A 144,179-nucleotide genomic window follows, 5' to 3' on the forward strand; every position below is an offset into this window, starting at 1 on the left:
GCATCATTCCAAGGGGAGGTGTTGTTCACAAAGGTTAGTACCTCTCTTTTGTCTTTGTTGAGTTTTAGCCAGTAGTCTTTCATCCAGTCAGCGATGTTCATCATGCACCTGCAAAAAATGCCTATCATGGTAGAGGGATCTTCAGATAGCGAGAGAATGAGCTGGGTGTCATCGGTGTAGCATATGATGCTTAGTCCATGGGTTCTTACAATGTTGACCAGTAGGTTCATATAGGTGTTGAACAGTGTGGGGCAGATGGACGAGCCTTGAGGGATGCCGCAGATGATGTTCTTAGATTCCGAGGTGAACGTTAATGGGCGTATTCTCTAGGCCCTTCTGGTAAGGAAGAATGCGATCCATTAGAGGGTGTCTCCTTGGATTCCAATGTGGTGAAGCCTCTTGGTAAGGATGTGGTGGGATATGGTGTCAAACACTGCTGAGAGGTCAAGGAAGATCAGGGTGGCCATTTCTCCTTGGTCGAGGAGGGTTCTGATATCTTTCAGTTTAAAATAGTTGCAGCAAATATGTAGACAAAAGATAATTCAGTCATTTGAGCATTTTATGCTGATATATTTCTGCAGTCAGCAGGCAATAAGCCTAAATCCCAGAAGGGATGACACAGCAGTTTATCATTCTTATGTCAATCATATTACTATCACTGAGTTGGGGATTAGTAAAATATGCCATGAATAGTGTTACAAATTGAAAAAAAATGAAATATAACTTGATGAACATTAGTTTTAAAGGCCTGGCGGTAAAGGGAAGTGAAAACTACCAAATGCTTCCCTCATCATGGGAGAGAACCCCATGGTGAGGGGAGCATTACGTTAAAAAAAAAAAAAAAACATTTGCTGTATGGCTCCATCATGCTTGATGGAGCTGTGCATCAAACTGCTAGAAGCATTGACATTAACTACAGTGAATTTTCTCTCTGAGCACAAGAGCAATTGCTGATTTTCTTTATAAATGTGTGCATGTATGATATGGCATACTTGTGTAGAGATGATTTGCATCAGGGGTCCTGTATAATAGGGTGAGTCTCCAGTCACCTCAAAGGCAGCAACCTTGTGGGAGAGGGGTCATTGCCTATGACTGAGTGCTGGTGGAATCAGCAGAGGCACCACGGGGCATATTAGCAAGAAGCTCGTTAAAATTATCACCGTTTTAGCGCCAGGAAACTGCTGCTAAAGCGGTGATAATGGGCTTGATAATATGCGCTATAAAATTCCAATAGAAACCCAGGTTAGATGTCCTGCACATCTAACCTGGGCTTATATTGGAATTCTATAACGCCTATTATTAAGCCCATTATCGCCGCTTTAGCAGCAGTTTCCTGACGATAAAACCGCGATAATTTTAAGAAGCTTCTCGCTAATATGGCCCCCCCAATGGTCAATCAGCAGTTCCCAACTCTAAATGGCACTGAGGAACTGAGAGTTTGACTCAAAGTTTTGTCAAGAAAAACTATAAAAATATAAACAAAGATGAAAATCTCCTTATTTCCACTGTCTCCCTGGGAAGGCTACAGAATGGCGAGACTGAGTAGGGTGTTCCACAAAGAGCACAATAAAAGAAACGTAAAGGAGCAACAAGACATGAAGTGGTCCTTCGAGGAAGCAACTCTTCAGTCTTTTACTAAATGCTCTCAGACAAATAATTGACTATGTAACGGGTAGTGACTTAATAATAGTGCTACTCTCTTGTTCTATAAGCTATGCTGGTAATTTTAACAGAAAGTAGTTGGATCACACTGATTAGTGTTATGTTTTGCAGCAAATCTGCCTTTATGCATGGTCACCTCAGGTTTTTTGCCTTTTGCCGGACCCTATATTTTTACTGGCTTTAGAATTCTGTTCACTTTATCCTTGCTAGCCTGTAGTAAAGTGCCTGTGCTTCTCATGTGAACATGATGGAATTGGCATAATCGAAAATCGTATATTTACCTCGCTTATAAGTCCCTGGATATAGGTACAAAATGTACCCAGAACCTGGAAGTTGAATGCCATCAATAGACTACAGAACCTATTGTGCCATCCACTATAGTGGCAGTGTTAACATAGCTTCAGGTCTACCATGTGTAGCACTGTAAAAACTGCAATTCAACCTGTAAAAACAACCTTTTTGGCAGGCCAAAATATTGTATTTAATTATTAATAAGGAACCCCTATGTAGGCCTTGTAGTAGTGTGCTTTTAGGGATACCGTACTTAACTATCATTATGTGGATTTCAACTTGTTTGCAGAGTGCTGAGCTCTCCTGCGTTTTTTTATTATTTGCCATTCCAAAATTTTTACAGCAGTGCTTAGCAGTACACAGGACCAACTGGGGGCATGCCCACATTTCTGACCTTTCCAATCTCTTTCTTGATAGGGGGCCAAGCTGTCACCTACCACAATTGCACATCCCAAACACTCACAAAGGGTTTCACACTAGTCTTTTGCAACCCCAGACAAGATGGGTCCAGGGGAGAAAAATTACAGATATTTCTGTAGAAGGTGGATTCTAGATGCTCCTCCAACTTTAACATGGGCACTAGGTATAAGTAGTGGACACTCAGACCCAAATCTTCAGTAAAACTCTGGACCTGTGGAAGACTCAGAAGGACTGCTGTGTTGTTCTGCTGCAAGAGGGACATCGACTCTGCTGGCCTGCTGCCGGAGTCACAAGGACTGGACCTGCATCTTGAACCAAGGACCACCAGAGTGACTTCAATTGCTGGTTGGCTAGCATCATGATCAGAACGTAAGGTATAGAAAAGCCTACAAACACATTGAACCCTGCACCTGGACTCTGCCTGGTGTGTGTCCTGACCCCCAAGTCATGCCACCCCAGTCTTGGACCTTTGGAAATGGGCCTGAATGTGCCCTTGCCATCCCGACTGTTGTCCTCATTGTAACAGACGTGAAGAGATGTAGAGCTGCGCAAAGCCTCACTGTATTGTTGCAAGCTACATAGAATTCGGTACTTATTGACGCAAAGCCCCCACAAGCTTCACCACACAGCTCATCAGAACCAACATAGAGTGATGCAAAGCCTCACCACACAGCTTCTTCTGAACCGATGTCAGACGCCGCAAATCCTCACAAAGCAACGCCACACCGATAGTGCATCAAGCAAATAAAGTACTTTGTTCAGCAGGCCTAACTAGGCCCCTGTATGCGGCCGGCACTCCTACGTGGTTGGCCTGAACTTTTGACTTTGTCCCAGTATTGCATGACCAGAGAGCCACAGTTGGTGCTTTGTACTTTTTTTGCTCTGTTTCTTCTTAAATCTTTAAAATGGCATATCTCTGGTTCTGCTGATTCTATTTTTGTAATTTTGATCTCAAATCATTTTTTTAATATTACGCTATTTTTGGAAGTTGGTGTAGGATTTTTCTTGTGTTGTGTTTTCACTTTATTACTGTTTGAAGTGCTGCATAAATACTTTACACTTTGCTTTTAAGTGAAGCCTGACTGCTTTGTGCCAAGCTACAACAGGGTTGAGGGTAGGTTAAACTGGGGTTTGCTTGTGTTCCACCCTGACAAGAATTGTGGTTGCTGCTTGAGTAGGATATCACCCCCCTCAACCAGTAACCCAATTTCCAACACAGGGTACATGGTATTTAAACGTAGGACATTTAGAAATTTAAAGTTAACCTGTCCTTCAACTGACTAGTATCCAAAAGTGGGAGTCAGGGTAAATAGCCGGATGAAAAGGAAATATCACTTGGTCAAAATGTTATTAAACCACAAAAGAGTCTCAGCGGTGGTATTAAGGGAACAGCGGGAGTTGATGAGTAAACCTGTGGCTCCGACTCTCGCAATATATGAAGGCCAAGTATTACCGGCAGCTCTATACGGATCTGAGTTATGGGGGTTTGAGAACATAACGGAGCTAGCCACATCGGAAAATAAATGTATGCGAGATCTGGTGGCCCTCCCAGTCTCTACCCCGCTAATCCCACTGCGGCTAGACCTGGGTAGGCGTATCCTTAAAGATAAAGTACGTTTGCGCCCACTATTTTTTTGAGTGCGACTAAGAAGGACCCAGGAGCTACATAATTATGCTGGAGCTCTAGATGAACTTATCTTGCTCAACACAGGTAACAAAATCAAGTGGTTGTGCAACCTGAGACAGCTGGTTGTGCAACTGGCCTAAGCGAATCATGGTTGAGCCAAACCTCGCCTTCTAAGGCAGTGATTAAGAAACTCTATTGGGACTGGGTACAGTAGACGACCATACGCAGGAGTGAAGGGGGGGCCCCTCTCCCAGCGATTTCTGGAGATCAAATGGATAAGAAAATTGGAACCCTTCCTTGACTTTATAGCGAAACCCCTGGACAGAGCACTTTACCATAAATTCAGGCATCGGACTTTGCCGGTGAATGACTTTTCTTCTGGGTGGAAAAGTAAAGGTGTTCTCCCTAAATCATGCCCTGGCTGTGCAGCCCCTAATGAGTCAGTAGCGCACTTTTTGTTTGCCTGCCCAGCTTATAGGGTCACTAGAAAAATTTAGTTAAAACCTCTATGCATTGGGTTGGGCCTTAGATGTCACAAAATGGCTCTACGGGTCCTCCGTACTGACACATCTTCTACTGCTGTGGTGTGTGGAGTAGCCAAATCTCTGGGTAGTGCATGGCAGACCCGCACTAGGAGGGCCAAGCGTTCCACCCATTTAACCTAACCGATGGTCAGCATTATGGCATGAAGTGTCTTTTATGGTTTTTATGTAACAAGTTTTGAGCTTGATTTTAGATAATTTAAACTGAGTAGTATATGAGGATGTTTGAATATATATGAGTGTTGAGCCCCTACTCTTTTATTTTTTTAATGTACTGTATAAACTGTATACTTTTATGATGAATTTTCCATCGAATAAAATAAATACAACAAGTATCCAAAAGCTATTTTTACCGTAGCAAGGCTTGCTGGCCCAGTACAGAAACAGTTGGAAGCAGTATTAAATAATAATTCTGCTATTTCAGGGTGTATTGGGACTAACTAGAAAGAGGTTTTAAAACTTTTTGCTGCTGAGACCCTCCGTCAAAGTTTTTTAGGCATAAGGACTCCCTCCTGACAAGAATTTCTAGAACCTGGTGCTCCTCATCATCAACAACCATAGACTACTATAAACATCCCTAATTCCCACTGCAAATCCTTTTTACAATGGGGAAATCCTATTAAACAGTGTTCAGCAAACCAAGGGTTTGTGGGTGACTGTGGTTTGGTATCAGAGGCTTACCACACAGTTCAAACAAAAAGTCTCAAAAAAGAATTACCCAAAAAATGTACAATGGTAATATCTTTTTCATAAACAAAACATCATTTGACAACATTTCTTTAGATGATAACACCCTGCTGCAGTAATGTGATGAGTGTGCCTGTTTTTCACCAGAGAGACAGTTAATCTGTGGTTGCCCCCCCTTAGTAATACCAGTTTAACAACCAAATATAGCAAGAAGCAACAAAAAGGTGACAAGTTCAGCTTTGCAAAGGGCCTTCTACTGCGCAGCAACACGTGTCACTGCTTTTTAGTAACTTTCCAGTTAAGCTGTAAACAATGTTATTTTGTTCAAATCAGTTGATTATGCTGTAGATGTTGGATTATGAGGCAAATGCGGCAAATCTATAAGTATGCAAAAATAGTCACAGCTGAACAATCGCAAAATCCCAATTATCCAGGGTGTATTGGCTGTAATACATGATCTGCAAATTTAGTGCACGGCATCCGAGGAGAACTATACTACATTTTATTGGATGCTGACAGCTTGGAATTACAGCTACAGGAACTGGACGTTGCTGAACAACATTCATCATAATTAAAACAAAGCATTTACAATCATTAATGATGAACTGTAAGACCTAAGTAGGATGTTTCTTTAATTCCAGGAGAGGAAGTGGGCCCTTAATCTTCTTTCACGCTCTTTCTCTAAAAAGGTTTTTATTTTTAACATTATGAAAACGGATGCTTCTATTTTAGCCAAAACCGACTTCTGGTTATATTAGTTTGCAGCTGTTGTGACTTTAGTCATGTTTGGCGCGGCTGGAGGGCCTTTTAAGCATTTGAGGGTGGGGCGGATCAAAGGTGTAGCTAAAAACAAAACATTCTGTACATTTTTAGGTCATTCCCCATCAGGTAGCAACATATAAAATAACGGACAGCTTAAATGAAAAATAAATAAACTTGTTACAGTACATTATGAAACCTCTATTAGTTAATAATCTGCAAAGGTCTGTGTGTAGTTAGAGAGCCACAGATGTAATTCTTGGTTGGTGCAGTGGAGAATCATGATTTGTGTAATTTTAGTGCTACAAGGTCACAGCCTGTGACAGAAAGCACTGTGAATATGTAATTCATTATTTTATACTTGCATTCCACACAGTATAAGATAAACTGCTGCAAAATGCGCAAGCCATTTTATGATAAAATGGTGCTTCCAAAATCTAGATTTTAATAATACCCAGACCATATGTAATGCAATTGTTTTTACATAACTGTCCCTTAACCCCCCATCAGGGATAGTACATGCTATGCACAATCAATCACAATTAAAAAATGCACTTCAGAGCGCAGTTGTTCATTCAGATACACATTTCCTAGTAAGGTTCTTTCAGTATACTGATACTTTTTGTGAAAATGTATTTAAATATGCAACTAAAGTACTCCAACATTTTAAATGTCAGCTCCCATGAAACGCATCTGGACCACTGATCTGCTGATAAAAAGTCAGCTATAGGAAAGTCAGAACAGGAATTCCAATGTGCCTGCCAGGTAAGTTATAGTTTACAGAAGCATTCTATAATGCATATTACCAGGTGTCTGGTCCCTTCTCTGGGTATGTGTTTGTGCCTCTTATACTCCTAAGTTAGCCAGTCAAAATCTTTATTCGAGTTTCATTATTCGAGGAAAATCATAAAAGTACAGACTTAACATATTTACACTTAAAATCAATAAAAGGAAAATACATGATTCGACTAAAGAATAAAACAGTAATTAATTCTCCTAAGTTGTTTCCTTTGAAACTCATAACTTGGATAATTCAAAAACCAAATTTACCACCTTGGTAAATTAACTATTCTTGGTTCTTGCTTAAGTTTTGTGGAAAACGTTGCATTATTTGGCAGCATGCAGATCTCACCATGAACAAGAACAAAAACCTTTGGTCCTGCCACACATACTGGTACTTTGCAATTGTACTAACACTTAAGTTTAACCCATCCCCATGCCTAATATTGCCCTCTCCAACAGTCTAGCCTCCCTTCTTTCTTTAACACCAAATCCCCAAAAGTTTATAAATTAAACACTCCTAGTCTTCTAACACATTAGCCACAATTTCTTTTCCGCCCAAGCCCAGGTTTTGTCTGTTTCTTGCTCATTACCCATTACATTTGCAGATTAACTTGTAGTGCATATTTGCATTTCTTTCAGGCAAGCAGGCACCCTGGCAGGACACCTTGCTTAGCTGTCTGACCGGTTTTGTGTTCAAAGCACTGGATACTCCCTGAATGATGCTCCGGCTGAAGCATTGTAACTATCGGATCTATCCATTCGGAAACGGTTGTCTTTTTCCAGATTCTAGGCAGAAGTGAAGCTGGGGAATGCACGCCCCCTTCACATGACTCCACACCCCCTTCGCATGACTCCACGACCCCACGCCCCCTTCGCATGACTCCATGACCCCTTAGGGGTCGCGCCTCACAGATGAAATACTTCTGAGCTAGAAATATGATTAAACCACTATTTTTAATATTTATTAAAAGCCCAACTCAATGGTGAAGTTGGATATTTAATAAAGATTAAGGAATTTAACTTTTAAAAAGTTACATTTTTCCTTTCTGAAGCTGCTGAAGGATAACTTGTATTAGCTCTCTTGCAGTGGTCAAGTCAGTGTTTAACCTTGGCACACAATGACCCTGCACCCGAGAAACACAAACAATATATTTGTAAAGGCAATAGTGCATCATATTCCGAAAACAGAACAGAATATAAGCAAATAGCTTCCCACAACAAAAGATCAGACAATCTTATTTTTGGATTGTAGAAAACATTGTCCTTTTATACCAAAAACTTCTATCTTTAAAATACACGACAGACATGCTTGCCAATGCGTTTCGTCCCGCATGGGACTTCCTCAGAGCTCAAAAGATTCTTTATCTGCTGACGTTTTTTTGAAAGTTCAAATATGATATTTAGATCAGAAAAGAGGGTATGGTATATGGTTAGTCATATTCCTGATGTTAATGTTGCATCTGTATGAGCGAGAGGCATCAACAAGGTGCCATGTAATCAATCATTTCAATGTAATGATTTTGGAATATGTGTGTCCCTCCACGTGTATGCAGGCGTACGGTTCCATAAAATTGCAACAAAGACCAGTCAGATGACACCTGGACAGCCCTCTTCCTTTATTATCCCTGTTAGGCAGGCATCAAACACCGTGGAGCTAAACCTGCCCCCCAGAACTAGTTTGAAGTAATGACAGAGGAGGGGCTGCTCATTACCATGGCCACACAGGCCCTGCACAAGAAAAGAAGAAGAGTTTCTTCAACTTGGATTTAGTGTGTGAGGGGCACTGTGGCCTTCTTTGTTGTAGAGCACACAGGATCTGATGCAAAAGTGGAAAGGTTTGCCTGACTTAGCTTTTACTGTATTGTTTAAACAGGGACCTGGAGTCACCCCTACCCACAAGCTAATGCCATGAATAAATGTGGCATCCCAAGACACCCTTTTCAGCCACTGTTGGACCTGAGGAAGAACAGAAGAGGACTGGACATGCTATATGCAACCTGAGAGGAGCCCTGAAGGGCTGGACCTGCTCCCAATTGTACCCAGGACAACAAAAGTGGACTGCAAGGATCAGGAGGCTGGCCTCCTGGTTGGCTACAATTGACACAAAAAAACACAACAGGCCTTTCTCCTTTTGCTCCCAGGTGACCAGTTTCAACAGAACCTGACATGGACCCTGCTTGTGGCCTCTTCTAAACCAAGTGTTGACCACTAAGTGATCTTTCCAAGGTTCTGGGACCCTTGGATGTGTCTAATTGGATTTCTTCTTTGAAAACCTGGAACTTAGAAACATTTTAGAGTTCAAGAACTCTGGAAGACCATGACAAACTTGCTAAGTCAATCGTTCCAAGGGGCGACCTCGCTGAGCTGAAGAAATGGATTTTCCCAATGCTGAGCTTTTCCGCAGCAGCAAATCTGTATTATTGGGCCCTTGGTGAGAAGGTAACCAGCCTTGTGGAGCCCTCGTCTGACACAGCTGGCAGCCCTTCCCCACTGGAGTATACTGAACTCGAAAAAAGAGACAAATTCAGGAGGTAGAAATCTTTACCAGGTGAAAGTGCCAAAAGTATCCTGCTGGCAAGAAAACTTCCATGGGTACAAAATTTACATTTCTCCTGCTCTGAGCTTTTCCTGCCAAAAACAATGGCTACAGCGGTACCCCACCTATACAACTTTGTGTGGACTTCTCAGATACAACCTGCTGCCTTGCCCTGCTAAGGGATTTTGACTTTCAGAATAAAGGCTAAGGGACTGATTTAAATGTTGGAAGGGTATTCCATTGCAACAGCGACACAGTTCCCTTACTGCCAATATTATGGTCTGCCCACCTAATTTTGAATAAGGCAGACCATGGACTTTACCACAGAAGAGATTACTCGGTTTCCACTGTAGTCAAACCCCACGAAAGGCCTGCCATCAGAAGTTTGTCTGTATGTTTTTTATTTTTTATGTCTGCATAGCTAATTTAGATGGGGGGCATGCAGCCGATTTTCAATGAATGTCAATGTCAAGAAAAACCTGTCAATAAAAGACATTTTTTTATTTTCAAAAAGAATATTCCGCTTTGGGTTTTTCTTTTTGAAAATAAAAATAAAATATTGTAACTTTGCAGTGCGGCTCTATCATGTTGACAAAGCCGTCTGTCAAACTTACAAAGCATTGAGATGAACCGCCATGACGGCGGTTCCGGCCAATGCTAGAAATGTCCGCTGGGCCCACAGACATTTCTAAATTGGGCTAGTGGTACTTTCGTCAGGATGATGGAATAATTTACTTTGTCGCCCTGGTGGAAAAGCGGTCCATCCTCCAAAATTTTAATTGGGCCTTAGACTCAAGGTAAAACCTCTGACTGGGCCAAACCTGGTTTGTGTATCAGACCCGGGCTCCATCGTAGTCGGCCCCAAAATTCATGAAGTCCCAGTCTACTGTGAGCATTGACTACCCTTGGAGCCAGTAGAGTAGCCAGAAAAAAAAAATACCCCCAACTTGGACATGCATCTAGAATGACTGCGAGCAAGACCGTTTCTCCATATAAGGGTTATCCTTTCACATTTCCTATTTTTTCCCTTTTCCCTCCCTTCTACTAGCACTCCCTCTAATCTCCCCTTTACCTCTCTCCTCCCCCTTCCCATGTTCCCCATCTCCTTTGGTCTCTCTCTCTCTCTTCAATTTCTGCAGACTTCCTCCTTCTTTGGTCTTACACCCCCTTTCTTCTCACCTCTCTCCTGCATGCCTCCTTCCTAATTCCTACTACCTCTTCTTCTCTCGTCTATGCCTACTTGTATTGCCCAGTATCTCACTTCCAATCACACATTTGTCTCTCTCCTCATATCTCATCCATCTCTCCATACAATTTGTTCTCTTCCATTTTCTCACCTCTAACTCCTCTGTCCATTTGTCTCTGTCTCTCCCTTACACCCCTCCTTTTGGCACTGTTCTTCCATCTTAACCTTCTGCTTTACTTTTTCACTCACCTTCTTTCAGGGCAGTTGAGATGCCAATAAATGTGTTTTGGCCAGTGTAGTACCCCTAATGTATGCCATATGTTTACAACCCTGGACTAAAAATTCATGCAGTTGAGTAAATAAAAGCTATAAATTAGACAAAATAATGGCATGCTCCTCTATAAGGGGGGAGAGTAATACAAATATTACATCTGAAAAATTAATGTTGACAAATACAAATGCTATTTCAACACTTTCTACAGTGAGCTATGTGCATTTCTTGTGTTTACAAAAAGTGAGTGACATTGTTATAGCATTCATAAAAGCCTGGTAAGGAAAGCAGTTTTTGTTCCTATTCTCCATTCTTATTTTCAAATTATTAATTACATAAGACACTTTTGGCACTCATAAAGATCTGAAATATTTCAGGCTTTAAGGAAACAGGTTCAAAGTATGTAGGTTAGTTTTCTCACATGGACAAAACACCCTAGCTGATGCACAATATTAAAATAGTAGAGGAGGGAGAGAAAGCCAGCTAGGAGCTTGTTTGCCCATCAGTCGAACAGAACTTCTTCCAGTGGTGCTGGAACAAGTTTCAAAGTGGGAGTCCAGCAATCAATGTTGCATCACTGAAGTCACAGGGATTGTGAAAAATCCAATTGTCACACAAAGAACAAGGGGCCGATTCCGATCTCACTCGGAAGGTCCCCGAACACGATCCCGCCATAAAAACTACGAGCCAAACGTGTGTTCTCCGCCCGAGTGAGCAAGTACGATGTGAGAAACGCAAAATCATGACCGAATCATTTCTGGGTCCGAAACGCTCCGTACGCCTCGTTCGTAAGCAAACCGTGCCGTGCAATGGAGGCGAATTCCGACCGGGCCAGTACGATGCAAGCGTCGGACAGCCAAATTAAGCCGAAGATTCCGGCTCACAAAACGTCCGGGAAGCTGCCTTTGGGGGTCCATGTCGGACCCCCGTCACCCGCAGCCTTACGACTCAAACACAGGGGCAGACCCAAGGGTCTCTCCAACAAAGGCATGTACGGCGCGATTGGCACCAATGCGTACCGACTGTAGGGGGCACCCTTGTGCGAGACGTACCCATTCAGTCAATGGTAGCCCATGTACGTGTCGTACGACCGGCACCCATTGACTTCTATGGGAGTCCGACTGAACCGAGTCCGGCAGCATGTGACCGCAACGTACTCGCTCGGTCGGACTGCAAGAGTCCGGTTCGGTCGGAAATCACTCCTGATCTGGCTCGGTCGGAAAGCTTTCAGGAACCGGGCCCAAAGTGTAGCAAATGAGCCACATGTATTCAGCAAGAGAGTGGTAAGGGTGTAGTATGTGGCTGGTGGTGTCTTTTGGCGCACACTCTCAAAAATATATTATTATAAGCATGGTGTGGTAGCATACTTTCATTCATAGACACATTCTCCATTGAAACAATCACTTATTAGTACAGACATTTCACTATTTATATAGCATCCAAATGATAATGTGTGGAAATCAGGTTTAAGCAAATATTTGTCATTTGTGCAGCACCAAATAATTGATTTGTTTGATTCTAAATGACAAATAAACTGCCTATTTTGTGCATTCATGACTGGTAATACATTTGAAATATTAGCACAGTTCATTTACAGGTATTTAAATGTTGTTTTGTGTTTGAAAAAAACGACACTCTACTGCCTTTCCTTTCACACCAGCAAGATTATCAAATACTTCACATTTCAAAATCCTCTCTCTTTGCAGTACAAAAAAGCAAACATCGAGCTTCATGTTCAAAGAATAAACACGAATTTGTCAGCTATAGCCTGACATTTGGCCTCTGTCTCTAAATGTACATCAAAGATGATAAGATAAAACTAACATTTGAAGGCTTTGGAACTCCTGCATAGTTGTTTTAAGCATGCTACAGCATCCCTGCTTTCCTACTGCCAGAATCTATGCTATCAAAACAAAGCAACGATGTTGGTGATGCAAGCCAAGACTGTTGGCTGTGCTGGAATTCCTCATGCTGTCTCTCTTGAGTGACAAGGCAGCCCTTGGAGGCCCTCTGAGAGTTGCAATGGCAGTCCTCCATGAAGAGGAACAGGGCTGTGAACTACAACTCACATAAATCTCGCACACTGGCTCAAGTGAACCATCCAGCTCGTCTAGGTTCGGTGCATAGTGCTATGTGGGTCCATATCCAGTAGCATTGCCCCCTCCCCCTGCTCCAGCTGCTGGAGCGGGGGTTTCACAACACTACTGCTTAGAGCTTAGCCCTTTTGGGAGCTATTTTTACTTAAAATTGTAAAAATTCATATCTCTGGTTCCCCTTATTAGAACATTGGCATTTTTGTGTCATTTTGCCCATTAAATTAATTGCTTTTCTTATAAATTACGGTGGGATTTTTATTGTGTTGTGTATTTGACATGTAAACAGTTATGGCGCTTTTAAATGCTTTGCACATTTATTCTAAGCTAATCCTGTCTGCTCTGTGCCATAGCTACCAGGGATTGAGCTCAGCTTTAAATGAATAAAACCTTTGACTTGACCCAACAAGTTAGTTACTTTGGGGCATATTACCTAGAAATAGCGATATTTATCGCTAAGCAGGGTTAGCGGGAATAATGTTATTGCTGCGCTACGACGATTTGTATCGCTGAGATACCTTGCTATTATCAAGTTTTATCTCAGAAACGATAAAAATCATTCGAAAGGCGTGAATAACGCTGGAAATACAGCGATATTCACACATTATCGTGACAATGCTCTTAGCAATGTTATCCACCTCCCTTTGGATAACATGGCTGCTCTGGGCAGGTGTTAGTTTTTGGAGATATTCACGCTTAGCGCGAAAATTTCCAAAACTACCCCTTTGTAGGTAATAGGAGATAGCGATGTTAGCGATGGTTTTCAGTCGCTAACATCTTGGCAGGCCCACTTTGCATGTCATTAGCGATAAATATCGCTGACATGCAAAGCGGGCCCCAAGATGCTCGCTATCGCCTATTAGCTGTCGCTAACTGGTGTTAGAGACAGCTTGGTAATAGGGCGATCAAAGTATCGCCGCTTTAGCGGGAAAAAATCCCGCTAAAGCGGCGATAAGGGCCCTTGGTAATATGCCCCTTTATTATTTGTGGTGGACTACAATACACCCCAGCTAATAACGCATGTTTCACGCTCATGGGGATTCAGGTTGAGGTATCACAAAGAACAAGTGATTTTATCGCTTTAAATATGGGGTCTGTTTTAATTAACAGTTAGAAATGGGAATTGTACACAAAAATGTTTGTCTTCCTTTTTTATGAGCTGTTTTGGTAAGGATCTGTTGCAAAAGGCAGCATGCAAATGTTGGAATTCTGGGGCATATTATCAAGGGGGTTTATCTCCACTTTTTTGGCTTTAAAAGCCAAGAAAGCGGAGATAAAATAATCTTCCTATTACCTAGCTGTCGCTAACACCAGTTAGCGACAGCTAGTAGGAGATAGCGACCATCTTGGGCCCCACTTTGCATGTCAAGGAAATTTATCACTAATGACAATTAAAATGGGCGTGCCAAGATGTTAGCGACTGGAAACAGTCGCTAACATCGCTATCTCCTATTACCAACTTTTGGAGATATTCGCGCTAAGCGCGAATATCTCCAAAAGCTAACACCTGCCCTGAGCAGTTCTTAGCCATATTACCCAATGAGAGGTGGATAACATAGCTAAGAGCATTAGCTCGGTAATGCATGAATATTGCTGACTTTTTAGCGATATTCATGCATTGCGGCCGATTTTTATCGCATTTGCGATAAACATAAGTAATACCAAGGTTTATCTGCGATAAAAATCGCCGCAGGTCGGCGATAAATTTTTGTCTCTAACCAAGCAATAGCGATAATTATCGCTATTGCTTGGTAATATGCCCCTCTATTTTTTCTGCCTGTTGTATAGTGGAGTATTTGAATCATATGCCCACACCCAAAATGGCTAAATGGCTTGAAAATAAAATGTTCCATCTAACAGTCAGGTGGTCTTGTTATCTAAAATATTTCCATGTACAGAGTTGGCTGTTCAGCTCAACATGGCAGACGGAATGTGGGTGGTTAGACTGATGAGCAGCAATAGACCCTGGACACACAAGAATTCAGGGAGAGGGATGCAGGGACAATAACCTATGACTGGCAGCTAACTCCAATGCAAGGTTTAACTGCAGGTCTGTAAGTCTGATGTGGTCTATGATGGGGTTTGAAGTGGTCTGTGCAGATACGCTAGCCTTTCTGTCTATTGCTGTGTGATCAGGCTAGGGAGACCAATGACCTCATGCTACTGCACTGCACAAATGTATGGGGTGTGAGGGCAAGAGAGCAATGCCTCAGCTCGGGGAGGAACTAAGAAATGCAGACGACTTGAGTACCTGGCAGGAGCAGCAGGGCGTCTAGACACCCAGGTCTTAATACTAAATATTGGGTCTGATACAGCGAACTGGAATCCTGGGTGGTGTTTTTAATTCCCATCCTCACAAGGCGCAAATGATTTAATTTATTTATTTGACGTGTCATATTTGCTCGCTTGTGATGAGAGGAACTTAGCACTCAACGCTTATCACAGCTGATTAATAATAGATGAGAGTTTCTGTGCAGTCCTATGCTCTTCCTCAGGTATGGGTGAATAGTGCCCGTAAGGAATTTGAGGTGACCAGTCAGTTACTCAAATAACGCTTTTCCTCTGTGGTTGTTGTGAGGTATTTGACTTCCTGTCCCTTGGAAATGTTGGTAAGGATGTTGGCTATAGGTCCCAGGGGGTATATTTATGAAATTATCACACAACGCAGCTGCGCTGCACAGCATGATAGGGAACAGGCAGGAATGTGCCATATTTCACATAATACGATGCATTCCTGAAATTATCCAGCGCTGACACACAATGTGCTGCCCGAGCGCCAACGCAGACATTTTGCAAGGCTGCCTGCGTTGTAAGCAGGATTATTTTTGTGGAGGAAGGGGCACCTCCCTGCACAAAAACAATTCTGAGAAGCATTTTTCTCTTTCCAGCACACATGGAATCGGGAAGTTGTGAGGAGAAATGAAGATATTTCTCCTTGTTACGCCTTCCCTAGGGAGGTATAACAAATAGACACATTCCCAGGCTTACCACTGATGGTACATCTGGGAATGCGCAAAAATCCATGGGTGAATGTGTGAAAACACCTCCCTGGGGCAGAGTAATGCAATACTGCGATTTGCGCTGCGTTACTATGGATTTACTAGGTCACTCAGGGCCACGCAAGGTGGTCTTGCGCAGCTTGATAAATCCTACTTCGGTTAGGACGCAAAGCCTACATAAATATGCCCCCAGATGCTTTTGCACCAAGCCAAGGGAGAGTAGTCAGCAAAAATCTATTTAAGAATTTTGAAATATGTTCAAAACTGACTCCACTTTGGGGGGTGGCCGTACACCGAGAAAGATGGCGGCATGCTAAGGTCACAAAGTTAAGAAACAAAAATCACTGACCTGAGGAGGACCTGATATCTTCTGGAAGCAACCCATTCCAAGCACCTCGCAGGCTGATTCTCCCGATACTTCCTCGGCCTTGGCCGGGCACAGCATTCTCGATTAGTCCACAAGTCTAGAGGGACAGTGGTAGGAAGTCACAGACCCCATTTAAATTGCATCAAATGAGAGGATTGACCTTGTTGGGACCAACTCTGATTCTTATCTTTATAGATAGGGAAATGTGGGCCAAAGAGAATAATTAAGGGCCCACTTAATTTTTGGATCGATTAGAGAGCTCTGCACCAAGTTTCTCATGTGTCCATCATGTTCTTTCAGGAAACAAGGACAATTGATTTCTTTATAGAGAATGATCCACAGGTTGGACAATGTCCAGTGGTCAGTTTGCTTACATTGGGCTATGTTATAACTTTTTGAATGGCGCATCGCTACAGAGGGCTGAGCGGGCCTTCAAATGGAATTTCCCCACCCTGCTATATCTGCTTCGCCTGTTCCCTGGTATTACATGCATTCTTCATTCCTACTTAATCTCTGCATCCAATACATCATTGTAGCCAGTGACAGAGAGTGAAGAACCTGAAGGGCTCACATATATTGAGGACATATTTCGATAATCCAAACCACATTTTTACAAACGGCTGCTGAACTCTTAACAGTGAGCAACACATAGGCGTGCAGATCTTACTATGAATATTTGTGAGGGCACGTGCTGTGCCCGCTAGTTAAAATGAAGCATAAAGCATCCATTGGCATTTTAATGAGCAAAGAGGTATCGATCAGTGGCAGTCCTTGCGGGAAGCACATCACAATTATGCAATGGTACAAGTGCATGTGTGGAACTACACTGGCATCTTTGTTTATAGAGCCCTGCGCCAGTTGTAAACCTAGTATAACACTGAGCATCGCTTCATCTTCCTTCCGTCTGATTGGAGGAACAGATACAAAATAGAGTTTTGCAAAAGCACTTCACCATATTTCCCATAATGCTTCCAGGAGCTATCGATCCCGACTTCAGAGCTCCAGTACTGCAGAGTGCTCTTCAATTCCCTCTTGGTCCCGCCGATGGATTCATGACGAGGGCACAGAAACATTTCTGAGATTGATCTGCCCCAGTCTGCTGCTGGTGTATTGAATACAATAGATATACATAATTCGTGCTATATGGTAAAGAATCATTTTATAGCACCTCTCAACCTTGTGTTCTTCAGAGTTATCAGTCACGTTTCATTATTCGTTTCACAAACATGTTTTTTTTTTTTAGAAATGCGGAACTTTTTGGGCCGGATAGTATTGAGAGAGGTGCACCACAGCAGTGCCACCATGGGATGCTTTACTGAAAGGGTGCACTGTCCCTGTTTGTGCCACAGTGCACTTTTTAACAGGTGCGCTGGGAGTAAACAGGGTCCATGCACCCTATTATATTATTGTGCTGGCCTAGAAGGCAGCTGCACACTCGTGCTGCCCTGTGGGTAGAGCATTCAGTGACATACAGAGCAGCTGCTTCAAAGCCGCTCCATGGATTTTAAAGATGGGTTAGGGAGCACCATGAAACCAGGTGTAGTAAGAGACTGCACCCTCCTCCAAGGGGATATCTGGGGCTGGGGGTCATGGGACCCTCTTTCCACCGTCCAGAGGGCTGCCTTCAGGAGGCACACTGTGAGAGCGTCTCTTACGGGCCACAGGGGTGCAAAAAGCGAGTGTACATGCCTGTTGCGCCCCCTAGGCACTTTCCGAAATACAACCCCTGGTGTCTTGTGAGTGTTGCATGGTGACATTTTTCTTTCTAATGCAAATGGCACGCAAGAAAGAAGGGACCACATCACAAAGCAGGAGCATTGTCCCTAATTCTGCCAACAGTGCACCCGTAATCTTCAGGATCTGGCACATGCAGACAGGGACACTGCTCCAGATGATGGAAGGAAAGGTACTCTCCCTAGCGCGGGCACAAATTCTCACAGTTTGTGCCTGTGCTGTGGAGAGCATATCTGGAGGAAGACCTGGACATTTTTTAAGCAGCAACACTCATCCCCCACCCAAAAAATGGGGTGTGTAAATGCACCCTCCTGTAGAGGATCTCTGGGACCCTCTAAAGGGGCACCCTCAGGGTTGCGATGGCTGGGGACCACTCCATATGGGGCATAAAATCACGCACTCACACAGCTTCTTTGAACCTGTGCCCTCTCAGTAATATAGCATGGAAACAGGGGAAAAGGCATTCTTTCATTTACAAGGCGCCACTCCCAATCAATATAAGGAACAATCTCTTTGAGATTACACAGGTGCACAACTTGTGCCAGAGCAATCCTTACTATTGAAGGAGGTGCACATGTGCCTCAGGTCACTCTTCAATATCATAGTGGCCCAAGACAGGATATAGTGAGTGCAAAAGCCCATTGCTCCCCGGGCAAACTATGTTTAACACAGTAGCGGCTCCCCTTCATGACAAGTGGTGAGGCGGGTGGAGTGTGGGGGGCAGGGGTTAAATAATACCAAAAAAAAGCACTTACCTGATGCTGCCAGCCGCCGTCTCGTGTTTTTTCTGCTTTGGCCCCGGCACACTGCGCAGGCTCCTAGACACCAATCAAGATGCTGCTCTCACACTAGTAATACAGCATGACAGCAGCACCGTGATTGGCCAGAGCAGGCTTCTTTAACGCTTGTTCAGGTCCTATGAGCCTGTGCCTCTACTCCACCAGCTCGGGTGGCGAGAGATCAAAGTGTGCATGACGGTTTGGCTGGCCTTACACAGCCGGTCTTACCGTCATGCGCACTTACATTGTGCACAACTTCTCCCCCTGCTCATGTCATGGTGCTGTCCAGACCTGACTGCCTTCAGCTAAAAATAAAATAAAATGATAATGAAAATGTTTTTGTTGTCATTTTCTTTTTCCCGTTTCCCTCAGCTTCCTGGCTCATCTACAGAGTGGGGGGGCGCCGCACCTCCACGGTAGCAGACGCGCCGCCACCCCTGGTATGGTACCTGCAGTACGCCTACACTCACTATAGTAACACATGTTTAACGTGTCCCTAAGGACTGAGCTTGCGATTTAAATACCACTGTAATTTTGATGCTGATTTCCATTCAAAGGCTGTGTTGAAAGAAAATGAAAGCATGGGCTCGTCAAAAATCCCGTAGCCATACTATTAATAGCACATTTGTGACAGCAAAGCATTTTTCTTCCATTCCGCATGTTATCTTTTTTTATTGATTTTCTAATAGATGTAGAGATAAAAAAATATATAGGGATACAGAATATACAAGATGCATGTGACCACGTAGTATAAGTTCAAGACATTTCACAGCACGTCATACATCGCTGTGATTCATATTTTGGCCTCCCAGCCCACATCATGTAACTACGTTACCATCAGAGTGGGCAATGCAAGGTCCCCTAATTTTCTTATGCTTTTGCGGGCACCCTCGGCTCATATATATTACCTCCTCTCCCTGGCCACAGATATCCTCCCCTTTTCCCTTTTTACTATCATAGGAGCAGCATTTACAATTGTATATTTAACATATATGGACTCTTCAGCTACGATTGGCAACCTGTAGGTGCACGTAAAGTGTAGATGCACATTGTTAAATAAACCCACACTTGCAGTATGCTGTAAACACGTAGACATAAATGATCAACAACAATTTTAAAACAAACATGCAAAACATGCACTAGTGCCAGTTGGTCACCCTAATTCCGGGGCATGTGAGGGTATAAGGTGTGCTGCGTGTCTTAAAACATACTGTGTCATGTTACACCCTATTCCAGCCTCTGCCCTCTGAGTGAATCAAAATATCAATGCAAACCTCTTGCAATGCAGTGCTCTGTAGTCTCCTGCCCTCCTCTGCGCAGTATAAGCTACAGACCCAAATTGGGCTGTTGGTTGTTTATTTATTGAAGAATAATGTCAAGAGAAAGCTGACAGATGCACTTATGTTAATTAGTAGTGAACATGTTTTTCATCTAGGCATTGTTTCTGATCTGTGACTCTCGTATTCTCTGCATTACAGTCATTTTTTTTAAAACGTCACGTGTAATCATTTGTTTTCTAAATAAAGTTATTTAAGTGAGTTATAAACAGAGCTCGCAGCTCCTAATGTTCTGCTCTTGTTACAGTTGAAATGTAAATGACACTGTAGGGGTGATCTGGAACGACATCTACAGCTCCACCAGGAAACCGGTGAAGACTCACCTCTTTAAAGAACACTACATCATAATGCATTTACAGATCACAACTCAGCTTCCTCTCCTATGTACGCACCGACTTTAAGCTTGCCTTTGACCATGTACAGCACTCCGCTGCAATTTGGCTGGATTTGCGCTATAGAAATACTATTTCAGTATACACAAACACAGATTGCACTCAAATATTTCAATTGAGCTAAAGCATTTTTATTTGTTTGGCAGTGATAATCTAACATTTTTTTCTGTCAATTCTTACATCAAAAATCATATGATTATTATATTGATTTTCAGCTTTCATCTGAACTGGAATAGGATGTGGAGCAAAACTTTTCTGCAGAACAATATTTTTACAACAAAACAAGGAATATTAGTAGAATGTTTATAGACTGAAACTAATTCAATTGCACAGTAATTGTTCAATCAGAAATGAATCCATACATTTAGGCTGCAGTTTTGAAGTTGTTTTCATATGCAATTTATGTTGAGTAACCATGACATCTCACCTATGACATAACAGGGTGATGCACTTGTTTTGGGATTAGAATAGAATCTGTAGGGGCATGGCTTGAGCCGCCACAAGATGTCTGCTCCCAGCTGAGGCTCCGTGCTTCGAGCGAGACCTCTTTGACCATTGGAGCCGTATTTCAAGTTGCTTTTATCTATGGACTGAGGCGTTTGCAGAGTAGGCGCAGGGGCACAAGTAGCTTCTATTATTTTTCTTTTAGAGCTACATTCAGCCTGTTTTTCCCCGCACCGTATTTCCCTCACAGGTTCCCCCTTACTTGTGCCCTCCATTTTGAATTATGCGGGACGCGATCTGTCAGTGCCACTTTCCTGATGCTGCCTGCGGCGTAGCCCTTCAGACCGCCGCAATGTTCTTTCTGCCTGAGGTGGTGCTAATGTCTAAGGATGCTTTCACGCTGTGATATCTGTCTCCCTATTGCTTTGAGGCTCCTGCAATGCTGGTTATGCCTCTCTCTGAAGATTTTTCCTCAAGATTGACTTCCTTCCGGTGAGCTCCTTTCGATGCATATGGCATTATAATAGTCCAGCGTAATGGTTCATCAATACTCTTACCTGGTTGCTTATTTGAATAGTTGTGCCTGCTAAGACTTTGTATCTCTCCTGCACTATATGTGAGACTGTACCTTGTAACGTACTTCGAGAAGCCATTGGAACTGCTTACTTTGCTCATTTAGAGTCATATGGCGACGCAACGTGTGTAGTGCCTCATAGTTCAAGCTTCGTTCTTCACACTGGTCCTGTCCTGGTTGTTGGACTGAATCTGCTATTCAGGTTCAGAATGCTTTCTTTAACCTCATCCATGCTGGTGACAAGCTCAGCTCGTCATGGAGTACAGTTGAGCTGTACTCATGACGAGCTGAGCTCGTCATGGCCGTTGGAACGTTTGCACGTGGGGGTAATTACTCCGCTGTGCTGAACGTTCTAAAAACGGGTGCGGCCGTGACAAGCTCAGCTCATCATGAGGGCAGCTCCACTGTGCCTCATGACGAGCTCAGCTCGTCACCAGCATGCGCGCGGGCCCCCTGCCCGAACACCGGGGTGGAAACACCCCGCAGCGAAGGGGTTAAGAGTCCAGCAATATTTTCCACTACTGAATGGCTTCTACAAATTCTAGTGGATGGTTACTGACTTTGTTCCTTGCTTGTGCTAACAGCGTCAGTCATTTTACTCCAGTTGTGTTTGAGCGAGGAGCGAGCATTTGAAGGCGGCTTGGAAGTTATATACTTGTCATATTGACTTTATATATATATATATATATATATATATATATATATATATATATATATATATATATATATATATATATATATAGTTATACCAATTGCCCCAGCTTTGAGAGGGAACACAACCGTGCTCCGCCATCCGGCAGTAGAGATGCAACCTGCATGCACTCGAGCTGATTACTTTTTAGCCAACGCGTTTCGAGGTCCTGCGCCTCTTCTTCATGGGCTGCTCTTGAGAGAAAACACACTGAGGCATCACATGGGGAACAATTTCCGGTCTTTTTATTCTTCATGCACGCCCTCTGTTGGCGTTTGCTTATGTGCAATAAATGGTGCATGATGGGTATCTGAGTTCCTCCATGCGTGCATAAATTATTTCCTTTCAGTAAGTTCAGTTCTGCATTTTCTTGTTTTAAGAGCATTCGTTTTTCAATGTTTTTCAGTCCTTGGTAGGGGTTCGAGTGCTCTGCAGGCTTAATTAGCATATATGAGAACGGTGCTTATGAAGGTCTCGATCCGTTCGAAACCAAAAGCCTCTGTCAGCTGGGATTACGTTTCTTCTCCAACTGAAGATGGTTCCCCTCTCCACGGCAGGACGGCCGTGTAAAATGTAGTTATACCAATTGCCCCAGCTTTGAGAGGGAACACAACCGTGCTCCGCCATCCGGCAGTAGAGATGCAACCTGCATGCACTCGAGCTGATTACTTTTTAGCCAACGCGTTTCGAGGTCCTGCGCCTCTTCTTCATGGGCTGCTCTTGAGAGAAAACACACTGAAGCATCACATGGGGAACAATTTCCGGTCTTTTTATTCTTCATGCACGCCCTCTGTTGGCGTTTGCTTATGTGCAATAAATGGTGCATGATGGGTATCTGAGTTCCTCCATGCGTGCATAAATTATTTCCTTTCAGTAAGTTCAGTTCTGCATTTTCTTGTTTTAAGAGCATTCGTTTTTCAATGTTTTTCAGTCCTTGGTAGGGGTTCGAGTGCTCTGCAGGCTTAATTAGCATATATGAGAACGGTGCTTATGAAGGTCTCGATCCGTTCGAAACCAAAAGCCTCTGTCAGCTGGGATTACGTTTCTTCTCCAACTGAAGATGGTTCCCCTCTCCACGGCAGGACGGCCGTGTAAAATGTAGTTATACCAATTGCCCCAGCTTTGAGAGGGAACACAACCGTGCTCCGCCATCCGGCAGTAGAGATGCAACCTGCATGCACTCGAGCTGATTACTTTTTAGCCAACGCGTTTCGAGGTCCTGCGCCTCTTCTTCATGGGCTGCTCTTGAGAGAAAACACACTGAGGCATCACATGGGGAACAATTTCCGGTCTTTTTATTCTTCATGCACGCCCTCTGTTGGCGTTTGCTTATGTGCAATAAATGGTGCATGATGGGTATCTGAGTTCCTCCATGCGTGCATAAATTATTTCCTTTCAGTAAGTTCAGTTCTGCATTTTCTTGTTTTAAGAGCATTCGTTTTTCAATGTTTTTCAGTCCTTGGTAGGGGTTCGAGTGCTCTGCAGGCTTAATTAGCATATATGAGAACGGTGCTTATGAAGGTCTCGATCCGTTCGAAACCAAAAGCCTCTGTCAGCTGGGATTACGTTTCTTCTCCAACTGAAGATGGTTCCCCTCTCCACGGCAGGACGGCCGTGTAAAATGTAGTTATACCAATTGCCCCAGCTTTGAGAGGGAACACAACCGTGCTCCGCCATCCGGCAGTAGAGATGCAACCTGCATGCACTCGAGCTGATTACTTTTTAGCCAACGCGTTTCGAGGTCCTGCGCCTCTTCTTCATGGGCTGCTCTTGAGAGAAAACACACTGAGGCATCACATGGGGAACAATTTCCGGTCTTTTTATTCTTCATGCACACCCTCTGTTGCACATAAGCAAACGCCAACAGAGGGCGTGCATGAAGAATAAAAAGACCGGAAATTGTTCCCCATGTGATGCCTCAGTGTGTTTTCTCTCAAGAGCAGCCCATGAAGAAGAGGCGCAGGACCTCGAAACGCGTTGGCTAAAAAGTAATCAGCTCGAGTGCATGCAGGTTGCATCTCTACTGCCGGATGGCGGAGCACGGTTGTGTTCCCTCTCAAAGCTGGGGCAATTGGTATAACTACATTTTACACGGCCGTCCTGCCGTGGAGAGGGGAACCATCTTCAGTTGGAGAAGAAACGTAATCCCAGCTGACAGAGGCTTTTGGTTTCGAACGGATCGAGACCTTCATAAGCACCGTTCTCATATATGCTAATTAAGCCTGCAGAGCACTCGAACCCCTACCAAGGACTGAAAAACATTGAAAAACGAATGCTCTTAAAACAAGAAAATGCAGAACTGAACTTACTGAAAGGAAATAATTTATGCACGCATGGAGGAACTCAGATACCCATCATGCACCATTTATTGCACATAAGCAAACGCCAACAGAGGGCGTGCATGAAGAATAAAAAGACCGGAAATTGTTCCCCATGTGATGCCTCAGTGTGTTTTCTCTCAAGAGCAGCCCATGAAGAAGAGGCGCAGGACCTCGAAACGCGTTGGCTAAAAAGTAATCAGCTCGAGTGCATGCAGGTTGCATCTCTACTGCCGGATGGCGGAGCACGGTTGTGTTCCCTCTCAAAGCTGGGGCAATTGGTATAACTACATTTTACACGGCCGTCCTGCCGTGGAGAGGGGAACCATCTTCAGTTGGAGAAGAAACGTAATCCCAGCTGACAGAGGCTTTTGGTTTCGAACGGATCGAGACCTTCATAAGCACCGTTCTCATATATGCTAATTAAGCCTGCAGAGCACTCGAACCCCTACCAAGGACTGAAAAACATTGAAAAACGAATGCTCTTAAAACAAGAAAATGCAGAACTGAACTTACTGAAAGGAAATAATTTATGCACGCATGGAGGAACTCAGATACCCATCATGCACCATTTATTGCACATAAGCAAACGCCAACAGAGGGCGTGCATGAAGAATAAAAAGACCGGAAATTGTTCCCCATGTGATGCCTCAGTGTGTTTTCTCTCAAGAGCAGCCCATGAAGAAGAGGCGCAGGACCTCGAAACGCGTTGGCTAAAAAGTAATCAGCTCGAGTGCATGCAGGTTGCATCTCTACTGCCGGATGGCGGAGCACGGTTGTGTTCCCTCTCAAAGCTGGGGCAATTGGTATAACTACATTTTACACGGCCGTCCTGCCGTGGAGAGGGGAACCATCTTCAGTTGGAGAAGAAACGTAATCCCAGCTGACAGAGGCTTTTGGTTTCGAACGGATCGAGACCTTCATAAGCACCGTTCTCATATATGCTAATTAAGCCTGCAGAGCACTCGAACCCCTACCAAGGACTGAAAAACATTGAAAAACGAATGCTCTTAAAACAAGAAAATGCAGAACTGAACTTACTGAAAGGAAATAATTTATGCACGCATGGAGGAACTCAGATACCCATCATGCACCATTTATTGCACATAAGCAAACGCCAACAGAGGGCGTGCATGAAGAATAAAAAGACCGGAAATTGTTCCCCATGTGATGCCTCAGTGTGTTTTCTCTCAAGAGCAGCCCATGAAGAAGAGGCGCAGGACCTCGAAACGCGTTGGCTAAAAAGTAATCAGCTCGAGTGCATGCAGGTTGCATCTCTACTGCCGGATGGCGGAGCACGGTTGTGTTCCCTCTCAAAGCTGGGGCAATTGGTATAACTACATTTTACACGGCCGTCCTGCCGTGGAGAGGTCAACCATCTTCAGTTGGAGAAGAAACGTAATCCCAGCTGACAGAGGCTTTTGGTTTCGAACGGATCGAGACCTTCATAAGCACCGTTCTCATATATGCTAATTAAGCCTGCAGAGCACTCGAACCCCTACCAAGGACTGAAAAACATTGAAAAACGAATGCTCTTAAAACAAGAAAATGCAGAACTGAACTTACTGAAAGGAAATAATTTATGCACGCATGGAGGAACTCAGATACCCATCATGCACCATTTATTGCACATAAGCAAACGCCAACAGAGGGCGTGCATGAAGAATAAAAAGACCGGAAATTGTTCCCCATGTGATGCCTCAGTGTGTTTTCTCTCAAGAGCAGCCCATGAAGAAGAGGCGCAGGACCTCGAAACGCGTTGGCTAAAAAGTAATCAGCTCGAGTGCATGCAGGTTGCATCTCTACTGCCGGATGGCGGAGCACGGTTGTGTTCCCTCTCAAAGCTGGGGCAATTGGTATAACTACATTTTACACGGCCGTCCTGCTGTGGAGAGGGGAACCATCTTCAGTTGGAGAAGAAACGTAATCCCAGCTGACAGAGGCTTTTGGTTTCGAACGGATCGAGACCTTCATAAGCACCGTTCTCATATATGCTAATTAAGCCTGCAGAGCACTCGAACCCCTACCAAGGACTGAAAAACATTGAAAAACGAATGCTCTTAAAACAAGAAAATGCAGAACTGAACTTACTGAAAGGAAATAATTTATGCACGCATGGAGGAACTCAGATACCCATCATGCACCATTTATTGCACATAAACAAACGCCAACAGAGGGCGTGCATGAAGAATAAAAAGACCGGAAATTGTTCCCCATGTGATGCCTCAGTGTGTTTTCTCTCAAGAGCAGCCCATGAAGAAGAGGCGCAGGACCTCGAAACGCGTTGGCTAAAAAGTAATCAGCTCGAGTGCATGCAGGTTGCATCTCTACTGCCGGATGGCGGAGCACGGTTGTGTTCCCTCTCAAAGCTGGGGCAATTGGTATAACTACATTTTACACGGCCGTCCTGCCGTGGAGAGGGGAACCATCTTCAGTTGGAGAAGAAACGTAATCCCAGCTGACAGAGGCTTTTGGTTTCGAACGGATCGAGACCTTCATAAGCACCGTTCTCATATATGCTAATTAAGCCTGCAGAGCACTCGAACCCCTACCAAGGACTGAAAAACATTGAAAAACGAATGCTCTTAAAACAAGAAAATGCAGAACTGAACTTACTGAAAGGAAATAATTTATGCACGCATGGAGGAACTCAGATACCCATCATGCACCATTTATTGCACATAAGCAAACGCCAACAGAGGGCGTGCATGAAGAATAAAAAGACCGGAAATTGTTCCCCATGTGATGCCTCAGTGTGTTTTCTCTCAAGAGCAGCCCATGAAGAAGAGGCGCAGGACCTCGAAACGCGTTGGCTAAAAAGTAATCAGCTCGAGTGCATGCAGGTTGCATCTCTACTGCCGGATGGCGGAGCACGGTTGTGTTCCCTCTCAAAGCTGGGGCAATTGGTATAACTACATTTTACACGGCCGTCCTGCCGTGGAGAGGGGAACCATCTTCAGTTGGAGAAGAAACGTAATCCCAGCTGACAGAGGCTTTTGGTTTCGAACGGATCGAGACCTTCATAAGCACCGTTCTCATATATGCTAATTAAGCCTGCAGAGCACTCGAACCCCTACCAAGGACTGAAAAACATTGAAAAACGAATGCTCTTAAAACAAGAAAATGCAGAACTGAACTTACTGAAAGGAAATAATTTATGCACGCATGGAGGAACTCAGATACCCATCATGCACCATTTATTGCACATAAGCAAACGCCAACAGAGGGTGTGCATGAAGAATAAAAAGACCGGAAATTGTTCCCCATGTGATGCCTCAGTGTGTTTTCTCTCAAGAGCAGCCCATGAAGAAGAGGCGCAGGACCTCGAAACGCGTTGGCTAAAAAGTAATCAGCTCGAGTGCATGCAGGTTGCATCTCTACTGCCGGATGGCGGAGCACGGTTGTGTTCCCTCTCAAAGCTGGGGCAATTGGTATAACTACATTTTACACGGCCGTCCTGCCGTGGAGAGGGGAACCATCTTCAGTTGGAGAAGAAACGTAATCCCAGCTGACAGAGGCTTTTGGTTTCGAACGGATCGAGACCTTCATAAGCACCGTTCTCATATATGCTAATTAAGCCTGCAGAGCACTCGAACCCCTACCAAGGACTGAAAAACATTGAAAAACGAATGCTCTTAAAACAAGAAAATGCAGAACTGAACTTACTGAAAGGAAATAATTTATGCACGCATGGAGGAACTCAGATACCCATCATGCACCATTTATTGCACATAAGCAAACGCCAACAGAGGGCGTGCATGAAGAATAAAAAGACCGGAAATTGTTCCCCATGTGATGCCTCAGTGTGTTTTCTCTCAAGAGCAGCCCATGAAGAAGAGGCGCAGGACCTCGAAACGCGTTGGCTAAAAAGTAATCAGCTCGAGTGCATGCAGGTTGCATCTCTACTGCCGGATGGCGGAGCACGGTTGTGTTCCCTCTCAAAGCTGGGGCAATTGGTATAACTACATTTTACACGGCCGTCCTGCCGTGGAGAGGGGAACCATCTTCAGTTGGAGAAGAAACGTAATCCCAGCTGACAGAGGCTTTTGGTTTCGAACGGATCGAGACCTTCATAAGCACCGTTCTCATATATGCTAATTAAGCCTGCAGAGCACTCGAACCCCTACCAAGGACTGAAAAACATTGAAAAACGAATGCTCTTAAAACAAGAAAATGCAGAACTGAACTTACTGAAAGGAAATAATTTATGCACGCATGGAGGAACTCAGATACCCATCATGCACCATTTATTGCACATAAGCAAACGCCAACAGAGGGCGTGCATGAAGAATAAAAAGACCGGAAATTGTTCCCCATGTGATGCCTCAGTGTGTTTTCTCTCAAGAGCAGCCCATGAAGAAGAGGCGCAGGACCTCGAAACGCGTTGGCTAAAAAGTAATCAGCTCGAGTGCATGCAGGTTGCATCTCTACTGCCGGATGGCGGAGCACGGTTGTGTTCCCTCTCAAAGCTGGGGCAATTGGTATAACTATATATATATATATATATATATATATATATATATATATATATATATATATATATATATATATATATATATATATATATATATATATATATATATATATATATATATATATATATATATATATATAATTATTTTTTTTTTAAAGCCTCACAATCTTCGTCCTTTCACTTGCATGGAATCCTCAGCCTCTCCTGTTTTTCCCAACAACTATGTCCTCCGCTCGCAAGGAACCCAATCCTGTTGCTCCCCTTAAACGCCACAAGAAAGAACCTAACTCACCTACCAAGTCGCCGCTACCCATAACGATAGAAGATCTTTTGGAAGAAATAGAACTGATTATGCCTTTCGTTATTGAAACTAATGCAACACTTCAAAAATTGGATGAGAAATGGTCCAGCTTGGATTTAAGAATGTCTGCTGTGGAACAGAGGATCAGTGATACTCAAGACGTGATACCTCAAGTTGAGAAGATGTGTAAAGAGATTGCACTCCTCAAGATGCAGACGGAGAATTTAGAAAATCGTAACATGCTTGCCTTCCTCAAAACTCATATTCCTAAAATTGGCTGCCTTAAGGATGGCACTACTCTCAATTTACAGTGGGCTCACCACACTGGCCCTAAAACTGGTGGTCCATCCTCTTCATGAATCAGTAAGTCGCCCTACAGGGATAATCGTTTTATTTTGGAATATACTGAGCTGTTAATGGTCCTTTCAGCGGCAAAATCAATAAAGCAGATGTTATGGTCAGGTCAAAAGGTTTTCATCTCTCAAGATGTGGCCTGTGCCACTGCAGCTCGATGCAAGGAATTTCTTTCTCTTCGCCCAGCTCTACGATCCATGAATGCCAGATACGGCCTAGTTCATCCCTGCTTTTTCAAAGTTACTTATAAAGAGAGGTCATACTCTTTTGATCATCCTGAAGACCAGAGACAGTTTAATTCTCACCATAAAGGGGACGAGATGTAATTTGGAGGGCATGAGCAACATTGTTGATCGGTCTTATGTTTTGTCTTTCAAGATTAATGTCTTTGTTTCAATTGTTCTGAAGATATTTGTTTTTCTTGTCATTATCTCTATAGTTTGTTGTTGTTATCCTTTTCAATCACTATGGCTGGTTAGTCTTTTCAGGCAATATTTCATTATGTGATTATTTCCCTGTATTTTCTTCGCAGATGTCCCTTCCCTGTATCAACCTTTTTCCCAGATGCCTCCCTCTTCCTTATCCATCAGTTCAATCCCCTTTGTTCACAGTTACCCCTTATGTCTGGTAAGTGTTGAGCATTTCATGGTCCTCATGGCAGCATTTTGTCTCTTTGTTTAATGTTCACTGTTCTTCTAATTTTTATTTGATATGAAATAGTTTTTTCCCGATTTGTTCATATATTAAGCTCCTTCTTTTCTTTTGTATTTCTTTATTTTTGTAACCAGAGATTTCAGTTGTCCTCAGATGTCCTTGCTGGTCTGGCTGTCTGTCTTCTTTCACGGCTTCCCGCTTCCCATGTCATTTTCTTTATTCTGGATAATTATTCTGTCCTTTTTGACTGAAGTCTCTCAGCTTCTAGTCAACTATTCGTTTCGTATCTCCGATTTCTTTTGCTTGTTCCTTTTTTCCTTTTCCCTTCTTCTGTTTTTACCTTCTTCACCCGCCCCTACGTATCTTTTGAATTTGCTTCTCCTTTTTCTACAATCATGCACCTTTCTCACCTTTTCTTTTCCTATTCTCTCCTCTTTGTTCAGTTTTCATTTTTTCTCTTCATTGCTTTTGTACTTTCGGATTTCGTATCTCCGTTTATTTCTTGCGCCTTCTTTTTTCCTTACTCTGGTCTCCTTTTTCCGAATCATTTTTCCTTCCCATTTACATATTTATTGTTATGCTCATTTGCAAACTTCTCAATGCATTTATTGTTCTGATTTTGGTTTCCTTTATATTGACTGCATAATTTGGTTGAATTTGTTTGAACTGACTAATATTTTTATTAATGTTAATGCCTTTTTTGCTCTGTAATGAATGTTAATGTCTGGATCATCTCAAGTAATGTAAAAGGACAACGCAAACCAGTTAAAAAACAACGGGTACTTACCCACCTTTCTAAACTTCAATGTAAAATTGCTTTGTTACAGGAAACACACCTTAATGAGGGCAATGTTAATTCTCTTAAAAAGAAATGGGTGGGTCATGTTTATAGTTCCCCTCTATTAATAGAAAGAATGGTGTGGCAATACTCTTTCACAAATTCTTATCTCTCACAATAGAAAAAGAAGAGAAGGATGTAGATGGTCGTTGGCTCCTTCTCCATACTATTATTAATGGATCCCATATTTCTTTACTTAACCTCAATGGCCCCACAGGGGTTAACTCACAATTTTGGCAATCCATGTCCCACAATTTCCATGCATGCTCTAGTTCTAACCTCATAGTGGGTGGTGACTGCAATCAAGTAATGGACCCCTTCAAAAGATAGGAAACCCTCTTCTAGGTAAATTCCTAACAAAATGCAAAAAACTTTTACTAGGACAATCCGTGCGAGATGCCTAGTGGGGATCACTGAAATAATATCGAATGCCAAAATATCGACCTGCAAGAATATCGTGTAAAAAATATCGACTGACAAAATATCGAGTTTCTATCTACAAACAGGTAAGTACAAAAATATCGAGTTTAAAATATTGTTTACAAAAATATAGTTTTAAAAAATATCGACTTTACTAAAAACACTTTAAAATTAAATTAATATTAAAAACTAAGTACTAAAATATACTTAAGAATACTTAAATTAACTAATGATAATTAAATAATTAATGAAAGTAAAAAAATAAAAAATATTTAATCATATTTCTTAAAACATATATACATATATAGTAACAAAATATAATTAAATAATAGCCAATATTATTAACGTACAATAACAAAAGAATAAAAATTACTATTCCCACTCCAGTGGGTGCAACAGTAGGGAAAGCGTTGGATAGCGTAGGGGTTAAAATTACTATTCCCACTCCAAAGAGTGCAACAGTAGGGAAAGCGTTGGATAGCGTAGGGGTTAAAATTACTATTCCCACTCCAGTGGGTGCAACAGTAGGGAAAGAGTTGGATGGCGTAGGGGTTAAAATTACTATTCCCACTCCAGTGGGTGCAACAGTAGGGAAAGCGTTGGATAGCGTAGGGGTTAAAATTACTATTCCCACTCCAGAGAATACAACATTAAGGAAAGTAAATAATTCATATATTATTCAAAAATCTACAAAAAAATATCCATTAATAATTAATTAAAAAAAAAAATAACAATAATTAATTAGATTAATCACCTATTAATACTAATTAATTAAACATTAACAAATACATATTTTATAACTTAAACAAATATAACAATTATTTCAAATAAATACATTGTAATTAGTTTTATTATTTAATTAATAATTAATAATTTAATTTCCACCCTATGCCCTTATAAACCCACTACCCACTACATAAATTAAATTAGTTACATCTACATAATTACCAATTAATCAATTAATATAAATTAATTAACAATTTTAAATTAATTAATTAACAAATATAAATTAATTTAATTAACAATTGATTACTATTTACTATCAATAAATAAATGTACATATTTAATTAATTATAAATAAATTACTTCCCACCCTATTCCCCCATAAACCCACAGCCCGCTACAGAATTAAATTAGTTTAATTTACATAATTAACAATTAATCTATTACTCTAAATTAATTAACAATTTTATTTAAATTAATTAACAAATATAAATAATTAGCAATTAATTACTAATTACTATCAATAAATAAATTTACATATTTAATTAATTATAATTAAATTACTTCCCACCCTATTCCCCTATAAACCCACAACCCGCTACAGATTAAAATTACGCAAAAATTATTAAAACAAAATTTGTTAAATATAATTATTTATAACATGAATACACAATGTCCACACATATGATAACATAAAAATACACTATAAAAATTATATATTATTAAAAATTCGATATATTGTACTATCTATATTATATACTTCGATATTTTAACTATCTATATTTTTTACAGTCGATATTACTTCACTTACCTTAAAAACGATATTTTTGTAGTCGATATTCTGTCCTGTCGATATTTTGTCCACTCGATATTAAATACACGATATTATGTCCAAACGATATTTTGGACTCGATATTATGTCTGTGCACCGCCTAGTGGATGCCTGGAGAATATTCAACCCTGATAGTTTAAAGTATACATTTTATTCCCCTACTCATAATTCTACCTCTAGAATTGACTATATTATCGTAAGCCAGCACCTCCTTTCCCATCTTCTAGACGCAGAGATTGGCTCCATTCTTATTTCCAATCACGATCCTGTTTTGTTTAGGTTGGACCTTGCTTCTTCATCCTCTAAATCTCATTGTTGGCGTTTTAACAATTATCTTCTTAAAGATCCCTCCTTTTTAAGCCATTGTAAGGAATTTGTTTCCGAATTCTTTCTTCTTAATTCTACTCCTGACATGCCCTTTCACACTGTCTGGAATTCCTTCAAATCAACCGCTAGAGGATTCATTATAGATTATGTAGCTAATAAAAAGAAAAAGTATCACAAAGAATCCCTTTCTCTTCTCTCTTCTATTAAAAAAATAGAACATGCCTATTTTTCATCTAAAAATGTTGACACCCTCAAGACTTTAGTAAAAGCAAAGAAGAGGCCTCAGGGAAGTTACTAAAAATAAATTCCAAATTTTATGGTGGTGGTAATCGAGCGGGTAAACTGTTAGCGTATTACCTGAAGGTGAAATCTCAAAGATCTAGAGTTGTTAAGATTATTGATGATAATTATAATCCCCGTTTTAGGGATGAAGAAATATTGAAGTGTTTTACGGAATTCTATAAGACCCTATGTACTCCTGAATCTTCCCCTTCTGATGCAAATTTGGACTCTTTTTTTTTTATTCATTACCTCCTCGCTCTTCCCCTCTTCTTGACTGTTCTATTCTGGATATGGATAAATCTCTTTCAGAGATTATATCCGCTTTGTCCATGTTACCTAAGGACAAAGCTCCTGGTCCTGACGGTCTGACTGCTGAATTCTATTCTTGCTTTGTTATGTTCTTTTGCCTCATCTTTGATCTCTTTTTCAATATTTTGTTCTTAACGGTGAGACTCAAGGCTCTTTTCTTGAAGCAATGATTTGTCTCATTCCCAAAAAAGATAAGGACCAGTCCGATGTGCCAACTACCGTCCTATACCTTTAATCAATCTTGATTGTAAGCTATTTGCCAAGATATTAGCCCTACGTATTAATCAAGTCCTTCCTGATTTAATTGGTTCCGAACAAACAGGGTTTGTCAAAGGAAGGAATATTTCTGATAATTCCAGAACTTTCCTCAATAATATTCACCTTGCATCTAAGAGTTCTTCCCCTATTGCCGCCATAACCTTGGATGCGGAAAAAACTTTTGACCGCCTTCATTAGCTCTTTATGATTCAAGTCCTTAAATGGCATGGGTTTGGTCCTTCTATTTTATCCCTTATTAGAACATTGGAATGTTGGGAGCTCCATTGAAAACAATAGAGTGCTCTGGGCTTATAATGGCTGGTATAAGCCTGGAGCTCCAACATTCCAATGTTTCTTTGTTCACAGCTCTGGCTGTGAACAAAGGCTTCAGGGAACCTGAGGGGATTCCAATCCCCTCACGATCCCTAAAAGGCTTTGTTTTTTTGTTAGAGCATTCTGTCCTCTAGTAACAGAATGTTCTAATAGCCTTATAGCCCTTCGTAGGTGGGCTATACCGCTATTAAAGTCCCTCTCCCTTGTTAAAGGCCCTCGCCTTCGGCTCGGGGCCTTTAATAGCCGGTATAGCCCTCTACGGCGGGCTATAGGCTATATTAAACTGATATATTCTTCTCTGACCACTTCAGTTTTTGTTAATGGCTCTCAATATTCTTATTTTCCTTTACAAAGTGGTACACGTCAGGGATGTCCTCTCTCCCCGTTACTTTTTATCCTTTCTCTTGAACCATTTCTTCATTCTTTTCGTCACTCTTCGCCTTTAGAGGCTACATGCACAATTCCATTGAAATTAAATGTACTGCCTATGCTGACGATATTATGTTATCTGTTTCTGATCCCTCTACCTCAATACCTGCTTTTACCTAACTTCTCTCTTCCTATGCGGCCCTGTCAGGCTATACATTGAATTTTTCTAAGTCTGAAGTGCTTCCTTTGAATAAATATTATTTAAGGACTATCTTTGAGGGTATAGACTTTAAATGGAATACTAATAATATTACTTGTTTGGGGATTACATATTCTTCTACCCTTATGAAAACAATCCAGTTTAATTTGGAAGAGGTTTTATCAAAAGTAAAAAATATGGCAGATAGATGGTCTCCCCTTTTTTTGTCATGGTGGGGTAGATTGGCCACTATTAAAATGATGATGCTTCCTGTCATTAACTTTTATTTATCCATATTACCTGTTAAACTGTCTTTGAAGTTTTTTAAAACCCTTATGGAACATTGAGCAAATTTTCGTGGATCGGTCGGAAGGCCCGTATTTCTTTGGCCCTTCTCTCGGCTCCTAAAGATCAGAGTGGTGTCCTTTTTCCCAATTTTTGACAGTATCATTCCTCTTTCTTAATTCGTCAAATGTTGCCATATCTATCTACTTCGGATAGAGCTTTTTCCTCGGTCAGGTATAAGTTGGAGGAATTTCTGATCTCTCCTTTCCCTTTTTCCCTTTTTGCAAGTTTTACCTATCCTCCTGCTCTTTTAACTATCCCACGATTTCAAAATTCATTTCCACTTTTCATCCAATTAAATGTAAATCTCATTCTGGCACATGCATCAAGCACAAGCCCCAACGGAAAAATTGCTAATCGGTAAAATAGCCGGTAAGCGCCCGCAAAACAACACTTTCCAATGCATCAACCAAAATATCAAAATTTCAAGATAATTGCAAAAAATGACCCTGTAAATTTAGCGGGTAGCAAAACAGCAAATATATAATAGTGAAAACTGAAACTGCTCCTGCTAATAGCAATTAGCTAATAATGAATCGCAAACCAATGCATCAAAACTCGCAAATAGCGATTTTCTGCAAAATCACTATTAAACAAGAGCAGAATAAGGGGAATCTCAACCAGGAGGTAAAGTTGAGAAACAAAAGAAACATTTTCACAGGTGCAACCAATCTGAAACCCTTTCAAAATGCATCAGGAGACCCCGTAAGCCATTCACAATGGCAGCCCTCTATGTGCTTGCATAGAGGATGAGGATAAATGCAGCAGCCCAGCGCAGGAGGAGGATACAGGAGAGGGTATTTTGAGTGTGCATAACATTGCTGGGCCAAAATGAGGAAGCAATATACGTAGGCTGTGGGGTTTTAGGCTTAAACCTAAAATAACTGATAAAACCCCACGGAAAGAAAAATAGCCCTAACCGGTGAAAACATATAAACACTGAAAAAACACTTGGACAACCACAAACTAAATGCCATTCAAAGAAATGAAAAAGAGTGAAAGAGTCATTTTTTTCTTCCTGAAGGGGTCAATACAATGTAACTTTGTTATACAAGCTAGCAGTAAGAGACTGGCTAACATTATTCTGCTTGAGTTTTGTTCTTTAGGGATGCCACTAAAATATAGTTTCTTCTTCCTTTTACTTTTTTCAGTTTTGTGGCCTTTGGTCTAAAGATGCAGGGTTTAGTTTCATGTTTTAGGTCTAGTTAAATTATTTTATAAACTATGGAGAATCAGATAGAGAATCAGGAAATATCAAACTCATATTTGATATTTTGGGTGCATTTGATTCTTTCACTGGTAGGTAAAATGGCTGATTTCATTAAAAAAAAGTCCTAATATGTGATGTGTCAACACATTTCCCCACAGAGAAAGGGTAAAAACCCTTAACATCATCTTACCATAGTTTCTAGTGGGTCAGTATTTATAGTAGGTGAATTGCCAACACCTCATGCTTTAAACATTCAATGCAAGGTATAGTGACAAGTATATATATATCACCAAGCATCTGGGATAGTGGTGAAAACATGACACCAGACTTTTGGAAAACATGGAACGCAGTGTCACTTGTAATGCTCTGCAAAAAAGGTTCTTCACAAGTTCAACAAAGATTGGAGTGATATTGTTTGTATTTGCAGTGATTCAGCTACGTATATAAAAAAGTTGTGTGATGACCTGTCAAATTTGATACCCGAGCTGAAGTGAGTCCCCGTAGGAGATCCTTGCCACTTCTTAGATGGTATCCTGAACGTATCTTTACAATCTTCAGAGTTAATGAGGGATGCTATTGACTTTTTAGTCCATTCTGGTGCACTGTTTTCTTATGCACAGGAACTAAAATGCAAATATTTATCATTTTGTGCTTTATGTGGCATCAAAGAAAGAGTCATCCCAACTGTGTCCCTTAGCTGATGGTTCTCAGCCCATGGGCTATGAATGCTGAGAGAAGGAAAGAGCGAGCGCACATGACCCAAAGACTCACTGAAGAAGTATTGTAGGGTGTACTACAATAAGATTAATTTGCAAAAATCTATTTGGACCTCATATACACTATAAGTACACTGTCTAAATACCATGTTCTTTCAGTGCAGAAAGCAAGCAATAATAAAAGTAAAACGTTCCATAAACACCGGAAAAACACTTTTTCTGTTGTTTTTAGTGGCACGAAAATTTGTAACCACTGATAACAACTGTTTTTTAAGATATTGAAAACACTGAAAAAACCCCACCAGAATTTACCAAAAATAGAAACTGAAAACAGGAAAGCCTAAATATACGTTAAGTATCGCCTGAATCGTACAATGATACTGCGCCTAATTGCAGATTTGGAACCCCTACTGTAGCACCAGACCCGTAGGACCAATGCCATACCCTCACACGTCCAGGTCCTAAGTAGCCTACACCTACTGGCGTCAGGCAGTTTCCAGGGGGTCGTAGCAGTAGCCGGAGGTTTATCCCAAAGCGCACTCTCACGCTTCTTCCGTAAATTCCTTATCGCCATGATGACATATCCCCATACCCACATCACCTTCCCCACAACCCCACAGGAGTTGAATCAGAGCAATGTGGAGCACTACCACACGTCATTGGATGCATTGACTGCACGCATGTCCCCATCTTTCCCCCCTCAGCCAATGAGCACATCTTCCAAAACAGGAAGTCTTACCTCTCCATCAATGTCCAGGTAGTGTGCAATGCTACGCATATAATAACGGACATCATAGCACAATTTCCGTAAGCACACATGACTCGTATATATTCTGCCACAGTAGCATCCACAGGCGTCTGCTTGCCGGTGAATTTGGAGAGGGACACCTACTTGGTACATACATATACCTATTTGTCACATCATCATACCAAATGTGATTTCATTACTGCGGCTAACCCTTTGCTTCCCACCCTGTAGGTGACAGCACATACGCCTTGCGCAAATACATCCTGACCCAGCAACACCACAGGAGCAGCGCTGTAATGCGGCACACATTAGCACAAGGAATGTGGTTAAAAAGACATTCGGAATACTAAAAAGTCGCTTCAGGATCCTTTATAAGACGGGGGTGCCTTACAGTACAACCCCGAAACCTGCTACAGGATTGTGGCAGTCCGTGCCATGCTGCACAACATTGCCACAAGAAGAGGCATATCAATCGCGGTGGACAAGAATGACAATGATGTTGACGACCAACCACATGCACAACACTGACAAGCACATGTGGCAAACACAGCCGAAGGCCAGAGGAGATGTGCACACATCAATCAACATCATTTCTTAGGTAGGTAAGAATGAAAAAACAACAGTTGATGGACAGAATGCAGAACAATGTCATACATTCACCCCAGTACAGAGATCTGGGCCTAAATCCATTGTTTTTTTGCTCACCCCACCACCCCAGTTCAGACATGGCCATATGCAAATCAGCCTTGACCCTGTGCCTCATGGGAACAGTCCAGCCCGAACTGCCAAGCCATGTCTTCCCTGGACCGGAATCAAGCATCCTAGGACCGGTTTCTGGCTATCAGCCATCATCAGCCAGGATAGCTTGACGCAAGTAGCGTGGAGAGTGCGGGACTGATGTCTGAGCATACCCGTCCCACTCGGGGTGACAAATGCAAAAACAACAGTTGATGGACAATCACAATGTAGAAATGGACCATGGTTACGCCACCATGGCCTAAGAGGTGTATGTACATGGATAGCGCCTCTTGCCACGTACCCCCAGCCTCCTGTCACATGACTCTTCAACATCAGCCTGATGAGTACTTGTTGATGTTGAGCTGCACGAACTGCACCTCCTGTTAGGGCTCACTGGCACAGACACACTACTCAGGCTCGATGCCTCCTCACTGCCCTCCTCACCTTTCAAGTTGCTTGCAATCACAGTCTCAGACAGGAGATGTTCCACGGCTGTGGTAACTTGGACTAGGTTCAAGGTTCAAAAGTACTTTATTCGGTTAAAAACAAAGAATAACCATGAAAGTAGCATGTAAAATACAGTTTACAATGGATCGGATGACCATTATTTAAAATCACAGCAAAAAGACATATTAAAAGACATAAATACATCATAATAATTAATTCATACGAAGGGTTTTACGACAGTTAAAAACCAATTAAAAAAATTCGGAGAGTGACGCTACCATAAAAACAGTTTCCATTTTTTGAAACTCTAAAAACGCTAGGCGACATCTATATACATTTAAATCTTTAAGAATTGGGATGATAAGTTTTCTGCGATAATAAATATAAAATTTACAAAAAAATAAAATGTGAATGTCGGATTGCGGGGACACATCATCACATGGACAGGGACACAAGTCTTTCAGCCAACAATTCATCTCAGGAAAAGATAGTAACCTAAAAACAATGTTTAGTCTAAACCGGGTTAAAAGGAAACGTTCATGGTTGGACATGTATAGAGATTAATATGGCTGTAGTTTCTCTCCAGTTATGATCGCCTGGTGGGCAAAGACAGTCTTTTTTTTCACCTCCTCTAGCCGTCTTTTTTCCATGAGGTGATCGATACACAAGTTTTTTAGTCCACTTCTTGAAATGTGTACCATAGATAATGGGTCCTCAAAATATTGAACCCAGCTCAGTTCTTAAAGAAAATTTCTAACATAACATATCCATTTAAAATTATTAATATTATCAAGTACTAGTACATCCTTTAAGATAGCCCGGTTGACCACACAGTCATCGCTTGTCCAAACCCTGTGCCAAAGGAGAATCGGCTGGATCTTAATTATATCAGTAATGTACACCAAACCCAATTCAGCATGGCATATAAAAGTCGCAGTGCTTTCTGGAATGGACAAGATGTGTCGTAAAAACTTATTTTCCATGGTTTGAATCGTACTGACATTAGAATAACCCCATAATCCAGAACCGTATATAGCTACCGCTATACAAGTGGCATTGTAGATGGTTAAAATTTCCCTTATGGGTTTTTTCCCCAACTTTTTTAGAAAACACTGTAAAGCCATAACAGTTTTAGAAAACAACAGGGTTCTAGCATTAATTGCACTAGTCCATGAGCCACATTTTAATGAAACAAGATGCCCAGATACGGGAAAGTAGAGGTCTTCTCTAGGGGATTGGAGTTTATAAAAATAGGCTTCAAATGCCTCTTTGTTCTTGTCCCACAGTACATAGAAAATGTCTTGGAGCAATTGATTTTCAGGTCCAAGCTAAGTATGAAACTATTAAAGATGTAGCCAAAGTTTGAAGCGCCATTGGGGTGCGTGCCATCAGGACTGCATCGTCCGCATACAGTAGTGCAGGCACAGGTCTCCTTCCCACCATAGGCATATCCCTGCCCTCCTGCACGAGGCGATGCTCCAGACCGTTTATGTACACTAAAAATAAAAAGGGCGCTAAAACGCACCCTTGGCGTACACCCTGACTAATCCCAAAGTGTCTGCTACATTCACCCTCTTTCCCGTACCGGACCGTTGCAGTGGCCCCAGAATATAAATCTCTCAGGAAGCATATAATAGCATTATCTGCCCCCAATTCAGCCATTATTTCCCACAGCTTATTATGGGACACACAATCAAAGGCCGACGATAAGTCGACAAAAGTGGGGTATAGGCATTGTTTTTTAACCCTTATATACTTCTGTTGCAAAATAAATAAGTTTAACCCCTGCTCTTTAGTCCCTAAACCCCTTTGAAATCCGTATTGAAAATCACTTATCACCCCATTTTCTTCTGCCCAGCATTGCAGCTTAACTAAAACCACTCTCCCAAGAATTTTTATGGAGGAATCTAATAGAGATATTGGCCTATAACATGTGCAATTCTGCCTATCTCCTTTCTTAAAAATCGGGACAATGATTGACGTAAACCAGGTAGGGATTAGGCCTTTTGCCAAAGCAACATTAAAAAGCTGGACCAACATTGGCCCCCATAAATCAGTATTAGCCTTATAAAGGTCAGCTGGTATGCCATCGGGTCCAGCCGCCTTACCTCCCTTAGTTGCCTTCAGACTCACAAGGACTTCGGGAAGGGTTACGACCAAATCTTTTGGTAGATCCATATTTACCAACATGGAATCAGGGCCTGTATCGGGCACTAGTTCAGCAGTCATATAGAGGGAGGAGAAATGAGCCACCCACTCATCTTCTGTAATGGCAATTTCCATGCGTGATTTATTGTCATAAAGGAACGGAGTATTTATAACCCTCCAGAAAGCAGCCTGATCCTTCGATTGTGACGCCGAACAAAGTTCGTCCCATGCCTCCCTTTTTATCAGATCCTTCCTGTCTTTCAGTACTGTGTTGTAGTTCTTCCTTAATTCTCTGATTAGAGTTACATCCCGAGGTCTCTGATGAATCGCATGTTTAAGATTTGTTAAGGCTTTAGTACACTTCTTATCAAACCATTTCTTATTAGTCTTTAGGCAATGTTTACGTGTAACCCACAAAATCTCCTTAATTGTAGTAGCAATAATTTTAAAATGAGCTAAAATATCATTACTCTCTGCGTGTTCATCCAGGCAGATCAAAAAGCTATTCATACACTTATTCACCACTTTGGACAAAAAATCATCCGGAACCACTTTACTCCATTTAAGAGTATAACCATTTTGGGTACCTAACTTCACATCCTGCGCCATATACATAGAGCTTGGTATATTTTGGGATGAGACAAATAGGTTCTCCATTTCTACTACCTGTGGGAAGTGATCACTTAATGCTAGGTCCATTAAGCTAGAGCTAGTCAATCTTCCAGCAGAGCTATTTGTACAGAGGCTAAAATCAATGATAGTCGAGGCCCCCGACCAACAAAAGTTGGAGCAAATGACGTTGGGTGGTGGGCTATCTCATTCGTAAACCCAAAATCATAATTAAAAATCATCTCATTGACTAAATCTCCAAATAGGGTATGTTCAAAATGCGTTAAATTAATATCCTGTTCCAACATCAGGCCGCATATACCCTTTTGACCCTTTTTGCACAATGAGCAGTTAAAGTCACCCCCCCCCCCATAATATCATTACTTCACCCCTTTTTCTATGAATTTCAGATTGTATATCTTCAGTTAACATAAAGAGTACTTCCCTAATCATGCTACTTGGAAGGTTATTATAGAAATTTAAAAAGACAATCCTAAGACCCTTCCTTGTATCTATCACTATTTTCTGGTAATAACTGGATCCAGGGGAGAAAGAAATCTTATCATATACTAACAAGTTGGATATATACGTTATCAATCCTCCCTTAGGTCTTCCATATGAACCCCCCACCGCAGGAATAAAATAGGTTTTGTAGCCATTTAAATGTATCGGTGCAATGGCCCAAGTTTCTTGTAGGGCTAAAATGGCTACACGAGTAATTACATCATCCCAGGACGGATTGAGGACTTTTTGTTTAATGCCTGCCACATTCCAAAAGACCACCTTACAAAATTCTTCTTTAGGCAACACCTCTACAGCAACCCCTGCTTGGCCACCCAGCATCCCTTGTGTTATCATGGGCTCCACTCGAGTTTCATGTGACACATCATGCCCTGATGAGCTAATCTCCCCCAGGCTTACAGGAATAGGTGACTTAGATACCTCTTCAGCTTCTGGGAGTCAATCCACCATTTCAAGACAATCAAAACGATTATAGCATGGAGTAAGTGGGGGAGGAAATTGCTGATGTCCAAACCATCCTGGATCATGCCTTTGCGGGAAGAAATGAGGAATCCTCTCCCTACGTTTCACCACGGTCCACCCAACTAACTTGGACTAAGCCCCTTGCAATGTGCCCACAGAAATGGCTCAGATCAATCTGTTAAGACACGGAGCGCCATGCCAATACTGCAGTGGTGTTGCTCAGCTTTGTTATGGCCTTCGTATTTGCTGTCATCCATAGCAAACTCTGCTGATGCCTCCGATGCTTGGAGCGTTGTACTGCAAGGACGGCACGGGTTAGCTCCTGTAGCCTATAGTTTGTCTGTCAGTTTGCCTCAGCACCAACTGTGTGAGCTCACACACGCAGTCAGACATAGTGCTCATGTGTTTGTCCAGCTTGGAGATCTGCATGTTGATCCTAGTCGCAGCTGTGCTGATGTTGGAGCTGGTGAAGGGACACGTGGATGGCTGGGGGCTGTTGTGGGTGCTGGAGTCGGCTCTGATTCCAATTCTGGCAGTGTGGGTACATGTTCCCTGCATTTTGGTGGGGTGGTGGTATAGATTCAGGTTCCACAGGAGTCTCTACATCCGTCTCTGCCGGTGTCTCAGAGATGATGAGCCGGTCACTGTCCTCAGAGTCCACATGCGCTGCATCTCTGTGTGAAGCAGTGCAGTGTTAGTATTGTTTTTTCCTAAATATGTTTTTCACATGGCCTACTTCGTACATATTGAATCGCTGATTAAAACTAACTGTCTGACATGAAGTGTTATTATGTTTAATTAAGCATTGATGATTATCCATGGCCACTTGGCTCACATTACTACAACTCCCATGTTGCTTCATGTGTATGAGGGAAAATTTAGAATGGACTTCTCCATGCACACTGTGATTTGCATGGGGGTGTGTGCAGGGATATACAGTACGCATAGTATTAGCGCTTGCATGCCTCTTACGTTGTTGTGTACTAGCTGCGCCGGAAGTGTCCAATTGGGTGACTCCCACGACTGCCTCGGGCTCAATCGTCCCCTCAACAAGTTCATCCAGGGCTGTGCTGGCGGGTGCTGTTGATGGTCCCCCTTCTGTGCCAGCTGCATCTTTCACCCTTTTGGCTATGTGCTCCTTGGCATGCTACCTGAGGTCGTACCACTTTTTCTTCAGGTCTTCTATGCTGCGGTGGGTAACTCCCACAGCATTAACTCTCTCCTTGATGCACAGACATATTTTGCACTTCTCCGCCTCTGGCACCTTCAGGGACAATTTGCCAAACAGTTTGTCGTGGCTGCTGCTCGCTCCCTCTATCAGGTGTTCAAGTTCCCTGTCATAGAACTTCATCTTTCTCTTCTTCTGTGTGGCACTGTTCCTTGCAGCATTTTTGGCCATACTGGCTATGTGGAATGTGGCTGGATTTAGCAGGTGACGTGCCTCTGCTCAGCTGCAGTCCTGTGCCTCCTCCTTAGAGCTCCTCAGGGCACTGAATGAAGCATGGACTGTATGACTTCCTGGTTGTGATGTCATCAGCCTGCTCCTAACCCGACCGGCATTTTGAGAAATCGCTAATACCAAAATTGCAAATACCAAAATCGCAAATGCCAAAATTGCTATTTGCTAGTTTGTGGGTTAGCGACTCGCCCTCATGTATTCCGTATTTTTTTAGCGATTTTTAAGGGATCGCTAAAAATTACTGAATAGGTACATGCATCTTATTTTGCGATTTTTTAATAGCGATTCCTTAATTTTCGCTAGTAAGGACTCGCTTTAGCGATTTTTTATGCATGTGCACCATAGTTCTTTACAGTTGTTTTTGGATTCCCCTCTTTGGCACAATAAAAAAATCAAACTGTCCAATCGCACTATTTTTTGGAAAGCATGGGCTGCCAAGGGGATTTTTCAGGTCAAACAATTAATACACAATTTGAGTTGTCTTTCTTTACAAGAGGTTCAGTCCGAATTTAACATACCTGCATCTTCCCTACTAAGGTATGAGTCTTTGCGATTACTTTTAACGGAACAGTTTTCTTTACTTTCTGGACCTTCTCTTCCCTCTCAAGATTCTCTGTTAGAACCTTTATCAGCTTCCCCTTTCAGTAGAGCCTCTAAGTTTACAAATACCTGCATTTTTCATCTCCCAATCGCCCTAAACGTAAAGTTGAACTCTTATGGGAATGTGATTTGCAATGTACCCTTTCTGCTCATATATGGAACTCCATTTGGACACGCATACATCAAACCTCTTGTAATTCCAGCACCACTGAGACCCTTTATTATTTTTATCATAGACTATTTTTAACCTCATTATCAATCTCCAAATATAGTTCACATCTATCCCCGAATTGTTGGGTATGTCCTTCTACTCCCAGCTCCTTCATGCATTCCTTCTTTCTTTGCCCTAATATTACTCGTTTTGGACTAAGGTATGTGAGTCAATCTCCTCTATATGTAATATTAATTTTCCTTTTGACATATATTCTATATTTTTGGGAAGTAACTCTTTAGATTGGTTTGGCTCTCGGCTAGGTGGGCATATGTGTGGACTTGTTAATTGCTATTGCCTTTCAAATAATTACCTCTAACTGGAAAGATGCCTCGAAAGTTTCCTCCTACGCTGGGTGGAACCTTCTTTGTTATCACCACAGACTGGACAGAGCCTCTTCCACAACTTCTCAACAACTTATTCGAAAGGAAGCTCTCTGGTCTCCACTTACTAATTATTTATCTGTATCTGCATTGCATGTTCGTGATAGCTCCTTTGTTTATCAACCTCCCTGTGTATTGTACTCCTTTCATTTTGTTTCAGATGTCACATGCACAGTTATTCTTCTGTTTTTGGAAACCAATGTGATTTTATTAATGTTTTCATATAATATTAGATGAAGCTACTATTATATTTTCAGCTTCCTTTCTCCTAGGGAACCTCACTTTTACATCTTCCCTAAAATATATAATGGTACTGTTTCACCACCTGGTAGGTCAAAAATCTCAGGAACACTTGTCACTGTTTTCTTTAGACGTGAAGCTAAACATACCTTTGCATCTCAAGGATACTGAAGAGGTCTTATATCGGATAAGGGGCCTAAGGGTTCCACTTAAATACATTGATTATGCTGAATATAGAATCCCTCTTTAAAGACATACCACAAGAGGCAAATATTAATGAAGGTTGAAAACACTCTCGGGGACTTAGGTTAGCCATACCATAACCCTATAGCATTAATGATGTTCCTATCAGAAATAGCGATTAATAAAGAGATACCAGCTTGGCTTGCCTGTACAGTTATAATTTTGAATGCCAATTTCATACATGAAAACCAGTCCATTATTGGGTAATATTATTATGTGGAAACATTATATTGACTATGTGCTAGTCATCTAGAGGTTGAGTAAAGAAGAAGCCAACCAGTTTGTCATCGAGTTTAATCAACCTTATTATATAAATTGTACTTCAACCAATGCTTGGGCTAGAGACAGATTGCCTTTCTGTATTTACTTCTAAATCAAAAGACAAAGGATTGAGCAGAGAAGTATACATTAAATCATAGATCTGAAATCTCTACTTCTGTTTGACAGCCACCATACTAGAACAGTAAAGGAAAATTGTCCCTTTAGCAAACACGTATGTATACACAAACAAAAAGAAAATAGTCTGAATCAATTAATATTATCTGAGTCACTGATGATTTCTCAGGGCCGCATTCCAGTCAATAGTTGTTGTCCCACCATGCACTGCTAGACAGAGGTCCAACTTATACAGGTCAGTTCTGACCCTGCCCTGCATGGGAACAGTCTATTCCAAACTGCAAGGCAAGGCCCCCACAGAAGGTAACAAAAGCAACCTTAAAGGTTCCGGCCTATTTGGGTCTTTCAGTGCGCAAATCATCCTAGGTCCTTCTCCAATAAAAAAGCCTAGGCTGAACTTCCAGGCCTGGTCCCCTCTGAATGTGATACCACAGCTTGAGTACTATGATTCAGTGAGCACAGCACTTATATCTGTGCATGCCCTTTGCACTTAAAGCATTGCACTGAGGAGTACAGAAAAGTGTGATAAATATACCTAGACGTTGGTACTATGCTCACTGGACTGAAGCTTTACTCTACTATGGAGGCCCATGTAAGCCAAAACTGCCAAAGTTGCTTGTATTGCCTTTCTAGGGTGGGCTAGCCTGACAGTTCGGAATGGGCTGTTTCCATGCCTATTCAATGAGTATTTATGTGTATAAGTAAGGCCTCGGTCTATAGTGGGATTGTGGGGGAAAAGGATGGATTGGAATGCAGCCAAGTGATTGCCAGTGGCTGAGATAAATTCCATCCATCACATCATTGTTTGTCGTTGTTAACACCCTAAGAACAATATGTATGCCCAGACGTTGGTCCTAAAATGACTGTGCCATTGGACTGAAGCTGGCCAAAACTGGTCTGGGCTTGTGATCCAATTAGGAGTCCACTGAGCCTGGTGGTTTGGGTTGGACTGTCCCTGTTGAAGCTGTAACAAGGCTGATTTGCATATGGCTGGTTCCTGTCTGAGGTGGCATGTAAGAAAAAATGTCATGGACTCGGATGTTACCCTTGTAAACCAGAGGCTGAGATTAATTGAATCATTCAACCCATCGCTCTGTGTACTTCGATGTGCAATACCCTAAATGAAAAGAGTATACCTAAATGTGGTCCAGTGCTCACTGTGCCATGGGAATCAAACTCCATCCTATAGACAAGGCCCAATAGGGTTGCTCGGAAGGGGCAGGGCCCTGTAGATTGGGCTGGAGTGTTTCTATTGCAACAGAAGCAAGGCTGATTTGCTTCTGGCAGGTTCCATTCCGAGTAGGCATTATGGCCAAAAAATGATGCACTGTGATGTGGCCCTAGTAATTACCTGAGGATAAGATGTATTCAAACATTCCAACCATCAATTTTTTATATTTTAGTACTTAAGTTTCAGGTGTAACTGCTCAGAAATTGAGAAGTTCAAGGAACAGTCCTGGAATTTGTCAAACTAGTGTTGTCTAGGAATTATCCTAATGAAGTACTGCAGAAAACTAGAAAGACAGCCAACAACTATAACAGGAATGCATTACTACAATATAGAGACAAAATTGGTTAAGTGACCTTTCCCACTTTTTTGTTCCTTATTTCCAACCTATTGCAGAAAGATTATTGACAGACTGTTAGAAATGGGGGTCTCTAGATGGCAGAGGTAGGTACCTTTGTCCAAGTAGTGACCCTTACTTGAAGTGTGGAGAAGTGTGGTTCACTGGTTATAGGAGGCAGACCTGGAAGCAGAGGTCATCCCGGGACCAGGGTTCAATTCCCGGCTCAGCAGGGTCTTGAGTCCTAAAATGTCCACGGACTCGACAATTCTCGCTCCGGTGCCTACTCGATTCACGGGCTAACACTCTGCGACTCTGGGCAATAGCTTGCTTAATCTCCACAACAGCCCCTCATGACGGGATGCCTGGCTTTCACCTTGTGGATACCCTGCCGGTGTTATCTCACAGGGGAATACCAGGACGGGTTCCCTAAGCAAGCGCTTAGAGACCAGTTGGTGATTTGCGCTATATAAATTCCTGTACATTTACATTTACATTTTTTACTTCTAGTCAGGGTAAGGGGGATACACTTCTAAAATAACCCCGGCTCACCTACTTGTTAGCTTGGCATGAGCAGACAGGCTAATTTTAGAGGCAGTGTGTAAAGCAGTTGTGAAAACATACAGTAATACAGTGAAAACACTACAAATGGACACCACACCAGTTTAGAAAAAGTAATCTTTATCTAAACCAAAACAAGACCAAAAGGACAAAAATCCACAAATACAGTACTACAAATATGACTTTCAAATGGTAGAAATAGTTAATTTCAAATCAAATTGCAAATGCAAAACTCTTCATACTAAGTACCTTGGACGCGTAATGCACACAACAAAAAGGGTCGCAGGGAAGGTGATGCATTGGTTCCTTACACTCAGGGAAGGTGATGCATCGGTTCCTAGCTCCGGGACAGCTGATGCATTGGTTCCTTACTGCTGCACAGGGGAGGTGATGTGCCAGTTCCTTACCAGAGAGGAGGTGGTGTATTGGTTTCCTACTGCGTGGGGAGGTGATGCGTCGGTTTCTTACTGCAGCCCCCAATGATGTGACAGACTTGGCATCTCAATGCAATGCGATGATCCAGTATGATGTATGGGTTCTTGCAGCCGCTCAGCAGAGCTTGCAACGGAATCAGTGCGGTAATCTCATACTTCCGAGATCGATGCACTCGAAGCGGCGTGCAGCAATTTCTCGAGCCGCAGGCAGGCACTGTGACAATTTCTTCGATGATGCATCGGAAACAGGTGCAGATGAGTCACGCTTCTCCATTTTGCTTAAGAACAGTATCAATTGGAATCAAAAAGTCTTTTATCACCCATCTAATCTTTGCATCTGTATGAAGTTGGCATGTCTAGGAGAGTTTGGTAGGTCTTCTTTCTTCCTGGTGGCAAATCTCTATGTTCCCCCAGGTAAAAATTTTGATTCTCTGTTGCATTTACTTTTTTTTATATATTAAGGAAATAGCCACCATGGAAGAATGCCCTTTAGTGGTATTAGTGGGAGATTTAAATGCAAAAATTTCCAATTCATCGCAGGCAATATATGCTAACCCAGACAAAGAGGAAATTTGGCATATTCCTGAATCCTTTTTACCGGATAAAATAAAAACGGATAAACGGGGCTTCCTTCTGCTTGATAGCATTAGAAGTACAGATTTGGTTATCCTAAACGGGAGTTGATAAACCAGCTCAATTTACTTTTCTTTCTTCTCGTACACAAAGTTTACTGGATTACGTAGCCATTTCGTATCAAATGTTTGGGGCTTGTGAAAATTTAGAGGTCATCCCTTCAGTATGGAGTGATCATAGTGTAATAGGCTTGACTTTGGCCTTTAACTTACCTGCATTGAATCAAGGGCACTAGTGCCATGGCTCGATTGATTTTAATAAGTCTAATGGCTGTTCATTTTGGACACAAAAAAATACAGTCGAGGTAGGTGCGATAGTGAAAAAAACTTTTCAAGAACAGCACGGAAACGCTTACACTAATATCATGCAATTTTTTGAGGCACAAATGAGGAAGATAAAAAACTTAAGCTCAGTATCCTCTGGCCGATGCAGAGTAAATCAGGTTTCCCCTATCCTGAAGACCTTAAACCTTGAAATTAACAATTTAGTGCGGAAGCAATACAAACATTTTTCCACAGCCATGCAACAGAAAATTAATCGCCTAAAGCGAGTTAGAGGCCGCTATAAATTAAGAGTAAGGAGAGACGAGATGGATGCTAAATGGATTGGGTTGAGAGAAACAGCAAAAGCCAAAGATTCAAAAAAGTATTGGCACCTGATCGCAGAATATTGTGACTCCAGACAGAGGGCACTTCCGATCCCGATCCCAGAAAGTGAGTGGGTGAACTATATTTCTTTATTATATAAACCTAATAGCTCAGTCCCATTTCAGATGCCTGTAATAGAGGAGGATGGTTGTGGCGATTATGGTCCCCCATCAAGGGCTGAAGTGACGGGTTACATAAAGAACGCTAGATTCTCTGGTGCTCAAGGCCCTGATGGTATACTGATCATGCTAATTAAACGGGATCCAGTTGCATGGGGAGCTTTCCTGGTGCCACTGTTTGACTTTTGTTTTCAATCGATTAGCATTCCCTCATCTTAGAAGGGGAGTATCATAGTCCCGCTGTATAAAAAGGGCTCACAAAGGTCACCTACAGGCTTCAGACAGATTACGCTGCTAGACGCTGCGGGCAAATTATTTGTAAAAAGTATACTTCAGCATTTGCAGCAGTGGGCCCAAGACCAGAACATCTTACCGGCAGAACAGGCAGGCTTCAGAAAGAACCACGGAACGCTGGATAACATCGCAGTCGTTCAGACTATTGTGGAGAAATATGTTTTTTCAAAAGGCATGTTGGTCTACAGAGCTTTTATTGATTTCTCCACGGCGTTTGACAAAGTGGATTTTCCGACGCTGTGGAGAAAGCTCTCTTATCTGGGTATGCCATACAATCTCCTAGGCCTCATAATAGAATTACACACAGACACTTGGTGTCAAGTGATGATGGGCGTCTCGCAGGGGCTTTCCTGCAGGATTATTACACATATTGGCCTCAAGCAGGGTTGCCTGTTGGCCCCTCTTTTGTTCTCTTTTTATATCTATGACCTCCCAGAGAAAGTAAACTCAGCGAAGTGGGATGCCCCTAGAATTGGTACAATGTCTATTGGCACTCTACTATATGCAGATGGCATTGCTATTTTTGATCTGACCCCCATTGGTTTGCAGCGTCGTCTGGATGCCTTGACTAATTATGCGGAGAAGCATTGTTTGAAAATCAACATTGCCAAAAGTAAACTTTTAGTCTTTCGCAAGAAAGGTCTTAGAATAACGAAAGGGTATAAATGGCTGTTGGGGCAAGAAGAACTTGAATTGGTCAATGCGTACCTGTATTTAGGGAAGGTTTTTTCAAAAAACGGGCGTGACTCAGAGCACATCAACCGATGTGTTGGTAAGGCTCCCAGGCTGAAGCTCTAAATAGATTTTATAAGACCTGAGGGAGACGTCATTTTAATCATGTTCTGTCAGTGTTTAAGGTTAAAATTCCCCCGACTTTAACCTATGCTGCAGGTGTTTTGGATAGGAATTACTGGCTCTCTTTCGATAAGGCTGAAGGCTGATTTTTCCGTCAAATTTGTAATTTAAATTCCATGGCAGCCCCACATGTTCTTCGTTTGGAATTCCATTTAGTTTCTTCTTACACTTCTTCCCTGGCAGCGGTCCTGAGGTGGGGGAACTCTCTTTGTTGGGGTGTTGAGGGCACGTTAAGGGCCTCTTTGAAGGGGAGGGGTGAAGCTGGAAATTTTTGTAAAATTAAAAGAGAAATCAGCTTTTTTTAGATCTTTTGCTTATGCAAACCATCTATTTGGGCTCAATTTAAATAGTGACTCACCCATCCCAAAGTCTGTACTGAAGTCGTTTTTAAAGAGGTCTGTAAGCATGATTAGTACAACAAGAGATATAGCTTTAAGTCATCCTAAAGTGTGCTATTTGTGTGTCCAGAACTTTTAAGGGCAAGGCGTATGTTTTTGAGACCCTCTTTTATTAAATTTAATATTCGTTCCGCTGAGGAGGCCCGATCTTTTGTGTTGTCCCCTCCCAATGAAATTATCTGCGATAGAATATTTCAAATTTTTAAAACATTTCTGGTTATTTATTAGAATTTCAGAATTTTAGTTCAGTTGGTATGTGTAATGTTTTGCCGATTGCTTAAGGTAGATTTTTGTATTTGTTATAAAGCATGTTTTTTTATTGTATTGGTGTATTTTTGTGGACCTCCGTTGGAGTTCCGTAACAAATAAACTAATTGACTTGAGTCACGCTTCTCGAAGTTGAGTTACTTTTCCAGCTCCCAGTGGCAAACAGCCTCCAGAGGTCCAAAACAACAGCAGACACCTCTTAGCAGGTCAGAACTCCCAGCCAGGTAGTTCAGGGTAACTTCACGAGGACTATGCAATAAGGATCTCCGGGCAAAAGGCAACCACCGAGTGCCTAATTAGGAGAGAAGTATAATATAGAGTCTTGAAAAAGATGGCCCACATCCAATGAGTCCATCGAAACGCGTCAACGCCTATCTTTGCACAATTAAATAACCCAACTCGCCCCACGAACATTGAAAAAAAAGGACAAGTCTGGGTTTGAGTTATATTTAGGGATCTAATGTGCACCACTGTATGACAAACTGTTAATGTCTATGTTTTTTTCTTCTCTCCCCCTCCCCCTCCATCTCACATTGTATGAATTAGAGTACGTTTGCAGGTCTTTGTCTTATATATTGTTTTAGTATTGATGTCTACAGGAGTTGTGTATGAATTACAGGACAAGTATTTGATTATGTCTAAATGAGTAGTGTAAAGAGTGACAAACTCTATTTTATGCTCCGTTTATGTGTTTTTTAGATCAACAAAAATATTGTTTTAATAAAATATTTTTACATGTTTATATATAATGTTGTTTATGTTTATATTTTCACTGATTTGAGTCTTGTGTCCAAGATCAATATTTGGGCTTAATTCTTTAGATACTTGACCAAGGGAAATTGTTTAACTCTACTGGCTGAGAAACTTTCCCTTGGGAAATACTTTGGGGCCCTTATTAGAACGTCTTCTGTTTGCCCTTGTCCCCCCCACTCTTCTGCTGGGGACCTTGCCAACCTTTGGCAGAGTCTCCCACACAACCGTTTTTGGACCCTGGTACTGACCCAGCGGTCCGTCTCCACTGCAAGATTCCTGGGGTCAGTCGGCTTAATGTCAATCAAGTGCTGGCGTAGGTCTGGAAAACAATTATCTGACAAGTGCTCCCATGCAACCAAATCATAAAGGACCTGAAAATCATTGACCTTGCTACCCTTTACCCATCCATCCAGTGCTTTACAACAATATGACACATACTCCACCCAAGTGCTTGACTCCAGCTTTTTACAAGCCCTCAACCTCTGCTTGCACACATCTGGGGTCAAACCATACCTTGCTATTAAGGCTTCCTTCATAGGAGCATAAGACTTCTGATCTTCAGTGGGCAATGTTAGCAGCGTGTTCCTCCCTTCAGCAACAAAACAGTTCCACAACCCTGCTCCCCAGACTCTCTCAGGGACTCTGTAGAACATCATTGCTACCTCATAGGCCTTAAACCACTGACCAATGTCTTACTGCTTTATGAAATCCTTAACAACTTCCTTGGGGATGTATACCCTCCCTACTCCAGGCACTGATGGTGCGCAGCCACCAAGGGGATTGGACTCTACACTTTTTGCTTTTAGATCCAGTTCCCTAAATCCTTTTTCTCTTCCATGGCCAGTTTCTGCTTCTCTAACTCCAATTTCGTACACTCCATGTCACACTCCTTCCCCAGCCTGAGCTTTGTAAGCTCCAACTCATGCACTCTGCTTCCCTCCCTGTCCTCTAACTCCTCTGGATACAGACCCTTTGAAGACACACTGCTCCCCCCCTGGACGGCAACTTAACTCCAGGCAGACCCAATAGCCCATCCTGCTGCCCATCTAAATTCTGCTCCTCCACCATAGGCTCCTCGGTATGCTCACTAGCACTCCTTGATTCCAACCAGGCCCTCTGCATCTTTATTGCACCTTTCTGGTGAGGCCTCTTACTGAGATTTTAAATTTTTTGCAAACAGCTTTCAATTGTGGCACAGTGTAGGTTTCAACCCTATCCTCTTCGAATTCAATATCAACAAATGCAAGTGATGCTGGTTTACTCATGGTGTAAATTGGCAGTTTTCAATTTGCAAAAAATTCCAAGGAAAAAGTTCCCTCAATTGTAAGTGGTTGGGTGATGGTCTGCACTGTACTAGTAATGTAAACCAATCACTGTATGTAAGACACAAATGCAAGTCCAGATTCTCACCGCTGACCACCAATGTTAGAAATGGGGGTCTCTAGTTGACAAAGGTAGGTACTTTTGTCCAAATAGGGACCCTTGCTTCTAGTCAGGGTAAGGGCGATACACTTCTAAAATAACCCCTGCTCACCCCCTTGGTAGCTTCGAATGAGCAGACAGACTTATCTCAGAGGCAGTGTATAACGCATTTGTGAACACATATAGTAATACAGTGAAAACACTACTAATGGACACCACACCAGTTTAGAAAAATAAGTAATCTTTATCTATACCAAAACAAAACCAAAACAACAAAAATCCACAATACAGTAATAAAAATAGGACTTTTTACTGGTATGGGTATATTAGTTACTGGTGCTTGCATGGAATACACTCACTATCTTCTCTCTTGAATTGGGGCAGTGCTCTTGAATAAGGGAGATTTCAATCAATCAATCAATCAATCAATCAATCAATCAATCAATATACTTATAAAGCACGCTACTTACCCTCCAGGGTCTCAAGGCGCTGAGGGAAGGAGGGGGGCTGCAACTGCTCAAAGAGCCAGGTCTTGAGGAGTCTTCCGAAGGTGAGGAGGTCTTTTGTCTGCCGTAGGTGGGTGGGGAGGGTGTTCCAGGTCTTGGCAGCTGGGAAGGAGAATGATCTGCCGCCGGAGGTCAAACGTTGGATACGGGGGACTGCGGCGAGGTTGGCGAAGCGGATCTGGCGGGTGGGGGTGTAGAAGCTGAGTCGGTCGTTGAGGTAGGCTGGTCCAGTGTTGTGGAGGGCCTTGGGTGCGTGGGTGAGGAGCTTGAACGTGATCCTCTTCTCTACGGGGAGCCAGTGAAGATCTCGCAGGTGGGGTGTGATGTGGTTGCGAGAGGGATGTCGAGGATCAGTCGGGCGGAGGCGTTTTGAATGTGTTGCAGTCGTTGCAGGTGTTTGGCCGGGATGCCTGCGTAGAGTGCGTTGCCGTAGTCCAGCCTGCTGCTAATGAGGGCCTGGGTCACAGTTCTTCTTGTTCTGGTGGGGATCCACTTGTAGATCCTGCAGAGCATGCAAAGGGTGTTGTAGCAGGAGGAGGAGACGGCGTTGACCTGTTTTGACATGGTGAGGGAGGAGTCGAGGATGATTCCCAGTTTGTGTGCCTGGTTGGTGGGAGTAGGTGCTGTTCCTAGTGTGGACGGCCACCAGGAGTCGTCCCAGGCTCAGGGAATAGATCTGAGGATGAGGACCTCCGTCTTGTCCGAGTTCAGCTTCAGTCGGTTGTTCCTCATGCATTCAGCGACGGCTTTCAATCCTTCGTGGAGGTTGGTTTTGGCAGTGTTCCGGTCCTCGGTGAGGGAGAGAATCAGCTGGGTGTCATCGCCGTAGGAGATGATGTTGAGGTTGTGTTGACGGACGACTTGTGCGAGGGGGGCCATGTAGACATTGAACAGTGTCGGGCTGAGGGATGTTCCCTGGGGTACGCCGCAGATAATGTTGGTGGCTGCGGAGCGGAAGGGGGGAGGCGCATGCTCTGGGTTCTGCCGACGAGGAAGGATGTGATCCAGTCCAGGGCCTTTTCTTAGATTCCGGCTTCTTGGAGGCGAGCCTTTATTGTGCGGTGGCAGACTGTGTCGAAGGCGGCTGAAAGGTCCAGAAGGATGAGGGCCGATGTTTCTCCGTTGTCTAGTTGAGTCCTGATGTCATCTGTGACTGCGGTGAGGGCTGTCTCAGTGCTGTGGTTTCTTCGGAATACGGACTGGGACGGGTCTAGGATGTTGTTGTCCTTGAGGTAGTGGATCAGCTGTGTGTTGATGACTTTCTCGAAGACCTTTGCCGGGAACAGGAGCAGGGAGATGGGCCGGAGGTTCTGGAGGTCCTTGGGATCCGCCAAGGGTTTCTTCAGGAGGGCGTTGATTTCGGCGTGCTTCCAGCTCTCTGGAAAAGTGGCTGTCTCCAGGGAGATGTTGATGACCTTCCGTAGTTGGGGGGCGATGGCAGTTTCAGCTTTGTTGAAGATATATCCTGCTTATCCCAGCTACCCATCAAATGATCAAAATTAAACGGTTCACCTGATTCAAGGCACATACCAGAACAATCGCCACATAAATACAGATACATTTTTTAAGACAACAGATAAAGTTGATATTCTTGTTCTTCTGTGGGTTCTTTTATTTTTTCTTTAGCCATATGTAAAAGCGTTTCATTGCTGTGGTATTATCCTTGCGATTTCATCAGGTGTATTCAGGCCTGAAACGCGTACACGGGATGCTTAATTGTTTGCGAGTCCTCCATACATTAATTGGGCTTGGTTGTAAAAATTTAATGGATACTACCGGTTTTGGAGAGTTTGTGAGAACGCAAATTTTTTATTGGACATACCTCGGTTGGTTGATCATACCGCTGGGCAGAACAGTTTGGGGTTCATTGTTACCCACTTTTAATGATTGGTGCCATACTTACCTGAAGACAAATCTGGGAAAACTTCCAAAATCACACTCAATTTGAGCAGGTCTCTTATAAGAGTAACTAGATTTTAGCAGCCCTGATAAAATCACAAGGCTAATCCCACAGCGATGAAACACGTTGGCATATGGCTAAAGAAAAAATAAAGGAACCCACAGAAGATCAAGAATATCAACTTTATTATTTGTCTTAAAAAAATTAATCTGTATGTATGTAGTGACTGTTCTGGCATGTGCCTTGAATCTGGTAAACGAATAAAAACATGAATTTCAAATGGTAGAAATAGTTCAGTTCAAAGCAAATTGCAGATGTAACACTCTTCACACAAAGTACCTTGGATGCGTCACGCACACAACAAAAAGGGTAGCAGGGAAGGTGATGCATCTGTTACTTACACGCAGGGAAGGTGATGCATCGGTTCCTTGCTCTGGGGAAGGTGATTCATCGGTTGCTTACTGCTGCTCAGGGGAGTTGATGCGCCGATTCCTTACCAGAGAGGAGGCGATACATCGGTTTCCTACTCCGTGGGGAGAAGATGCATTGCTTTCTTACTATGGCCCCCAATGATATGACAGACTTGGTGCCTCAATGCGATGATCCGGAATGATGCGTGGGTTCTTGCAGCCGCACAGCAGGGCTTTCATTGGAATCAGTCCAGATCTCGGACTTTGGAGATCGGTGCACTCAATGTGGTGTGCAGCGATTTCTCAAGCCGCAGACAGGCGCTGCGATGATTTCTTCGGTGATGCATCCGAAACAGGTGCGGATGCATCAAGCTTCTCGAAGTTGCATTACTTTTCCAGCTCCCAGCAGCAAACAGCCTCCAGAGGTCCAAAACAACAGCAGGCACCTCTTAGCAGGTCAGAACTCTCATCAAGGAAGTTCATGGGAGCTGGTGGTAAAGTGTTTGTGTCTCTGAGACTTTAGAACAGGAGGCAAACTCAATTTAAAGCCCTTGGAGATCTTCCTCAAGCAGGGGACACGGCAAACAGCAAAGTCCTTTTTCCCTTTCCTTGGCAGAAAGTAGTCGCTGTAGGCCAACCCCAGACAGCAAACAGAACAGGGGCAGTATTCCTCCTCGGTTTCTCTAGCTCCTCTCCTTGGCAAAGGTTCTTCTGGGGTCTAGGCCCCAATATTTATACACTAAAATTAATCAGAACCAGTTCTGTCCTCTCTGGTACACCTTCCTGGCAGGAGGTGGAGACAGCATTGTGTAGGATAGACCAGGCCCATTCAGGTGAAAGGAAATCTCCTTCCCCTACTCTAAATGCAGCCAGGTCTATTCAGCCCAGCTCTGACTCATCCAGACTCTCGGGAGCGAATGTACATCCCCAGCCCTTGTTACTCCAAAGCCAGAATGTCAATACACATCCTAGCAGAGGCACACTGGATGGCTAAGCAAGAAAAGACCTACTTTCCAAAAGTGGTATTTTCAAACACGTAAGGTAAAAATCACCCTCACTAAAAGATACATTTTAACAACTGAGCTCAGACATACTAAACTTAATTTTTCTATCTTGTTCCCTTGGGCAGTAATACTCATAAGATGTTATGAGCAAACTCCCCATTCTATCCTTTGGGGACAGACAGCCTTACAATAGTAAAAACCGAAGTTGGCAGTAGTTCACTATCAGGACATGCCACACACATCAGGGAATGTCCTACCTTTCACATAAACTGCACTCTGTACCATGGGCCCACCTCAGAGGTGACTAACATGTAGAAAACTGAAGGTTAAGGGCCTAGCAAGTGGGTGCACTTGCCAGGTTGACAAGGCAGTACCAGAATGCACACAGGCTCTGCAATGGCAGGCATGAGTTACATTTACAAAGCGATACAAAAGGGGATGATGGACAGAGCGTTTGAGCAAATCAAACACTCACCCCCAGTCAACTGATCTGGGTTTAATACATCACCATTCTTTAGCTCACTCAGCCACCCCAGTTCAGACATGGCCATACGCAAATCAGTCTGACCCTGTGCCTCATGGGAACAGGCCAGCCCGAACTGCCAAGCCATGTCTTCCCTGGACCGGAAACAAGCATCCTGGGATCGGTTTCGGATTCATAATCCTCATCAGCCAGGCTATCTTGAATCCAGTGGCCAAGTGAGCAAGGGACTCACATCTGAGCATACCCTGCCAACTTAGGGCGAACAAAGCAATACAAAAGGGGATGATGGATGGAGCGTTTGAGCAAATCAAACACTCACCCCCAGTCAACTGATCTGGGTTTAATCCATCACCATTCTTTAGCTCACTCAGCCACTCCAGTTCAGACATGGCTATATGCAAATCAGTCTGACCCTGTGCCTCATGGGGACAGTCCAGCCCGAACTGCCAAGCCATGTCTTCCCTGGACCGGAAACAAGCATCCTGGGATCGGTTTCGGATTCATAATCCTCATCAGCCAGGCTATCTTGAATCCAGTGGCCAAGTAAGCAAGGGACTCACGTCTGAGCATACCCTGCCAACTTTGAGCGAACAAAGCAATACAAAAGGGGATGATGGACGGAGCGTTTGAGCAAATCAAACACTCACCCCCAGTCAACTGATCTGGGTTTAATCCATCACCATTCTTTAGCTCACTCAGCCACCCTAGTTCAGACATGGCCACTCCCTTTTGTACCGCTTTGTTCGCCATAAGTTGGCAGGGTATGCTCAGACGTGAGTCCCTTGCTCACCTTGCCACTGGATTCAAGCAAGCCAAGCTGATGACGGCTGTAATGCCAGAAACCGGTCCTCGGAGCTTGTTTCCGGTCCAGGGAAGACATGGCTTGGCCGTTCGGGCTGGACTGTTACCATGAGGCACAGTGTCAGACTGATTTGCATAAGGCCATGTCTGAACCGGGGTGGCAGAGTGGGCTAAAGAACGGTGATGGATTAAACCCAGATCTGTTGACTGGGTGTGAGTGTTTGATTGGTTCAGATGCTCCGTCCATCTCCACTCCTTTTTGTACCGCTGAGTTACATGTACAGGCTGCTTATGTGGGGAAACAATCAGTGGCACAGGCCCACTAGCTTTGTACAGGAAATTGTTTGTGCGTGCACTTTAAATTAATGAATTTAAACAAAAAACACTTTTACAACTAGAGTGGGTTTGGTGTCTTTATTACACCTTTTCTTTGTTTATTTGCTTTTGAAACATACACGGACAAAATTAACCTCATGTCACAAAGAAGAACAGTATATATAATGAATCATAACGCATCAATAATAACAACACATTTGGCGTTAAACAAGTACATAACCAATGAAGTAACAAAACATGACAAAACTCAATTGACCAGTCCATGACTTATAAAAGAAACAATGGCGGTGCAGACTGTTTACACTTTAAAACATTCCAACCTGCCACGCACAGCTAGTCAACAACACAATTACAACAGGCTAATTGCTCTGTTTGTACACTGTGTTATTCAGTGACTTTGTGGTAGATACGGCTAGCTGGGGTGGGTCGACACGTTTCGGAGCCCTGCTTTTCTTTGGGGTCCTCCTCAGGACTGGTCAGACACTAAAACATGGTAAAGCATGAAACGTATATCAGCTAGGTGTCCCCAAACTGTAATAACCCTTCTTGCCTTAATCATTAAAGGGTCTATTCTTACCATTCTTGGGTAGGAGATGAGCACGGTGGTGATTGCCAAATAATGGCTCTTAAAACTGCATTGTACAATGAAGTCTCTGGAAAAAGTAGCGAAAAGTTGGGTATTGTTATTAAGCTGTGAGTCATCCAGCTTTAATATAGGTGCACTCTATTAAAATGCCACAAGTGACTTTAAAGAAACTGCAGCATGGCGCTAAGGAAAACGCACGTGAATCTGGGTGTAGTTCGCGTAGTAGCAAGCTACACGTAGCTACGCGAACTGCGTAGTGCGGTAGGGAAAATGCTGTTCGCACTGTGCAATCATTGCAAACAGCATCTTGCACAGTGCAGGCGGTCATTTTCTGCCGCTCGAGTAGATTTGTACGCGAGCAGCAGCCTTCTCAACGCAGACTGGTAGTTTCTCATCGTGAGCGGTCGTGAGCATTCGCGACCACTTGCAATGAGAAACCTGACCTCCCCGCGTTGAGAATCTCGCGGGGAGGTATATTTTCCAAGCTCGCGATCGACAACTAAACGTTGCTGATCGCGAACGAGGAAAAAGTCTTGCCAGGATGTTGATTTTGCTCGCTCACGTCGCCAACTTGACATTGAGGACCGCAAGCAAGCATAAAATGCCAACTATTTTTGCACAGTGCTAGTGCAATTTGCGTAACGTGTAGGAGCGCAAACTATGCATGCTCCGCGAGAGTAGCATAGTCCTACGCCCAGGCTTACACTCTAGTTGTCAAAGTTTTTTTTGTTTAAATGTATTTAATTTAAAGTGCACGCCCAAACAATTTTCTGTCCAAAATTATTGTTGAGGCCTAGCTTGGGTGTCGGTATAGGCCCAACTCACCGTTGTTTAACAAAACAGGCCCACTAGCAGCATTTGATTGACAGGCCCAGGGCACACTCTTTGCACTGTACTAAGGACTGACTAGTGAATAAAATATGCCAATCATTGAATCACCAATACATAACAACAATTTACAAAGGGAGCACTTGCACTTTGGCATTGAACAGTAGTGGCAAAGTGCCCAAAGCATCAAGACCAGCAAATCAAAGTCCAACACACAGCAAAAACACAGAAGGTAAAGGCACAAAATACAGGGGCACCCACGCCAATGATGCCAGGTCTAACACAGACGTTTAACCATCCTTGGTGCAAGAGAAGCAGGTCTTCCTAAGCCACTCGCATGCCACTCTTCTAACAGGAGTTATGAGCAGATGAGATCACCTGATTCATACTTGACAATAACGGGGTCACAAATGACTCTATGGCCTTTAATAAGTATTAAAAGCAGCTAGAAACTGCGGGATCTGTAGTTTCATCAGATCAAGTGCCAAAGTAGATCCAGGCTTTAGGAAGCTATTAGACAGCTGCCACGCATAAATTGCAACAGTGAATCTATGATCTATATGATGACCATACACCCACCACCTTTGGTCCCTTCCCTCTTTTCTTCCTCCATTAGGTGACCTCCTTTCTCCATTAAAACTATTTCTTCAATCCCAATACCTGCTGTGAAATGTAGTGGGGGACAGCCGTGTGTCCAACCCTTTGTCATTTCAACCCCTGCTGTACAAGGGTGAAGGCTGTGTGCAACTGAAGTTGGCTGAAGGGCTTGGCTTGTTGGCAGGCTCTTAGCCAAACCCATTGTAGCTGGTTAATGCACGCTGCACACAGATGATGGCTGTGTGAGGTAGGGTGTTCGCCCAAAGGCCTCAGCCCAACCTGCAAAGGGCAGCAAATGACTTTTCCCTGTGGCTAGGCTTTCAGACAGTTAAGCCTCTTTTTTTCCTTTTTTTTGGGCTCACAAACTCCAACTTGGATTTACAAACCCATAAAGGTTTGTGTGACCCCTTATTGGACCACTTGGGTGATACAAGGACGGAATACTGGGTTCACAACTCTGTGGATGGTCCAACAAGAGCCTGTGAGTGCTGGGGTTCACAGATCCAATGACAGGGATCAGAGAGCTTTTGGAACCATGCTGGGGTTTGGGAACCCTTCTTTGGGGTCTGGGAAAATCATTTATTTTATGTTACTTCTTGAATTATGTAGGTGTCCCTGAAACCTGTAATGGCAGCTTCTGCAGACTTCTCCATTATGGCTAGCCAAACAGAGACCTTCGGGTCCATGATTCCTGCTTTGGCTTTGCAGATCTGAAATGAACAATAGGAAATAGATCTTCCCTGTCCAATCACATAATTTTATTTTCTGAATTTGGCTTCCAGAAGGTCCACAAACCTGTGTTTACTCCCAATTCTCCCCTGTATTTCACCCAAACACATTGTCTTTGTTAGAAATGGGGCTTCTGGTTGGTGTAGGGTATGCACCTAAGCCAGTCAAAACCCACCACTCTAGTCAGGGCAAGTCAGTTACACACCAAAGATAACCTGTGCTCACCCTCTGATAGCTTGGCGCAAAGCAGGCAGGCTTAGCATCAGAAGCAATGTGTAAAGCATTTGTGCAACTCACTCACACAGTAACACAATGAATACACCACACACAAAGAGACTCCACGCAGGTTTATATAAATACATTATTAAATTATAAACAAAACAAAACCACAGTGATGAAATTCCAATAATCAGAAGTCGAGATATAGAATTTTAGAAGACTAAGGGCCAGATGTAGGTGGCCATTTACCGGCCAGTAACAGACGATTTCGGCCGTTACCGACCGGTAAATGGGTTTTTCGGATGTAGGGGGCCAATTTTACTGAATCGGTAAATTTACCGAATTGGTATTTTTACCGATTCGGTAACTTCTAGATGTAGGATGTAGGTGGGACTCTTCTGAGTCCCAAAGGCCTTTCAGATTCGGTATTTTACCACCCAATTCAATTGGGTGGTAAAATACCGAATCCAGGTGTGCATGCACATGTGTGCATGCACACCTATGCAATGTGACAGACAGACATGCCCTTAGGGCATGCCTGTGTACCACATGGCACACATGCCTGTATTTGGGGTGCTAGAGGGTGTCAAAGTGACACCCCCTGCACCCTTGCTGGAATCGGTATTTACCGAATCGGTAAATACCGATTCGGTAATGCCCATTGATTCCTATGGGCTTCAATGCCCATAGGAATCAATGCAGTATAAAAGGGGGTGGTGATGGACGGAGCATCTGAATCAATCAAACACTCACACCCAGTCAAAAGATCTGGGTTTAATCCATCACCGTTCTTTAGCCCACTCTGCCACCCCAGTTCAGACATGGCTATATGCAAATCAATCTGACCCTGTGCCTCATGGGAACAGTCCAGCCCGAACTGCCAAGCCATGCCTTCCCTGGACCGGAAACAAGCTTCCGAGGACCCGTTTCTGGCATTCCAGCCGTCTTCAGCCCGACTTGCTTGAATCCAGTGGCAAAGTGAGCTAGGGACTCACGTCTGAGCATACCCTGCCACACTTATGGCGGCCAAAAGTGGTACAAAAGGGGGTGGTGATGGACGGAGCATCTGAATCAATCAAACACTCACACCCAGTCAAAAGATCTGGGTTTAATCCATCACCGTTCTTTAGCCCACTCTGCCACCCCAGTTCAGACATACTTTTGTACCGCATAGGAATCAATGGGCATTACCGAATCGGTATTTACAGAATCTGTAAATACCGAATCTTAACGATTCGGTATTTCTGATTCTGTAATACCTACATCCCCCCCCCCTCTATTTTACCACTTCTTAAATACCGAATCGGTAAAATTCGGTATTTAAGAAGTGGTAAAATAAATGTACCTACATCTAGCCCTAAATGCAATACAGTGCTTAGAAGCAAGAAGCACCAAAATGTTACTTGAGGTTGCGCAGTACAAGTGCAAATCCAAAGTTCAGGCCTATGCCAATTGAGGGCAGAATGGCTACAGGACCTAGACAGGTCCAGCTAAAAAGTACTTTGGGGATGGAGCAAAGTGTTGATGTCTAAGACGTATGACGAGGTGGTGCCACGTCATCATCGATGGAGGTGCGCGTTGGCGCCAATCTGCACCATTGAAAGAAGCTTTTGAAAGCCTTTCAAGCCCCTTTTCGAAAGTGCATCACTTCCAATCGATGCAAAGTCGTCACTACATCTATTTTGTAGCAAAAAAAGCTGTTGCACCCACTTCAGAGGCCTAGAACTGGAGAGGCACCTCAGGCAAAGGAATAACTCACAGACAAGAGTCAACCAGCCACAGCAGGATTGCAGGAAGTCTTTTGTAGCCCTGAGATGTCTGAAGAACAGGAGGCAAGCTAACATTCCCTTTGAGATCACTTTGGATGGAAGGCAGAGTTCAGCTCTCCTTCAGCAGTCAGAGAGCAGCAGGTCAACAAGCAGGCAGCAGTCCTTCCAGAAAATCAGTCTAGTTGGGTCCTTTGAGCAGCACAGCAGTTCTGTTCTTCTTACAGAGGTCCAGTTCAAGATCCAGAAGTGTCTGATTAGATAGGGTCAGAGACCCAGTATTATACTCTTGAATGCCTTTGATGTAAGAGGTTACTTCAAAGGAACCCTCAAAAGTGCACAACAGTCCCTTTCAGCCCAGCGCTGGCTTTTGTGTGAGGGCAGGACCCAACCTATTCAGATGTAAGTGTAAACTACCTCTCCCTGCCCAGGAAGACTATCAGTATGCAGATGAATGCAGATGGATCCCATGTTACACCCAGTCCTTCCTGTGTTGTGGCTATCTGGTGAGAATGCAAAAAATGTAGCTGTCACTCAACCCAGATGTGTTTAGTGGAGGCAGGCTGAAAATCACCAAGAGTTATAAGCACAGAGAAATGCCCACTTTCTAAATGTTGCATTTCCAAAATAGTAATATGAAATCCAACTTCACCAGTAAGTAAGATGTATCAATACTATTTTAAACACACTAAACATGGCCATGCCACTCCTTTATGATCAGGAATTGCCACTTAAAATGTGTAATGAAATTCCCAAAGCTAGCCTATGAGAGCTGTTGGCATAGAAGAAGTGAGAAACAAAAAAAAGGCCACTAGCAGGACATGCCAAATATAAAGGTACTTGTCCTACCTTTCACTTACACAGCACCCTTTTCATAGGGCTACTTAGGGCCTACCTTAGGGATAACCAATGTGTAATAAAAGGGAAGTTTAAAGTTTGGCAAGTAGTTTTAAATGTCAAGTTGAAGTGGCAGTAAACTGCACACATGTTCCCTGCAGTGGCAGGCCTGAGACAGGTTTGAAAGGCTACTTCTGTGGGTGGCACTTTACAAGAGATTTACAAGTCAATCAAAAATGCCAAACAGATGTAAACAAATCATACCATGTTTAGAGGAGAGAGCACATGCACCTTAGTGCCCTAGCCCTGAGTGGTAAAGTGCCTAGAGTCCTAAAGTCAACAAAAAGATGGTCAGAAAATTCAGTGGAGGAAGACAAAAGGTTTGGGTCCAATTTGTGTCATAGCACATGCATTTTAGCAGGACCTGTATTGATCAGTTGAACCCTCAAGGCAAGGAATTTGTGAGGAATCCTTCTTTAAAAAATTCTGTTTATGAATTTGCATTCTCAAAAAACACATATTCCTTCTATTTTGTTCAAAATGGTTCAAAAGGAATGTCTTTTTTAAATTCTAACTAGATTTGGGTTCTCAGAAACAACTATACACATAGTGAAACAGCTATACGAGGACTCTTTTGCACAAATAATTATTAATTCTAGAAAAGTAGGTAGCTGTAGAATAAATAGGGGGACACAGCAGGGATGTCCTCTATCCCCAATTCTGGTTGCCCTATTCATAGAACCTCTGGCAATAGCCATTAGGCAAAAAGCACTACAAACAGCACCATTGCAAGGCATGTCCAATATAAAATGATATGCTGATGATATTGTTCTATTTCTTAAACCTAGTGAGAGTATTCAAATGGAAATGTTTGCTGTTACAAGCTTTGAGAGGGTTCAAAATAAATAATGCTAAAACTGAAATTTTACTCTGCATCTGTTCAGGTCACACATTAACACCTGATCTCCAGCCATTACCCAATTTGAGGCTTAAGAGATATCGAGGTATATTTGTTTTGGAAAATGTAAATGAACTATATAAACTGAATTATGTCCCAGTAGTGCAGAAAGTCAAGCACTTATTTGCAAAATGGAATCAACTCCCAATCTCAATAGTTAGACGGGTAGCACTAATACAAATCCTTTATATGGACCAACAAGGTACCGAGGTTAGCACTAATCACTTTACGTAACCTATATGAGGAGGGAGGGTTAGCCCTTCCCAATCTGAGGGAATACGATTATGCAAATTTTGCACATAACGCATATAGATTCTTTAACTATCTTAATCCTCCAAACAAGGATAATATTTTTATAATAAGGATACTGAAGGAATATAACATTCTAGATCCTATGAGGCTGGTGAAGAGCCCCAAAAAAGTACGCTATAAGGTCATCCAGTAGTTTTTAAAACAAAAAGCCCAACTGTTCAGGTATTTCGAAATACATAAGATATATCGCTCTCCATGTTTGGCTGACCTGCAGGCTGGGGATTGTAGCCTGATCCAAGCTATTAAAGAAATGGGAGAAGAACGGATACATTTATGGTGAGTCATTCTAAAGATATACTTAAATGGTCTTTTATTTAAATTAGGCATCTTTTTGAAAACATTGATTCGTCCGAACTAAGTGCAGGACTAGAACTTAGGGGTTGATTACGATGGCGGAGGGTGTGCCACCACCAGCCGTGAGGTGGCGGGCCCTCTGCCAACAGACAGCAATTTCCTGCACAAAATTACGTTGGCGGGGGAATCGTCCTAGTTCCTGGGCTGCTGCAAAGACTGCCCATCACAGTTCCACCACAGGCAATCGTACCGATTGCCTGGTGGAGCAGCCAGCATGGGTGGAAGGGTGTCACTGTCCACAAATTACAATGCTGGCTGCAGCCAGCCTTTCCATGGAGGGAAATCATCATGGAATGTCTGGCAGGGATTGGATTCAGGGGCCTGGAGGGTACCCATGGTAACCCCCTAAATTTGCCTGCACTAAGTGGCAGGCATGTCCTGGTGCCTGCCACATAGTGCAGGGAAATGCACAACATGGCTTTTTAGCTTTGCACCGGGTTCTGCTGCCAGCAGCACCCGCCACAATGTTAAATGGCCTGGATGCAACCACCATGGTGGCGGTCGCATCATAATACTACATGCGGGACCGTCGAGTTACAGGCAGGCAGTCCCACTCACTCCAACGATGGCGGGCAGACTCGAGTCCGTCCGCCATCGTAATGACCCCCTTGTGAGGCTTTACTAGAAACAACTAGACGAAGACCAATAAGTAGTTGGGTAAAAAAAATGAATATATATAAGACTGTAAAGTGGTACGAAAAAGATCGAGATAAATGGCATGAGAAAGAAGGCCTACAGATTTCAAGGATGGTCTGGAACAGAATTAACAAATTCAACATTACATTATTAAGAGGCACCAATTTCAGGAGAATGCAATTCTACACTAAATGGCTGATATATAGGGCTCCATCCTTTCTGCATAAAGTATATCCTCAGATAGAGGATAGATGTTTTGGGTGCTTAGCAGAAGGGGGCGGTACATGGACCCACATTGTTTGGGATTGCCCAAAGATTGATTAATTAGGGGAAGAAATTGAGAAATACTGCAGAATGAAGATAGATTATCCAATAGTTATCAATAGATATAGTGCAACTCTTGGATGTTCCTCAAATATAACGGTAAATAACGCACAAGAGGAAGGGACATATATGATGGCCTCAGTGGCGAGATCAATAATTCTCCAGAATTGGCGAAGTGAGATCATACCTACTTTTCATAGTTGGCAGGCTAAATTGTATAAAGTTGGAGAGCTGGAGAGACAATATGCTCTGAGGTCGGGCTTGTACACAAAGTTTAAGAAATGCTGGAAGTCCATATAAAGTTAACTAGTAGAGTAAATTAGTTAACTTATTAAGGGGGAAATGTGCAATGTGTTTCTTTTATGTGTTTTTTTAAGTATTACCCTCTGTGATCTGAAATACATACTTCACTGAATGTTTATGCTTAGTGGATAGCATGTGTCAATCAAAATTGGGTACTGTAAGCACTACGAGTAATTGTGTAATAAACTCTCAACAATAAAAATAATTATTTAAGAAAAAGATGGTTCAAAAGGATCATAGACACAGTAGGCACTGTTGTAGAGGCAGTATAACATTTTCACAGCTTTCACTTCCATTTCAGCCTTATGTCTGGCTATTTTTTAAACAATCAGGCTTTTGATAGGCAGAACCCAGCAAGCAAAGTCTGCTGTGCAGTATCTTCTTTCTGCATCTAGTCAAACCAAATATTTTTACTATTTCCATTGCATTCTTATGAGGATAGTAGTGGTGGTGCTGTAATGAAATGGTGAGGTACAATAGCATGTTGGTTTGGTTCTCATTATTGAGTTGGTTATATGATGGAGAGGGAGGAATCCCTTAACATTTTGTGGTTGATTTTAAGGGGGCATTCATGTAGTTGGCTGTGACTGTATAATATGAAAAATATATGTCCAATTGGATTTGCTATTGGAGAAGTGTATTGTCTCAGATTTTGGACAAGTGGCGGCTCCGGTGCTTTCTGTGAGCACTACGGGACAAGCAGGCGTATGGCTGAATGGGGGGGAGATATCTGCAGCATGCCCGTGAAATTAACATTTGTACATTGTAAGTGCTGCCGGCCTACTGGGGCGTACATTGGACTTCCAATCCCACAAGACTTTGTGCTTTCACTCACTGGAGTTAGATTGGTTACAGCACCAGGGTATTTATTGGATGGTCACGCGTCAGCACTTACTATGTAGCAGCACACCTCTGAAGAAGGGCGGAGCCAGAAACGTGTCAGGCGCTGCAAGACGCTGAGTGTTCTACAATCTTCCCTGACCTTATGAACATCGAGGGGAGTGCACCCCACTATGGGCAATCTGTGAACTATATATATATATATATCTATATATATATCTATATATATGTATATATATATATGTATATATATATATATATATATATATATATTCACTGAAAAAACCATAGGTTATAGACCATATATAGTTAGGAATTAGCATTTACAAAACCTTATTTTACTCACACAAAACCATTGAAATTTCATATATAGTTAGTTGCACTAACTATATATCGCGCACCCGCAATCCACTGCTGATCATGTCACATATTACATCATTCATGACATGATCAGTGACAACACTGATGACATCACTGATGACATCTCAAATGACATCACTGATGACATCACTGATGACATCTCATTTGCCATTACTGATCACATCACTGATGACATCATTCATGTGATAATACGGTGAACCTCTTCAGACTCTAATATAATCATAGATACACTCAGAGTAAATAGACGCTCACAGACTGTCACTCATCCATGGAGTTACTCACACACCTAGTCAGTCATGCAAAGAATCAATCACACTTCCATTTCCTCAACTATACAGTTATACACACCTTACTTATTCAAACATATACTAACACATATTTACTCTGTTATACAATCCCTGATACAAGTTCACAATGATCCATACAGCCACTCACACATTCACTGGCTCTTATGCACAGTTATTTATATATGTCAACTCTCACATGTACTGTGTTTTACATATGTACTTACTTTGACATGTAGCACTGAGATATCCATTCACTCACTAATACACTAATGCACACAGTCAGCCGCCCATACAGCTGTTTCCACATGCACTTTTGAACCCATACATCTAGTGAATCAACTGCTCACACATCTATGCACATAGTCACACACCTCACAGCCACCCACACACACACACACTCACTCTCCCATACAAATACTTGGGCAACCAATCAATAACCCATATACTTAATCATAAAGCTACTGATCAACACATGCAGCAAATTACAGAACAACAGATATAATGATGCACAAATTAAGACAGTTTAGTCACTAACCCATGCACTCAGTGAGACACATTTAATCACTCACTCATACAGTCAGTCATGCACCTACTAAATCCTTCATCCAGACACTTATACATCCAATCATTCTTCAATATGTAAGACATATTTTGACTTTTCAGAAACATACGGTCACTGGATGTTGTCATCAGTGATGTCATCAGTGATGTCATTTGAGATGTCATCAGTGATGTCATCAGTGATGTCATCAGTGATGTCACTGATCATGTCATGAATGATGTAATATGTGACATGATCAGCAGTGGATTGCGGGTGCGCGATATATAGTTAGTGCAACTAACTATATATGAAATTTCAATGGTTTTGTGTGAGTAAAATAAGGTTTTGTAAATGCTAATTCCTAACTATATATGGTCTATAACCTATGGTTTTTTCAGTGAATTTCATTGTTTTTTTAAAAGCTAATATCTGTAGCTGTAAAATGTATTTTTCTTTAAATCCCAAAATATATTTGATATGTTTATGATTACATTTTTTTTAATATTTTTTTTTTTCGCTCCCGGTTCGCGAACCGGGAAGCTTTCCGTTAGCTCAATTTAATGCCGCGACCCGGTCCGCTAACCGGTAAACGTTCCGTTTGCGTAACTGCCGCGTTAGAAATCAACATCGTGACGCGTCGCGGAAGAGCGACATATCACGTTGCCGCATAATGCGTCTTATGACGCGCCGCAATAGCGCACCCGGAAGTGCTCCGGACCGCATCCTGAGGCGCGAACCGCAGCTTTCCGGAAGCAATCTGGAGCGCGGCGCGCAGCGCGTAACGTAAGCGGAACAGGTCATGTGACTTGTTAATAAAACTTTTCATTGGTTCATTTCACTTTTGGTTTCCTAATGATGTAAGACTAGGTCATGTGACCTAAAAATAACACTTTTCATTGGTTTAGAACTATTTATTTTTCCAAATGATGAAAGCCCCCACCTTTTTTCTCACTCTGACTTTCAACTTTGAGAAAGGAAGACCTATTTTGCACAGTGAAAAATGGCTTCAATAGTAGCTTCAGCTGGTGCACCCCCACCACCACCACCACCATCTCCTCATAGGAAGAGAGGACCACCTCCACAGTTCCTTGCAAACCCAGAGGAGGAAGAGAATGAAGAAGAGGAAGAGGAAGAGGAAGAACAGGCACCACAATTTTTAAAAGAGTTGCCCCGGGTATCTCATTATAAAAATAGTTTTATTTGGCAGTTCTTTTCATTTCCATCAGGACAGAAAAAAGTAAATGCACGCTATGTGACGTGCAAAATATGCAAAATATGCAAGGATGAGCTATCTAGAGGCACAGAAAAAAAGTATAGTTATGGGAACCATACTATGCACCGTCACATGCAGAGGTGGCATCCTCTAAATTATAGCCGGGCAGAGATGCGTGATCTGCAAGACAACCCTCCAACTTCTGTGGCCAGGACATCAGCAGATATATTTCCAGAGGCACAAGAAACAGTGGCAAGCATCCAGAAAAATGTTGTGCATATGAAGATCGTTTGCTTATATTGCGGCGCCTTATTTTCATGTGCCAACATGAGTATTAAGTTAATTAATTTAGCATTTGAAAAACACCAATGCCCTAAACGCGCCAAGAAATAATTATTTTTTTTTGCTCCTGTTGAGCCCTTTTCAATGCCTGTTTTTTGCCTGTTTTTTGTTCTTTCCCTTTCTAAAAAACAAAAAAAAACATAAAATTGTTCAAAAAATACAAAAAAAAAATAATGTTCAAAAAAGAAAAAAATATATAAAACAACAAAAACATTAAAAAAAAGTTCTTTTCAGAACTACCTCCCCTTTATACAAAAATTGCTAGAAAGTGTAACACTCTGGCAAGCTGTTTTTTTTTAGTTCGCTTTCCGGTTCGCTCGCCGGTACGCGAACCGGGAGCTAACCGCAAATTTTTTTTTTTTAAAAAAAAGGAGTAAGCACAAAGGAAGTAAACAGAGAGTAATGTTAAAAGAAAGACAGCTATAGGGACTAAACCAGAGATGCTGTTTAATAGATTTATTTAAAAGATGGAAGACGATATAATTGTGGAAAACAAAATAGATAAGGAAGTGAAAGAATCAAGCATTGAAAATGCAATAGGTCTCACAATAGAAGAGTTTGTCCTTTTGGTTTTGCAAATGGATGAGTGGCGTTGCGTGGATGAGTGGCGTTGCGTGGATGATTGGCATTGCGTGGATGAGTGGCGTTGCGTGGATTAGTGGCGTTGCGTGAATGAGTTGCGTGTGTGAGTGGTGTTGTGTGTGTGAGTGGCATTGTGTGTGTGAGTGGCGTTGCATGTGTGAGTGGTGTTGCGTGTGTGAGTGGCGTTGCGTGTGTGAGTGGCGTTGCGTGTGTGAGTGGCGTTACTGTGGGGAGTGGGGGGGACGAGAAATGCACACGGCAGACAGGGGAGGGGACAGAGCGGGGAGAGCAGAATGAGGGTGTAAAGCAGCCGGGGCCTTTGAAGTGAAGCTAATCTTCACTTCAAAGGTGTGGGAGGGGTGCGGCTGAGGGAACAGATTTTGAGAAATCAGAGCAATAAATTTAAATTTTATAAGTTAAAATTGTTTCAGACATTATTCTTTTTTATTTGAAAATGCTGAAAAAGTACCCAAAAGATATTATATAAAATGAGACTTAAAATATACTGTGCAACTTTTTTGTGTTACATAGTAAATAAAAAAAAATCAACAAAACAAACAATCAATTAACATACAATATTTTAAAAGTCTATCATTCTTTTTTCCTCATAAAACGCTCGCCAGGCCGCTTCCCGGTTCGTGAACCGGGAACTTCCCACGTAAAAAAAAAAATTTAAAAAAAATGTTTTGCCCCGCGGGGCCCTTTTTAAAGCCTCCACATCAAACCTAGGGGGTCAGGGAGGATCTACTATGCCCCCTTATGGTCATTTCCCCCTTCGTTTTGGCCTCCTCTTGTCTCTCGATCCTACCGAGAGACAAGATGGCGGCCGCTCCGGACTGTTTAGAATGTTGACAGACACCGGAGAGCCAATCAGCTTCGCTTCGCAACGTTCCGTTACGCGAAAAGTACGCGAACCGGAGCGCTACCCGGAGCGCTGTCACAGATATATATATTTTTTTGAACGTTAATTTCTCAAAATCCACTGGAGCACATATATTGAGACCTAGCAAAGGCACATCGGGCTAACAGTCCCTACAATTTTGCCAAGTTTCATGCAAATCCATTCAGCCGTTCGAGCTAAAAGTGAGGCCAACAGCCCTATAAAAATTAACATGGGAAAAACGCGTTTTGCGACCCCCCTTTTTTCTCGGCCCCCCCTTGACGAACACCCCCCAAATTTTCCGGGGCTGCTCAGAAACAAAATGTGCCATTTTCCTGAAAATTTCAGCCAATTCCGTCCACAAACGCCAAAGTTATTAGACATAGAATTTTCAAAAATCCCATAGGGAAAAAATCCTAACTATATATACCTACTGGCGACCGCCAGTAGGTAATATATATATATATATATATATATATATATATATATATATATATATATATATATATATATATATATATATATATATATATATATATATATATATCCTACTGGCGGTCGCCAGTAGGTATATATAGTTAGGATTTTTTCCCTATGGGATTTTTTCAGTAGGTAATATATATATATATATATATATATATATATATATATATATATATATATATATATATATATATATATATATATATATATCCTACTGGCGGTCGCCAGTAGGTAGTTATAGTTAGGACCTAGTTTCCATAGGAAATCCTCAACATTCTATTTGGAATAACTTTGGCCCTGGTGGAAGAATCTTAGCGAATTTCTCAAAGAAGATGGCTCGGTCCGCTGCGCTCCTTCCCTGAAAGTTTGGGGGGGATTGGTCAAGTGGGGGCTGAGATAAAAGGGGGTCCCAAAACGTGTTTTCTCCATGTTATTTTCCATAGGACCTTTAGACTCGGCTACAGGTCGAACGGGTAAATGGATTTATAAGAAATTTGGCAAAACTGTACAGTCCGGCTCGCAGATTACGCTTTTTTTGGAATGGTGTAAATCCGTTCAGTAGTTGCTGAGGAAATTAAAGTTAAAGTCAATTATATATCTATACGCGCGCACACGTGCGCGCACCCAAACGGCTGCGCGCGCGAGCGGAATTTTGCTGCGCGACGTCTGTTAACGTTCGATTCGAAGGAAATCAGGAAGTGTTGACCGCCATTTTGTGATTGCGAGTAAATATATTGTTGATTTCAAAGCGTTGGAATATGGAAAGGGGAGAAGGTAGAGATTGTTTTGCTGCGTAGGTTTTCTCAGGATGTGCAGTAAGGCCCTTAAAGGCGAAAATATATATATATATATTTTTTTTAAAGTTGCGTGGTGCGCGCACTCGGTCGCGCACACCTTTTTACAAGAGTGTGAAAATGGAGATAAATCAGAAGTTTGAGTGCTTAGATATAAGGTGGCTCTGAAAAGAGCCATTGTGTTAATTGAGTGTTTTCTGCATTTATAAGTAAGTACCGATGCAGAGCCTGATGTTGCAGAGGAAGATTCTGTTTCCCTCATTCGTGAAATGAACACCGTCTCTCCTATAGACGTCTTGCATGTGGTATCGCAAGTTGTTGTGGTAAATAGAACCCATGCTATAATCTCTGAGGAACGCAGAAACAGATTTATTTACATGTCTCCTTGCTTTCTCAAATTGTGCACAATGGTGATTGGACCAATTCCATTTCTGTCTTTGGCATATATTGGAATATACCAAGGCAGATCGAGGAAAAAGTGTCATCAATTGTCGAAAGGTGTCTTTTAGAAGCATTTCCAGACCTACCCCAGTGATTGTGCCTAGATCGTTTCCACCACAGTGCACAATTATAAGGTCTGGTTCTGGGAGATGCATAAAAGTTTTCACCAATGGAATCAATTGGTGACATTTCAATCCTCTTTTGGAAATCCATGTTATGTGTACATTTGGTAAGCTGAGGTTGCAAATTCGTCTGCTTACTGCATATTTTTCACTCCAGTGAATATAACTGTGTCCTGTTAGCCAGACCTTCATTTTCAAGGGATTTGTAGTCGTCCTCCGATCGGTTCTGGAAGTGGAATGGTAGTTAGAAGTTGAAATTCTAAATAAAGAAAAAGGAAGAGGCTGGGTGTGGTTTAAAAAATAAAAATGATTGGTTGATTGTAAGAAGTGGAGATTGAACAGTACGTTGCATGTTAATGTTTATGTTAAACGAAAAGTACTATTGGGTGTGAAAAAAAAGACATGTAACAGAGCTGTGGATTGGCAGGTGTTTCTAGAGGGAAAACAGTGTTGTTACTTTGCTGTAGAATGTTGAAATATGAACTTTTGACCTGTGCCTTCAGCCAGGTGCAGAATGAGGTGTTACCATGGAAACAGCCAGAGATGGCAGTGGGTGATGGGTGAGTTTTATGTGACATTGAAAATATTGTGAGGGAGAACCAACTGAAATGTAATTGCTTACGTTACGCGCTCCGCATTGCTTCCGGGAAGCTGCGCTTCGCGCCTCGCGCACCGGAGCACTTCCGGGTGCGCTAACGCGGCGCGTCATATGACGGATTACGCAAGAACGCGATACGTCGTTGGGGCTCCACCGGAACTGATCGAATTGGTAGTCTACAGTGTTTCTGGATGTTTCAGACTGAAGTTGGCGTCAGCATGAGAGCACCTCGTGGCCATTCCGCGAGCAATCATGGCAGTCACTCCCCACCGGAAGTCTGCAGGAGTCGGGGGCCTCGGTGACTCTTGTAGAATCTTCAAGGCTGACGGGACGCTTTTGGGAATGGGGCTCATGCCCTAGCAGTCAAGCGTCCGAGTTCCAGGGTTGCCCAGAGCCATCCTTGCAGGCCAGGCCCAAGTCTGTGGAGCCGACCGCCATTTCCTGAGCTCCGTGGCAGCCGCCTGTCACTGTATCGGAAGAGTGGGTGCAGTTCAGCCGGATGGCGGGTGAGACGGTGTAAATGTGATGGTTGGACCAGGGCACCGCAGGACGTGTCTTCAGGTCAAACGGATTGTGGGACAAGGTCCAGAATGGAAGAGGCATCAAAAGGCAAGAAGTTCCGCCTGACCCCGGGAGCCGGCCGCCTATGTCGTGGACGATCTCAGGCCATACCAGGGGAACAAGACTTGGGGAGGGGGCAGGAGCCAAGCGCCCCCTCCGAGTCCGCATTTCTTGGACCCTGAAGTATGGCACTCAACATTCAGAACTTATGACATTTGTGCAAGGCAGGGACATCGAAGCCTCTCAGGGACCAAGTATATCCAGAGTCCTTCCTACAGAAGGTGGTGGGGGTGGCGGCATTAGCAAGGCATCCCCCCACACAACTTGTCGGACCCTGAAGTATGGCTCTCAACATCCAGAACTTATGACATTTGTGCAAGGCAGGGACATCGAAGCCTCTCAGGGACCAAGGATATCCAGAGTCCTTCCTACAGAAGGTGGTGGGGGTGGCGGCATTAGCAAGGCATCCCCCCACACAACTTGTCGGACATGACCTCTGGATGTACTGGGTGTTCAATTTCAGAATTGAAACTACTAAGAAGCAATTAGAAGTGTTGTTTTCATGTTGCAGTAGGTTCCATGTAAATAGTTATTTAATACAACGTTTTATCCTGTTACTTTGCTGGTGTGTTGTATATATTTATAATATTTGCATAGTGTTTGTCGTTATTTTGGGCGGGGTGGGTGGCGGAGCCGAGCTGTCTTGCAGCCATCATGGCGTCGAGCTCGGTTCCTCTCTCTAGATTCATGTTTTGTCTAACGATTTATATGTTATAGTTTGCTAGCATGACGGGTTACAAAGGGGACAAAAGTGTGCACTACCTATCCTTCACTATCTGCAAAAACTAAATAGAGTATTGCGACTTTATGCTTATTTGTGAACAGAGAATGACCCAAAGAGAATCAATTTTGAACAATCATAGGCTATTGGCAGTGGGCAGAGAGGCCATGACACAGAAAATGGCTGTTACTTACGTGCATGGTGGGGCCTAAAAGGGACTAGATGGCGTGGCCACTGTTTCGCGACTTTCACTTTACTTTTAACAATGGCTGTGGTGAACATAAATGAACGCCGCTTATGTATACCTAATTGTAGTCATTTTCCACAAAGAAAAACACTGAAAAAACCATAGGTTATAGACCATATATAGTTAAATATCTGAAGTCCATCTCTGCACTGCATGGAGATACAGGTCGTCGATCAGAAGATGTGCTGGCCACCTCTAATGGTAATAGCGTGGCCAGGGCTCTTGTCGTTGCCTCTGCAAATTGCAGAGGGTGCACTTGTTTGACATGCCGCACCATGGTATGTATGGAAAAGAAATATTTTTTTGCTGGATTTCTTCTTGAGAGAACCAAGTCACATATCGTGCAGGTTACTTTTGGTGCATTCACTTTCTTTTGATCTTCAGGATAAGTGAAAAATTGTCAGATGAAAGATTTATTTTTTCTTATTAAAGGTAGTCGATCATTTTGGTCAGATTCGGAAGATGAATGAGAGTAGCCATTTCACCAAAGTCTTCCAAAAGATGTAGGACGTTGTTGTCTCTTGAGAGTAGAAAAGATAGTGAGGGAAGTGGGTGGAGTGCTGCGTGTAAATTCCAGAATTGAAACTATTAAGAACCAATTGAAAGTGTTGTTTTCATGTTGCAGTAGGCTGCCATGTAAATAGTTATTTAATAAAACGTTTTACCCTGTTACTTTGCTCGTGTGTTGTGTATCTTTATAATATTTGTCGTTATTTTGGGTGGGGTGGACGGCGGAGCCGAGCTGTCTTGCAGCCATCATGGCGTCGAGCTCGGTTTCTCTCACTAGTTTCATATTTCTCATGAGGGGTTGTTCCTAATTTTTCTATTTTAGCGAGGTCAAAAAAAGATCTCATCAGTGGCCTACTGATTTTGCTCGATTCCTTTTGTTTTTTCTAACGATTTATATGTTATAGTTTGCTCGCACGATACAGCGCTAGTCCGCATTTTATATATATATGTCTTTTTTATTAGGGGTGTCCTCCGGTGGAGTCGGACGATCTACCTCTAATAAACGGTCCGGGTTGAACCAACTACCATCATGATTTTGTATATCTTCTGAGCTGGATTTAAGCGCACAATTGTTAAAGTATGAAACGTTTTATATTTCTAAAAAAAATACCAAGGTGTGTACATCCGGTAATGCACGAAAGTTTAAAAAGACATTCGGCTCCATTTACTGAAAAGTTTCATATGAATAAAAAAAGTCTAGGTACAGTCTCTTTGACGTACTATAAGTTCTTTGAGGGGTGTATGAAGAATTTCAATAAGTTCAAATCGCAACGTTTTTACGAAATATATAGGCCTGTGCGCGCACTCGGTCGCGCACGAAAGCCTGGAAATGCGATATCCATTTTATTGACAACTGTTGCCGAGAGTGCGCACACCGGGTCACGTACGAAAGTTTAGTAAGGCTATTTTTATTTACAGACAAATTTTAATGTGTTTAAAAAAAGGCAAGGTACAGACTTTCGAATTCTGTATTGCTTTACAAGGAGTGTCTATGCAACTTGAACAGTGAAGAAAACGGCTTGTTTTCGAAAAAAATATTGCCAGAACTTTATTGCCAAAAGTATAGGTTGCATACACGACATTTTTCTGAATTAGCATTTTAAAAACCAATATGCTGTCTTCAAAACACATACAAACAAAGAGTCAGACACTCATGCATCTATGTGCTAAGTAATACCCCCACCAAACCATATAGACACTCATACTGATACTAAGAGAAACATCTAATAACCCATATACATACGCATGTAGCTACTTACCAACACATGTAGCCACTTATACACAAAGTGAAACACTAATATATATATTTAAATATTTAAACATTACTCACTAATATTTATTTTTCAGAAAGACACATATTCACTGGATGGTGTCATCAGTGATGTCATGAGTGATGTCACTGACCATGTCATGAGTGATGTAATATGTGACGTCATCAGCAGTGCATTGCACGCGCAAGTTATAGTGAGTCCAACTAACTATAACGTGGAATTTCATTGGTTTTATGTCAGTAAAATTTCCAGCTAACTATAACATGTGTCAAACCTATGGTTTTTTCAGTGAATTTCATAGGTTTTTTAAATGCTACTTCCTAACTATAACGTGTGTAAAACCTATGGTTTTTTCTGTGAATATATATATATATAGCTGTAAGAACAAGGCAGGTGTGCCCAAACGTGTCAGAGCTGAGTTTTAATAAACTAAAGACTTAATGGCAAAGCTACCCTTGTGTCGGTGTCCGATCTTGATCAAGAAATCAGAAGTTATTTGTATATATATATATATATATATATATATATATCAATGCTCGAAGGTGTCCACCTTTGAGTAGCACGCGAACAGATGCTTTGTTTATGTATAGGTGAGGACGGGGATCCACTCGTAGACGCCGATCCGTACGGGATCTGCCCGACGTGTTTCGAAGCTCCATCTGCTTCTCTTCAGGGGCTTTAATGGAAGCGGTGTGCGCAATCGCCGACCCACTTCCCCATTTAATGTATAACACACCCACCGATGGGAGGCTCAAATTAGACTGTGCATTCTGGGAAGAGTGGTCCGGGAAGCACACAATCAAGTCCTGTATGGACTCCACAAGTGGGCCCGTCCTCGATTCCAAGTACGACTGCTGTTTCACATTAGTGACCCCCAGGGTACCGGGGTGGTGCATACTCCGCGGCTGGACGGCCGCGTATAAATCAATGCTCGAAGGTGTCCACCTTTGAGTAGCACGCGAACAGCAGCTTGGTTTATGTATAGGTGAGGACGGGGATCCACTCGTAGACGCCGCTCCGTACGGGATCTGCCCGACGCGTTTCGAAGCTCCATCTGCTTCTCTTCAGGGGCTTTAACAGAAGCTGTGTGCGCAACCGCCGACCCACTTCCCCATTTAATGTATAACACACCCACCGATGGGAGGCTCAAATGAGACTGTGCATTCTGGGAAGTGTTGTCCGGGAAGCACACAATCAAGTCCTGTATGGACTCCACAAGTGGGCCCGTCCTCGATTCCAAGTACGACTGCTGCTTCACATTAGTGACCCCCAGGGTACCGGGGTGGTGCATACTCCACGGCTGGACGGCCGTGTATACATCAATGCTCGAAGGTGTCCACCTTTGAGTAGCATGCGAACAGCAGCTTGGTTTATGTATAGGTGAGGACGGGGATCCACTCGTAGACGCCGCTCCGTACGGGATCTGCCCGACGCGTTTCGAAGCTCCATCTGCTTCTCTTCAGGGGCTTTAACGGAAGCGGTGTGCGCAACCGCCGACCCACTTCCCCATTTAATGTATAACACACCCACCGATGGGAGGCCCAAATGAGACTGTGCATTCTGGGAAGTGTGGTCCGGGAAGCACACAATCAAGTCCTGTATGGACTCCACAAGTGGGCCCGTCCTCGATTCCAAGTACGACTGCTGCTTCACATTAGTGACCCCCAGGGTACCGGGGTGGTGCATACTCCGCGGCTGGACGGCCGCGTATAAATCAATGCTCGAAGGTGTCCACCTTTGAGTAGCACGCGAACAGCAGCTTGGTTTATGTATAGGTGAGGACGGGGATCCACTCGTAGACGCCGCTCCATACGGGATCTGCCCGACGCGTTTCGAAGCTCCATCTGCTTCTCTTCAGGGCACACCGCTTCCGTTAAAGCCCCTGAAGAGAAGCAGATGGAGCTTCGAAACACATCGGGCAGATCCATTACGGAGCAGCATCTACAAGCGGATCCCCGTCCTCACCTACACATAAATTAGGCTGCTGCTCCTGTGCTACTCAAGAGGTGGACAACCTGGAGCGACAATTTACACGCGGCAGTCCAGCTGCGGAGTATGCACCTCCCCGTTATCCTTGGGGATCATGGAAGTGAAACAGCAGCCGTACATGGGATCGAGGACGGGCCCACTTGTGGGGTCCATACAGGACTTGATTGTGTGCTTTCCGCACCACAATTCCCATAATGCACAGTCTCATCGGAGCCTCCCATCGGCGGGTGTGTCATATGGAAATTGGAGAAGTGTGTCAGCGGGTGCGCACACCGCTTCCGCTAAAGCCCCTGAAGAGAAGCAGATGGAGCTTCGAAACGCGTCGGGCAGATCCATTACGGAGCGGCATCTACAAGCGGATCCCCGTCCTCACCTACACATAAATTAAGCTGCTGCTCGTGTGCTACTCAAGAGGTGGACAACCTGGAGCAACAATATATATATATATATATATATATATATATATATATATATATATATATATATATATATATACAAAGGTCAATCCGCGGCTTATGGAAAGAGGCGGCACACCATTTCACGGTTGAATACTTTATTCACCAACAACAACGTGTTCCTGCTGTGAATCGGCCTTTGTGAAGTTGTTTGACATTCCCTTAGTCACCATTTTAAATTCATGATATCATGATAGACATAGAGGTAACACCGCAACATTACGCTCCGGATGGATGATGAATGCATGATTACACAGAAATAATTTCCATAATGAGTAATACAAGCTCATAAATTTCAAATATACAATCCATGTTTTTTTCAAAAAATAAAATGCTAATGTGAAAACATACTATTATCATTGCGGCTAAATAATAAAACTGAAAGAAATACTAATCATTTCCTAAATACCCCAATTCTTTACCAGGATAGTTCTAGTTAATCTGAGAATAAATGTCATATTACTCAACAGTGATGTTTGTGATGCCAAAATAGTGGGAAAATGGGGACTGCTATAATTCAGTTAACCATAACTTCATAACGGAACAAAAAGTAGTTCTCATACGTTATATAGGAGCCTGTTACAGGTTAGCCACACCTCTCATCACGTGGTCTGTAATCGGACAAAAACAAATGTTGGTACATCACCTGGCACTCCAAATTATAAAAATGGGGTAGCATCACAATCATAAAATTGCAATATTGAACATGCTTATTAAACTCTACAACATGAATACAAAATTATTGTAAAATAATAATGTCTATTCCACATGACATCTTCTAGCCTTGCATGGAATAGGAAACTAAGGAATGTGTGGGTTGAGGCTAAGTATAACGATAATTTCTGTGCAATCCGAGCATGTGAAATACTATTGATGTGCCCAAAAATTCTATATGGACCATACTGAGGCTGAAATTTCATATAATCCACATAATATATGCATGGGATATAAGCTAATTAGTCACAGGGGAACATATCCAATAACCAAAAGACAATAATCAAGGGTATTCCTTTTGAGGATTCTGTGTGATAGGTGATTCAAAGAGATTACAATAGGCAAGTGCCCCTAGCCAGAAGCCACAATTTCTTGGTCCTATGTGAAATGCGCCCAATGCATGAGATAAAAAAAATTACATATCGGGTATTTCTACTATCCAATACCAGAAAGAAAAAGTGGGGGAAAAGCAAAAATATTCAGCTATTTACAAAAATCTGTTAAAAGGATGTGGTCCAGAAAGTAAGGACATGGACATAATTGCATAGGCATAATTCATTATACGATTATATGGGTACACATTTCTTCCTCCCTATTAAGTCCATAAGGGGTCCTTGTATTGAGGTCAATTATGTACCTCGATTCAAGGATACGTAGTTGTTTTTCTCTGTCCCCTCCTGGATGTGTTTCAGGGTCCTATGAATGCCACAAAAAGTAAGTAGTTTTTTGTCACTATTGTGTGCATTGTAGAAGTGTTGAGCAACTGGATGATTAAGGTCAACCAGGACCATGCATCAAAGGAAAAATCAGTCCCAAAAGGGCAGATTCTCAAAAACTGCCCCTTTACGACTGGTAATTTTGCATTTGGGATGCATCACCCCAAATGCAAAAATCGCAATTTAAGGAATCTCTAAATTGTGATTCCATAAATTGCAATTGCATTTAAGGAATCCCAAATTGAGATTCCTTAAATTCAATGCTTGAAAGTTAAAAAAATAGCGATTTCGCTAATAGGAGTAGCAAATTAACATGAAGTTGAACTTCATGGTAATTTGCAAAACTTTGAAAAATGCACTTTTGTGCATTTTTCAAAGTTTCATGTTGCGCACACATATGCCCTTAGGGCATATGTGTGTGCAATATAAATGCACAGATACATTTCAGGGGTGCAACAGGGGGTCATTTTGACACCCTTGTTCCTTTGAAATTGCATAAGTAATGTGCGAGTACCTACTAGTGCTCGCAAATTGCTCATGCAATCTCCAATTCATTCCTATGGGCCTGGAGGAATTTGTTGATGCTTTTATCCTTTCCATTGTGCTTTTTATATGTTTTTCAACTGTTAGTAAACCTACACGCTTTGCAGGAATTGCTATTATGGAATCCCTGCGTATTCTGCATCCATGTCGTAATTATTTCTGGATTACAATAACTTTGGACTAACTTGTCCTTCAAGGATTCAGGTCTTCAGTATGTTATCACTGGGACATTGCCAACAGTTTTACCTATCATGGGTCAGATTTCATAAGGCCCCAATGTTTCCCCATCGCGTGTCTCAGCTTGTTGGATTGTAATGCTACATGGGCTAACCATAGCGTCCTTATCACTAGGCTTCTCTTTACATGTGAAGAGAACATCAGTTTGTGTTACATTGGCCAATTTGGTGCTTGCTTGTTTGAGAACCTTTTCAGAGTATCTCCATTGCTTAAAGTGTTGCTTCATGACATTAGCCTCTTTCGCATAGTCCTCATCGGTATTACAGTTTCTACAGGCATGCAGCAGCTCCCCATATGGGATACTATTCAGGATAGAGGTGGGATGATGACTGCGAGCTTGTAAGGTCGTGTTTCCTGTAGTTTCCTTACAGAACAACGTAGTTATCAATCTATTATCCCTGACAGCAATTCTTATGTCAAGAAATTCACACACAGGGTCGCTGATGGTATGGGTCAAACTTAAATTCAAATCATTTTGGGTCAGTGTGTTGATAAATTCCATAGCATGATCCTTCCCACCATCCCAGATGATGAAAAGAACATCTATATATCTGAGTCATAAAGTCACATGTTCTGTGTACTGTCCATTGGATTTACTACAAAACTACTTGCTCCTCCCACCAGCCCAGAAACAGATTCACAGGGCTGGGGGCAAGGCAAGTGCCCATTGCAGTACCTGATTTTTGCATGTACAGGGTTTGTTCAAATAGAAAAAAAATTCTCTTGCAGACAGAATTACATCATACTTTAAATATCATTATATGATCCAATTTGTCAATGCTTTACCTTCTTAGATAGTACAAAAATGTATCAGTTTGCTAGGTTTCTCAAGGTGCCAGTAGAGCTATGGTTCAAAATCTACAGCTAAGCACTTTCCAAAAAAAGGGTTACTTTTCACTGTGAAAATGTTCTGTGTCCACGTTGTGTTTTGGGCCATTTCCTGTAGCAGTCACTAGGTCTACCCACACAAGTGAGACACCAATTTTCTCAAAAGACTTTGGGGAATGCAGAGTGGGTGGAATTTTATGGATCCACACAGTTTTCAGAACTTTCTACCACAGAAATATAAATTGTTATTTTTTTTTACAAAGTTTGAGGTTTGCAAGGGATACTGAGTAACAGAACCTGGAGAGAGTCAGTCATGTCACCCCATCCTGGATTCCCCTAGGTGTCTAGTTTTCATAATTGTGTAGGTTTGCTGGTTTTCCCTAGGCGTCTGCAGAGCTAGGGTTCAAAATCTTCAGCTAGGCACTTTGCAAAAAAAAATGGTCTGTTTTCACTGTGAAAATGTGGTGTGTCCACGTTGTGTTTTGAGTCATTTCCTGTCGCGGGCCCTAAGCATACCCGCACAAGTGACTTTAGGAAATGCAGGGTGTGTGGAATTTTGTGGATCCACGCAGATTCAAGAACGTTCCACCACAGAAATGTGAGTAAAATTTGTTTTTTTAGAAAGTTTGTGGTTTGCAAGGGATTCTGGGTAACAGATCCTGATGAGAGTCACTCAAGTCACCCCATGATGGATTCACCTAGGTGTCTAGTTTTCAAAAATGTATAGGTTTGCTAGGTTTCCCAAGGTGCCGGTAGAGCTAGTGTTCAAAATCTACAGCTAGGCACTTTCCAAGAAAAGGATTGGTTTTCACTGTGAAAATGTGGTGTGTCCACTTTGTGTTTTGGGTCGTTTCCTATCATGGGCACTAGGCCTACCCACACAAGTGAGGTACCATTTTTCTCAGAAGACTTAAGGAACTGCAGGGTGTGTGGAATTTTGTGTTTTGAGTAATTTCCTGTTGCGGGCCCTAAGCATACCCGCACAAGTGACTTTAGGAAATGCAGGGTGTGTGGAATTTTGTGTATCCACGCAGATTCAAGAACGTTCCACCACAGAAATGTGAGTAAAATTTGTTTTTTTAGAAAGTTTGTGGTTTGCAAGGGATTCTGGGTAACAGATCCTGATGAGAGACACTCAAGTCACCCCGTTCTGGATTCACCTAGGTGTCTAGTTTTCAAAAAATGTATAGGTTTGCTAGGTTTCCCAAGGTGCCGGTAGAGCTAGCGTTCAAAATCTACAGCTAGGCACTTTCCAAAAAAAGGTCAGTTTTCACTGTGAAAATGTTGTGTGTCTACAGTGCGTTTTAGGCCATTTCCTGTCGCAGCCACTCGGCCTACCCACACTGTGAGCTACTATTCTTCTCGGAAGTCTTTGGGGAATGCGGGATGGGTGGAATTTTGTGGATCCACGTAGATTCTAGAACTTACCACCACAGAAATGTGAGGCTAATGTGTTTTTTTTGCAAAGTTTGAGGTTTGCAAGGGTTCTGGGTAACAGATCCTGGGGAGAGCCAGTCAAGTCACCCTATCCTGGATTCCATAGGCGTCCAGTTTTAAAAAATGTATAGGTTTGGTAGGTTTCCCTAGGTGCCGGCAGAGCTAGGGTTCAGAATCTACAGCTAGGCACTTTTCAAAAAAACTATGGGTTTTCACTGTCGCAGCCACTAGGCCTACCCACACAAGTGAGCTGCCATTTCTCAGGTCTTTGGGGAATGCAGGGTAGGTGGAATTTTGTAGATCCACGCAGATTCCAGTACTTTCCACCACAGAAATGTGAGGCTAATGTGTTTTTTTACAATGTTTGAGGTTTGCAAAGGATTCTGGGTAACATAACCTATGGAAAGCCACTCAAGTCACCCCATCCTGGATTACCCTAGGTGTCTAGTTTTTAGAAATGTATAGGTTTGCTAGGTTTTCCTAGGTGACAGCAGAGCTATTGTTCAAAATCTACAACTAGGCACTTTCCAAAAAAAGGGTCAGTTTTCACTGTGAAAAGGTTGTGTGTCCACGTTGCGTTTCGGGCCATTTCCTGTCTCAGCCACTAGGCCTACCCACACAAGTGAGAATCCATTTTTCTTGGAAGACTTTGGGAAACGCAGGGTGGTTGGAATTTTATGGATCCACACAGTGTCCAGGACTTTCCACCACAGGAATATATGACAAATTAGTTTTTTTTTTACAAAGTTTGAGGTTTGCAAGGGATTCTGGGTAACAGAACCTGGAGAGAGCCAGTCAAGTCACCCCATCCTGGATTTCCTTAGGTGTCTAGTTTTCAAAAATGTGTAGGTTTGCTAGTTTTCAAAAGTCGCCTGCAGACCTAGGGTTCGAAATCTACAGCTAGGCACTTTCCAAAAAATGGTTGGTTTTCACTGTGAAAAGGTGATATGTCCACGTTGTGTTTTGGGTCTTTCCTGTCGTGGGCACTAGCCTACCCACACAAGTGAGGTACCATTCTTCTCAGAAGACTTTGGGGATTACAGGGTGTGTGGAATTATGTGGATCCACACATATTCCAGTACGTTTCACCACAGAAATGTGAGGGAATTCTTTTTTTCTTAAGAAAGTTTGAGGATTGTAAAGGATGCTGGGTAACAGACCCTGGTGAGAGCCACTCAAGTCACCCAATCCTGGATTCCCCTAGGTGTCTAGTTTTCAAAAATGTATAGGTTTGCTAGTTTTCCCTAGGTGCCTGCAGAGCTAGGGTTCAAAATCTACAGCTAAGCACTTTGCAAAAAATGGATCTGTTTTCACTGTGAATATGTTGTATGTCCACGTTGTGTTTTGCGTAATTTCCTGTCACGGGCAATAGGCCTATCCACACAAGTGAGGTACCATTTTTCTCAAACTCAAAAGACTTTGGGGAATGCAGAGTGTGGAATTTTGTGGATCCACACTGATTCCAAAATGTTCCACCACAGAAATGGAAAGAATTTTTTTTTTTTTTAAAGTTTGAAGTTTGCAAGGGATTCTTGGTAACAGAACCTGGTGAGAGCCACTCAAGTCATGCCATCCTGGATTCCCCTAGGTGTGTAGTTTTCCAAAATATATAGAGTTGCTATGTTTCCCTAGGTGCCGGCAGAGCTAGTGTTCAAAATCTACAGCTAGGCACTTTCCAAAAAAAGGGTTGGTTTTCACGGTGAAAATGTGGTGTGTCCACGTTATGTTTAGGGTTGTTTCCTGTTGCGGGCACTAGACCTACCCACACAAGTGAGACACAATTTTTCTCAGACTCTTTGGGGAATGCAGGGGGTATGAAACTTTACTGATCCACTCAGATTCCAGAAATTTCCAAAACCGAAATATGAGGCATTTTTTTTTTTACAAAGTTTGAGTTTGCAAGGGATTCTGGGTAACAGAACCTGGAGAGACCCACTCAAGTCACCCCATCCTGGATTCCATAGGCGCCTAGTTTTTAGAAATATATAGGTTTGCTAGGTTTCCCTAGGTGCCGGCAGAGCTAGGGATGTAAAATCTACAGCTAGCCACTTTGCAAAAAAAGGGTTGGTTTTCACTGTGAAAATGTGATGTGTTCACTTTGTGTTTTGGGTCATTTCCTGTCACGGCCACTGGGCTCACCCACACAAGTGAGGTACCATTTTTCTCAAAAGAGTTTGGGGAATGCAGGATTTGTGGAATTTTGTAAATCCACGCAGATTCCAGAACTTTCCACCACAGAAATACAAGGCAAATTTTTGAGGTTTGCAAGGGGTTCTGGGTAACAGAACCTGGAGAAGGAGAGTCAAGTCACCCCATCTTGAATTCCCCTAGGCGTCTAGTTTAAAAAAACATATAGGTTTGCTAGGTATTCCCTAGGTGCCGGCAGAGCTAGGGTTCAAAATCTAGACTTGCAAAAAAAGGGGTCAGTTTTCACTGTGAAAATGTGATGTGTCCACATTGTGTTTTGGGAAATTTCCTGTCGGGGCCAATACGCCTGCCCATACAAGTGAGGTAACATTTTTCTCAAAAGACTGTGGGGAATGCAGGGAGTGTGGAATTTTTTGGATCCCTGCTGATTCCAAAACGTTCCACTACAGAAATGTGAGGAAAATATGTTTTTTTAGTAAGTATGAGGTTTGCAAGGGCTTCTGTGTAACAGAACCTGGTAAGAGCCACTCAAGTCACCCCATCCTATATTCCCCTAGGTGTCTAGTTTTCAAAAATGTGTAGGTTTGTTAGTTTTCCCTAGGTGCCTGCAGAGCTAAGGTTCAAAATCTACAGCTATGCACTTTGCAAAAAAAGGGTCAGTTTTCACAGTGAAAATGTGGTGTGTCCACGTTGTGATTTGTGCCGTTTCTTGTTGCGGGCCTGAAGCCTACCCACACAACTGAGGTACCCTTTTTCTGGAAAACTTTTGAAAATGCAGGCTGGGTGGAATTTTGTGGATGCACGCAGATTCCAGAACGTTCCACCACAGAAATGAGAGGAAAATGTGTTTTTTTTAGAAAGTTTGAGGTTTGCAAGGGATTCTGGGTAACAGAACCTGGTGAGAGCAACTCAAGTAACCCCATCCTGGATTTCCATAGAGGTCAAGTTTTTAAAAATATATAGGTTTGCTAGTTTTTCCAAAGTGCCGGTAGAGCTAGGGTTCAAAATCTACAGCTAGGCACTTTCCAGAAAAAGAGTCCGTTTTCACAGTGAAAATGTGTCCATGTTGCGTTTTGGGCCATTTCTTGTCGTAGCCACTAGGCCTATCCACACAAGTGAGACACCATTTTTCTCTGAAGACTTTGGTAAATGCATCGAGGGTAGAATTTTATGGATCCACGCAGATTCCAGAACTTTCCACCACAGAAATATAAGGCAAATTAGTTTTTTTTACAAAGTTTGAGGTTTGCAAGGGATTCTGGGTAACAGAACCTGGATAGAGCTACTCAAGTCACCCCATCCTAAATTCCCCTAGGTGTCTAGTTTAAAAAAATGTGTAGGTTTGCTAGTTTTCCCTAGGTGCCTGCAGAGCTAGGGTTCAAAATCTACAGCTAGGCCCTTTGCAAAAAAAGGGTCTGTTGTCACTGTGAAAATGTGGTGTGTCCACGTTGTGTTTTGAGCTGTTTCCTATTGCGGGCCCTAAGCCTACCCACACAACTTGAGGTACCATTTTTCTTGGAAGACTTTGGGAAATGCAGGCTGGGTGGAATTTTGTGGATCACGCAGATTCCAGAACTTTCCACCACGGAAATGTGAGGACTTTTTTTGTTTTAGAAGGTTTGCTAGGGATTCTTGGTAACAGAACCTGATGAGAGCCACTCAAGTCACCCCATCGTATTTTTCCCAAGGGGTCTAGTTTTTAAAAATGTATAGGTTTGCTAGGTTTCCCAAGGTGCCGGTAGAGCTAGGGTTCAAAATCTACAGCTAGGCACTTTGCAAAAAAGGGTTGGTTTTCACTGTGAAAATGTGGTGTCCACGTCATGTTTTGAGTCGTTCTTTGTCGCAGGCACTAGGCGTACCCACACAAGTGAGGAACCCAAGCTGCAGAGCTTGGGTTCAATTTTGTGTATCCACACAGATTCAGGAACATTCCACCACTGAAATATGATTAAAAATGTTTTTTTTTTAGAAAGTTTGAGGTTTGCAAGGGATTCTGGGTAATAGAACATGATGAGAGCCAATCAAGTCACCCCATTCTGGATTTCCCTAGGGGTCTAGTTTTCAAAAATGTACTAGGTTGTTGCTAGGTTTCCCAAGGTGCCGGTAGAGCTAGGGTTCAAAATCTACAGCTAGGCACTTTCCAAAAAAAGGGTAATTTTACACTGTGAAAAAGTTGTGTGTCCGCGTTGCGTTATTGGCCATTTCCTGTCGTGGCCACTAGGCCTACCCACACAAGTGAGCTACCATTTTTCTCAGAAGTCTTTGGGGAATGCAGGGTGCATAGAATTGTATGGATCCACGCAGATTCCAGAAATGTGAGGAAAATATGTTATTTCTTTTACAAAGTTTGAGGTTTGCAAGGGTTCTGGGTAACAGAACCTGGTGAGAGCCAGTCAAGTCACCCCATCCAGGATTCCTTTAGGTGTCTAGTTTTCAACAATGTGTAGGTTTGCTAGTTTTCCCTAGGTGCCTGCAGAGCTTGGGTTCAATATCTACAGCTAGCCACTTTGCAAAAAAGGGTTGGTTTTCACTGTGAAAATGTGGTGTCCACGTCATGTTTTGAGTCATTTTATGTCGCAGGAACTAGGCGTACCCACACAAGTGAGGTACCATTTTTCTCAGAAGACTTTGGGGAATGCCAGTCAATCAGCAAGCTTTATTCGGTTGAAACAAAGCAACCATAAAAGCACAGTACAAAGTCAAAATACATTAACTACAGTAAATAAAAGAAGCGACACCAACAAAAAATAATTATATTGAAACATCATACGTAGTTCATTAAATTTAAAAGAGAAGCACCCCTCAATTCTCTTTGTAAAAACAGCCTACTCCTAGCAGCTTTTCGGTACTAAAAAAATGCCTCCACTTGTAGTAACAAGATTAAAAACAAATAGGCTTCAGAATGTGCAAAAGAGCAATGTGCATGGATCCTTACTTTAGTATAGACCATCCCCGGGTTTAGGTTTATCATTATTAGCAAATCATTCAGAAATCAGTTTAACAAGTCAGTGCATCATATCTATACCAGAGAATAAGGCAAATCGGTTGTGAATGGGTATATTGTAGCTACTAAATGCAGGGCCTCTGCTGCCCATACAGTGGTTCTTTTCTAGATTTGATCTTACAGGTTGCAGATATCTGGTTCTGGGGTAAAAGTCGCAGAGTTCCCAAGTTACTATGGGCCCGTCTCCCACTTATGGTTGTCAACTTTGCAGATAAGGGACGACCTGGGTATCCCTAAAGTTTATTATAACCAGATCTCCGGCTATATTCTTAGGGAGGGATCCTAACCACCCCACCCTTCTGACATTTAAGATTTTTCCATCAATGTTCGGTGGAAGGGGTCTATTTTTGGTTAGCCAGAAAGATACCTTATATACCAGTTGGGAATGTCCTTCGATTTGCCGTTAGTGAGTTTAGGCACGCCTGAGAAGATGCACACGAATGGTGCGGCCTCCTGTGGTAGGTCTATTTGGTTAATCTTTCTTTGCGCATTGCCATAGTCGAAAGATATCCCCTCTGTGAGTGTGGATTCTTTAGTCAGCCCTACACTAATGGCGGAGCTCTGGACTATTGGGGGTTTTAATGGTACATGCTGTGTACTTGATGTTAATAATGTTTTTGGGGCAACTGAGTGAATTTGGGCAGTATTACTTTGTGCAGAGGTATTGGGGGTGTCAGTCGCGACTAGACACTCTACCTGCTTATATCCTGCCATTCTTTTTATAAGTATTGCATTTGCCTTGGTTGTTTCCTCTATAGTTGTGACCTTTTCCCCTATTACCTTGATTCTTTTTGCCGGCGGGGATATTGAGGATTTGATCAGAAGTTCGATCTGAACCAGTAGGTCAGATGATGTGGTGGATACAGGGGTTTCCAGAATTGTACGTACCTTAGGTGTTTTTGGGGTGTTGCTAATGACCGAAGGGGGACTTAAATTTAATTTTTGTTTTTTTGCTAGTCTTCCCCTTTGTTTAGCACCTTTCCACTTTCTATCAACAAAAGGGGCCTGAAGGTTCGCTTTCGATTGGGTATTATCTTTAGCTGATAGTGAAGGGGGGTACCCAGATGGCGTACATTTAGTTGGGATGGTGTACTAGGCTGGGGACTTGTGTTTCTTGTTACACATATATGAGCACCGGTTTGCTTGTTTCCCTCTTCAACATTAGTATATATAGTTTTGCAGATCTGATTTAATTCCTCCAGTAATGTAAAATTTTGAATTTGGTCTGCTGCCGCCAGAGGAGATTGAATACTAGATGTAGTTTCTATGGAAAGGCTTTGTTCTGCTCTCTCTATTTCGTGTTCAATTGCCGATGTTACCCTAGTTAAATAATTGTCCAATGTCCCCTTCCGTGGCCCCCCCCGATAGATAATATTTTTTGGAACCCCTTTATCAGTCATAATGTGGCTTGCTTTTTTGTGAATGGCAGTGTAAGTATAACAACAAGAGACACTTATGCTGGTCGGGCACAAAACTTAATAACCAAAAAGTAGTCCTTTAGAGTGAGCCGAAGTGTAGATAAAGGCAGGCACTGTTGTGGGTTAACTCAGTTTACCTCCTTTTGCAGCGAAAGACAGGCGAGAGTCAAGTGGGGTGGCCCTGCCCAGCCTCCTCCAGCCTCTGAGGGCCACAGAGGGCCCGCCCTTTGCCCGAGCTTAGCCCGGCGTCGCCCGCACGCGTCCCGCGACGCGGAAGGCGCTCTGACCTTTTCAGCGCCTTCCGGGCGCGTCAGTGGGCGGGAAGGGGCAGAGCAAACAGGCAAAGGGTTGTGGGGGCTGTAGTCTCCCCACTCGGCGGCCGCGTGGATTTCCGGTCGCGGTGGCGGGGGGGACCAACAGCCGGTGGGGATGCAAGCGCCGACTGCGCTATGGCCAGCGAAATCCCAAAATCCCCGGTGAGTTCTCAATCAGGATGGTAACAGATTCAGGGTCTCAATCAGGTTCAGGGTAACAGAACCTGGTGCGAGCCAGTCAAGTCACCCCATCCTGGATTCCTTTAGGTGTCTAGTTTTCAACAATGCGCAGGTTTGCTAGTATTCCCTAGGTGCATGCAGAACTTGGGTTCAATATCTACAGCTAGCCACTTTGCAAAAAAAGGGTCCTTTTTCACTGTGAAAATGTTGTTTGTCCACGTTGTGTTTTGGGCCGTTTCTTGCCATGGCCACTAGGCCTACCCAAAAAAGTACAATAACATTTTTCTTGGAAGACTTTGGGGAATGCAGGGTGTGTGGAATTTAATGGATCCAAGCAGATTCCAGAACTTTCCACCACAGAAATGTGAGGCTTTTGTTTTTCAAAGTTTGAGTTTTGGAAGGGATTCTTGGTAAGAGAATTTGGTGAAAGCTCAACAAGTCACCCCATCCTGGATTTCTTTGGGTGTCTAGTTTTCAAAAATGTATAGGTTTGCTATGTTTTCCTAGGTGCCGTCAGAGCTAGGGTTTAAAATCTGCAGCTAGGCACGTTTCAAAAAAATGGGCGGATTTCATTGTGAAAATGTGGTGTATCGATGTTCCATTTTGGGCCATTTCCTGTCACGGGCACTAGGCCTAGCCGCACAAGTGAGGTGCCATGTATTCTTGGAAGACATTGGGAATGCGGGGTGGGTGGATTTCTGTGGATCTACATAGATTACAGAACTTTCACCACAGAAATGTGAGGAAAATGTGTTTTTTTAACAAAGTTTCAGGTTTACGAGGTATTCTGGGTTACAGAACTTGGTGAAAGCCCGACAAGTCACCCCATCCTGAATTTCCCTGGGTGTCTAGTTTTCAAAAATGTATAGGTTTGCTAGGTTTCACTAGGTGCTGGGAGAGCTAGGGTTCAAAATCTACAGCTAGGCACTTTGCAAAAAAATGGGCGGTTTTCATTGTGAAAAGGTGGTGTGTCCATGTTCCGTTTTGAGCCGTTCCCTATCACGGGCACTAGGCTTACCCATGCAAGTGAGGTGCCATTTTTTCTTGGAAGACTTTGGGGAATGCGGGTGGGTGGAATTCTGTGGATCCACGCAGATTCCAGAACATTTACCACAGAAATGTGAGGAAAATTTGTTTTTTTAACAAAGTTTGAGGTTTGCAAGGGATTCTGGGTAACAGAACCTGGTGAAAGTCAGACAAGTCACCTCATCCTAAATTCCCCTGGGTGTCTACTTTGTACAAATATATAGGTTTGCTAGTGTTCCCTGGGTGCCATCAGAGCTAGGGTACAAAATCTACAGCTAGGCACTTTCCAGAAAAAGGGTCCGTTTTCACAGTGAAAATGTGTCCATGTTGCGTTGTGGGCCATTTCTTGTCGTAGCCACTAGGCCTATCCACACAAGTGAGACACCATTTTTCTCTGAAGACTTTGGGAAATGCATCGAGGGTAGAATTTTGTGGATCCACGCAGATTCCAGACCTTTCCACCACAGAAATATAAGGCAAATTAGTTTTTTTTACAAAGTTTGAGGTTTGCAAGGGATTCTGTGTAACAGAACCTGGTGAGAGCTACTCAAGTCACCTCATCCTAAATTCCCCTAGTTGTCTAGTTTTCAAAAATGTTTAGGTTTGCTAGTTTTCCCTAGGTGCCTGCAGAGCTAGGGTTCAAAATCTACAGCTAGGCACTTTGCAAACAAAGGGTCTGTTGTCACTGTGAAAATGTGGTGTGTCCACGTTGTGTTTTGAGCTGTTTCCTACTGCGGGCACTAAGCCTACCCACACAACTTGAGGTACCATTTTTCTTGGAAGACTTTGGGGAATGCGGGTGGGTGAAATTCTGTGGATCCACGCAGATTCCAGAACATTTCACCACAGAAATTTGAGGAAAATTTGTTTTTTAACAAAGTTTGAAGTTTGCAAGGGATTCTGGGTAACAGAACCTGGTGAAAGTCAGACAAGTCACCTCATCCTAAATTCCCCTTGGTGTCTACTTTGTAAAAATATATAGGTTTGCTAGTGTTCCCTGGGTGCCAGCAGAGCTAGAGTTCAAAATCTACAGCTAGTCACTTTGCAATAAAAGGGTCCGTTTTCACTGTTAAAATTAAGGGCCCGATTCACGGAACTAATTGAAGACAAAATCCTAAACTTACTACCATTTTGGTATTCACAGAAGGCACTTACTCATTTTGGTATTCCCAGAAGGCACTTACCCCCAGATTCATCATGCTCCTCTTTTGCGAGTCCTTAATAGCGATTATTAAGGAATCGCTATTAAAGACTCGCAAAACTGGATGCATGTAGAAATCGCAAAATTTATAGCGATTTCTACATCTTCCTTATTTGCGATTCGATAATTGTGAATCGCAAATAAGGAATGACTCCCCATTCATTCCTATGGGCCAAAGGCACCGTTTGGGCTTACAAAAATGCTTGATGAATCTACCTGTTACGCATTTAGGACTCCTAAAAGCCTTCTGTGAATACAGAAAGTATTACAGTTAGGATTTTTCTCAGTTTAGGAGTAGTAAAGTTAGGAGTCCTAACTTTAGGACTCCTAAGTGCCTTCTGTGAATACCGAAATGAGTAAGTGCCTTCTGTGAATACCAAAATGAGTAAGTGCCTTCTGTGAATACCAAAATGGTAGTTAGTTTAGGATTGTGTCTAAAGTTAGTACTGTGAATCGGGCCCTATGTGTGTCCAAGTTTTGGGCCGTTTCCTGTTGCGGACACTAGGCCTACCCACACAAGTGAGGTACCATTTTAATCAGGAGACTTAGGGTAACACAGAGTTGTAGAGCAACTGTTATTACCTATTGACTTTCGATGCATTTCTGCCTTCCAAATGAAAGACAATTTGTAAAAAAGAAGTTACTTTAAAAAATGTCCTATAATTCTCATACTAGTATGGGTAATCACAATATCCGAAATGTGCAAATACCTACTGTTTCTAAACTCTATATTTTTTTCCAATTTCAGATATATATAGGTGTCTTTCATCCCAATTTTTCACAGTGTATATTTTCCCAAATGAATTACTATATACCCAGTACATAATAAAAAAACATTGCAAGACGCTGCTCAGTAATTGGCTCTGGGTTCGTTGGGTTCTTGGAGAACCTACAAGCTCTACATATCCACACAACCAGAAAAGTCCAGCAGTTGTAACGGTACATTGCTTTCAAACATCTGTCATCATTAGAAGTTACAGATAAAAACATTGGCACAAAGGGTTGTTTTTTCAAAGCATGTTCAATTTTTCCTATTTTCGAGTATTAATTACTGTAAAGAAACCGTGAAGGATCTACACACATGACCCATTGCTGAATTCCGAATTTTTTCTACTTTTCTTAAATCTATAGCTTTCCAGGATCTATTATTGCTTTCATACCTATTTCTACCATTAAGTGGAAGAAGGTTGAAAGGACAAAAAAATAGCAAAAATAGGCTATGTCCCAATAAAATGCCAAAACTGTGTAAAAAATGTTGGTTTTTGTTAGAACTGGGGGTCTCGAGTTAGCAGAGGTAGGTACCACTGTCCAAATAGGGCCCTTGCTTCTAGTCAGGGTAAGGAGGAAACACTCTTTAGATAACCTCTGCTCACCCCGTTGGTAGCTTGGCACAAGCAGTCAGGCTGATCCAAAAGCAATGTGTAATGAATTTGTACCAGCACTCACAGTAACACAGTGAAAACACCACAAACTGACTCCACAACAGTTTAGAAAACTAAGGGTATTTAATCTAAACTACACAAGACCAAAACAACAAAAATCCAACTTACACAGTTCAAGAATATGGTTGCGAAAGAGTTCTTAAAGTTGCGATCAAATAATCCATAGTTGCGTGAAAAGTTCACGGTTGCATCACGTTTAGCTAACAGTACCTTTAAGTGCGACAAAGTTTCAAAGCAGAAGCTGGTGGGGTGGAAAACAAGCGATGCCTTGCTCCGGAGACCCTGGGGAGGCGATGCGATAGCCCTGCTGCAGCAGTGGGCGTGTTACGACGAATCCGGTCTGTATGGGGAGGAAGGCGGACTTGTATGGATTCCGGTGCGTAGGTTCCGGAGGAAGTTTTCTCTCCCAAAGGCACGATGCAATGATCTCTGGAGTACCGACGATCTCCGGTGTGACGATGCGCGGACGAGCGGTGATCTCTCTCTCGCAGCTCCTCGATGCGATGGCTTTTGCGATGACACTCGCAGCGACGTGATGCGGTCCGCAAGCAAGCAGAGCGACGATTTCACCCAGCGACGACAGGCTCTGCGACGACACTTGCAGCGGTTGTAGTCTTTCCGCACCGGTCTGGTGCCTCCCGCAAAAGTAGGATGCGATGGCTCTGGCAGCGGCAACAGGCGCTGCGACGATCTCGACCTTCGTAGCGGCGGGAATTTCCTCGCACTGTTGGGGATGCGCTCCGCAAGTGAGCGATGCGACAAAACTTGCAGAAAGTCTTTAAAAGCTTGGTTTCCAGCTCCTCAACACAGGTACAACTTCCAGAGGCACCACACATGGGCCAGACACTCCAGAAAGGACAGAACTCTCTCAGTAGAGTTCAGGGAAGCTGGGGGTGAAGTCTTTTTGTTCCTGGGACTTCAGAAAAGGAAGCCAGCTCTTCTCAGGCCCTTGGAGATTCCTTCAAGCAAGAGGACACAGCACAAAGCAAAGTCCTTCCCCTCTCCTTGGCAGCAAAGCAACAGCAGGTCAGTCCAGCATAGCAACACAGGACAGTCTTCCTTCTTCAGTTTCAGCTTTCTCCTTGGCAGAGGATCCTTCTTGATTCCAGGATGATCTGATTTTCTGTTGTCAGGGGTCCTGTACTTGTACCTCTAAAAGTCTTTGTTCTCTTTGTGCAAGTGGGCCCTGAGCCCGGTCTGAACCAGTTCCTTGAGCACTTTGTTTTCCTGGCTTCTCCTTTCCTTTCAGAGTGAGGGGCAGGGTTGTCAGCGGCCCAGCAGGAGGTGGAGCCAGCATTGTGGAAGGCAGGCACAGCCCTATTCAGGCCCCGGTGCTATCTCCTCCCACCACTCAAGTTGAAAATGCAGTCTTTCATCTTAGGGCTGACTCAGCCAGCCTCTTGGGGAATCCCCAGCCCCTGACACACTCAAACCAGACAGTGAATTCACAAACAGGCCAAGGCACACAGAAAAGTCAGACAAGAGAACAGCAACTTTCTAAAACTGCTGTTCTCAAACACAGGATTTAAAAACGACCTTTCCTAAAAGATGTGTTATTAAATTCTGAGTTCACGGATAAAAAGACTTTTATGTCCTATCTGGTTCCTATGAAGTTTGAAGTTTTATTAGTTTAGCACAGTTACTTAAAACCATGAGAAGATATGCTGGTAGCCACTGTAGCCAGTATCCCCCATGATAGCCTATGGAGCAAGATAGCTTTGCAGCAGTGAAAGTCCAAAATGGCTGTAATTCACTACCAGAGCATGTCATCTGCACAAGTACATGCTCTACCTTTCTCATACACTGCACCCTGCCCAAGTGGGTACCTTGGGCCTTCCATAGGGGTGACCATGTGCACAGAAAGTGAAGGGTTAGGCCTGGTCAGTGGGTACACTGACCTGGAGGACATGGCAGTTCACAGACTGCACACAGGCACTGCGGTTGCAGGCCTAAGACACCATTTTAGGGCTACTCATGTGGGTGGCACAATCAGTGCTGCAGGCCCACTAGTAGCATTTGTCATCACTAGCCCTGGCACACCCAGTGCACATTACTAGGGACTTCTTGGTGATACAAATATGACAATCATGTATATCCAATTACAATAACAATTTACACAGGGAGCATATGCACTTTAACACTGATCAGCAGTGGTAAAGTTCTGAGAGTCCTGTTGCCAACAGCCACGGGTCTGGAAAAATAAGGGCGGAAGAAGCAAAATGTTTGAGGATGACCCTGCAAGAAGGGCCAGTTCCAACACAACCCCCTTCCAGCCTAATGCCAGGGTAGACCAAACGATACCTCAATGGGATTCCCTGCTTAAGGCGATAGAACACGGAAACTGGACCAAACAGCAGGGCACTATTCCTGTTCTACACCGTCCTGAACCCAGTTGGATAACTCTATCCATACTCTCAAGGTCCACCATGCCAATCCATGTGGAACCCTTCTCCACACCGGTGGACACCACCTGTGCAGCACCTAACTTTAACTTACTCACAGGTCTATCCCAACAGACAGACAGCAAGCCACAGTGACCACCAACAGTGATCAGGGACGAGACCCAGGCCTTATGCCTTTCAGGGCTCTCAAACCCCTGTGGCTTCAGAGGGTGGGAGTCAGTAGCCCCAGGTGCTTGGCACCCTTTGTCCACTCTCCCACCTGTCAGGTCAGGTCTAACATCCTGGCACTGACCCACCTGTCCCGGACCTGTATCCAGCGGCTGGACAGGAGGCTGAGGTGGGCTTCTCCACACCTGGTCCTCCTCTTCCTTGGGGATCTGTACCCTCCCACCTGGAGCGGTACCCCCTTCTAGAATATTCAGGGCACCTGTGGCAGGTGTCCTGCACCATTCACCCACCGGTTCAGGAGTTCTATCCTGCAACTGGTATTCCAGGTCAGGGTGGACAGCCCAGACCTGGCCCTCACACCTAGGCTCCAAAGCCTCCAGGTCAGACAACAACTGAACCTGGCTTCCCCATCCAGGGACCAAACCCTGCGGTGGAACACTTGCCGGGTGCACCAGGACTTCACTTACAGATGTGCCCACTCTGGTAGACAGTACCCACCTGGCCAACACAACGGTGTGGCCCAGTCCACCCCCAGGGTGAGACTCCTGCCCCCCTTCCTGGGGCCACCCTGTCCACCAGGACAACCAAGAACACAACTCTCCTACCAGTTCAGGACCTCCCTCCAGCTACTGGTCTCCCAACCTAGGGTTTAAACCCTCAGGTTGCACCGGGGTCAGGTCAGAGGCAAGGACTCTCTCCCTCTGCACCCCCTTCCAGGGCACTGCACCCTCCCTACTGGAGGGGTACCCCTGAAAGCAAAACTGGTCAGGACACTGGTTACAGATGTCCTTCCTTCCAGGTCAGGCAGATCCTGAACCTGGTCTCCCAACCCAGGGTCCAATACCGGCGGTTGTGCATTTGCCTGGCACGCAAGGACTCCTGGGGACTCAAATAGTACCTCCCTGAGGGTGACACATGACTCATGTGTCTTGTGACAGTCTGCCTGGCGCAGATCTCCAGACTAAGCATGGGCGAATTTTGCGAATCTCGCGTTCGCGAATTTTGCGGATTTGCGAACTCGCAATCCGCAAAATCCGCGAATTCTCGCGAATTTGCGGATTTTTTTTTTGTGTTCGCGCGGGTTTCTGCCAGTTCGCGAGGGTTTTGTACAATTTCGCAAACGCAAACTTACCTGTCGGGTCGCAAGTTTTGCGATCTTGTTGTTTCTACGTGTCCAGCCTGTTTGGGACACTCTTCTTCATCACTGCCACTCTCTGTCACCACTGCCACTCTCTGACTACTCATGCCACCCTCTGGCCCACCCATGCCACCCTCTGTTTCATCACAGCACCCTCTGGTTGTCCAGTGTACATTATTGTGGCAAAGCAAAGCACACCTTCCCTGCCTCAAGTGACCTGAATTAATTTGGGGCTGATTAATGTGTCACAGAATATTTTTTTAGCTGGCACCTGCTTCCTTAGTGCTTCCTGATTAGTGATCTTTTGCACTTGCTAAGTGCTTTCATTGTTGCAAAATTAGTTACAACACCTGCCCTGCCCCAACTGACAATAATGAATTAGGGGCTGATTAATGTGTCACTGGATTTGAACTTCCAGCCTGGCTCCTGCTTGTCTGCCTTAGCTGTAATTCAGGACCTTTGTGTAACTATTCTGAGGGTCAGAGCAGGGTCACATAATAGTTGCAAGTAGGCAACTGAACTCTGGAGGGGCCCCTCAGGAAGCACTACAGGAAATGGCTACTAATGATGAGCTTGAACTTTTGAACCTGGTAAGTAGTTTCAGTTTTGCTAAGATCGTATTTCTGCAATTTAGCGCTTATTCGCGGGGCGCGAAGTTGAACTGGGGAGCCGCGAACTCACGCGAACAGTGCGAGCAAGCCATAAAATCCGCTGCTCGCGGATTTGCGGATTTTGCGGGAAATTCGCGAATCTCGCGGATTGCGAATTTACCGAAAATCCGCAAAATCCGCGAGCGTAACGGATTTTCCGCCCATGCTTACTCCAGACCCCTGTCCTTCTGACAGCGCGGGAAGATCCCCCAGGGCAGAAGTGAGGTCACCATGGTCACTCAGAGGGGGACTCAACCCTTCTGGCTGGCACCTGACCCACTGGTTCTCCCACTGGTGACTCCTTCCCCCTCTCATCCCTCAGTCTGGACTTCTGTACCCTCCGAAATGGAGCGGCACCGCCAGACACCGGAACCACTGGAGCCCTGTTTACCGAGGCTCCAGGTTCTCCTGACACTAGGAGATCCTCCTTAAATGGCCTACTAGCACCTTCTAGGCCCTCAACCTGGTGTTCCCTTAAGGAACCCTCCGCGCCCTGAGACTGGGTTTCGGGCACCGTGAGACACACCGTTCCACACTCACTCCTTCTCCACTGAGACCGGACATGAGTCCCAACACCCCTCCCACTACACTGGGACCTAACTGGGCTACACTGGACCACTTCCACCTCACAGGTCTGGAAGATATCTAAGCCACTCCTTTTGGGATCACTCCCCAATGCCTCCACAGACTCTCTGGAATTCACCAAGAGGTCTGCCTCCAATGCAAGCTCTCTGGGATCAGAGAACTCACACTCCACCGGGTGTTGGCATAGCTCTGGAAAACAAGGACTTAAAATATGCTCTCCAACAAATTAATCACACAGCCCCCCACAGTTGTTAACCAAGCTACCCTTTACCTCACCCTCCAGTGCCTCACACCACTCTCCTGCGACTGGCAAGACAGTATCTGACTGTCCCTGTCACACAACCCACAATCTTCTGGCTGGTTTCTACACACACACACCAAGGTTTCTATCATGGGGGAACTCCTCTCCCTGTACCTCTCATCTAGAGTCAGTTGAGTGTCCCTCCCACCACTAGGAATATGGTCCCCTGTGCCAGTCCCCCAATCTAATTCAGGGACACTGCACTCCACTGGAACTACATCATAAACCTGAACCCCTTGGTGTATGTTAACCCCCACCCTCAAGTTAGGCGCCACATCTCTGGGTGTTTGTACCTTTCTCTCAGCACTCACTGGAAACTATAATCTTGCTGCCACCATCTGAGCTGGACTCCACCTCCAACTCAGCAAAGCTCACCTCTTGAGCTACCCATGTTTCTTCTTCAGCAGAGACCCTCATGGCCTCACGCCTCTTGAGCTCCAACTAAAGCTTCCTCATTCTTAATTCATGGGCCAAGGTCAATTTCAATTCCTCCAGGGCACGGGCATTTTTGCTCTCCTCCGCCGCCCTTTCTCTTTCCGCTCTTTCCCTTTCTTTTTCCATTTGCTTCAGCTCCATTTCAAGCCTCAACATTTCTAACTTATGATCTCTAGCCCTTTGGTTTTCCTCGAACTCCTCTGGGGAAAAAGTTTCAGCTGAATGGTTGCTGCCAGCCCGTGAGGCTGCTCTGGACACAGGCAGATCCTGTAGCCTGAAACCATCCCTTTGTGCATCCTCGTCTACTTCTGCACCATCTGTCTCCCCAGCCTTTTTGGTCTCCCACCAGGCCCTTAAGACCTCCTGCAGCTCCTCCTTCTTGGAGCGGCGCTTTATGTGGCATCCAAAGTTCCTGCAGCACTGCCTGAGTTAACCTACTTTGTAACACCTTAACATTTCAATATCAAACTCCAGTTCTGCAACATCAATTGCTGGTTTACCATTCAGAGACATGATGCTTGGATTCTTTCAGGGTTACGATCAAAAATAGAACAAAAAAAAAAAACTCAACCGTAGTACACGGTGGAGTAGTGGTCTGCACTCACTAGTGATGTACACCAATCACTGTGGGTCTAGTACAAATACAAATTCAAATCCCACCGCTGACCAACAATGTTAGAACTGGTGGTCTCTAGTTGGCAGAGGTAGATGAAGGGCACACTATGGCTCTCATTATGCTGGACCTCAGCGCTGCGTTTGACACTGTGGCTCATCCCATCTTACTACAGTGTCTGAGCAGTGCTGGGGTCACCAAGGCGGCTTGGGGCTGGCTCAGGGCCTTCCTCTCTGACCGCAGTTTTCAGGTCCAGAGTGGCCTGTTTCTTTCTGACAGCATAGCCTTAGAACAGGGGGTGCCTCAGGGCTCTGCCCTGAGCCCCACCCTGTTCAACCTCTATATGGCTCCATTAGCAGAGGTGGTCCAATCATACGGCATAGAATTGGTATCCTATGCCGATGATACTCAACTGCTCATTTCCCTCTCTCAGGCACCCACGCTAGCAGCGGCCAATTTCAAAACCTGCATGCAGGCGCTTGCTGGCTGGATGGACCGACACTGCCTGAAGCTTAACGGCTCCAAAACTGAGGTCCTAGTGATCGGGGGAAAGGATACCAGCTGGACTCAGGATTGGTGGCCCCCTTGCCTCGGCCCAACACCTATCCCTGGCAGGGAGGCAAAGAATCTGGGAGTATGGGTGGACCCGAAACTGTCTTTTGACAGCCATGTCAACAAGGTTACAGGGAAGTGCTTTGGAATAATGAAGACCCTAAATCGCACCTTGGACCTTCTGCCCTTGGAGGCTAGAAAGACCATGACCCAAGCTTTAGTCACCTCCCGCATAGATTATGCGAATGTCCTGCTACTGGGGACCACTGAGAAAAACCTGAGGCGGCTCCAGGTGCTGCAAAATACTGCAGCCCGGTTAGTTCTCAGACTACCCAAAAGAACGCCATCTAAACCCACTCTGTCTGCCCTTCACTGGCTTCCTATTAAAAAGAGGATCCTATTTAAGGCACTCCTAATCTGCTACAGGATTACCGCTTCTATAGCTCCTGAATATTTGAAGGACTTAGCTATCCCCTATCTACCCAGCAGAGCTCTTCGCTCCATGGGCGTGGGCCTTCTAAAAGTTCCCCGCATTAAAAAGGCCAGAATGGGTGGCCGTTCCTTCCGAGTGCTGGCAGCCAACCAATGGAACACTCTGCCCTACGAAATCAGGCAGGCCAAGTCTGAAACTGTATTTAGGAAGCTGCTAAAAACTCACTTGTTCATTCAGTAAGCCTTGCTTTCTGCCGCTCCGTCACTCTCTTCACAGCGCGGGGACACGCCGGGATGGCGTCACCAGTGCGCTTTATAAGCCCCTTTATTATTTATTATTATTATAGGTACCACTGTCCAAATAGGGACCCTTGCTTCTAGTCAGGGTCAGGAGGAAACACTCTTTAGATAACCTCTGCTCACCCCCTTGGTAGCTTGGCACAAGCAGTCAGGCAGATCTAAAAGTAATGTGTAAAGTATTTGTACCAACATTCACAGTAACACAGTGAAAGCACCACAAACTGACTCCACAACAGTTTAGAAAAATAAAGGTATTGAATCTAAACTACACAAGACCAAAACGACAAAAATCCAACATACACAGTTCAAGAATATGGTTGCAAAAGAGTTCTTAAAGTTGCGATCAAATAATCCACAGTTGCGTGAAAATTTCACGGTTGCGTCACGTTTAGCCAACAGTACCTTTAAGTGTGACAAAGTTCCAAAGCAGAAGCTGGTGCGGTGGAAAACAAACGATGCGTTGCTCCGGAGACCCTGGGGAGGCGATGCGACAGCCCCGCTGCAGCAGCGGGCGTGTTGCGACGAATCCAGTTTGTATGGGGAGGAAGGCGGCCTTGTATGGATTCCGGTGCGTAGGTTCCGTAGGAAGTTTTCTCTCGCAAAGGCACGATGCGATGATCTCTGGAGTTGCGACAATCTCAGGGGCTACGACCAGCGGTGATCTCTCTCTCGCAGCTCCTCGATGTGATGGTTTCTGCGATGCCACTCGCAGCGACGTGATGCGGTTCGCAAGCAAGCGGTGGGGCGATATCACCCAGCGACGACAGGCTCTGCGACAACACTCTCAGCGGTGGTATCTTTCCGCACCGGTCTGGTGCGTCCCGCAAACAAAGGATGCAATGGCTCTGGCAGCGGCAACAGGCACTGCGACGATCTCGACCTTCGTATCGGCGGGAATTTCCTCGCACTGTCGGGGATGCGCTCCGCAATTGAGTGATGCAACAAAAGTTGCAGAAAGTCTTTAAAAGCTTGGTTTCCAGCTCCCCAACACAGGTACAACTTCCAGAGGCACCACACATGGGCCACGCACTCCAGGGAGGACAGAACTCTCTCAATAGAGTTCAGGGAAGCTGGGGGTGAAGTGCTTTTGTTCCTGGGAAGTCAGAACAGGGAGCCAGCTCTTCTCAGGGCCTTGGAGATTCCTTCAAGCAAGGGGACTCAGCACAAAGAAAAGTCCTTCCCCTCTCCATGGCAGCAAAGCACCAGCAGGTCAGTCCAGCAGGGCAACAGCAGGACAGTCTTCCTTCTTCAGTTTCAGCTTTCTCCTTGGCAGAGGTTCCTTCTTGATTCCAGGATGATCTGATTTTCTGTTGTCAGGGGTCCTGTACTTTTACCCCTAAAAGTCTTTGTTCTCTTTGTGCAAGTGGGCCCTGAGCCCGGTCTGAACCAGTCCTGGGTGACCCTTGAGCACTTTGTTTTCCTGGCTTCTCCTTTCCTTTCATAGTGAGGGGCAGGGTCGTCAGCCGCCCAGCAGGAGGTGGAGCCAGCATTGTGGAAGGCAGGCACAGCCCTATTCAGGCCCAGGTGCTATCTCCTCCCACCACTCAAGTTGCAAATGCAGTCTTTCAGCCTAGGGCTGACTCAGCCAGCCTCCTGGGGAATCCCCAGCCCCTGTCACTCTCAAACCAGACAGTCAATTCACAAACAGGCCAAGGCACACAGAAAGGTCAGACAAGAGAACAGCAACTTTCTAAAAGAGCTGTTCTCAAACACAGGATTTTAAAACAACCTTTCCTAAAAGATGTGTTATTAAATTCTGAGTTCAGGGATACCAAACTTTTATGTCCTATCTTGTTCCTATGAGAAGGTATGCTGGTAGCTACTGTAGCCAGCACCCCCCATGATAACCTTTGGAGCAAGATAGCCTTGCAGCAGTGAAAAACATAAATGGCTGTAATTCACTACCAGAGATTGTCACCCGCACAAGTACATGCTCTACCTTTCACATACACTGCACCATCCCCAAAGGGGTACCTTGGGCCTTCCATAGGGGGTGACCAATGTTAACAGAAACGGAAGGGTTAGGCCTGGTCAGTGGGGACACTGACCAGGAGGACATGGCAGTTTACAGACTGCACACAGGCACTGCGGTGGCAGGCCTGAGACACCATTTTGGGGCTACTCATGTGGGTGGAACAATCAGTGCTGCAGGCCCACTAGTAGCATTTGTCATCACCAGCCCTGGCACACCCAGTGCACTTTACTAGGGACTTCTTGGTAATACAAATATGCCAATCATGTATATCAAATTACAATAACAATTTACACAGAGAGCATATGCACTTTAGCACTGATCAGCATTGTTAAAGTGCTCAGAGTCCTATTGCCAACAGCCACTGGTCAGGAAAAATAAGGACGGAAGAAGCAACAAGTTTGGGGATGACCCTGCAAGAAGGACCAGTTCCAACAGTTTTCTAACAAAAGTCTGTCAGTCCCTGAAAGCTGGAAAAATGGGGATTTCAGCCTCACAAACCCTTTGTTGATACCATTTGCAGGGAAAAAAACAGATGCTTTCATTTGCAGCACTTTATTCCTATTTTTCCACCAAAAAACAAAATTTAGCTATATTTTGGCTACTATCTGGGTCTCCTCCAGAGGAATCCACAAACCCTGGTTACCTTAGAATTCCTAGGATGTTAGAAGAAAAGGATGCAAATTTGGCATGGATATCTTATATGGTCAAAAAGTTACAGCGACCTAAGCGCTAACTACCCCAAACGACCAAAACAAACGGCTTAGCACAGGGGAGGGGAAAAGGTGATGGGTAATACATCTTCCAACCCTCCTCAGAGCAATGCAAAGTAAACACAGACACCAGCAGCTACAAAACAGACGAAATGTATTTGTACCTTTCTTCTTTTATTGTCATACCAAGGCAGAAGGCAGACGCACATCCCAGTGTCACGTCTTGGAACAAGCTTGTTCTGCCCCCTATAGATCTGCCAGGGGAGATTATATAGGGCAGAAAGTACTGTCATCAGTAGAATCGCCATGCAAGCCCAAGACATAGAGCAAAATATACCTATTGCTGTAGAAGGACACAAGGGAACAGAAAATAAGTTTAAGCTAAACTTGCAAGAATTAGAGACTTTTTCACAGCTGTTACCCAAGGATGTGTCAGAGAGGGTAATAAAGGCCCTTGGGCCAGACTGGAATAGATTTGAAAAGGAGAGGGGATTCTAGGAGCACAGAGCCATCAGTTTGGTCGGAGACTGACATAGCTAGCTCAATGGGTCTGAGATAGTGCTGGGGAGAATTGGGATTGATTCCATTATCTGGCTGATGCAAACATATAGATATATATTTTTCCTCACAAAAGGCCTAGCAGCTAAGGGGTTAAGGTCTTAGCTTACCAACAAACAAGTGATCTTGAATAGGTATTTGCTTGTTAGTACGATTTTAACACTGCTCAACAATATTGAAAAAATGCACAAAACACGTTTTTTTAGAAATAGTCACTGAACCTTAATATAGTCTTAGAAAACAAAGTCAACCTATATATATTTCATTATGATATTATCATCAAAGCACACAAGTAAAAAGTGTAAAACGGGAATGAGCTGTTTAGTAGACGTTTATTTAGACTAGAGGAGTTGTGAGCAGGTCTGTTGCAAATGGACTTTTCAGGCAGGGATGCAAACCATGAAATTATGGACAGTGTTTCATACCTGAGTCTGAATGCACTTTCATGATTTTTCCTTTTCACAAACATTTCCAGTAGCACACCTGGTGCAGGTTTCCACTTATACTACTGGGAATGTCATGTGACTTTTAACACAGGAATACATTCACGCAGGATGGCATTCTACATAGTCAAAACAAAACTTTATTTGGTTTGTTACAACCATAAAAGTACATTTTACCTCTTATCTTCTACATAGAAAAGTATTCAACACAGGGGAGTTGGCACCTCCTTTGCAAATTAACATTTTTTTTTCTGCTGGGGTAAATATTTTACCCCATAGAGAAACCTAACCACCACTCCCCCAGTAGATCTGCGGGTGATTTATTCTCCTTCAACATGCTTAAAAGATTTGATCAAACATCTTCCTACCCGAAAGGTCCAATTAGGTGTTAACATATCACTGTTTCAGCTTGTAACAATTTAATGAAGTATTCAACCTATAAATATCAGAAAACATGCCTGGAATTAGAAATCACAGAGCTCTCTTTATTTGGTCTGCACAAGGTCCTCCCTCGCCACAGTTTTGTTCTGACTGATGTCTTGAATATATGAAGAGCAGGATCAGCAGTATGTTAGTAACAAAGCCATTGGTAAATGTCACTGGATATTGAAAGCAATGGGATACATTTGGTTGGAAATATAACAGCATTTGCTGACACCTCTAAAGTAATTAGGTACAACAAAATAAGATAACTTAAAGCAAAGCAACAACACAATAACAACAGAAAACAACACATGAATCAAAACAAAACACAACACAATAAAGCAACATAAAAATCATTGCATCAGTGCCATTGCAAAATGCAACGCAATAGCACAAAACAAAAACACACCACTACAGCAACTCAACCTAAAATGACAATACAAAAAGCAACACAATACAACACAAGGAAATGCAGCGCAACCCCATTACTATAACACAATGTATATTATCACACTAACATACTTAAATAACAGAATACAACCGATCACAGCAACCCAGGAAACTCAAAAACACAATACACCAGAATATCACAGCAGCAAACATCGCAACAGCACATCAATATATTATAAAGATACGCCACAAAACTGAACAAAAGCATGACAACACAGTTGTTGTGTTGTTTTGTGTTGATGTATTACTATATTGGTACGTTAGTGTGCTGTGTTTAATAGGTGTGTTGTTGCATTGTTAAATTGCAGTTTAGTGATGTGATTTTGTTGTTGTTTTATAGCCTTATGTTGCTGGATTGTATGTTGCTGAAGTATTGTATGTGTTGTTGTTATTGTTGCATTGTTGCTTTGCTATGCTGTGCTTATTTGTAGAGCTGTTTTATTGTTATTGATGTGTGTTATTGTAATAGAGTGTTGTGGTTTTGCTGTACCTCACCTGCAATATGTCTGTTTATATAAGCTCAAATATTAATGTCATACATTACGACCTCCATAAATCTGCAGTCATTATAGGGTGGTAAAAGGGTTTTCCACCATGCATTGCTTTGTTTACCACTGAGGACGTTTAATGATGCCAGCCAAAAGCCTTTTGTGATCTGGCCCCGACTATGGGGCTGTTTTTGAAGTGCTGCATTTATTCAAGGGTTGATAGCAATCAGAACAGTGAGACGCTGGTTCATTTTCTCTTCAGTGGTAGAAGATTCGAAAGACCATCCGCCTGTATGGCAGCTCGCAAAGTGCATTTAGGCTTGATGTGTGTATGCTTTTCGAAGAGAACGCTTTATTAAAGAAACCTGGGAAGAGGCAATTGATACCATAAAAATGGCAAGCAGTGAGCAGAATCAATACAGTTGTATTCATACTACTTTTAATGCTATTTGAGTAAACATTGCAGCTGACTTGTTTATGCAATATAGGTTTGCCGGTCTAACAACACTTCTACATTTCAATCAATCCAAGGAAAGAGATTTTAAGGACATTTAATGGCCGGGAGGAGGAAACTACCAGTATGTATAATGTGGTGAGTGTTTATTACACTGATATATTATTCATAAAGGCTAGCCAAGAAGGGTATTTAAGCCACTTGAGTGGCAAAGTGGACTTTATAAGTACACCTTTCATACACAGTGATACATAGATGCAACACTTCATCATAGTTTCTAGTGGCTGACATTGTTTCTAGTGGGTGACATCAGTCCTGTGTGCGGAGAGTGAGGTTCACTATCAGGGGAATGCTGAAACATGGAAATTCAAAAAGACAATGTTAGCATGTTAATAGTGTGGAGTGAGGGAGAAAAAGATAAAGATGCAAACATCATTCAAACAAAACCTCCTATATCTTGCTTCCATATTTCCACGATTCATCACTTAGCAAACTTAAACTTAAAGAATCAGCAAGGTTGATGTCAAGTGAATACAAGTAACTTGACATCCCTTGAAAGTTGGAGTTCGAAGCCATCAAGATTCATGCCATTGAGCAATATCTGTAAAATGTCATGCTTTTATTCTTCGAAAATCACAGGCATTATGTGTTGGTGGGATTGCGCTTCAGAAAGCTGAAGGATGGATGAGTTGCAGGCCCTCTTTAATGGATTGGATGTCTGGAGAGTAGAAGACTTTCAAGATGCATTGTCTATCATTGGCATATTGATGAATTTTGATGCTATAATCTATAATTAGAAGCTTAAGGGGCACCAGATAAAAGACAGCATAGATCCCTGTTAGACTACACAGGTGATGGGTATCTTTTGGGACTTGGAGGTGCCCATAAGAACAAACTGGTTAGAAAGATAGGAGAACCAGTGAAGAACATTTCCAGTACATCCCAGTTGAGACTCCAGGGAGTGGATGAGGGTAGGATGGTTGAATGTGTCAAAGGTAGATAGGAATTCCAAAACTTTCAGGAGGTAGGGGTCATCTTCATCTGCGATTAGAAGGGTGTTGTCTACAACATGAAAAGTATCACTCTCCGTGCTGCAGCATGATCTGAAGCCAGATTGGTAGTCGTGCACAGCATGGCTAGTAAAGGATTGCTATAGAGGCACATTTATTTTCTAATCTTCTAAATGAGGGTCTTCTTACAGCAACTGTAAAACTGTTGTTCTACCTGTAAAATCATCCAATTTTTTCTCTAGCACCTCACAAGCCAATTTAATCTCTTTTTGGTTCCCTTCAGACATCTCGAACCTACTTCTAATCTCGGACGTAAGTGTTGCTATCAGGTCACCCAGGACTGCTCCCTGTGTTGACTTCTTCCCCCTGCTTGCTTTGAGTCTTATCTTTTCTCTCTTTTGTGTTCAATTTCTGTGCTGGATTAGGTTCTTCTGTCCCCTTTTTCTTAGTTCCCTCATCTTGCTCTAACTGTGGGTGTGTGGTGGACCTATCTCTTATCCCTTTGCTTTTTCTATGCTCTCCAGTTCTTTCTGACCTTCTTCTTGCAGTATTGTGTACCTGTTGGGACTACACATATCACTCCACTCCCCTGGTGATTTCTCCCCTTCATGATCTAGCTGTTCCTCTATACTCTTATCCGTCTCACTACTTATCATCCTACCTTCCCTCAATGTTAGTGTCCTAGGCAACACCTTAAAAAAGGTCCTAAGAGAGGGAGTAACCTTCACCTTCTGGGTTTTGTTCATACAGTGCTTTATCAGCCCTCTTGCTTGGCCACTCGCTGTTCTCTTTTTACAGGGATTCTTACTACTGGAGTTTTGAACTCTGAAATTTCTCTTTTCTCCTCTCCTTCACCTCCTTCACCTCCACCACCCCCTTCACCTCTACTTGCCCCCTGTCCTGCCAAGGCCTTACCCTTCTTAGCACTCCTTAATGTGTACCTTCCTTGCCCCAGCTGCTTAGGCTCACTAATGTGTGTGATCTCTGCTTTTTGTTTTAAACTTGGCTTCTTTTTTTCCTGCCGCCTTTTGGGCTTTTTTCCCCCTCTCCCTGTAGTCTGAAACTCCGCTATAGGGCCTGCCTTTTTTCTGTACTCCCCCAGCGTTTTGGGACTCTCTGTGTCCCGCTCTCCAATTGCTCTACTTTGTGTTTTTGGGCTGTCCCACCCCCTCCTCCCCGATGTGGGATTCTTGCTGCCGCCTTTCTCCCTCTTTTCACTTCTAGCACAGCTCTAGACCAACGCTGTTCGCTACCCCCTCCACCTGCCGGTGCTGCCTTTGCCTTTACACCCTATCACTCTTAAAAACTCTCAAATGACAGGGGGGACAGAATAAGGCCGGAATAGGATCTCAATCCGTTTACCATATTGATTGTCAAAATCTGATAATCTGTTGTTTTCTCCACCCGACTCTACCCTTGGCTCAACGCTCAGTCCTCCGGCAAAAAGCCCAGCCCCCTGGAGGTACGCCGCTTGACACTACACCTCTGATCCTCAGACTCTGCCTAACTAGACTCCCGGCTTTCGACTCCCGATTCACAGCATGTATTCCAGGTATGTAGCAATAATCCTCAATCCTCAGTACGATATTTCAATTCGTCCAGATATTGCACCTTTTCTACATGTTTTTCTGCCTGGTAGCTCGCAGGAAAACACCCATTCCACTCACACGCCTGGAGGAGCTCCCGCGACCCACTTCTAGCTGGCCGACATGTTCTCCTTGTGTCCCACAGTTTTAGAGGCGACAGTAGAAGAACTCAAGGGCAAGATACAGACAAATGAAGAAGAAATAAAATCCTTGAGATTGAGAGAACATGGGCGTCAGGATTGGGAGGAAAGGATGAAAACAACCAAAGGAGAAATAATCTATGGATTTTAAATGTGCCAGAAGGAGCGGAGGGAGATGACCTGAAAGATCTGGTAGTTAAACTGATTAAAACAGGGCTTCATCTAGAAGAGACTGAGCAAGAGTTGGGTAGGGACATTCAGAGAGTACATAGGGATCCTTTTAGGCTAGTAAACCCAGGAGGATTTTGGTAAATTTCATTACTTACTCTCTGAAAGAGAAGGCGCTATCCTGAACTCTGAAAATGAAAACAGTAAAGGTAGATGGGATATCGTGTGAAATTAGGTCAGATATTTCCTACATTACCTCCAACAGGCAATGGGAGTTGGGCAAGAGAATGGACCAGTTGAAGGAGTTAGGAGCCTCCGAACAGATGAAATTCCCGGTGGTGCTAAAAGTTATGATAAATAACAAGATGTATAATTTCAGAGGTGTGAGTGAAGTGGATGACTTTATAGGATCCTGTAAATAGATTTGAAAATAGATTTATAATTAGACACATTAAAGAGGTAGCTAGTTAGGAAGTGCAATAAATAGTGGTTTGAAATGTAATGTATTAGGTATAAAGGTAGAAATAGAAACACACCTGGGGGAAAACCCATAGGCTTAGGCTATTAGAAAGGGGGGAAGGTTCTCCATGGGGGGAGGGGAAAGGGGAGGGGGTCACTGGGTGGGTAGCATTAGGGAAAAAAGAAAAAAAATCCTCTGAAGCCTCAGATCTGCTAGTTGAGAAGATTACTAAGATAGAAATATGGGAGAGGGACAGAGATTGAGCCTGAAGATTTTATCTTTGAACGTTAATGAGTTAAGGGTGAGGCCAAGGAGAGAGCGTATCCTCCAGTATATAAAAGACTGTGATGCTCAGATTTGTGTGCTTCAGGAGACGTATTTGTCTGAGAAAGAATGTAAGGAATTATTTAAGTTCCAAAAGTGGGTGAAACAAATGGTATGCACTAAGCAAACTTCCATAACCAAAGGAGTGGCAATATTAATAAAACAAGACCCAAACATTTCTATTATACAAAGTAACTCAGACACATGTGGCAGATGGGTCGTAGCAAAATTAAAAATTAGAGGGCTTGGTTTCACGTTAGCAGGGTATTAAATGCCTAATGTGAATGATATAGCACCACTGCAAGAGCTATCAGTGCATTTATCTTGCTCCTCAGACCCAATTATTTGGGCGGGGGACTTTAATGTGACATTACCAGTACCTTGGATAGATCGGCTAGTAGTAGAGCAAGTGCAAACCAAAAAATAAAAGGGGCAGATAAAATCTATGATGAAGCAACTGGGATTATATGATAGTTGGAGATGGAGGATGGGGGATAAAAGAGGATGCGCATGCGTAAACAAGAAATATCATCACTTGTCGAGGATAGATTATATTTTGTTGAACAATTCAAGAGTATTACACACATTGGGATCCACCTGTCAGATCACTCCGCAATGCAATTGAAAATTTGTCTCAAGAAAGATAGTTCACCCCCACGATGAACGCTCAACCACACCCTGCTGTTGGATAAGAAAATTGTGAGGAGATTAAAGGAGGATACAGTTGAATTCTTTGACTTCAATTGGGGTTAGGCGCCAGCAGGGGTGGTATGGGACTCTTACAAAGCATAATTGAGGGGGAAGCTAATAAGTTATGCGGTTGGTAAGAGGAGAGTCTTTCGGGAAGAGATAAGAGAAGTGGAGGAGACGATAAGAGTACTAGAAGGAGAGTTGGTTAACAACATTCGGAGAGAGTCTAGACAGATTGAATAAACAGAATTGAAAATTAAACTTCTAGATAAGAGGGTGAGGGAAAGGTGGGAGACAAGCAAGCGAACGCAATTTGAGTATGGGGAACATTGCAGAAAATTGTTAGCTTGGCAGACAAGGAAAGATCAGGTGAAAAACCTAATACAAGAAATTAAATGTCGGAATACCGGTAAGGTTTTAACTAACAGAAAGGTTGAGGATGCTTTCTATAACTATTTTGGTACTTTGTATGAAGAGGATTTGGTGTCATCGGAAGAAGAGAGAAATAGGTGGCTTAGTGGGGGTGCGACAGTTGCATTGGAAGAAGAAAAAACTGCTCTATTGAATACTCAAATTCAGGACGGAGAGGTGGAGCAGATACTGGAGAAGGGCAAGCAGGGAAAGCACCTGGTCCAGACAGTCTGCCCTTAGAAGTATACAGCATACTAAAGGAGGTGTTGACCCCAATCCTGACTAGATTATTTAATGAGCTGTTTATGCAAGGGATATCCCAACCAGAGTCCTGGTCAGAGGCTACAATTTCCCTAATCCTAAAACCAGGCAAGAGCAACAACAGATGTGACTCTTATAGGCCAGTGTTGCTCTTAAATTGCGATTACAAGATTTTTTTCTAAAAATCTGGCAAACAGACTCAAGGGTCTAATGGGGGATTTGGTGCACGAGGACCAGAAAGGTTTTTTATGCAAGGAAGGGCATTACAGGAGCTAACTTTCTCCCTGATCAGGGCAATAGATCTGGCGGTAGCGAATAGTGCACCTTTAGCAGTCATAGCCTTGGATGCCACCAAGGCGTTTGATCGTGTGAATTGGGCTTTTCTGGCATCCATCATGGAAATTGCTAAGTTGGGTGACAGATTTTGTAGAACAATTGCGGGGGTTTACAAGTCACCAAAGGCAAGAGTTTAGTGAATGGAGCATTAACATCAGCATTTACCATTATGAGAGGGACCAGACAAGGGTGTCCGTTATCCCCACTAATATTTAATTTATATATGGAACCACTGGCAAAAGAATTGAGGGCAGAGCCGGGGATAATACCTTTTCACTGTAACAATTGGGTTAAGAAACTGGCATTATATGCTGATGACTTGTTGATATATATGGTCGACCTCGGAAATACAATGAAGCATGTAGTAATAATTGCAGAAGATTTTGAAAGAGTATCAGGGTACGTGATAAACAGCCGCGCCCCGTGGAGGGAGTTGCGGTGGGACAGAGAGGCAGGCGGGGGAGGGGCGGGGTGGGGGGGAGCTAAAAACCGGCATATGGATAATTGGAGGTAAGTAAACAATTTAACTAATAAAACAAATTTAGTAGCATGCCCTGCATCGCAAAATGCTGGTTTTTAGCACCCCACACCCTGCCACCTCCCCGCCCTGCCTCTATGCCCCACCGCAACTCCCTCCTCTTGCCACGGCTGGTGATAAACAGGGTAAAAACAGAGATTATGGCGTGGAATTTAGATGAAGGGGCAGAAAAAAACTACAACTGAAATTAGGTATTAGGGAGTGAGAGTGACTCATGATATTAATAAACTGGAGGAAACTAACTTTAATAGGGTGAAAAAAGAAGTCTGTGATTTAATGGCCAGTTGGATGTACTTACCCCTGACTATCTTTGGTAGAGTAAACCTAGTGAAAATGATTTTATTACTGAAGCTGACCTTTCTCTTTAATGCTATACCTCTGCCGTTTAAGGAAGCGGAGCTTATGAAGTTGCAGGGCAAGATTGCCTCTTTTAGTTGGGCAGCAAAAGGACCCCAAATATTGTGGAAACAATGGCGGAGGAGGAGAGAGTAGAGGGGCCTGACTCTTCTGGATTTGCATTATATGCATGGGATTTCCAGCTTAAGAACAACAGGATGCTCTTGGATAGGCCCTTAGATTCAGAAATTGGAAAGCTGTTTACTGGATTGCTAAAAGGTATAGAAGGAGGGGCATCAGGATTTATGATGAAGTATGCAGACCCTAGATATTTCAAAAAAGTTAGACTGAAGATTCTTAAAGGTGCTGCAGAAACCTGATATAGGATCAGAAGGAGACTGAAATGGCTATATTATACAAATATGGCTCCTATTTGAGACTCACCTGGATCACCGGAATGAACAAAGGACAAATTGGCCGGGGCACTAAGGAAGGCTGAAGTAGAGAGGTGGGAGAATCTACCAGAGGGAAAATTGTTGATTTCATGAGAGAGTTTTCAAAATAAAACAAACCATCAAGTTTCAAGGTTCAAGTATCTTCAGATCCGAAGTTGGTTTCATTCATTAGAAAATAAGATAGGAGGTGCAAAGGAACTTGAAGAAATGCTGATTTTGGATGGCCCTAAGAAGAAGGAAACAACATATTGATATTGGTGGATGTTGGAAGAGGTGGAGGGGGAGTTTAATCAGCCACAAGAGCTATGGGGGACTGACTTGCCAGGAGCAACGCTGGAAAGATTATGGCAAGTATCCTATTCTATACTTCAGAAAGTGATCAAGCCCGCCTATTTAAAGAGAAACCACCTTTTTTCTATCTATAGAGTGTACTGGACTCCATATAAGCTGTTGAAGGTTGGGAACAGAGGAGAGGTGGTATGTACCAAATGCGGCCTGAAGCTGGCGAATGACATGCATGTGTTCTTGGGGTGTCCAAAGATTCTGGTATTTTGGGGAGAGGTGTGCAGCAGCTTGGCTGATATTTTGAAGATACAGTTTCAGGTAAGCCCTCTGCTTGTGTTCTTTAGGGGGGACAGCGAGTTAGTTAGGGATGAACAAAAACTAATTTTCTATGCAATGTAGTCGGCGCGAAGAGAATTGTGCAAACAATGGACTAGCCCAAATCCTCCTCCATATATAGAGTGGAAATCATCACTGATATATATTTTGTGTCTGGATACAATCTCCCTAGATAGAAGGAGGTGTGCCTTTTGGCGTCCTTTAGTGGAATGGTTGGAGAGGTAGGAAGGTCTGTCCAATGATTATGCCTAAAAAGCAAACCTCGGTGTAATGCACACGCCACTCCTAACTTTTTCGTATCTGTACTGGAGGATCGGTATCTGAGCAATGACTTATGGTTGGGAGAGTCGAGGGTTAGGGCGAATGGCTAGTGGAAGTGCAATTGGCAGGTCTCTGATAAGTAAGGCAATATCAGAACCTTTCTCTCCTGGCACGGAAAAAGGGCGGTTTCGGATGGAGGTGCTGTGGAAGGTATTCTGAGGCTAATGAGGACAAAAAATAAATAAATCTTACAGCCATTAGTAATAGTTGTGGAAAGGTGTATATCTGTAGTGAAATTGAATTCAGCCTACATCCCTCTAAGTAACAAAATCTGCACCTGCCTAAGGAGTTAGTGTTCCAATCTCCAATTATTTCTGCAAACAGCAGTAACAACAAATATAACCTTAAAAACATGCCTGTAAGAAATGTGAGTATTAGTTTGGAGTGTTAGTACCCACTTCAAATAATAATCACAATGCTTGTCATGGTGAACCACTAAAGTCACTAAATTAACCATGTGCTTAACCGGCGCTAAGCAGTCAGGCTTAATATAGAGGCATTGTGTAAAGTATTTATTCAGAACCCAAACAGTAATAAAGTGACAACACAAGAAAAGTCCCAAGCCAAGTTAGCAAAACAGATTACATTTTAATAAGTAAATTGACACCACAACTACAAAGATCCAATAAGTAGAACCTGAGGTATGGGGTTTAAACTTAGAATTAAAAATACAGCTAAAGAGCAAAAGTGCCAACCACACTTGATTGGGTTAAAGCTAAAAGTTAAGGCCAACTGTGATGGAGTAAGTCAGTGACTGGGTAGGTATCCATTGAAGCTCAGGAAGAGTTTGTGCACAGCCCACAAGGCCATCCTGCTCAAGGAGGAAAAACACCTCTCCACACCCAAGCATTTTATCCACACCCCAGGGAGCAATCCACAAATCACCAAAGAGGAGGCATTCAACAGTCAAGTGACACTGGTCACTGGCAGATGGTCATATTTGGCTAAGGCATGAAGATAGCAACTGTCTGAAAGTATCATTTTCAAAATAGTAATATCAAATCTGACTTTTTCCATTAAGCTGGATAATAAATTACAATTAAACTGAGTCTTTGAAACTTTTTCTAATAGCTCCCAAACGGTAATTAAAGTTGTTAAAGTGTAATCCAGTGTTTTTCTATGGGAGAGGCAGCCTTGCCTCAGTGAAAAGGGACTTTGACATTTTTTTAGTGCTAGCACATGTAAACGTTTATATATATATATATGTCCTACATTTTAAATACTATGCCCTATGGGCATTTAGGCCAACTTTAGGGGTGACTTATAAGTTCTAAAAAAAGATGGCCTTGGCCTAGCAAAGGGTTTCTTTTGAAACCACAACAAACAAAAAGGTTGTGCAGGGAGTATTAGAGACTCACAACTAAATACTCCCTAAACCTAAAACACACTAGGTACTTGAGGTCTTTTAGAGTAAAGTCGCAAAAACGTGTAAACCTGATTAAATATATCTCCTTCTCTCAGACTCTGGAAACAGTCTTCTGATAGCATGAAAACCCTCACCCACCCTTAAGTGGAATGCTTCATCATAGGGTTCTTCCTCACACCATAATTCACATTTATGGTGTGGGCTACAACTGCGCTGCAGGCCTCTCCTTTTAATTGAAAATCTCTATGGGGCAGATTTATGAGTCCTGGCACATCTCTGCAAATCAGCAGGGATGCGCCAGAACTGATGCGTCACGCAATTCCCTCCTTGCGGCACCACAGATGCGCCGCATTTACAATTCGGCGCACCATGGTGCAAGGAACGGCAGATGCGTGACGCATCTTGTGGTGTACGGGCGGCGCATTGCTGGAGTAGCGTCGCAAGTGCGACGCAACTCCTGCAATGTACAGAGGCCACCCATACATAACGTGGTGCGTCACTCCTTACGCCTGCTTCAAGCAGGCGTAAGGATTTGACGCAGCAGCATCGTAAAACTGACTCAGTGAAATCTTGTAGATTTCACTGCGTCAGTTTTACGGGGCTTTCCTACGAGGGAACGCCCACCCTGCGACAGAACGCCCACATGAAACCTGACGCAGGTTCCATGTGGCGCAGGGCTTTACAACGTGATGCATCTGCCTAGATGCGTCCCGTTGTAAATAGGTTGCAGGGATGCGCCACGTTTCCGCGCCATTGCATCACGCAACGGCGGCGTGAACGTGGCGCAAGTCCGACATAAATCTGCCCCTAAGTGTGCAATAGTGTGAGTGAGGCGCAGAGTGCAAAGTAAAAGATTTGGATTAAGATGAAAATTACCTCTTGTTGGGTCTAAAAGTATCTTTATTAATGTCTCCAAGGAATAGGATTAAAAAATAAAGAGGAGAGTCTCCAGCCCCTTCCTGGCTTTAAGGCCTTCTGGCAAGGATAGGTCGGACTGTGGCTTCACTGTCTGCTGTCTATTCTGCTCATTTTGACATGTTGAGGGCCTCGAGTTAGGGAGCAGACATCTGAGGATCCTTTTCCAAGCAAGTGGACCATTTGTTGTATTGTATTATATTACCTCACTAACTTTCATTCTTCCATACATAATTATGCTGATGGATGTGGAGGCAAAATTATATGGGTCATGCTTGCTATCACTCCTTCAAGACTGGATGGAAGACACAAACATAATACCAATGTTCCAAATGGGTTTCCGGCTAAGGACCGGCACTCTAACAAACTTGATAACCCTGGCTCTCCTGAAGGAAAAAGCTGAAAAAAAGAAGACGAGACTGTATGCTTGCTTTATAGACCTGCGAGCAGCCTTTGACAGAGTGAACAGAACCAGTCTATGGGAAAAACTAAGATCCTGGGGCATCCCGAAGAAGCTACTGGAGGCTATTTTAGGCTTGTATAGTAACACCTGGGCTCGAGTTAAATTGGGAGACGGTAGCAGCGTAACGGCCAAATCAGAACACAACAGGGCTTAAAACAAGGATGTGTACTGGCCCCAAGCTTATTCAACCTTTATATGGCAGACATTGTCAGTCACATGGAGGTCGGGGAAGGCCATCCACCCTACTTGTCAAAAATTCCAATCCCCTTCCTGCAGTATGCGGATGACATTGTCGGTCTGAGTCAAACGCCAATAGGCCTGCAGAGGTTGATCAACAATTTGGTAACTTACTTGTAACACGATTGTTTGGAAATTAATAAAGACAAAACCAAAGTGGTCCGCATCGTGGATTAAAAAAAGCCAACATTCAAATGGTATACAAATAGTACCCCAATAAAGGAGGAAACATCATACAAGTACCTAGGTTTGGAATTGGGGCGAGGTCAAACTAACAAAGAACACAAAATCGATTTAAAAGCTAAAGCACAGTCCCTGATCTACGCATACCGGCAATTACAAAAAAAAACAAGTTGCCCAAATTACACACATCTGCTGAAAGTGATAAAAGCACAAACCCTACCCACTTTGTCATACGCATTGGTCACCTGGTGTGGCAAAGAAGCGGGGCTGTTAAACAGCTTACAAATAAAGATATACAAGGCAGTCCTAAACCTCCCAAAATCGTCAGCACCGGCGCAGGCTCGTCTAGAATTTGGCCTTCTGAATCAGAAGTTTCACAGTATGGGAACCTTTGTGAAACTCTGCCATAAAATACGCATGTCAGAAGACGGCTCACTGGACAACCTGTGCTGGAAAGAAATCGATACCCAGCAGAAACTGCACGTGCCAAACAGTTGGGGAGATTTCCTGTCCCAATCCTTGAACTGTTTAGGAATTGAAGAAACTTGGGACATGATGCCAGATAGACATACTTTTGACAAAATTGTAAACAACGCGGTCAAATGGGAATCCTATCTGGAAGATAAAACGAGTACCGCAAAACGACGACACGGGTGGACCGTGATAAATTCATATTCCGGGATAAAGCCACAGACTTATCCGGAAAGCCACTTTAATAGTTCCCTAAAACAAAGATATATAAAACATCGACTAGGCCGACAGTTTTCAAAGGATTTGTTACCATCCTGGAAAAAGTGTCACACTGACCCTCACTATCGTCTATGTGGATACCAAAATGAAACATTAACTCACTTATTATGTGTTTGCCCGGCGCTTAAGGATTTGAGGAGATTGCTTTTAAAGAACATTTTTAACAAATTGAACATTCGGTCATGTAGGCAAGCTGTAACTCGATGGCTAGATTGATCATCTCCTATGTTGGCTTGCAGGGGGGTTAAATATATGATGAAAGCCCAATCTCTCTTACAGCAAGCAGTACAGGGAAGTATAGCACCAAATTGAAATACATGACATTTATTTTTCATATGGCCAATAGTTTCTAATAGTTAACATTTACACATGTGTTTTTACTGTTCTATGATGATCAAAATGCATTTTGTAATAATTTTTAATAATTTTATACAATAAAAATTGACTTGACTTGACTTGACATACATAATTATGCAGAATGACTAGGAGATTGGTCCTAATGAAAGCCTAAGACACATATTAAAGAGTACCTAAAAATAGTTCACAAAATATTGGAATATTGGAACATGTTAACCCATTACTTACAAGCAGTGTGTGTTTGTGAATTTTTTGTTAATTTTGCCAGGTCCAAATTGCAGTTTGAAACTTCAAAAAGGCTGAAAGGGCAGGCCTGAAGACATGTTTTACAGTGCTGCTTTAGTGGGTGGCAATAGGAGTGCTGCATCCCACCTGTAGCATATAATTTACAGTAGCTAGGCACATGCCGTAAGATATACTAGGTGAATGCCAATTTTATTATGTTTAAAAGGGAGAGCACAAGTACCTTGCCACTGGTTAGCAAGAGAAAAGTATGCAGAGTCCTATGGCCAGTGGAAATTTTTGCCGTTAAACAAGGCAAAAATCTGGGTAGCTCCAAGTTCTTGATTGAAAGCACATTTTTTGTTTTAACCATCCAGCATGTTCGAGAATTCTGTTTTAAAGTGATGCTTAAAGTAAAATTCACCAAATGCAAAGGACTTTGTACCTAGGTGATACCTCCACCGTTTGATTTATGTGCAAGGAAAACACATACAGACCAATGTATGTTGTCACTACATTTGTGAGGCTGTGTTAAAGAACTCAGGTAAAAGTGTGTATGACTTCTGGAGTATGTGTAGATGTTTTACTCAGAGGTTTGCATTGGAAGGGTACCTATATTGGACTGTCTTTGCCATAAGACGAGTGTTTTGTCACCTTATTGGCTCCCCCTGCATACTTGGCCTCTGGATGAAAGATCATGGTCATTTCTGGTGATCTTCTGACTATACAAACAGGTTGTGCAGTGTTTGTAAGACAATGGTGGACATCAATTGTGTAATGTTAGTCCTGGGACAATGCTACCATCCTCGGACTATTCTGGCCTTTCTAGCCAAATGTTTGGCTCTCCTCTCATAACAAGGTGTCAATCCTTGCCCTATAATCGATGTTCCTGGAATTTGATGAAAAAGGATACTGAAAGGCAAAATTGGTCCATGTTTGATAGTGGGCACACTTAGAGAAAATGACACGTTTCTATTCGGGGGGTTTGAAGTTATTTATGCAAAAGAAGGAAAAACATTTGCCTAACTTGCAATGGCTTTAGTTTCAGAAACTGGCAAGCTGATTTTTTCTGATAAAAAAGACAATATATGAAAGACATTTTGGAGCTGGCGTTTCAGGAAAGTTCAAGCTCGGTTCGGATAGTTTATTGCTGATTTTAGTTGCTTGGTACCAGGTTGAACTTTTGCTTAGCTGCTATTTAATAATATGTACGAAGCTTTTTATCATTCATATTGCTAAAACTGTTTATGATATCTCTACTACTGTCTAGAGCAAGAGCAATCATAGTTGCGATAACATCTCAGGTCCTGTAATGCATGTGTAGTGGAGCAAAATCATTACTGTCTGACCCATAGCTTGATTTAGCTCAGACGTCTTGTGGGATCACTGACAGAGTACCGGAAATAAAAAATATCATGTGGACAGAATACCATGTCAAAGGTATTGAGGACCAAAAATATCAAGAAGGTAAGTGGAAATAAGAGTATTTACTATTTTCAGGTCCACATCTATGTACCTTGATGATATATATATATATATATCATCAAGGTACATTTATGTGGAACTATATTTAGTAAAAGTGTGCTTACCTATAGAAACTTAGCTTCACAATCTCATTGTCTTCGACATTTTTGACACAATATTTTGTCCCAGGATATATTTTGTTTATGGCATTCTGTCTAAGCACTGTCTTTTGTATGCGGTTATGAGGCTTGTATTACTTTTAAATTTTCCACCCAGTCCCCAGAAATGCAGTCATAAGATATGACCAAGAATACCCGGCAGGATGGAAAAATTAAGTGAATAAGGATGCTATGCACATGTTAGAAAAAGATGCTCTATCTAAATCTGTACAACCAGAGTTGTTTAACAGAAACACATGCTGAGCTTTAGCCAATTTCCATCTACATTGATGAAAAACAATTGGCCTCAATTGTTCAATGTTGTCTTGCAGGGGGTTGACCTCAATATCCCTGGTGGGAGTTGGGCTTACGCCACTTACCACAAAAGTATTGAGTAAGTCAATTTTCACATTTATTTATGCCCCACTGCTTTCAAATTTCATCAACTGCCACTGGATTCACCAAGCTGTTTGCTCACCTAATTGAAACTTCCTTGAACAAATTTCACCATTTACGAGCTCCTATTCAAGTTTACATTTTACCAAAGACGAGGGTGGAATAAATCTTTTCAGTACAGGGGTTCACCAGTTTTTTGTGTGAAGGTTTACTTATGTCAAAGGTGGGAGTAAATTCGGTTCAGGGTGCTCTATGGGAAGGGGCGACCCTACATTTTGGTGAAAGTAAGAAGGAATGAGTTACTTCAGGGGCAAATATATTTTCTAGTCTTGGTAGTAACTGCTGATGTGTGGAAAGTAACAATTAGCGCTACACGGCCACACAGCATAGCAGAATGACAGCTGCACAAACGTCTAGGACTTGATTTAACTTGTTTTTCCATATCACTTGTTAAAGAAGTTTCATAATACTATTTATTACAGATGTCACCATTTCACCATGTCATGATACTCAATTTATCAAGCTCAGAAGGATGAAGACGTTTAGTGGGCCCTGCCAGAGGGATAAGCACGCATGACCTACAGTTCACACACAGATGTCAGCAGTGAACCATTTTAACAGCTTCAATTGGAGTGGTTAATTTTAAGTCATCCTCTGTGGTTATGAAGTCCTTAGTTAACTGCAAAAAGCAAATCTCGTTTGCGTTTTTAGAATCTATCTAGTGTTGCAGAATGTTGAGCAAGCAGATTCTGAGCTGAGACTAAAGTGGACAGATACTGCGCGCAGTAAACTTGAGAATTCGTGGGTGAGGCTAAGGGCAGGAGTCAAGTATTTTACTGTAAACCAAGACATTCCAAAGATCAGAGTTCTCTTACTCTAAAAATGTAGATCTGCATTATTTTCGGAGTTATAAAAAAAGAAGCGCACCTAGGAATGCAAGTTATGTGAGGGGATGTCGGGGGTTTAGCTGTTTAACAAGTTCACTTGGAGGTGAAATGCACTAGAGCTAATTAGTAAAGTTCCCTGCGTTTTCATGTGTGAAATAATTCATACGTTTTTCCTCAACAACAAAATTCAGATGATGTTACTCGAAAAAAAAATTACAATTGTGAAACCGTAGAAACAAATAATATCATCTATATTTTTTAAATACATGCATTCCAAATAATTTGAAAAACGAATACGCTAATTTTAGGGATTAGTCAGTAAAAATCTTTCTTCGGTCGAAATCTGACCATAAAAGCACAGACTTAAATTCATAATCACACAATCACAAAAATGGATACATATTTTCAATATGAGTGTATCATACGGCCTATCGAGCTAATCTTAGAGCTTAAAGTATAAAGACATGCCTATTAATGTAAACAAGTTGAAACTTGATTTTAAACCATTCCAGTCGTATCCATGAAACAGAGATTACAATTAATCCAATAAATTGAGGTAGCAGAATTCAAAAAGTCGTTCAATACAAACAGGCAATCATAAAATATTAGTTAAAAAACAAGATTTTGAAATAACATTATACAGCTAGGGAAAAAACTAAAATTGCCTTAATTCTAAAGTATATTTCTTTCTCAATTTTAGAGCGGAAAAAATATAGGGGCGTATTAACAAAAACAATGTCAGAGCATGAAGCTGCGCCAAAGTCAGCAGTGCTGCGCTCTGACATTTTTAAAACACAGTGATGCGACCTAGTCACAAGAATATAGCGCACCCCTGTGTTTCACTTAGCGTTGGTGCTGTAAAAGCTCCCTAGCTCTTGCCCAGACACCCTGCTGCCATGCAGGGATGATTGTTTATGTGCAGGAAGGGCTACCTTCCTGCACATAAACAATCATTCATGCAAATTTGCTCTTTCTATGTGTGCTGCAGAATACACCACACAAGGAAAGAGCAAAAAACGAGAGGAAATTCACGATCTCTCCTCGTATTGCCATTATAACACCTGGTAATCCATGGCGCTAGAATGGCGTAGTTGTTGGCACTAGCTCAGCCTTGTAAATCAAGGGCAGCATCAAAAAGCAATGGGTGTTGCGGTCGCTCGCCCACAGCAACGACCATTGCATGCCTCTTTGCTGCAAAGGACTGTGTCAGAAATGTATATATTGACAAGGTGGCGTAAAACAAAAGTGACTCTGGTGGCGATTGGGACTTGTAAATATTCCCCATAGTATAGAACAGTGAAGCAGATTGTAGGAGTAGATAGACAATGTAAAAATATAACCCTTCTTGATGTGTAGTAAAATTGATGTCATTTAAAATAGGGCGTACAAATCGAGCTCTAAAAGTGCAATGTAATGTTAAAAAAAGCATGAAATGCATCGCGGATTGAGTAAGAATAGCATCACAAAAGCAACAAGGTAATGTGACAAACCAAGAGCCTATCATAGGAAATGCTACTAAAAAGTGGACCTTGTTTAGTCTTAGATATGTAAGATGAAATCTGTGCTCGGGATTCACTATCCAAGTTAGGTGTGGATCCATCCCTGTTGAGGTAGAAATAGGCACATTTCGGATGATTGAACCCATGTCAAGTGCCTTTAGTATTCTGGACTTCTCTCTGTCCGAAAATAACCTTTCTTTTTCCAGCTCCTTAGAATGGGAGACAATCCTTCCTGGATAGTCAAAAAAGGGACTCAAACCCAGATCACAAAAAATATTCTTAACATATGCTAACGAGGGAAGTGCAAACATGTTACTTAATTTCAGAAAATCCTCTACTACCTGTGGGTCTCGGGAGTAACCCATGGTTTCAGGCACAATCATTGAGGGGCCAGTCTTACTTATGCCTTCAAATAACCCAAACCATTCATTTTTTTTGTTAAAATGTGTTTATTCATTTGATTTAATAACAGACAGTACACATGCGCATATATCAGTGAAAAATACAATCAGGTCATGTAGGCATTTTTAACATAAAATGAATTTGATCAGTAATAAATATCTTAATCCTTGTTAATGGCTGGCTCCAATGTTTGCAGAGGAGTCAATCGCTAAGCAGTGTATCTAATAAAGATGATGCCTTGCCTACAGTGATGTTGATTCCTGTGTTGGCGCACAGCGTGTGGGGTGCAGTCAAGAAAGGATGGGTAGGGGGAAGGTAACGTCACAGGGAAAGGGTAAAATAGGAGCAGGGTGTAAACAATATTAACTATTTCCCATTTTTTTTCTATCTATCACTTCCCAGCATTTGTAGTCTGCCCACATAGCTGATCTCTTATAGGTTTCTCCTTCCCAATCATTCTGGATATGTGTGCGAAGTAATAAGGATAACCTAAACCATTCATGATATGAAATTAAACTTGGCATTGTTATGGGGGGATGGCCATGAGTATGCAATTTTTTTTGCAGGTTACTCAGTACTGCAAATCCCCATACACCCGCTCTGTATGATCCGGCTGAGAAGAATTTACTCTTACATAACAAGGACATCTCTCTAAGTGGCTTATAACCTAACTCTTTAGAAAAAACTACAGATCGATTCACATGATTCTACCATCTTCTGGGTTCTCTGATAAAGTAACCTATCCCAAGTCAGATTTGCATCAAACAAAATGTCCAGGTAGTTAAAATTAGGTACCTTATAGACAGGCGTCTCCCCGATAAAAAAGCTTTTGGGTCTAGCATTTTTTAAGACACATGTCAATACGGAAGATTTTTGATGATTGACCTTCAGATTTAAATTCCCTATAAAATCATTAAAAACATATAAAGGGCCTCTAGTCCATTGGCTGTGCATGCGATAAGGACTGCATTGTCTGTGTAAAAAAGTACAGGAACCAGATGGGGCCTATGTTAAGGGCATCCTTTATACAGGAGACTAAGACTCTAGGACATTAATATAAAATTAGAATTACAAAGGTGACTAGATACAGCCCTGCCTTACCCCTCTTGTAACATTTATGGAGTGAATACTTTCACTATTTTGGGTATAACGCACTTTCATAGTTGTGTCCCAGGGAAGGTGCCTAAGAAGATCCAGTAAGTGGGGGTCAATACCAGCTTGATCCATCGTGCCCATAATTTCTCCCTGACAACTACTCAAAAGCACAGGGTAGGTCCATGAAAGCTCTATATATGGCACCTCTCCTGGATTTGACGTATGTCCCTAATTTTAAAGATAAGTTGAGTACCTGTTCAGCGGTGCCTAGACTGGGACCGAACCCATATTGGACTTCTAAAAAAAAGGCTTTGCCTCAGCCCAATCTTCCAGTTTGCCTAAAATTACAAGCCTTACAATTTTGACAGAAGATAATAATGAGATAGGGCGGTAACAGGCTGGGAAGTTCCTATCACCTTTCTTGAAAATCGGCACTATAAATGATTCCTCCAGGAATCAATAGGGCCCTTCCTTACCACATCTCTAAGTATGTTTGTTATTAAGGGATCCCAAAAGGGGGGGTTGGTCATTATACATATGAAACAATGTGTCAACAGTGTTCAAGCGTGCAGATATTCCAGGGAACGAACCTCATGGCTAGTCTGGAACTGAGAGATGAGAAGAGAGTGGACAGGAAATTATACATTTCTTCTGAAGCGATAATAGTTAATCATGGTACAGTGTCAACTGGAGTGCAAAGAAGGGCACATATGTAGTTTGGAAGTGATATGGGCTTTTCTAAATTATGGGTACATTATATTCAAATTGGATTGGACTGAGGTTGACTAGATGGAAAATTATCTGAAACAATGCATGTCTCACTTGACTCCAATATTCCTTTATGTCTCATTTTTGATGAATGATATGTTGTATAAGCATTATTGTGTTATGGCTTGTTAATCGTTATCTACCCCCTTTTTTCATGAATATTCTTTTTTTCTTTGGTTCAGGTAATTCTATCTCACATGCTCAGATGAGCTTAGAAATTGGACTAATCAGAACATCCTTAATAGTCATTAACACCTTGATTATTTACATGGCATCCTTCAGCCATGTGAACATATTATTTATTGCAATTAAGTTAAACTGCACATGAAAACAAATGTCACTGTAGATATATTCCCTGATCGTAAGAAGAAATTTGAAATAAATATAATATGGACTCACGATAACATCAATTTGAATATGTTAAAAAATCATCCATCTAAAATTATGTGCAATATTTTCTATGCGGAAGCTTGGGACGCAGGTTTATCAAAGGGTTGCACTCCCTTGCATCATGCAAGGTGACACAAGGGCAAAGCATTCCTAGCATCAGATTCACCAAGCCAAGCAAGGCCACCTTGCATGGCCCTGCATTACTTGGTAAATCTGTATTAACACAAGGCAGCACAAGTCAGTGCCATACGTTAATCTGCCGGGAAGGCATTACATGGGTGTGTTGCGTGTTTATCTAGGGTCCTGATCGATACTGTGACCTTATGCCCCTATTCGGCTATAAATCCATTTTATTCCCTATATTGGCATAACCGCTCAAGTGCGATATTCAGAAAGTCATCTCTGACCTCACACGAACAGAGCCACGTTCAAGGATATCTCTCTCTGCCACTTCCTTTGCGACCAATTAGTGCAATGACAGAGCAGAAGTCACTATCTGATATTCCTAGATTAACACTCCGAGTTCTTCAACAAGATAAAAACTCAGCAAACTGGGAAATCCCCCTTGCTATGTTTTGATTAGTAATAGAACTCTAATGAGCAACTGATAGCTATCACTTCCTAGTGATATCTTTAATTGACGTCTTATGTCCAGCAAACTTGCGTCAAACCCGGCACCTGTCAGGTATAAATACTACCAACGTTGCCTTAAGCAATTGTGGTCGAGAGCTGTTGTGCACCCTGTTGTGCATACCGTTGCTGTTGCCGAGCACTGTAGCACTCTGTCGCTGCAGCCTGCTGTCCCTGTGGTGGTGAAGCTACTGATACCATTATCGCTGCTAAAGCGCGAACGATGCTGCAGTACGCTTAGGAGCCGAACAGACGTCCCTCTGCGAAGAGCCCAGCAGATCCAGCTGCCCGCGGACGCTGTCCCCCGCCTCCTCCTCTCGACGCGCTGAAGAAGAGCTGCTGCCTTTCTCGTGCAGAGAAATCCAGCTCCGGCGTTTCCGGTCTACCCTTGCGGGTGACAGGGATATCGAGCTTCCCCTGAAGGAGATACCAAACCTCCATCATTCTATTCAGAGGTATGGTGCTGACTAAACCCTTAAACGAGAATTCTTGAAACAAACCTTGGCAAAACCAACTTAACTTAAAGCTACTTACTTACTCCCCTTCCACGTGTTAGGCTTAGGTCAGGCACACTGGGGTAGGCTTAGTTATAAGCACCAGTTGAGTATTTTAGCCTATTGTATATATGACTGTATATATGTTTTATTACTTTTAACCAATGTATGGCTAAGAAACCATATCAATGATTTTACAGTATTATTTCGCAATACTTATCTTACTGTACGTACTTTTTATCATAACAAGCTTTGCAATTGTGGTAATACATTTCTCTTGTACGAGAAGAAAGACTGTGCAATAAATGTTAACCCTTTATTGACAAACGCCCGTCTCTCTATTCTCTACATCTCGTGGAAGTAAACTGCACTAGACTGACTGAGTGAAATACATGTCTATTGTTTCACACGACCCTAGAGATTGACTCTTGATCTGAGGAGCAAAGTTGTCATGTTGCACGGTTGTTGGAAAACTGAATCCCTTCTTGTCTGTGCCAAGGAAGCTGATCACTTCCCATGCAGAGAAGAAAGTTTCCAGTGACCTCTGAGCTAGTTGGTAACACAACCCAATTAAGTTTAGCATAGTCAGTGGAGGCCTGGAATATAAGCAGTCCCACGTCGATACTACTGTTTATGTTATTCCAATGCGCAGGGCCTAGTGGGAAACTAGGAACTACACTACATGGCGCCCAAACGTTTGGTAAGGCGATAAACTAACGCAAGACAGTAGAGTAACTCAGTCGTGCATATTTCACACAGACCCCTTTCTCCCGTAAATACTCCAATAGACGTCTGGAGTGGGTGAAAGGTTAAAATCCGCCCGACCTTAGTAGGAAGAGATTCCTATGTAAAGCTCTGGTTTATTCAACGTTGAAGGATACAGTGTTCCAAAATATTGTGCGCCTAATCTTTGTCTCCTTGGAGACCTACTCTGCAAACCTTGCATTTTAACAAATGTCGGTAGAAAACAACGGAACCTCTGGGGCCGCAGTAGATGCGACTCAGCAAGGTCCCGAACAAGCAGACCCGGATGCTATAATCATCCCGGTCAACTTAAGAAGATCTATAACTTTAAAACTTATAGAAAACGGACTGACACCTCAAGGTGGTACAGTAATTTACGTGATAGAGGCTCACGAGTATCGGCAGACAGAGGTATTCTATTCATGGATAAACTTTCCAGCGGCAAACGCTACAACACAAGAGTTTCACTATTACAAAATAGAGAAACCTCCGGAAGAGTACGCTCCTTTCGAGGAGATTGAAATTCCACTTAAATTTCAAGAGCACCTGCTCTGGTTTAATGGCGCCCTAAAACACAATGATCACATAACTAGGCTCGGTCCTCTAGGTAGACCAGGAGCCACGTGGCCGGTTCTAGCCAGCTACACACCACATCCTGACATTGCAAGAATGTCTAAGGAAGAGCTGTTAGCACAGCTCAAAACACTAATAAAAATACATAGGCAATTAGTCCAATATGTAATGCGGACTGCAACAGTCCAGCCAGCTGTTAATTCACACCAGCTGACCCCTCACCAGGGGAACACAAATAAAATTACACCACAGAACATACAGTCATGTCTTGGTAAAACACCCGTAAAACGGGAACAAATTCCTTTCTGGTTAGCACAGAAAATCACTCAAATAGAGGCAGTATTTCCTGATACTACCCCTATTGAGAAACACAGAATCTTGACCATCTGCCTTCCTATGGGAATCGCACCACACGTGGAGGACTGTGACACTTGGGGTACAGTCTTTGCTTCCATTTATACAAAAACACACGGTGTTCCGTCTATGGCGGTAATACCAGAAGTGCTAAAACAGATTCAAAATGAATTCGGTCCAGAGCCCGCTTTAAATCTAGGTATGAAATTACTGAATGACTTCAAGCAGGTCTCGGCTATATTATTAGCCAACATAAAAGGAGAAGCAGCATCTGTGGCGATTCGCCAGAAGGTGAGGGAAACAGATATAAAAGATCCTGTTGAGCTTGCAAAAATCATAGAAAAATGCTATGAAGAATTAGGTAGAGACAGCTTGGGTGGGAAACCAGTAAAACCCCAACTGCTCGAAAGTCCTGAAAAATTATTTATTAAAAATAATTTAAACACTCCTAAAAAGAGCTGGGATGGAAATAAACAATCCACTCCCAAGGAAAAAGTTTTCCAGTCCAGAGGAAGGTCTCCTCGACGGAGGGAAAGAACTCCGACTCGAGAGCGCCAGTCTCCCCAGAGGGAGCCCTCTGAGAAAAGATATAACCTCAGAAATAGGGATAATCTGAAAAAACCTGATAGATATCAAAGTATTGATACACGTCCCTCTCGATCTTCTCCACAGAATTCGGAAAGAAGAGGACGGTCAGACCCAGGAGAGCACACCAAGTCCAAAGACAAGGAACCTGCTCAAAATAAGAAATCTCAATTTCAGAAAAAGAAGGTAGCCAGTATTAGAGTAATCAACCATGCCGAGAATACTGAGGACACAGTTGAAAAACGGGGAGTGGGCATTGACAATGTTGGACAGTGCAGCAGAAATCAGTATAGCGCGCAAGATCTTGATGAGTCATCTGGAGACAGTGGATACGAATGAATACATTCAGGTTGAAACTGCAGACACCAGACTTAGCGAGCCCCATAAAATATACGAAATAACATTGCGTATGGAGGGTGATAAGACTAGGAAAATTAAGGGTCTATTTTGGGATAAGCTCTCAAAAGGCTATGATATTCTGTTAGCTGAAAAAGATTGGCCCCCGGAGTTTGTCAGGGAGTGCCCTCGTGGCGAAGAAGTGATTATGCCTGCCTTCTCGAATCACATTCCGATTCACAAAAAATATACATATGCAAGGAAATGGGCAGTAGCCCAGGCTCCGGCTTTGTATAAAAATCATGTAGGATGGGATGAGGACTCTCCTCCTCACAAAATCCAACTAAAAAGTGAACCAACTGCCCAACGGCAGTATCCCATAAAGCAAGAAGCTAAAAAACAGGTCAGGGAGATCTTAGATCAACTTGAGTACCAGGGGGTGATTGAAACATGCACCTCTCAAATGAACAATCCTTTGTTTCCTGTCTCCAAGCCAGACAATTCATATCTTCTAGTTTTGGACTACAGACATCTTAATACATGTTGTAAAACTTTTGCAGTACAAAACTCGCATAGTGCAGCCCTAATGAATAATATAGTTAGGAAAAAATATAAAATGACATTAGACATATCTAATGGTTTCTTTTGTCAAAACATTGCACCAGAAAGCAGATTTTTGACCGCTTTCTCCGCATTTGGGTCGCAGAAAAAATTCTGTCGACTCCCACAGGCGTTCAAGAACAGCCCAGGACTATTCTCAGCTAGGGTAACAGAGTTACTACAAATCTATGATGATGAGGCATTATCTAACGTAGATGATATCTATCTCACAGATGACTACTTGGATACTCACTTGAAAAGAGTGAACACCATTATACTTGGGTTCGCAGCAGAGGGTTACAAATTCAACTTTAAAAAGTCTCGAATTGCCCATCTGACAGTACTGTTTTTAGGGTACGAATTATCAAGTGAAGGGAAAAGCCTAGCGGACAACTTCTTAGAGAAGTGCGCTGTACTCCAGGCTCCAAAAACGCTGAAGAATTTACAATCCATTCTAGGTTTTCTGAATTTCGGAAGAACTTACATTCTAAATTACGCAGAGAGGGTTAAACCTCTCTACGAACTAATTAAACCTGATTTTAAACAAATCAATTGGACTCAAAAACACACAGAAATTTTGAGATCACTGCAAACAGACATGTTAGCAAAAACAAAATTAGATACACGTGACAACAAACGTGATCTTGTAATCCGAGTCATCCCAGGAAGATGCGGATTCACATACCTAACCTCTAATGAGGGAGAAAAGGTACCAATTTCAATTAAATCTCACTTGTACACACAAGCAGAAAAAAAATTCAGTCACACAGAAAGAACTGTGAACGCAGTGCAAATCGCATTAGCAAATGAACGAGAACTAGCACACGGCAAAAGGATTAACATCCTCACAGCGGAATCCGCCTTCGAAGCGCTATTCAGCCCAGTAAACCTGCCTACAGTGTCACTGGATCCGAAATGGATACAGTGTATTGATTCTCTAGGAGCGGAAGATGTGAAATACTATTTCGCCCCGCAATTTGAAGAACTGAATGATTTAGAATATGAAGAAGAATATCCTCTGCCAATCGAAATTCTGCCTCTCCCACAATATGCCTGTATAATCTATACAGATAGCTCTGTACAGCATTTCAACGTAGAGAGAAAATCCTACGATACAGCATGTGCGATCATTAAAGGTCGTTGGCTGTGCTTTAAATTCAGACCGAAAGTAACAAAAACTGAATCTGTAAGAAACTGTTCGGTTCAGAGAACTGAAATCAGATCTTTAAAGATGGCGCTCGAAAATGCAGAACGCGAATTCCCGACACTTATCATGTGCGATTCTCATTTTTGCGTCAACTCTTACAATAACAAACTGCAGAGTTGGATTGAAAACGACTACAAAGATGACACAGGTGCCACAATAAAGCATAAATTGCTCTGGAACGAGGTAGCTCTTTTAAGTAAAGAACTACAAAAGACTCACGTGATTCACGCACAGAGTCCTCAGCGTGATGGCGTTCTCTTTGCAGGGAATTCATTGGCTAATACAGCCACCGCGGAAGCAACTAAACCGGCTTCTGTAGCCACAAAAAAGCGTACAGATAAATACATAGACGGGGAAATCATGCTGGCAGTAAAAACGACCGTAAAAGGCGACTGTGCAGCACTACCCGTGAACTATCCACTCAATTATGCATACATAATCGATGCAAACTCCGTTCCTTTTGCTCGAATCCCTGGAGTGGGGGACAGAGTAATTCCAAACATGAACAGGAGAATATTTTTAAAAGCAGACGCACACATGGGTTTTGGTCTAAGGCACAGAGAGATCAAGGAATCACTGACTGAATTACAATCAGTATTCTGGTGGCCGGGAATGAGTGTAGAACACCAAATATATGCAAACAACTGTGAAAACTATAATAGGGATCGCAGTAGCGAACCTTGCTACCGGCTACCAGTCAGAAAGAGCGTAACGCTGCCTACACCCCATCCTGCGTCCTATTAATAGTTAAGACGAAAAGCACTTAAAAAAAAATGAGGCCCCCAGCGCTCGGCTGACGCTAGAACGGTTATAAAAGATTTGCGAGTCTTTATCGGCACATACGCAATTACCACGTTCCATTCTGACCAGGGTCCTGCTTTCAGCTCTCGAGCTTATAAGGAGGCCATGGCTAGCATGGGAATTGGGTTGCGGTATTCTTGTCTGTCGCACCCTGAAGGGAACAGTGTGGTAGAAAGAAAAAACTGTGACATAAAGCAATCTATAACAGCGAAGGTATTAGGTTCAGGCGCTGGGTGGGTCAAACATTTAATAAGTGTCCAGACTAGTCTTAACAACATGCCAAGAAATTCTCTAAAAGGTTTCAGCCCATACGAACTATTGTTCGGAATTAGAATGCGAGTTCAGGACCTCGATAGTCAGATGTCAGTGGTACAAGAAGAAACAACGCACTTTGATGTAAAGGATCGTTTGGCTGTTTTACAGGAACTGAACGAAACAAGAAAATCCTTAAGCAACACAAAGTTAAAGCAACAGCCACCTACCACTGACGAGGCACCACCAGCAACAGCCCCAGCAAGGCCTGTCTGGATTCCAAAGATTGGGGATCTAGTCAGAGAAAAGATCGCGGTTAAGAAGGAATTTGGGCCTTCTTACAGAAAAGCAGTACCTGTCTTAGCAGTCACCGGAACAAGATCAGTTGTGCTACCGCCCCTTGCTGGTAAAAAGGAGAACAGAGTCGTGTCTATCGATCTGGTAAAACCACAAGCATGTGGCCTATAATCAACAGTAGGCCCAGTGGACTCCCAAGAAACAACAGAATACCCAAACTTGCAACAATCCAAGAGGTTCAAACTGAAAGACTAATCACATTCGATCAGCCTGCAGTGCACAATGAAGGACTATGCAATAATGCCATGGAACTCGTGCCTCTTGAAACACAGATTGAAACAGTTCGTCAAGATACAACACCAGTCTATACTAATGTGGCATCAGAAAGTGCTACCGAGAGACAGATTGAAAGAACAATCCCATCAATTGACAGAACTGCCTCTGGTTATTTCATCAACTTCGACAACTTCTCTGAAGATCAAAACGACCCCGAAGTGATGCCAGAAACAAAAAAGTATTCTAAAGAAAATACAACAGGACTCCTTCAACAAATCAAAGAATTATATCTGGATTCACCGTTGATTGAGCATTGGATTATCTCAGGGGTATTCATACTCCTACTATGCCTAATTTTAGTTTTAATTTTAGGAAAGTTTATTACAATTGAATGGACACAGCAAGTCAGAACATCAACCTAGTCCTGAAACCACACAGATCATCCCACGCGAAGAAAAGAGAACTGTCAACAGTAAATGTCACAGCAATTCCAATACCTGGTGGGGTTGTATGGGAGAAAACAGACTATGAAATCTATGGTCCGGTCGAAATCCTGAAGTATCCTCATCAACTAAAGGTTTCCTTAAGTGACTTTGTGACACCTAGTACATTCTCTGATAATTGGGACTTTAACAGTATTAATGACATGATGTCTGATTTAGTAATGTCAGCCAGATTCACAGATCATGATTATTTACAAGGTTCATCTAGTTATGAGCAGTTATTCTGTTACACCCACTATGGGGATCATTACTTGCATAAATCTGCACAGCCTAGAAATGTTTTTATGTATAATCAATGGGAACATTGTTCTACACCACCTAAAAGCAGTTCTAAAGCATTTTTTGAGAAATTCAAATACTTCTCAGGGTTTAACACCAGTGATGCAGAAACGTTTTATTATAAACTGTTAGAGAAAACAGGAATGAAAACAATGCTGACAAATTCTAAATTGATATATTCAGAAGCATTTTGTGACAAAATGATGACATTTGGTTTTGATTATTGGAAAAATAATATTGAAACGAAAACAATCTGGGGTACAAAAGATTGGCAGGTGCAAGGCATTGAAGCACTATTTAGAACCTGCATGATACCAGAACAAATGTTGTTTTTAAATGACACAATACACCAAACATCTTGTCTTGGCCTAGCTAAGATCAAAGACCTTAAAACACCGTCTATACCAAAGCCAATACCTGAAAATGCAACTGCAGATATTGAGTTAGACGTAACACAAATTTTAAATTTGAACAGAACACGTCCTGATTGGAAAAAGTGGTTAATCTGGCCTACTGACACAAACAGCTGTCAAGATAGATTCCTGAATAAAACACAGGGGTTAAAAATGACCAGATTAGACTCGAGATATTCCCAGAGACAACATCCAGGGATTATAACAACATACAGTGTAGGGAAACTCTGCCTCGAATGGCTAACTTCGTCCACACTGGCTGAAATTAAGCAACACTTATCTTTACTAAAAGAAGGTGCTGATTTGCGCGATTTCATTCTTGGACCACGCAAACAGCGTCAAAAGCGTTTCATAGCGACCAGTATCTATGCTGCTTACAACGAGGCTTGGAAAGTCAAACAAATTGAAACTGCTGAAATAATACGAGAAATTGATCGTATTAATTTGGAGAAATCACTTTCTGTAGTAGACAATGGGTTAATGACTCTGTCTTCCAGAATATATTCGTTGGACAATATTGTATCCTCTGCCTTTGATGTGATGGACAGAGATTTGCTTATGTTACAACATGGCCAGTCTCAATTACGCTCTATTATAGAATTAGGCTGGACGCTGCAAAATCTTCGTTCAGGCTATGTGCCTTGGCGTTTAATCAACACAACGTCATTATTTTCCAGTTTTAACCTTACTGATAAACAGATCAGTTTGGCACAGAAAGGAGCAGACTATACAATCCTGAGCATCGAAAAACTCGAGAGATTACCATTGACAATGTCAGAGAGTCCTGTCATTGAATGGATAATACACGGAATTATCACAATTCCGATAACAACTTTCCGATTTAAAAAGTGCCTTGAGTACATACCTGCTGGCCAGTATGAACAATTGGGTAAAGGATATGTAAAATCTCAATGGAAATTACCATACACTCATTCTTGCTATAGTGACAGCGACAAAAATGTATTTCTTAGTGGTAATAACTGTAAACATTCACTAAGCGGTATACTTTTGTGTCAGGGTATTAATTTACATGGAGCATGTGATGGAAATTCTAACAACCTTTCATGCCACCAGCTAGTCACACCTGCAACTCAGATAGAGCCCTTCTTTATGCAACTCGCAAACGGGAGTTACATTCTTAGAACGGGTCACAGATGTTGTGGCCTCGTGCCAGGGAAAAGTTATCTAGTAGAAGTAACATCCATGGTCAAATGCTGTATGCAAGCATTGTTTCCGAGTGGGGCTGCAGACTCAGTGACTCCCATCTGGCCTCGTCTGAATCTCTATTCTATACGAATTGATACTTTAAGCAAAGTTAAATCTGTACTTTTACAGACAACAGTGCCTATAACGTCATCAAAAGAGACGTATGATCTTCTAGTTGCAAGGACAGCTACTGAAGTTCATGACCTTTTATCAACAAATTGCCCCGTGCATTTCGTACAAATGCTAAGCCAACTCCTTAACATGTCTAGTGCCACAAGCGTCCCAGGCATATTCAAGACAGTCTTTACGGGACTGCTAACGCCTTTTCAAGCAATTTTGGGAATCGTTCCTAATTTTGTGCACTCTGTTTTTGGCGGCATACCATTATTTTTGGGACTTGTAGCAGGGATTTTATTTTTGACCCTCCTACTTCGTTATGGCAAGCCTCAGCTCAGACATAGCTCCCATGGGAATGGAAGAGACAATCCTGGCAATGCGCTACCGGGACAGGATAACTAACGTCCTCGGATTGGCCAGGCTGAGAGATCTAAACATGACCTGGTTCCTTTCATTCAGACCTGTATGGCAAAATTGCATTTTACCTGTGCTACGATGCATGCTTTGCGGCGATGAATGCGTGTTGGGCATCTGTCTTTCACTTCCATCAGCAGTACCAATGGACGTCGATACTTTGCTCAGTCCAATAACGGCTCACGCATTGTGTTGTCCCCAGCGGCTACCAATCCTGATGACGGCATTTGTGGAGACTCCTGTGCTACAACCAAGTGGTAACAGTGGAGCGAGTGACAAAAGCAACATCACCCAGGTACGGCCCTCTGTGAGCATTGCTGCTCCTGACTACGATGACAGCAATCATTCTCACACCTGCCAGGTTGAACTGTCACCTGAATTTGTAGACCAATTCTTTGCGAGCCTGTCTGATATGATGTTCCCACCTATACAGAAACAATAACTTTGAGAAGCTTTCCGACACACAGCGTTCCCATGAAACTCTGAATTCGGCCTTCACTTCTAGTCAACAAAGACTGCTAGCAGCGTTGGAACTCTGTTTCCCCGTTCAAGCATTAATTCTCTTTGGATTGGATATTTTTCAAATATTGACCTTTTTTGGCACGAACAAATCTTTGCTTGAGGTAAAATCTATTCTTAAAGAACAGAAGTTCATACTTCTATTTTTTACACACACCTAGAGACATAACAACTTACATTAGCCTCTAGCACACATTTTGCAAATGCATTTATATGTGATGATTTATCTCGCCCTTCTTCTGTCAGAGATACTTCATGTGTAATTTTAATGCATAATCGTTCATTGATTTCACATGCCATAATTTTTGAATGATTTCTATGCTTCAAAAATGTACAGTACCTAAAATTCATGTATTACAAGTACGCCTATTTCGAATGCATTTATGTATTTTGGGGTGGGCAATGTACATACATCTAATTGCTTTAGTTTCAGTAATTTTGATGGACATTAACCCGTGGAGTGGGTGTTGCGTGTTTATCTAGGGTCCTGATCGATACTGTGACCTTATGCCCCTATTCGGCTATAAATCCATTTTATTCCCTATATTGGCATAATTGTTCAAGTGCGATATTCAGAAAGTCATCTCTGACCTCACACGAACAGAGCCACGTTCAAGGATATCTCTCTCTGCCACTTCCTTTGCGACCAATTAGTGCAATGACAGAGCAGAAGTCACTATCTGATATTCCTAGATTAACACTCCGAGTTCTTCAACAAGATAAAAACTCAGCAAACTGGGAAATCCCCCTTGCTATGTTTTGATTAGTAATAGAACTCTAATGAGCAACTGATAGCTATCACTTCCTAGTGATATCTTTAATTGACGTCTTATGTCCAGCAAACTTGCGTCAAACCCGGCACCTGTCAGGTATAAATACTACCAACGTTGCCTCAAGCAATTGTGGTCGAGAGCTGTTGTGCACCCTGTTGTGCATACCGTTGCTGTTGCCGAGCACTGTAGCACTCTGTCGCTGCAGCCTGCTGTCCCTGTGGTGGTGAAGCTACTGATACCATTATCGCTGCTAAAGCGTTTACGATGGTGCAGTACGCTTAGGAGCCGAACAGACGTCCCTCTGCGAAGAGCCCAGCAGATCCAGCTGCCCGCGGACGCTGTCCCCCGCCTCCTCCTCTCGACGCGCTGAAGAAGAGCCGCTGCCTTTCTCGTGCAGAGAAATCCAGCTCCGGCGTTTCCGGTCTACCCTTGCGGGTGACAGGGATATCGAGCTTCCCCTGAAGGAGATACCAAACCTCCATCATTCTATTCAGAGGTATGGTGCTGACTAAACCCTTAAACGAGAATTCTTGAAACAAACCTTGGCAAAACCAACTTAACTTAAAGCTACTTACTTACTCCCCTTCCACGTGTTAGGCTTAGGTCAGGCACACTGGGGTAGGCTTAGTTAGAAGCACCAGTTGAGTATTTTAGCCTATTGTATATATGACTGTATATATGTTTTATTACTTTTAACCATTGTATGGCTAAGAAACCATATCAATGATTTTACAGTATTATTTCGCAATACTTATCTTACTGTACGTACTTTTTATCATAACAAGCTTTGCAATTGTGGTAATACATTTCTCTTGTACGAGAAGAAAGACTGTGCAATAAATGTTAACCCTTTATTGACAAACGCCCGTCTCTCTATTCTCTACATCTCGTGGAAGTAAACTGCACTAGACTGACTGAGTGAAATACATGTCTATTGTTTCACACAACCCTAGAGATTGACTCTTGATCTGAGGAGCAAAGTTGTCATGTTGCACGGTTGTTGGAAAACTGAATCCCTTCTTGTCTGTGCCAAGGAAGCTGATCACTTCCCATGCAGAGAAGAAAGTTTCCAGTGACCTCTGAGCTAGTTGGTAACACAACCCAATTAAGTTTAGCATAGTCAGTGGAGGCCTGGAATATAAGCAGTTCCACGTCGATACTACTGTTTATGTTATTCCAATGCACAGGGCCTAGTGGGAAACTAGGAACTACACTACAGGTGGAGCTTGGGTGTTTCCACACATATACCCAAGCTTTTTGGTGCACTCCCAGATTTACCAAGACTAGTAAACCAAAAATGCATCTAAACTGTACACCTTCCAGAGAGAGGCACAACGAGGAAAAATATCTTTATTTGTCCTTGTTGTTTCTTCTTTTCAAGTGCGCTGCATTCTGCTTAGGAATATTATTTTGAAGGGCCCAAACAGACTCAATAAACAATTACCATGCTCTGTTATCCAGTAGCACTGGCACATTAACAGTTCTTCCATCTTCCATTTTCAAAAGAATTGATAACGGTAACAATTGACTGTTAAGGCCACTTACGGAAGATCGAAAATAAGGACGTCATTGCAAGCTACTTTTTTCGCGTGGATGCAGGTTAAGGTTAAAGGTGACACCTGCCTGTTTCCTTTCTCTGAATGCTGTTCAGAGTAGCTGATAATATCTAGCTGCAGAAAGGTCAGACCTCATTTTTGCTTTGTAAGGGGTGCTCCAGGTTGGAATCAGTCCATTGATAACTATTGAGAGAAGTATCTATCTGCGCAAAAGCTGAGTCTCTAGAGCAGCCTGGGAAAGAAAATTGAAATGAGAACCCCCTTAAACCAGTTCTGAAAGTGTGGACAGTATATCCACATCTCCTATGTGTTTTTTTCTGTATAAAAGTGGGAGCAGCTGACCTACTAGTTGTTGAATTTCCAAGCTCTCTATGACCAAGGAAGAGAGCGCTCCTAAGATTACCCAGAAGAATATTAAGCAACCAAAAGTAGTGTCGGCCTGACTGCCAGCCACCAAAGTGTGAGGAGACATCACCTGAAGTATTGCAATCCTGGAGCAAGCTATTTATCTGACCTGAAGGGCCTAGAAGACAACATGTCTGCTGTAAAAGTTAGAGAGCTTGCAAACCCTGTAAGTGTAGTGACTCCCCAGGAAGACCCAAAAGGAGCCTGATCTTGTGCTGGTGGGGTATGCCAGAGAAAAGAGGAAAGCAATCTGAGTGCTCCAGTAGTTGGCAGGCAACAGATTCTCTGAGGGGTAGTTTGAGTAGGGAACCGTAGAATCTCAGCTGTTTGTGCCACTGTGACCAAGAAGAGTGATCATGGCTCATTTTGTGGTGCTCTGACCAAGAAGTGTGACTGTGGCTTATCCTATGCCATTGCAGCATAGGCGTGTGGCTATAGTTCAGCCTGTGCTGCTGATAGAAGAAGCTGGCATGGCAGCGCCTGCCAAGGTACAAATATTTTAATGGATTGCCACCATTGGTTTTGATGCCACTCACCAAACATTACCAATGTTTTAATTATTAAAAATCAAACACCTAAAGTGGGAGTTTCTTATTGAAAAACAAATAACTAATGATCACCACTTGAAGGGAAATTTCTCTCTGGGTAGGGGGGGGTCATTATTTGTTGTTTTTTTTGCCACTCACTACCACTATGTTCTATCTGGCAGTAGTGGGGAAAAAAAGGACATCACGCCGTCCACCTTAAATAGGACAGGTGATATAATGTCCTTCCTTTGACAGCCTCTCCTTTGTCTAGCCGTAACAAGAAGCTTTCCTTCAAGGATGCCAACTGTTTGCTCCTTTGACAGAAATCGGGTGGTTCTACCAACCCTATAAAGGGCAAGTGAAACTTTGTTAGGCCGAAAAACATAGTCTATGGGAAATTACACTAACCACCATGGTTGAGGCCCACTAGGCGCTGCTTTGCCCGTGGTCCCTCAAACAAGGCCTAACAATCACATACATTCATTTCTGATAGAGGATCTCAATATCATTGCAACTTTTGGTAGGCTCTGTGCAAGGCTGTGGAAACTAAACAAACTTTTATTTCTGCTCGACATCATCTATTGTCCAATGGACAAACAGCATGAACTAATCAAAGTCTGGAACAATATCTATATGCTACAGTAATGATATTCAAGATGATTTGATAATTGCAAAAATTAGGTTATTAGTTGGGGAGAATGTGAGTCTGTTCTACGTAATAAGTCCACAATCTTTTCAGAACCTACCCACAAGTCTAATAAATAAAACTGGGCTCAACCCTTAGTAGATTTAGCACAGTGCAGACAGGTCTAGCTTAAGGAAAGTGTGTTAAGTATTTAGAAATACCAAAACATTTAAAAATTCAAATCACAACACAATAAAAATTCATAAACTAATTTCTAAAAATAGAGAAAGTTTTAATTGGGAAAATGACACACAAGATTAAAATCCAAGAAATACCAATACAATATGATTTTTGAAAAAAAAGTGATAACAAAAAGTAAAGCACCAATCAGAAATCCCTGT

This window comes from Lissotriton vulgaris, chromosome 4_1 (assembly GCF_964263255.1).
Source record: "Lissotriton vulgaris chromosome 4_1, aLisVul1.2, whole genome shotgun sequence".
Taxonomy (NCBI): domain Eukaryota; kingdom Metazoa; phylum Chordata; class Amphibia; order Caudata; family Salamandridae; genus Lissotriton; species Lissotriton vulgaris.